Source organism: Lycium ferocissimum, unplaced genomic scaffold (assembly GCF_029784015.1).
Source record: "Lycium ferocissimum isolate CSIRO_LF1 unplaced genomic scaffold, AGI_CSIRO_Lferr_CH_V1 ctg525, whole genome shotgun sequence".
Taxonomy (NCBI): domain Eukaryota; kingdom Viridiplantae; phylum Streptophyta; class Magnoliopsida; order Solanales; family Solanaceae; genus Lycium; species Lycium ferocissimum.
In genome coordinates this window covers 72,473-216,651 of record NW_026725923.1, presented here as the reverse complement: position 1 = coordinate 216,651, position 144,179 = coordinate 72,473, and the positions used below count along the sequence as shown (strand labels likewise).

The 144,179-nt window shown below is 35.0% G+C and overlaps 9 protein-coding genes, 1 long non-coding RNA gene and 1 pseudogene across 13 annotated transcripts; 9 read left to right on the top strand and 2 right to left on the bottom strand.

Moving 5' to 3' along the window:
- Positions 1 to 3,486: 3,486 nt before the first annotated feature.
- LOC132044826 (F-box protein FBW2-like) lies at positions 3,487 to 4,999 on the bottom strand (annotated as a pseudogene).
- A 2,942-nt stretch (positions 5,000 to 7,941) lies between these two features.
- On the top strand, positions 7,942 to 20,344 carry LOC132044831 (serine/threonine protein phosphatase 2A regulatory subunit B''beta-like). 2 transcript variants are annotated; one of them, XM_059435368.1, is made up of 12 exons: positions 7,942 to 8,289; positions 8,381 to 8,486; positions 11,103 to 11,202; positions 13,582 to 13,687; positions 13,887 to 13,977; positions 14,977 to 15,118; positions 15,799 to 15,946; positions 16,077 to 16,186; positions 17,848 to 18,004; positions 18,606 to 18,731; positions 18,826 to 18,989; positions 19,702 to 20,344. In XM_059435368.1, exons 1-11 carry the CDS (start codon positions 7,957 to 7,959, stop codon positions 18,964 to 18,966), a joined length of 1,560 nt encoding a protein of 519 aa, XP_059291351.1. In that variant the 5' UTR covers positions 7,942 to 7,956; the 3' UTR covers positions 18,967 to 18,989; positions 19,702 to 20,344. The 2 variants fall into 2 exon arrangements, with proteins under 2 accessions (XP_059291351.1, XP_059291349.1); XM_059435366.1 differs by having other exon boundaries at positions 19,698 to 20,344.
- A 3,893-nt stretch (positions 20,345 to 24,237) lies between these two features.
- LOC132044825 (serine/threonine-protein phosphatase 7 long form homolog) lies at positions 24,238 to 25,203 on the top strand. Its single transcript, XM_059435361.1, has 3 exons — positions 24,238 to 24,471; positions 24,558 to 24,980; positions 25,081 to 25,203. Exons 1-3 carry the CDS (start codon positions 24,322 to 24,324, stop codon positions 25,201 to 25,203), a joined length of 696 nt encoding a protein of 231 aa, XP_059291344.1. The 5' UTR covers positions 24,238 to 24,321.
- Positions 25,204 to 27,344: 2,141 nt separating this feature from the next.
- On the top strand, positions 27,345 to 37,285 carry LOC132044796 (diphthine--ammonia ligase). 2 transcript variants are annotated; one of them, XM_059435321.1, is made up of 12 exons: positions 27,345 to 27,527; positions 28,348 to 28,419; positions 32,341 to 32,420; positions 32,767 to 32,992; positions 33,099 to 33,131; positions 33,356 to 33,438; positions 33,514 to 33,586; positions 34,147 to 34,489; positions 34,644 to 34,975; positions 35,170 to 35,507; positions 35,770 to 36,124; positions 36,895 to 37,285. In XM_059435321.1, exons 1-12 carry the CDS (start codon positions 27,450 to 27,452, stop codon positions 37,108 to 37,110), a joined length of 2,229 nt encoding a protein of 742 aa, XP_059291304.1. In that variant the 5' UTR covers positions 27,345 to 27,449; the 3' UTR covers positions 37,111 to 37,285. The 2 variants fall into 2 exon arrangements, with proteins under 2 accessions (XP_059291304.1, XP_059291303.1); XM_059435320.1 differs by having other exon boundaries at positions 33,356 to 33,586.
- A 6,605-nt stretch (positions 37,286 to 43,890) lies between these two features.
- Positions 43,891 to 46,144, top strand: LOC132044803 (transcription initiation factor TFIID subunit 9). Its single transcript, XM_059435327.1, has 2 exons — positions 43,891 to 44,167; positions 45,593 to 46,144. The coding sequence occupies exons 1-2, from the start codon at positions 43,907 to 43,909 to the stop codon at positions 45,878 to 45,880; spliced, it is 549 nt and encodes a 182-aa protein (XP_059291310.1). The 5' UTR covers positions 43,891 to 43,906; the 3' UTR covers positions 45,881 to 46,144.
- Positions 46,145 to 49,248: 3,104 nt separating this feature from the next.
- On the top strand, positions 49,249 to 53,880 carry LOC132044808 (anthocyanidin 3-O-glucoside 2'''-O-xylosyltransferase-like). The gene is made up of 3 exons (XM_059435334.1): positions 49,249 to 49,302; positions 50,058 to 51,023; positions 52,528 to 53,880. Exons 2-3 carry the CDS (start codon positions 50,507 to 50,509, stop codon positions 53,400 to 53,402), a joined length of 1,392 nt encoding a protein of 463 aa, XP_059291317.1. The 5' UTR covers positions 49,249 to 49,302; positions 50,058 to 50,506; the 3' UTR covers positions 53,403 to 53,880.
- Positions 53,881 to 64,476: 10,596 nt separating this feature from the next.
- Positions 64,477 to 74,726, top strand: LOC132044819 (protein MAEA homolog). The gene is made up of 7 exons (XM_059435347.1): positions 64,477 to 64,860; positions 66,555 to 66,749; positions 68,898 to 69,020; positions 72,715 to 72,900; positions 73,694 to 73,827; positions 74,177 to 74,363; positions 74,430 to 74,726. The coding sequence occupies exons 1-7, from the start codon at positions 64,540 to 64,542 to the stop codon at positions 74,529 to 74,531; spliced, it is 1,248 nt and encodes a 415-aa protein (XP_059291330.1). The 5' UTR covers positions 64,477 to 64,539; the 3' UTR covers positions 74,532 to 74,726.
- Positions 74,727 to 80,401: 5,675 nt separating this feature from the next.
- On the top strand, positions 80,402 to 85,720 carry LOC132044821 (uncharacterized). 2 transcript variants are annotated; one of them, XM_059435350.1, is made up of 4 exons: positions 80,402 to 81,059; positions 81,155 to 83,622; positions 83,767 to 84,172; positions 84,287 to 85,720. In XM_059435350.1, the coding sequence occupies exons 1-4, from the start codon at positions 81,036 to 81,038 to the stop codon at positions 84,914 to 84,916; spliced, it is 3,528 nt and encodes a 1,175-aa protein (XP_059291333.1). In that variant the 5' UTR covers positions 80,402 to 81,035; the 3' UTR covers positions 84,917 to 85,720. The 2 variants fall into 2 exon arrangements, with proteins under 2 accessions (XP_059291333.1, XP_059291332.1); XM_059435349.1 differs by having other exon boundaries at positions 80,407 to 81,059; positions 83,767 to 85,720.
- A 4,233-nt stretch (positions 85,721 to 89,953) lies between these two features.
- On the top strand, positions 89,954 to 100,761 carry LOC132044814 (uncharacterized). The gene is made up of 3 exons (XR_009412278.1): positions 89,954 to 90,139; positions 99,415 to 99,462; positions 100,297 to 100,761. It is a non-coding gene; the product is annotated as an uncharacterized LOC132044814 (long non-coding RNA).
- Positions 100,762 to 117,392: 16,631 nt separating this feature from the next.
- On the top strand, positions 117,393 to 123,991 carry LOC132044820 (uncharacterized). The gene is made up of 4 exons (XM_059435348.1): positions 117,393 to 117,876; positions 119,187 to 119,329; positions 119,424 to 122,083; positions 122,176 to 123,991. The coding sequence occupies exons 2-4, from the start codon at positions 119,306 to 119,308 to the stop codon at positions 123,260 to 123,262; spliced, it is 3,771 nt and encodes a 1,256-aa protein (XP_059291331.1). The 5' UTR covers positions 117,393 to 117,876; positions 119,187 to 119,305; the 3' UTR covers positions 123,263 to 123,991.
- A 4,181-nt stretch (positions 123,992 to 128,172) lies between these two features.
- LOC132044806 (uncharacterized) lies at positions 128,173 to 143,965 on the bottom strand. Its single transcript, XM_059435331.1, has 3 exons — positions 143,960 to 143,965; positions 130,412 to 130,618; positions 128,173 to 128,638 (listed from the first exon to the last, which is right to left on the bottom strand). The coding sequence occupies exons 2-3, from the start codon at positions 130,612 to 130,614 to the stop codon at positions 128,281 to 128,283; spliced, it is 561 nt and encodes a 186-aa protein (XP_059291314.1). The 5' UTR covers positions 130,615 to 130,618; positions 143,960 to 143,965; the 3' UTR covers positions 128,173 to 128,280.
- Between the last annotated feature and the right edge of the window lie 214 nt (positions 143,966 to 144,179).

Genomic DNA, 144,179 nt, shown 5'->3' with positions numbered 1-144,179 from the left:
TTTTTTATTTATTTCTTTTTGTGATTTTTCTTTGAAGATTGTGTCACGAAAGTGAGTTCATATTTAACATTGATGATCAAAGTTTCATTTATCCTCTTTTCTCTAAATATTTTATTTTTCCATCTCTTCCGTTATGGTTGATTGAAATATTGAATGAGTTCAATTTAGCTTAATATTATTAGATAGGATTGAGTAAAAAAATTGTTAAGTGTTGATTCAATACCGTCAATTTTTAAAAAGAAAAATGTGTGTAACAAGTAGTCAACACTATGGTTGGGACGAAAAAATGAATCAACTAGAACATAATCTAATCTAAAATTGTAAGGCTCTCTTTTCTTTCTCTATATGGAGGCTTAAGGTCGCAGCCATGACTGCCACGACTAGTTGACTTCAATTAAAACATTAAATTATCCCAATTTAGCTAAACATCAGATATAATTGAGTAATAACTAGCAAGTTTTGATTTAATTCAATCAATTTAAAATAAAATAAAATTAGTGGATGTAACAAGTACTCAACACTATGGTTGACTTTAATTGAAATGTCGGATTTGTTCAATTTAGCTAAATATTATATAAGATTGAGTAAAACAAATTGATAACCATTGCCTAAGAAGGCAATTTTTCTATCTATTTTTGATAAATATTTTTTACTCTTTTATTTTCTACAAATTCAATATTGTCTAAGCGAAAATTAAATGATGAAATTGACAATTCATTAAAAAAATTGGGGCATCAAAATTTTTGGTGGTCTAAAACAAAGGCTCCACTAGCGTCCTCGTTGAGCCATTCCTACCAACACTACTCATATCGCAATATAAAAGGATCGGTTCAAGCCTCAGGGTCAAAGTTGGGTTATCCATGCCTTAGGAATCCCAAATCTTAAATCTAAAGTCAAACTAATCCCGAACCGACTTTCAGTTACTCATTTTATCATTTCATGACCTAACTCAAAAATCCAATTTCAATCCATTCAAACCTGCTAAAAAGATGCTCAGATTCATAGATAATCGAAGTAATTACTAGAAATTGAGTTAAAATCACTTATCCAATAGATCAAAGTTGAAATCATCTTTGAATTGCCTCAAAAAGAAACTTTTAATACTCCAAATGTGTTTTTGAACATTGAGCCCCAAAATGAAATATTTTAAACACTGCCATCCCTCACACGCGACCGCAGGGGACCCACACGATTGCGAAACGCGACAAACAGCAAACCCTAGACTATCGCAGACGACTTTCACGCTAACGCAACACCCATGAACCAAGCCACTCTAGGCGAACACAACGTGCCCCGCACGCGACCACGACCCTAGACTATGCTATCATACACGATCGCGACACCCTTACCACCGTCGCGAAACATAGTGAGTGCTACAATAGAAAAAGTAAAATTTGTTGCAGCTGATTTGAAAAAATAGTACTCGGAACTCACTTGAACCCTTCGAGTTGCAAATCAAATATGCGTAGAAGTCCAAAATCATCCCACGAATCTGTAGGAACTTTCAAATCACCAATCCAAGCTCATTTAATCACATCTTTGACTTTGATCAACTCTTATACTTTAAAGTTACTAGTTTTAGCTTAAGTATTCTAAATCACTCTCGAGCCCCTTGAGACTCGACCGAACTATCCTAACAAGTCTTAAATCATCATAAACCTATAGGAACCTTTAAATATCAATTCGTTAACCCACAATGTTGACTTTGGTCAACTCTTAGGTTTTCAAACACTATTTTTGATTTCGTTCTCCAAAAAGCACCCGAGTTCCTCGGGTTACGTTTCACTCATAGGGATAAGACAGTACACATTTTAACCATGTTTAACACAAGTACTTTATACTACATATGTTTTTTAAAAAGTCTTTTTAGCTGTTGGAAAATATGGATAATGTTGTGTACTTATTTTTATTACTTTTACTTTGTTTGATATCCTATTGAGATAAAGGCTAACATATTTTTTTAAGATCGAAGCTTACGGGGTCGTTTGGTATGCTAGACAAGCAAAAATAGTTGTGGGATAAAATTTTAGAGATCTTGCCTTATCCCTTGTTTGGTTACTAATTCTGAGATAAGTTGTACTAGTATTAGAAATAATACCGACATAAGTCATCTCTGGCAGATGATGAAATAGTAGTATCAGGATTATTTATCCCTAAATAAAACAATGAAAATATCAAAAATACCCCTGAAGTCTCTCAAACCATTTTTTTTATTAAATAAACTGCAGAGTATTTTTGTAAACAAATAATTTTCTTAGAAATTATGTAATACATATTATTTTTAATATAACAAACCAAACAGTCAATAAATAATAATACCAGAATAACTTATCCCAGCAATTAATCGCAACATAAACTTGTCACCAATCCAAATTAGGGGTGGGCATTCGGTTCTTCGGTTCGGTTTTATCGAACTTCGGTTCGGCTATTTTGGTTTCGGTTTTTTGAAGATGGACACCGAACACCGAACCAAACTAGTTCGGTTCGATTCTTTCGGTTTCGATTTTTTGAAGTTTGGTTCGGTTCCGTTTCGATTTTTTCAATTCGATTTTTTTGATATGATATTAGAAGCGATTCCATTTACACTAATTCATATTCTCAAAAGCAACAAAACATAAAACTGATAAAATTAAAATCAAAATCAAACAAACAGGATACACAAGAATAGAAAACCATAACTATAATATATGACTACTAGGTGTTATATACATACGAAGAATAATTAAGAAAACACATAAAGGACATACATTAATCCTAAAGACACATCCTAGTCACATTTCTTTGTTAAAGATATTTGATTTTCTCAATTGAATTGAAAAATTAGGGATACAAAAGCAAAAGAGAGCTTGTTACAATTGAGTTTTTTTTGGCTTAAACTTAATAGGCGTGGACTATTTTAATTTTTTTGGATAATGTATTAAATTTCGGTTCTTCGGTTCGGTTTCGTCAAAGTTCAGTTCGGCTATTTCGGTTTCGATTTTTTGAAGGTGGACACCGAACCAAACTAGTTAACTCGATTTCGGTTTCTTGAAATTCGGTTCGGTTCGGTTTGGTTTTTCGATTTTCGGTATTTATGCCCGGCCCTAATTTTAATCCATCCATTTACCATTTCTGTGACCAAGTATTTTGTGTTAGTTATGAAATTTCATCAAGGACACAACAAACCGCAAACTGAAAAGCATATAGCCAACTGAATCAGTGGATACAAGTCAACCTTTTATTATATGATTCCGGGAAGTACATATAATCCGATGAAAAAAGTAGGAGAAAATAGAATGACAGATGCAGAAATCACATTTACATCTTAGAAAGCAAGCAAACTTTCATTTAGATAGTAGTATAAGCAGAGTCATTAGCAGATATATAGAAGAGAAGTATATGAAAACTTCAGGAAATTGAATCAGCAGAACTCAGTTCATCAAACCGAACCCTAATTTTTGGGATTGAGAAGAGCCAATCAATATCCATGCATCCACAGCATTTAAGTCATTTGATTTTGACATTTCCACATCCTATATATATATTCATGGTTTTCCCAGACCCATCGGACATCTCATCATCATCAGAAAAGTCATCAATATCACCCGCCACAAAGTCCCACGGTATATAGCCAGAAGAACCCGAATAGTCCGAGCAATTATCCCATCCATTCTTATCATAACAATCTACGACAAGGGGTCCCACAACCTTTAGTTTATTGAATTTCTTGACAAAGTTCTCATCAAGAGTCACATTCCAACAACCCCTTACGTCCAACAGCTCGAGCTGCCTGCAGTTTTGAACAACCTCAGATATGCTCAATGTACCAACCAACATGTAAGCAATTTCGAGCTGTTTGAGCTTAGGCATCGTGGTGGCTATTACGAGAGCTTCATCATCTTGTGAGAGCTTGTCAATGACCTCGAGAGGGTGCATTGTTCTACGCAAACCAGTCAGAGATTTACAGTGTTTCCCTATACATTTAGGGCTCTATAATGTTATATTATAGTAGCTCACATCCAAAAACGTAATGTTGGAAAATGTTCCGGCAACCTGTTCCACTACGGAGTCGCTTAATTCACACTTTGGCAACCGCAACGTCTGCAGAGATTTGGCACTAGCAACCAAAACAGATAAGTTCACATTCACTTCAAGTAAATATTTTCTGCTATGGAAGGGAACAAGAACCATATTTGGTAGCTACATGACAAGTCTACTGAATTCTGACTAGATCAGCAACGAACTTAAAAGCAATAAAACTTCCATTGTTCCTCTTTTTTAATTTAAAGATGTAGTCTTTGTCATCATCAAAGGATTTGGTTTCCTTATCGAGACTCTTATCCCAGTATATCGACTCGGAAAGTTTATACAAAATAAGTTAAAGAATTGGAACTTCTACATAAGGCATTATTACGTGAGGCATAGTATCTTAAATTGATGTCTATATTGAATGGTGAATAGATAATCTTGCATAATGAAGGATAAAACTTGTTTGCAATGAATTTATTTGATTTGTCTAGAGAGACTAATTACAGAGTTTACTATTGCAATCCCAGCTTCTATGTGTATTACTAATCATCCGATCAAGGTTTTCGGGGCAGCGGTTTTTGCTCCATTCCTCAATGTCAATCTCTTGCCAACAATAAGGCCCCTTTACTGCTTTTCCCCATGACTTGCAAACCCTTGGAACTACGGTTAGCACCTCTTGAAGTGAAAGGTTTCCAAATATTAGCCCGAGTGCATCAGGTAACAATTCGTCCCACTGCCTAAACTCGAATCCTTCCTCCATTTAAACTCTTGTTTCTCTGCTATAATAATGAAAAAGAACAACTTTCGATCACAATCCACCCAACTGGTTTCTGTCACATCTCCATATCTAAAAGACTTGGCCAAAAACTAATGGAATTCAAGCAGTTTATGAACTTAGCTACTAAAAGATTGGAGCAGTTGTATCAACACAAAATCTTCCTAAACATAGTAAAAAAGGATGAAAAAGTAGTGAAAATATAATAATCTAATACTGAACTTTCATTGAACAATCAAAAAAGTAGTGAAAATATAATAATCTAATCCAGAACCAAAGAACAATCAACTCAATGAGCTAACAGTAACCAGAAAAATCGAATCTTGAAAAAGAAAAAAAACACCCCCATCCCCCCAAAAGAAAAAGAAATCTATCCAAAGAAATGAAATTGGTAACATAAAACTGTGTAAAGTCACAATCTTTACAAGAGAAACATGGTAATTATGGACAAATCAAACTCTAAGAAAGAAAAGGACATATTTGTCTTAGTACAGAGAAAAAGGAAGTGCCAGATAAAAAATCCTAGCCATTAACAAACATATTGTCACTCTGGTCGAAATTCTACAGATTCAAATGGCTAAACAGATCAGCATAACTCAAAGTTAACAAATCTATTGAGGGAAATGCTCAAATAAGGATATAAACATCTGAATAAACGCAGAAAACCAAACACATTTAGGAAATCTCTGCAACGACACACAGATAAAAAAGGGAAATTTGTTTTACACCAGAGTAATTCAGGAAAAGGTAAAATCTGTATGAAAAGTTTGACAACTTATCATACACCACTGCAAGTGATTAATTCTTGCAGCAGTATATAAAAACCAAAATAACCCCAAAGCATACCACTTTGGAAATGGAAATTCTTTACATCCTGATAAAAAAACTTTCCCAAATCAAAATTGTTTTTTAGTGGAGCTTTACTTTTCTTCAACATTTTCTTGATCCATATTTCCAATGCCATGATCTTTTTGCTTTATAAATCTTATGAAAATCTCAGATAATTTTTTTGATTAAGCAAGGAAAAATAAATCCAGTCTCTTTGAGCCCCAATTAATCCCCCAAAAGGTGCAAATCTTTCAATCGGCAAGGAGTTTCCCAAACACCATTATGAAAAAAAGAATGTGAGCCTAGATAATTGTTAACTACAAACCTTCTAGAAGTAAGAAACTTGTCATAGTCCATGGTAACTTGTGAAGAAAATTTGTACTTTCATATTTGGTGCTGTAAATTTGGTATTTCATTAGTCTCAGTTAGCCATAGAATTTATTGACTGGTAAGGTGCTGAAACAATGGGAATAAGACGCTTTAATACACTTATCAGATGGGAAAAAAGATAGAGAAAGTCGTGAGAATTCTAAAGGAAAAAGCAGTCAGTAAAGTTAGAAGTCTTAATCAGAAGCTAATATAACTCTCAACTCCACAAGCACAACAAGCTCCAATTGGCCATGGAAGAATATTTGGAAGAGCAAAGCTCTATACAGGGTTAATTGTTGTTTGGTTAGCTGCTAGGGAGGCTCGCCTTACACAAAGAAAGCTTCAGAGAAGGGGTATACAATTAAGCAACAGATGCGCTCTTCGTCGTGATCACGAGGAAGATAACAATGATCTTGTTCTTCATTGCAAGGTTTCTAGTCAGCTGTAGTAATTAATCCTGAACCTATTGGGCATGAAATTGTGCTTCCCGCAGAGTACGCTCCTCTTTCTTCAAGGGTGGTACAAAGTAGAGCTGTTCAAACACAAAGCAATGCGTTGGTCTATTATAACTGCTTCAGTTTGGTGGGTCATATGGAGTGAAAAGAAACCTGAGATTTTTTGAAGAGCAAGAGAACATAGTTAGCCTTAAGCAGAAATGTCTCTCTTCGCTCCTTTTTTGGTTAGCCTTAAGCAGAAGTGTCTCTCTTCGCTCCTTTTTTGGTGTGACATGGCTAGAACAATGGTAATGATAGAGACGCCATGATGGATTTTACTAGTAACCTGTTCAGTTTGTAATTGGGTCACTTTCCGTATGCTGGTTTTTCTAATATGATATTACTTGTAAAAAAACCGAAAGTTAGAAGTATTAAAAGGACAAGAAGTATGCAGGTTACCTTTGACTCCAAAAAAAAAAAAAAAAAAAAAAAAAAAAGGACAAGAAGTATGCTATTACTGTAACGTGTACACAATAACAAATTCCACAAAATCAAGAAAAAGAATATTCTACTTGCACATTTGAGAAGCAGTAATGATTGTCTCTTGAACTTTCGGAGGAATTATTTATATTGGGAAGTTGAAGATATGGGAGATTTGTTACATGAGTTAAGCCTGGTATCGCTCAAGGGTAGAGACGAGGATCATTTGGCTTGGACTGAGCAGAAAATGGGTATGTTCACAGTCCAATCATGCTATAATTCTCTGGTTGCAGCTGCTGGTGGATGCTTTTCTTGGCCTTGGAAGGTCATTTGGGGTTCCAAGGTGCCATATAAAGTGGGATGTTTCTGTTTGTTCTTAGTTCATGATGGCTGTCCCACAAATAAATCTGCAGAAAAGAGGTTTTCATATGTGCAGAGGTTTTCTTTCGTGAAAGAGAAGTGGAAGACAGTAAGCACTTGTTTTTACACTGCATGTAACTGGGCAACTCTAGCAGCTGTTTTCCAATATCTTTTGAGTCAAATCGGTCGTCCTGGAAACCATAAAGGAGTTTCTTACAAGCTGGTCATTCTGCAGGGGTAGCAAGGAGCTGAAAAAGATATGGAGGTCCACCCGGGGTTGTGGTTTCTGGACAATTTGGAGAGAAAATCAGAGATATTTTCGTAGCAAATCGATATCCATTCATATGTTGAAGTTTAGATGCTTATGTAACTTAGCTTCATGGTGCAAACTAACTGATATATATATGATGAGGGTAAACTGATAGAATTATTAGTTCTTTGCAGGAATGACTATGTTGTTGTCATTGAGGTTGTACTGCTCACCAGCTTAGTGCTGGTGGCTTTTGATTTCAATACAAAATTTTACTTTATATAAAAAGAGAGAAGAAAAGAAGAAGAATATTCTTCTTAAAAAGGAAGCAGAATATTCTAGGATCTCGGATTTCCTTCTTGAGATCTCCAGGAATAATTCCCTAAGACTTGCTTATCTCATCATAATGCTATGCAGAGTGCTTTTATATAACCCTGTACCAGTCCAAAACCATGTCTGGTTCATTTTATTCCTTTTCTCATTTCATTATTGCTGATCTCAATGGATTGGTTAGCGAAAATATTTATTTTCTCCGCATGCAGGTGAAATCTTTGCTTAAGAATGCCAAAGGTGGCGGTCCCTTGAATGTATCTACCACATCTTCTGGCACAAATGTCGCTGCAACTAATTCTTTGCCGTCCATGTTTCCTGCTGGAAGCACACCTCCACTTTCTCCAAGAAGTTCATCTGGTTCACCTCGAATCTCAAAGCACAGGGCTGGACCCTCTTCATTGGGGTCTCCTCTGAAATTAGTGAATGAGCCAACAAAAGAACTCATACCGCAGGTATGGAATACGGAATTGCAAGTGGTGCTTTTATTTGCAAACTGTTGAGATTGTAGTCGTGATGTTTTCTCGAAAATTCTTATGATGGCAGTTTTACTTTCAAAATGGCCGCCCCCCTCCAAATGAATTGAAGGAGCGCTGCTTGTTTAGGATAAACCAGTTTTTTTATGGTCACACGGATGGACTACAAATGAATGGTAAGTTGTACTTTACGAATTTATTTCTATGAAGGCTTTTGAGATTATTATGGATTTGTAAGCATCCTTTGGGACTTCTTGTTCTAGATTAAGGCCCCGTTTGGACATGGTTTGAAACCATGTTTGGACATGCAATTTGAATATTTTAAGTTGTATTTTCTCTTATAGACATAAAAACCCCACAAATTGTGAAAACTATTAAAACATTCTCAATTCTTATACAATCTTACCAAATGAGCAAATCATAGTTTATAACAAAATTAGTACACTACTAGAAGGCCTTTCTAAAAAATGCATTATCAATTAATCAATCTTTAGTTCAATAAAAATGAAAATTTAACATGAATAGTAATGTAACTACTCTTTAATATAATCCTCCCACATAAATTAAAGGTTTAGACACATAAATTAAAGGTTGGTAGACATAAATAAAGGTTGGTGGAAGCTAATGAGATTGGTAAATGATTGATGGGGGTAATTGGTAAAAATATCTATCAACTTATGGGTCTTTTTTTACAAAATATAAATTTATGGGTTAAATTTTATATTTAAAGAAGTTGAAACCATGGTTTCAAACCATGAGTGAAAACGCATGTCCAAACGCTGGTTTGAAACCATGGTTTGAAAACGCATGGCCAAACGCCTCTAAATCTACTTTAACCTTTTTCTTTAGTTAAAAAAGTGGGGTGGGGGTTGATATGTGATGGGATTTTATTCACGAAATAGCACCAACAAGTTGCTAGTTCAATACAAAAATGCTAAAGATGACATCTCCCTTTTAACTGAAGTTCATCATAGTACATAGTGCTTTGAGTTTCAATTATATAGTGCTCCAATTCACCCGCAAGGGTTTGCGGGTGGCTCAGTTGGTTGAGCATGAGGCTTTCATAATGGAGGTCTCAGGTTCGAAACCCCCTGCCTACGACAACATTGGATTTGCCTTTTGCATCGAGCTCGTCGCACGGGGCTTGCCTAGTGCGGGTTATCGCTCCTGTGTGGTTTGCGAGCTATTGCACAGGAGCTGGGTTTACCCCGTGCGCACCTGAAGGGTAGCGGCTGTGGGTTCCCATGTCATTAAAAAAAAAAATATAGTGCTCCAATTCTTCATTCAGAGCTGTGAATCCTTTCTTTCCATATCACCCAGAAGATGCAAGTTTTTATTCAAAAAGTCTCTTAACATGTCTTTGTAGTATCCTTCCTTTCGAGCTTGTGAGGGTATCTTTCAATGTTCTAGGCACTACCCACCGAACTCCAAACAGATTTAGAAATATGTCTCGAATACGCCTGATCTCAGTGCCTTACAGAGAATTTTGATCCTCACCCTCCATCTCATATATGTAACATCTATTTTCCGTTAATCTGAGGCATGTTGACTGCATTGCTATCCAGCCAAAGCAGTGGAATTGTAAAAATTTTCCCCAGGGAAACTTAGAGATGTCTCCTACGTTATCCATAATATGTGGCACTTTCGAAATCATGAGATACCATTGATACAAAGTCAATTCCAGTTGACTTATTGGAGGATCCCATTGGTGTGCGTCTGTAGGAATTGGATCCATCAATTCGCCAACTATGAGTTGCGCGTCCATACCCGATAGTCCCCAATCTGGGAATGTCCAGTGCCAAAGCGTGCCACCTTTAGAGGTGCATTGCTCTTCTTAGCCCATTTTTGTTTTAATGCTGTCAGGTTTGACTATTTAGCATGACTTCACAGTAAAACTGCCCCTATTCTCTACTTCCCGTACAGTGATTGTGTTCAATGTTTGCCCCTCCAATTTTTCCAAGTTGCGCCAATCTGTCTACTCTCTAGTCCTGGCAGTCTTTTGTCCTAGCTATTATATCTATTATATACTGAGCTGTGACGGCTTCAGCTGGTGAAAGTCAAGAGAATCACAAAGAATATCATCTACTTTAGATAGCAATTATTATGTTAGTCAAGAGAACTATAAAGAATTTGCTGATTACCTGTCAAAAAAAAAGTGAAATGTGTTCTGCAGATGTTTTTTACAATTACACATAATTGAGACCCCTGAGAATTAGGGAACCTTATTCATGTAGAGCTAAACTCCAATTAAGGAGCCCTCTTGTATGTTGTTAACAAAACCAATTCGAAAAGCGTTCTCTTTCTCTCGTTATCTGTTTTCACCAGCAAAATGACTACTCGTTTTCACATTTTTTTATACACCTTTTGCAGCCCAAAATATTCTGTTTATTAGTTTCCAATTAATGCCACTTTAACTTTTCATGTCCTTTGTGTAGATTGTTCTTTATTAGCTTTTTTGATTTCATCGGAACCTTCACCTTTGAGTGGCATCTCATTCAAGTTAGTGCCCTGGAAGAATATTATTTTAAAGACTGTTATGTGGAAGCACTACATTGGAATAATTGCTGCAGTTCTATTGGAATTTTTGGAACTACGTACAGCTTAAGCACAAATTGTTTAATGTTGAAATTCTCAATATTGTTTAAAATTTGCAAGTGTTGGAGTTATGTTGTTGGAATGAAGTCCAAATGTAAGACTGTTTAGATCATATATACCTGATTAAAGAGCCATTTGTTTTTTAGTCGTGCATTTGATATAACTTAACACTAATTAATTTTACATTGGGTTGTCAGAATTTAAACCAATTACGAAGGAAATATGCAAGCTGCCCTCGTTCTTCTCCGCAGTCCTTTTTAAGAAGATTGATGTTGACAGCACTGGCGTCATAACCAGGTACATGTTTCTGTCTTTCTGAGTATCAAGATGATTCATTTACTTTCTGGATACTTCCTGAGGAGGTCTAAGTGCACCTTGTGATGAAAAGTTCATAACCTTTGGAACCTGAAAAGATGATGTTGGGGGTGGGACATCCTTTCCTTCTGTAACATCCTTCTCTATGATTTTTTTGACGGGCACATTCATGTTTTTATGATAACTCTAGGTATACAATGTATTTGATAGATAATTCGCTTTTTATTGTTAAATATGTCCATTTTATATTCTATCTTGTTTACTCCGCATAGTTCTCGTTGATTACTGTTGAACGGAATTGCATCTTTCATGAATGTGTGATTTGTCTTTAAATCCTATAAAACGTGCACTTCTTTTCAGAGATATTTTTTTGATCTTCACAGTGTATTTGACTGAAAGGCATACACTGTTCTCGGCAGAGTTCGCGCTAGCTTTTAGACTGTAGTATATATGACGTTGGAATCTATATTCATGGGAGGGTCTGTCATTGCCCATAGGAGATGAGGAGAAATGAGGATCTTTACCATTCTTTCTTCTTTCAATAATCCCAGTTAGCTAGTTTTTTTTTTTTTTTTTTTTTGTAACTAATCGGAATCATATCACCGCTTTGCACTCTAACAGTTGAACGGCCGCCATCTAGCAATTCCCGTGCTTAGATTAGATATAGATTTATTACTTGTACCTCATTCAGCCTCGCAACCCTTTGGGATATCTTCTTTTCTTTCCGGTGTCTATAATCTCTTTCCTGTTTATGTATCACCTTTGAGGTGGCATTCAGGCAATTCAGATTGGATACAAAAACTTCGGTTCGGATTTTCAGTTTTAGATCTAAGAAATTACAATACAAATCCAATCCAAGTAAGTTCGGAATGGATCGATGCACCGAAGATGAATGGGGCTAAGCGATCTGCAGAAGCTCTGGTGGAAAAATACATCAGTATGAGAGCATTCCGCCTTAGAGAAAAGCCTCCGTGCGAGCGATGGTGGACGAAGCAGAAGCGAGAATGTCGGCTTGAGATACGTTAACAATGGTGAGAATCCAATGCCTCGAAACCTAAGGGTTTCTTCACAAGGTCAGTCCATGGAGGGTGGGTTAGGGCTAAGATCAGGTCGAAAGGCATAATCGATGGACAACAGGTGGATATTCCTGTACTACCCCCTGTTGGTCCTGAGGGATCGAGGAGGCTAGGTTAGCCGAAAATGGTTTTTGAAATTTCGGTTTTGCATAAATTGGTTTGGTTATTTTAAGTTTTCGGTTTTGAGACTATTAGTTAAGCTTCTTCTTGTCCCACAAAATAGAACATCCAAATAAAGTATTCATGTCAAGTTGCCTTAATAATTCCTCATTCCCGCTAAAGTCATCCAGATAAAGTATTCATGCAAGCAATGATTCCATTATCAAGGAAATTCCTAGCAACAGAAGTTAAGCCTTGAGAATTAACCATCCAAACATAGTGAAACCATGTCCGAATAGAAAATATTTTGGCAACCAAGAAAAATGTACAGAGCAGTCATCTTGAAAATTAAAGTCCAAATATAGTAAACCATGTCCAAATAGATCAGACTACTAATAGTTCATATTCAAGTTAACCACGACTCAATTCTTATAGACTCCGAGTGTTTTAAACAACAATTGATATGCTTCCTTAGGGACTAGTGCCACAACTCCTCAAATGGCAACGGAAAACACGATCACATGGAGTGCATCTCAGTTTGCACCATCCATTTGCCTAATAAGGTAGATTGATTGGTGGATAAAAAAAAATAAGGTAGATTGATTGATTTAGTAGGGTATTGCTTTCCATTTCAAAAGTGTAGGGTATTGAATTAGTATTGGATATATGAGCTTATGTCTAATAGGTGGGGTTACAACGGAGGCAAAAACTAGGTGATTTCTACCGATTATCCGAGCTATGGTGGACTGATTTACGCAGTACTTGTGCTGATTTGAAGGTAGCAGGTAACCCGTAGAATTAGTCGAGGTGCGCGCAAGCTGGCCAGGACATCACCTCTATTAGAAAAATGGTAGCGCTAAATATAAGTTAATAAAAATTTTGGAGTTTCGGATATCAGGAAAATCCGAAGTCCCAAATTCGAAATCCAATCCAAAATCCGAAAATCCAAACAAAAATCCCAAGAGTTCGGATTTTGATTTTTCCCAAACTATAACAACCCTAATCACCTTCGTGGTGTGTTATGTTCGAAATGAACATTTAAGAGGCAAAAAAGAAAAGCCATGAAATGAAACCAAATGTAGGGGAGTAAAGTGCAATGTGCCTTAGGCATTTGTTAATTGATGTGAAATATTTTTGAAGTGCTTGAGGAGTGTGTTGAAATGCATGTTGCTTCACGTGGCTGCAGGGATGCCTTTGTTGATTATTGGATCAACGGCAACATGTTGACCAAAGATATAGCAACTCAAATGTACACAATCTTGAAGCAGCCAGACCTCAGATACCTCGTGCAGGTGCTTTCTCTAGTTCCTGCTGATGTTTATGTTGCTTTCTGATTTATTCACGTTGTAGCTCCAGAGTCATAATTCAGAAGATCGAATGATTTTGGTTTTAATTATTGACTACGCACACAATCTTTTAAGGTGCACTAAGGTTTTGTGAATTACTAGATTATCCTCTTCTTTCTGATGAATTCTATCAACTGAATTGCAGGATGACTTCAAACCCATTCTTCGGGAACTTTTGGCAACGCATCCAGGGTTGGAGTTCTTACAGAGCACACCTGAATTTCAAGAGCGTTATGGTACCTTCTCAGTCTCACATGCTGCATTGATTCAATATGTTTCACTTCACTCATAATCTGCACGTATAGTTTTTGACCTTCAAAATGTTGATGTCTTCCAAATCCTTATAACTACTCTTAGAAGTTCTCAGTAAAGATTCTGATCAAATTATTTCTTGAGAGGACTATTATGTTAACACAATAGTACTGGGCCGGTGCTTAAATAATTTTTGAGGTTGACTTTTTGGGATTGGCGACTGGATCAGTGAAACTTGAATTGACTGTTTGTGTACTCATGCTTCCAGGATGAAAAGAAGGTGATGAAATATATAATGGTTCCCCTTTTCTTGTTAATAAAATTTTATGAAGGTGGTGTATGGTCCCATCTTACATGCCTCTTGACCATTTCACTGGTAACAACTACCTCTCACCCACATAAGTTCCAGGTAATTTTGTCTACCAAGGGTTGAGTAAATGGGAAGAAATCAGCTAGTATCTTTTTCTCAACTGAGATTTGTACCCTGGTCCTCTATCCATAAAATATTGGAGAACGGGGGGTGTGTCTTGACTACCAGTCTCCAGCAATGATAAACTGCTTTTGAGATTCATTTGTAGTTCTCTTGTTTACTATACGTTTCTTGTGCGTTCAGTATTGCTTCTGTTGTCTCTATCTTTTATGTCATCTGTTGCTTACATCATAAATGAGTTTTTGAGATGGGTAGCAATTACAACACCCTTGACTTGCTAGTACTGGAAAAGCTGTTTCTTGCCAAAGACTTTCAGAAGCTCTTTACGAGAATTCCTTTCTACATAAGTACCGTATAATTTCCTCAGTTAATGTTATTGTTGAAGTCCTTGGGATTTTCGTTACTTGCTCCTATTAAAGGAATCATCTTCCAATTAAATTTAGCTAACCTTTTCTGTCTTTTTTTTGTTTTTTTTTAAAGGATAAGTCTGCCTTCACGTTTCTCTCTGGCAGCGGCCTGTTTTCTTAACAGTTAATTTTGATGCATTTTCCAGCTGAAACTGTAATATACAGAATATTTTATTACGTGAATCGGGCGGGTAATGGCCGTCTTACCCTCAGGGAGCTGAGACGTTCTGACCTTATTGCTGCAATGCAACATGCAGATGAAGAAGATGACATTAACAAGGTCCTAAGGTATATATCCTTGCTACAGGATTTGTTTAATATGTACATGAAGTAAATGCAAAATTTATTTGTGGGAAGTTGTAAGGAATCCAGTTCTTTTACATCATTTGATATTATCTATTCTATATGCTTTCACCATGTAATTATTCAAATGTCTTTTCCACTTGGTTAAACTACAAGCATGTTTATGAGACTTATTGTAGGAAATCATACTTCATAGGACATGTCAAAACAAGATATACGGAAAAAGGCATTATATGACACTAAAATTGCAAAAGTTTTTTTGCCACTCGGTCTTGGTCTAGTGGTAGAGCATAATTCGTAATGTGTGGGTTGTAAGCGCACTTCACGGGTTCTAATCGGGCCATAGACAAAAGTCCGGCATTTAAGTGTGGAATGTAGATGCGCGGGCTCATTATCCACCGACCATCATGTTTTGAACTGTGAGCCGTTGGCACTTGGAAATTTCTCGGTTATGGAAAAAAAGAAGCAAAATGCTATGTTGAAAATGAGCACTAGAAAACTACATCAACTATGTTTTTGCACATTTCTTTAAAATATTGGATTTTGTGGCAGCTGAGGCAGATATTTATTAAATATAGTCATGTATCTTCTAGAGTTTGACATACTTAAATCTAGTTTGGCATTCTTCTCTATGTAAGTTATTGAGCACTTTATTTTTGCTACAGGTACTTCTCCTATGAACACTTTTACGTGATATATTGCAAGTTTTGGGAGCTTGACACCGATCATGATTTTCTCATTGATAAAGAGAACCTCATTCGATATGGCAATCACGCCCTTACATACAGGATTGTTGATAGAATATTTTCTCAGGTCTGAGTGTTACATGTACTGTTTGTTGTTTGCAGTTTTATCTTGCCTGTTTTGAGTTAATAATTATTCTATTCTTAAGAATGCTTGCTCATCACTTCATAAGGAGTTTTATGATTTAATTTGCTATCAGGTTCCAAGGAAGTTCACCAGTAAAGTTGAAGGGAAGATGGGTTACGAAGATTTTGTTTACTTTATATTGTCAGAGGAGGATAAATCATCAGAGCCTAGTCTTGAATACTGGTCAGTTTCAGAATTGACATTCAACTTTCTTGCAATCTTTGCAAATCTATGCACTTTTAGTGAGTTTTGGTTTCTGTTGAGTGGAGATTATGTTACTAAAGAAATTTCCTTATGATAAAAGCAATTTGTTTTAACTACCCTTCCCTGTAAATATTAGTGACTGAAGTTGATTGTGGATTCCCTTCTGTATTGTGATCTCTAATTCGTTGAATATGAAAGAGAAGAGAAAGAGATATTGGTGGAATGCTTCTTAAAAAGATATTTCTCTGGAATATACAGTTGGCTGTCATTTGGTTTTTTGGAAATACCTGAAGGTGTTAGGTAATGGATGAATTAAATATTAGTTCCTAACCATAGTATGTTTGAGTAACTTAGATATCTTAGGGATTCATAAGAGCTTCCTTGCAAAATTGCCTACTAATAGGGTGCAAGATTGAATTATGATTGAAGCACATTTATGCAACCTGTATTATGTTATAGCTTGAAGTTGCAGATGACGATCCAATCAATCATTAATACTCCATCCATCTCACTTTATGTGGCATTCTTTCCTTTCTCGTGTCTAAAAAAGAATGCCATACTTCCTTATTTAGAAACAATTTAACTTTGAACTTCCCATTTTACCCTTAATGAGATGCTTAGTCAAACACCACTACATAAATTGGGACGGGAGTATCCACTCCACCGCCCCCCCACCCCCACCCAAAAAAAAAAAAAACTCATAGGAAGAGAGGATTTTCATAGAAAATACTAGCGGGGATTTAATTGAGACATGGAACAAAGTTGTTCATCAAAATATTTGCTGTATACGGAATTTATAATGTATAAAAAGTAGTTAATTTCCTTATAATGGAATGTTTGCTACTTTACGGTTCATTAATGTGTATCATATCAAATAAAGTAACTACTTTCTATTTCTTTCCCTTCTCAAGAAAAAGCTACTCCTTTCCCCTTTTTTTGGTTTTTTTTTTTTTTTTTTTTTTTGAAACTGGTAAATTTAGCTGCTCCTTCCCATTTTATGTGACGGTTGTTTGGTTGGGAACGGAGTTAAGAAATTAGTGAAGACTTTTGACATGTAAGCCAAGTATTTGTAAAGTCCAAACTTGTTCTTTTAAATGAGTGGGGGTGAGGATCCCAACAAGTAATGTCATTAAGGGTAAATTGAAAGTTTGAAGTTAACTTGATTTCGAACATAGAAAGGTGCCATTTTTTGGTACACGCTAAGAGAGAGTAGTTAATTTCTTTGATTGTATGTACATTAATGATCCTGAAAGTAGTACTGAAAACATTTAAAGCATAAGATTTGATTACCAAGTTGGACTTCTATATGTGGTTTACACTAAAAACATCGGTGCACGATCTCTTGTTTGTTCACTGTTGAGTGTTGGTGCATGACTTGTTTGACAGCTCTGTAGCCAAATTGTTGGTTCTGTGCTGCTGAATCTCGGTGTATTTCCTTGTATACTTATTGCAACCATCAGGCAAAAGCTGCTTCATTTCAGACAAGATGTGTGTTAGGCTGAGTAGAGTTGTTACGGATTGGTCAATTCGCTTCAGAAAAGTAGTTTTTGGGGAGTGTATTGTTATGTAACGTATGCGCACATACACAGTTGGCACTTGGCACTGCTTCTGTTTTCGTTCTCATTTTCTTTCTGGATCAGGTTCAAATGCATAGATATGGATGGAAATGGGGTTATAACTAGGAATGAGATGCAATTCTTTTATGAGGAGCAGTTGCATAGAATGGAATGCATGGCCCAAGAGCCAGTGCTTTTTGAGGATATTTTGTGTCAAATAGTTGACATGATTAGTCCAGAGGTAATTTTGGAACTTTTCACATTCCTATCATTTGTTATGTTGTATCCTTTTCATATTGTAATTATTGTTCCATAATCATCTTACCTTGAAAAACATTTGCAATGATCAACCATTTTTCATGCCCAAGTTAAATACTGTGAGTAAGGTTTCTCTGTAGTTTTCCCTTTGGTGTGGTGAGAGGTTCTTTAATTGTAATTTAGATGTATGTTGTCATTAATGTTTGTTAGGATTAAGGTTGTCTTGTTGATACACTCACTATTTTTCTGGATATTTGCTATATATTACTTTGTGTGGAGAATTTGTATGTGTATGTTAATACTAAATGTAGAGATCTAAAAGACAAATTATTAAGTATTGAATTGAAATGAGGTCCAAATGGAGCAGAAAGAGTTTTGAGGATTCATATAGCCAAGTCGACTATTCTGAAATTAGGGTGTAGTAGTTGTTGCTATTTGTTATTGACATGTATGTGCGCTTTATGTGAAAAAAAACATGTAATAGTTTGTATCATCTGTTCAGCTTATCAAAAAAAACATGTAGTTATTATCTGTTCTTTTTTCCAAGATTGATAACAGATATAATTAAAGTTTCTTTGTTGCAGAATGAAAGCTATTTTACATTACGTGATTTGAAGGGAAGCAAGCTCTCCGGTAGTGTTTTTAACATACTTTTTAACCTCAATAAGTTCATGGCCTTTGAAACCCGTGATCCCTTCCTAATTCGCCAGGTAATTGAAAGGCTAATATATGGTTGACAATGTAGTTCTTGTGTTGCTTGGCTGTTGTTACCAATGGTTGACATGGGTTTCTTCTTGTTGCCAGGAGCGTGAGAACCCAAATCTGACTGAATGGGATCGCTTCGCGCACAGGGAATATATTAGGCTCTCAATGGAGGAAGATGCAGAGGATGCCTCTAATGGAAGTGCAGATGTCTGGGATGAATCACTTGAGGCTCCCTTCTGAGTTCTAGTCTGTGAGATAGAATGGTATGGAGAATGTAGTTACATAGATAACTTAAGCCTGCATCTACCATTATTTCTTCTCATGCCATGTCTCTGGTGTTTGATGCTGTAAAGCATTTTATCCACTCTTGATGCATAATATTACTGCTGGAAGAAAAGTCTAATACTTGACTAGGATCAACTTCTTGGTAAAAATATCTGGATAGAGAAACTTTCTTGACAGATATGCAACCACAGCTGTAAGATGCACGTTAGTGGGGTTGCATGTAGTGTTAAGGCCTGTTATCCAAGGTTGTTCTTACTTGGGACATTAAAATAGTTGTTTGTTGCTAAATTACTTGAACTTAGGAGAATAGACATTCCCCTGGCCGAGCATCAATGTCAAATGCTACTAAAATTTATGAAAAGAATTTGATCATCACCCAAGTTAATGTGAATTCACTTCTAAAAGTTTTTAGGTGGCAAAGTCATGGAAAATATCCACAGTTTCTTGATCTTTCAGTCAACACAAACTCACAAAGTACATATCTTGTTCATGTCACATTCAGGATTAACAAGTGAGCAGCTAGTTTTTTGTGGCAGTAGAAATTTTTACTTTGGCATAGATATATTACCATTTTCTTACTTGATACGTGAGTTGTAGTTGGAAATGGCCAATGTGGATATATTGCTTCTCCATTTGTCAAGCAGCCTGAACTCATGCTGTTCTTAATAGCTCCGTTCTTTCTCCAGCCAGGTGTGCCTATAGCAAATCATGTTTCAAGCTGGCTATTGAGTCACTATGAGAATTTGCACGGGAACAGTCAAGTGGGACAAGCTTATCCATATGTTTCACCAAGATATTTTTATGAGATAGCTAGGGAGGAATGTTTGTTTGGTCTGCACAGAGCATGCTCTCATGAAGTATAAGAACATGCTAGCGTGGAAGCTTCTGACTTGAAAATATCAAGGGCTTTGCAAGTGCGCCGATTGGTGATAGATGATTAATGAAAAACTAGATTCTGGTAGTTCAGAACTTCTCCGCGCTTGTTCCCTCTTTAGCTGTACGAAGTCCATATTCTTATTTATTTGTTCTAGTGCCGATTTTTGGTGGTTGCAAATTCAGTGTTTCTTGAAGAGGTTTAGTATGGCGAGTCGCACAGTTCATGTGTTCCGCATTTTGCTCCTTTTATTATTCTTTTGTGGATTAGACTCTCTTTTAGTGGCATGTGAATCATGGTAGTTCTGTATTGACTGTGTAATGATATGGCTTGCCTTTCTAGTCCGATGTTAATATCGAGGATGGATAATTTTAGTTGGCTGATGGTACTTGAACAGTTCCAGGCCATTAACTTGTACCTTAAGGTGACCAGGACAAAATAATAAATCATATTCATGTATTGTATTGCTGTAGTAAAACCAGCTTCTTCGTGAGGTTGAAGTACAAGCTCATCAAGTTTTGAAGTATATGGGTGTCGAATGGGCAGATTGGGTTAAATTTGTGGATGGATTAGAGAATGAGATGAATCAATCAGTAGGTTGGCTTATAACTTGTCTAAAATTTGCTTTAGTTAAGGTGTACGGGTCAATTTGGGCTAAATAACGGAGTACAAGCTGTTTTGTTCAACTCAGAATTATATGCATTTATTTATTTGTATTTTTTTTTTTTTACTAATGATTGCTTAGTTACAAGTCGAACTAACAAAAGCTTTCTCTTCAATTTATTATGACTATCTAACCTAGAGAATTCAGAAAATGGAGTTTATTCCTTGTTTTGTAATTGGTCGATTTGACCATACAGTAAGTTTTAAAGTAACAAACAGGACAATTACCATAGTTAAAGTTACAATATAATCCAACACAATAAGAACACAAAATCCAAACAGGCTACAAAACATTGCGTTACTTCTAAAAATTTCCACGAGATGTAGTCAAATTTATAATTTGTCAAAACCTTCGTAGAAAAGTTTCTGCAAATTTACAATATTTATGACCAAGAGAAAACGAAAAATGAGAATTGTAAAGTTAAATAATTTTTAGTATAGATAAGTGATTCTAACAGACTATAAAAGAAAGCATGTTGGATAAATTTGGACAAAGGGAGTAATTACTTGCACATAATTGATGTTTACTCCCTCCGTTTCCAAAATAAATTTCGCTTTAGCTCATTTCACGTCATTAAGAAAAATAATAAATACAAAATATAGTTTACTAAGTTATTCTTATTTGCATGTTTTTTGAGAATTGAGTACTAGTCCCTCCGGATGAAAAAAAGAGTCCACTTAGCCATTTGCACACCCCTTAAGAAAAAACTAACTCTTAGATAAAAATAGATAGTTTGACTAAACTACTCCTAATTAAATAAGCATTGAGATTTGATCATATAACACTTAATAGGGGCAAATATGAAAAAATAAGGTTAAGTTTTCTTGATTTGATAAGTAGACACTTTTTTTGATCTAAAAATAAAGGGCTAAGTAGACACTTTTTTTGATCCGGAGGGAGTATTAAAAAAAAGTATTACGTAGTGCTTTAATATAAATGTATAGTTGAAAATAATTAATATTTTTTGTCTTGAGCCACACTTATTTTATTGTAACTAATTTAATTGAAGTTTACTTTTTAACTTTTATGCGAAAATAGAAAAATCAAGCTCAGTTGATTGATGAGTCTGGAACCAAAATGCCCCCAAAAAAATCATTTGAACCAAAATACCCCAACAAAAAAAAATGTTACAAAAGTACCTTTAGCGCAAAGAAATATCACGCTAAAGCACTTAACCGTAACGACTCAAGTGCTTTAGCGCAAAGAAAATTCATCGCGCTATAGCACTTATATTTCTCTCACCTATAGCGCAGTAAAATACTGCGCTATATCACTTATTTCTCTCACCTATAGCGCAGTAAAATACTGCGCTATAGCTTTCCACATAAAACCCATCGGGTTCCACCACTGGTCCCTCCAGTGGTTAAAAAAAAAATTGAAAACGCCATTAAAGGCAAAACCGAGGTGGTCCCCACATCCAAAAACGTCATTTTCTATTAAATTTCGTCCGGAAAGTTTAGATTCTCGGTATATTCAAGTCGAGGAGCAAGATTCTAAGTTCGAATTTTGGGAAAAAGCGGCATACAACTCGATTAAAATAACTCTACAAAAAATCTTCGATTAAGGTTTTCTACTATGAACTTTTGTTATTATTTTGTTATATACATTATATTCTAAGCATGCTTATTAACATTTAAAAAAATAAGTTGGGTAGCCCAACTTATTTTTTTTTTTTTTGGCTTATAAGTCCAAAAAAAAAGATATGCTAAGTCAATTATTTTTTTTTATTTTAAGCACAAAATGACTTTAAAATTTCCGGATTATAAGCCAATCCAAACGGGCTCTAAGCATGCTTAACATTTAATCCTTGCTATTTTCCAAAAAAAAAAAAAAAAATTGTTCTTGTTCCGCCATTTTTTTTTTTTTTTTTTTTTGTTTAATTCATTATTTGTTAAATGTTTATGAATTCTTAATTTGTTAAATGTTTATGAATTGTTAATTTGTTATATGTTTATGAGTTGTTAATTTGTTAATTATTTATGAATTGTTAATGAATTATTATTTTGTTAATTGATTATTTGTTAAATATTGATTATGAATTTATTAGTTGTTAAATATTGTTTATGAATTGAAAGAAGTTGATTGGTAATAAATTATTATGTTGTTAACACTTTGTTTGGATGATTGTTATGTATTGTTTTGACATTTATCGTATTGTGTTGTATTGTATTGTATTGGACCAAATCAGTGATTACATAAAATAGGACCTTTCGTCGTTACATAAAAATAATATTAAAGTAACAATCAAAGCAAACATTGTATTTAAACTAACAACATAATATAATACAATAGGTAAAACCATCCAGACAAGTTGTAAATGATTATGAATTGTTAATCTATATAATTTTAAAAGCGTGAATATATATGTTAAATAAAAAAAGATTATCTTAAAAAGAATAGTTAAAGTTTTTCTTTTCGTAAATACATAAGCTAACAAAAAAAATGTAAAGTTTGTAGGAAAATATGTGGTCGATGAATATACTCTTTTAGTTTAATTTTATTGTAGTTGTGTTGGCTATTTGGTCAATTAAAAATATATCATATATTCAAAATAAAGTTCTAAATAAATATTAATGCTGAATTTCGATTCTCAAACTAATTAACTTAACAAGTCTTTGCCATCACATAATTCAAAAGTAATTAACTTAAAAGTCTTTGCCATGACATATGTGTCCTTACTATCACATATTAAATTTACTGTATATTCCATGTTAATTATTCACAAGATATAATATTACATAATTCACATATTCCCTACAAATTATTAATTAGTTAATATAATTTATCTTTCATTTCAAGAATAATGACTAATTTAGTTTGTACAGACTGGACTCTTTCATGAATCCGAATGTTCCCCCCCCGATGTTCCCCCGGGCCCGATGCTCACTGGGCCCGATGATCACCCGGGCCCGCTCGTTCACTCGGGACCCGCCGATAGATCGCATTGTCTTTGCAAGACAATCGTAGGTCGACTTATTATGGGTCGGTACTATAGGGATATCTACTAGGCTCCGTCCCCGTAGGCCGGAGAGCTTGGACTCTTTTACGCGAGCACCCCCACACCCTCGCGACTTGGGAGATATTGTTTCGGGCGGCATCTACCGTTGCGTGTCCGTTGGTCGAGTACGATGATCGGGCGCTCATCACGGCCATGGTTGAGCGGTGGAGGCCGAGACACATACCTTCCATCTTCGCACCGGTGAGGCCACGATTACACTTCGTGACGCGGAGGTCCTCTTTGGATTGTGGGTAGACGGAGAGCCACTATACACTCGGTACGAGCCTCCTCCCCGGTCGACGCGGGCGACAGAGTTGACTAGGCTCACCCACTTCGTGCCTCGATGCCCAGGGCCGCATTTCGAGAGAGTCGGGTTCGATTAGTGCACTCGCACTTATTTGGAGGGTCCGGATCCGGCCGAGGACGGCCCCCGCAGGACGATGTTGATCGTCATGCCCGTTTGTACCTGCTTATTATATTCGGGGGCATCTTGTTCCCGAACTCATCGGGTGCCTTTGTCAGCTTACGTTATTTGATTTTCTTGGAGCATCTGGACCGCCTGGGAGACTACAGCTGGGGCGGTGCTGTTTTGGCGTATCTTTACAGATGCCTGTGCCGAGCGTCTATTGGTGTTGTTAGAGATGTGGTGGATTTTTTGCTCTTCTCCAGGTAATATTTTAAGTGTGCCTTCCTTTAATGTAGACAAACCTCTTGAAATGACGACTTAAAAATCGTATTTTCTAATATAGCTTACAGTTACGGGCATGGGAGAGGATGCTGCCTTTTCAGCCCGTACCTAGGCATCACCTCGAGATTGACATGCCTTATGCGAGGAGGTGGATAGCGGGTTTTGACCGGGATGTGGATACGCACCACAGTATTCTTCCATTCCGGGACCAGCTTGATCACATGACGGACAATGGGGTAAAACTATTTAAATTTACATTAATAATTTAATTAAACGTCTTTTCGACTTGGTGATCACTGATTTGTATTTATATGTTATGCAGCTATTTATATGGACGTCGTACGCTGCTATATTAGATGGTTTGCCGGCCTTCTGTAGGGCAGGTCAGGGGGTTTGGAGGTCGCGGTGTCCATTGATACACCTGGACATCGTAGAGGAGCACATGCCCGAGCGTGTCTTACGACAGTTTGGGCATACACAGAGTATACCCCCTAACGTCCGTCATGAGCTCCGACACTATCAGCGGGACGATCGAGCTGCCGTTGATAATGATTTTCTGGCTTTCATGGATGTCCAGCTCCACCGTTGGGACAACAGGTTAGGCACTTTAGCGGTGGTTGGCCATTTGACTCCCATTGAGCATTACATGCGCTGGTATCATCTGATCACACGCCGATTGATCGGTAACCCGCCTTTGCGTCCCCTGGATGTAGGATACTCGCACTCACGGGACTACGAGGCATTGGTAAGTTTATCGTATTTAGATTTATTTAATTGCATTAATTGTTACGTTTTAAAAAATAACTTTTTTTTTTTTTTTTTTTTTCTGTTGAACACAAATGCAGCTGGTGGCCGTACAACGTTTACGCATCTTGGGGTTAGAGCATATGCCTTACCCTGGGCTTGCGGGGCTTGTGGCGGAGATGGTACGGATATCGGAGGATAGTATCCGACAGTTGCGAGATTAGGCGCAGGAGGAGCCTATTCCGAGGTCGACTATCGAGCAGCGCCGCAGAGGAGGACCGGTGCTCCCGCAGAGGAGGCCGTGCTGGCAAAGGACGCCGTGCGCGTAGAGGCCGAGGTGCTGCTGCTAGAGGACCTAGTAGTGAAGCACACCATTTGGTAGATGAGGCCGATCCCATTCCAGAGGGCGTTCACGAGTCCATCCGCGCCTGCCCAGGCCGGTGGCAGCAACACTCCGGGGACTCATCTACGTTTACGCCGGCGCTCTTACTTGCTGAGATACCAGGTCGTCATCACAGTCGAGCCAGAATGCATACATGGAGGAGCGTGATAACATTGATTGGGCGGCGTTACGCTCTTCATTAGCTGATGAGCGGCCTGTGAGGAATTTAGAGGGAGCCAAGATTCTATATATATTTTGATCCCGTATATATTTAAAATACTTATTTGTTCATTTAAATTATTTATTTTAAATATATATATATGTTACTCATTATTTAGTAATATTTTATATTTTAGGATTTGGCGCCGCGGGTCCACCAGAGCCACCCACTCAGGCGTTTTCTCATGGGTCTGCCGAGCCAGCGGTGTCTTCCCATATGACTACCGAGCCACATTTTTATTAAAATAAGCTTTTTATTAATTTTTTTTATTCAATATAAGGTCAATATTTAATATATATATATATATTATTTAAAGTACTTATTTTAAATATGTATGTTACTTATTATTTCATTTTTTTGATATTTTAGGATTCGGGCGCCGCTGGTCCACAGAGCGACCCATTCGGGAGCATTCTCATCACCGCCGAGGCGAGAGGTGTCTTCTCGTGAGACTACCGAGGCGTGTATGTTTTTTACTTAAAACTAATTTTATTCAATATAAGGTAAATATTTATTTAATTTTTATAACCTTTACTTGGACTTCGAACGACATCTCGTCCAGGAGACTACCTCATATTCACCACCACACCCATCTCAGGAGCCTACAGACCTATCTCAGGAGCCTACTCAGGCGCCCGTTGACATACAAGTTTGATTAAATAAATAATGTTAATGTATTTAATATAAATAAGAAATGGTACTAATTATTATATACTTTTCAGGTTCATCCTTCGGCGCCTGAGGTGGCGACTCCCGACGAGGAAGAGGTCGAGTTTCCAGACCTAACTCAGCCTGAGGTTTTGAGCGTGCCAGCGGGACCAGATCCCAAGAAGAAGCACGTTCTAGTCAAGGGCGCACGGGCTAGGGGAAGAGATGATGATCATGACTTGGAGCGTCCGGTTATTAAGAGGAAAAAGGGCGATGGAGACGATGACGAGGGCGGTGGGGATGGTATGAGCCTTCGGCCTAGGGATAGTCTCCGGCATACTACATGTGGGACCCATCCTCGATAGTGTATATACATTAGTGTTGTACAAATTATCGTAAATATTATATATTTTTTGCATATCTATACATATTATCTTAGTCTTTATTATTGTTTGTAGTTTCACATCCTAAATTGATAATAAAAAAACGTGACACATTCAAAATAAAGTTAAGCATTAATTTAAAAATAAGGCGAAACCCTAAAAGATAAATAACGTAAAGCTAATGACTACAAGTCTTCAAACAAAAAAGGACTTCGAGCACTTTTCAACCACTAAAATGACAATCCAAAGTATTGCGTATTCTTGATGTATTTAGCCTATTTTATTAATTATACAAATATAAGTAGGGTTCTATATAAAATATTAAAGTTCCGGAGTCTCAAAGCATGATTAATATACAGCTAAACTACGTAAAAAGGAGTGAAAATGTAATAAGAGGCTGGTTTTGAAAAATAGCGGACTGCTATAGCACAGTAAAATAATGCGCCATAGATGAGAGACAAGTGTCTATAGCGCAGTATTTTACTGCGCTAAAAGACGTTACAGTTAACGGCTATAGCGCAGTAAAATACTGCACTAAAGCACTTAACGGAGCCGTTACGGTTAAGTTCTTTAGCGCAGTATTTTACTGCGCTAAAGGTACTTTTGTAACATTTTTTTTATTAGGGTATTTTGGTTCAAAATAATTTTTTTGGGGCATTTTGGTTCCGGACTCGTTGATTGACCCAAGAAAGGGAGTCGTCACGAAACCCAAAAAATCCAAGTACAAGATATTTTATTACTGTTAGCCAAAACAAAGACAGACAAACAGTAAGCAAACATTAAACTCCCAAAAACCCTACTTCACCTTGTCGGAGACAGAGACAGTTTTAACACAAAATGAAAGTAGTGGCTTTAGTGAGTGGCGGCAAAGATAGTTGCTATGCTATGATGAAATGCATTCAATATGGTCACCAGGTCTTCTATCTTTTGTGTCTATCTCCCCATGGGTGTGTTACGCTATGAAGGAAAAATGTTTTCTAGGAAAAAAAGTGGGTTTTCTACTTTATTTTCTTGTGTTCGGTACGTAAATAAAAAATACAGTAGTATCCTAAAAGCATTTTTATATAATCTAGACAAATATGGGTAGGGGTAGGGGTAGGGGTAGGGGTGGGGGGTGGAGCGGGGTGGGGGTGGTAAAGATGGGGTGGAGTGAGGGGAGGAGACAGTGGCGGAGTCAGGGGTTCAAAAATATAAAAGAATAAGAAACGAGGAAGCCAAGGTGTTCAACATCAGGGGAATCATCTTGTGTTCCAATAGAAGCAGAAGTGATGTGGATTATTCAAGAATCGAAGTCTATTTATGCATAAAAAATAATTTTAACCTTGTGTATACATGATTTTTCGCCGAAGGGGGTTCGGGTGAACACACTGCCCACCACTTGGCTCCGCCCCTGGGAGGAGATAATCATTGTGGAATGCCACTTATGGGGTAGGAGTAGGGGGTGGCGTGGGGGTGGTGAAGATGGGGTGGAGTGAGGGGAGGAGATAATCATTGTGTAATGCCACTTGTGGGACTTGTTTTTCGTAGTTCACTAGGGAAGTAATTTTTTTCATTTTTAAGAAGGTTGTTTTCCTAAAAGAAAATATGTTTTGAAATTTTTGACTAACCAAACATGAGAAAATTGGAAATCATTTTCCGGAAAATAGTTTCCTCCATACCGAACACACCCTATGTGTTTGATGAATTATAAAATGTTTCACATTGTTATTGTGTTGTTATTCTGGTAATTTTTCAGATTGTTGCGTTGGCTAATTTGATTCCTGCTGATGATGCTACGGATGAGCTTGATAGCTACATGTATCAAACAGTGAGCTTCTTTTCCTTCCTTTTTTCCTCTTTAAATGCTGAAAACATCTATTAGTACATAGTTATTCATAAGGTGAAGCCTTTTTAAGCAGGAGCAGAGCTAGCCCTTCGGTTATGGGTTCGGCCAAGCCCAGTAATGTTGGTCCAAACCCTGATTTATATTGAATTTTTCATTGAAATATACAAATTATTACTCCCTCGGGTCCAAAGTAAGTGTCCACTTAGCCTTTAGCACACCCTTTAAAAAAATACTGAACGCCTATAATAAATAGGTATTTTGACTGAACTATCCTTAATTAAATATACTACCTAGGCATGGTATTTGGTGCAAATAGCAGATCCATTGACATTTGGAATGGGGTTTTAGAGAAATGTGAGAAAAGACTCACAAGATAGAAGTGCCAGTACCTTTCTTTGAGTGGCAGGCTAATTCTCATAAATAGTGTCCCAGATGCTCTACCGAGGTACATGATGTCTCTTTTTCCTATACCCCCACAAGTTGAGAAGAGAATGGATATGTTGAGAAGCAATTTTCTGTGGCAAGGCAACAAAGGAAAAAGGTGTACAACTCTGACACTCAGTAAACAACAAGGGGGGGCTTGGCATAAAAAATTTAAGGAAGCAGAACGAATGTCTGCTCATGAAGTGGCTCTGGAGATACTCAAATAAAGATCAATCACTGTGGAAGAAGGTGATTAAGGAAAAGTATGGAGAAGATGATGCCTGGAAAACCAAAATTGTCAACTCTGTGCCATGGGGTTAGCTTTTCGCGGACGACATAGTCCTGATTGACGAGACAAAACGCTAGGATTGTAAGTTCGAGTGAAGCACATCGGGAGGCAGACTTGGAAGTAAGGCTACCCGGGCCATCCAGAAGAAAAAGTTGTTTCAAGTAGGGTCTATTAGATTGACGATGATGTCACACATCGTATTGGGGTAGGGTGGATGAAATGGAGGCTTGCTTCGGAGTGCTATGTGACAAGAAGGTGCCAATGATTCAAAGTAGTGGTTGGGCCGACTATCTTTGTATGGGAAAGATCTCTCACGTTCAAAAGATGAAAGTTGCGAGATGAGAATGTTGAGATGGATGTGTGGCCACGCCCTTTGGGTGACGAGTTAGGAATGAGGATATTCGGGATAAGGTGGGGGTGGCCTCGGTGGAAGACAAGATGGTTCCCTCAAGGAGATTGAGATGGTTTGGGCATGTGAAGAGGAGAGACACATCCCCGGTGCGGATGGTTTCGGCAGGTAGGGGTAAAGCAAGAATTGGGGAGAGGTAATTAGAACACGACATAATATAATTAGATAGGAGGGTTTGGAGGACCCAATTAAGGTAGAAGGCTAGTAGATAGTCTCGTTAGTTCTTATTAGTAGTCGCATTATTGCAATATAATTTTTGTGCTCAGTTATTTCAATTATCCCGTGTTCTCTTGCTCCGATTGTTGCTATTATCTCGTTATTTCTGTGTTGTGATTATCAGTGTTAGTATCGCTTTGAATCTCTTTTCCGAATCTCTTAACCTTACTTCTTTTTATGCTTTTTATTGAGCCGAGGGTCTTTCGGAAACGGGGTAGGAGACACTCTACCCTCCCCAGACCCCACGATGTGGGATTTCAACTGATGGGGTTAGTGTTTGGAGGACCATCAGAAATCTTTGGACGGTTTTCAGCATTAATATCAGATTCAAGGTTGGGAATGGGCAGCAAATTTCCTTTTGGGAAGACAACGGGTTAGGTAATGGTTCCCTCAGGCGATGTTTACATCCTGAATCAGCAGCAAAGGGTTAATATTAATGGGGTATGGAACAATCAAGGATGAGATCTCAGTTTCAGAAGACCTTTGAATGATTGGAGATGGACATATTCATTGCCTTCCTTAACACACTTAATTTCTTCAATGGAGCCTCACCAGAGCAAGATAGGTTATGGTGGTTGAGAGACAGATCGGGAGTTTTTTCCGTCAAGACAGCATACCACACGAGGAATCACAACAACAACAACAACAGGTACAATGGCCTTGGAGGCAACTATGGAAGACAAACATACCATACAAGGTGGAATGTTTTGTTTGGTTGGTAGTAAAGAAGGCTTGTTTGACACAAGACAGACTGCAAAGAAGGGGAATACACCTTTGCTCTATCTGCCACTTATGTGGAAAGTATGCAGAAACAAATAGTCATCTTTTTTTGCATTGTAGGGTGACTACACAACTATGGGACATATTCCTTGCTAAAATTGGTTTGAGCGGGGCAATGCCAATTCATACACTAGATATGCTATCTAGTTGGAGCAGAAGAAGAGGAACTAAAGCTCAAAAAAAAAAAAAAAAAAAAAAAAAAAAGAGATGAAAGTATGATTCCAGGCTGCATATGGTGGACTATCTGGAAGGAAAGGAACTCAAGATGTTTTGATAACAAAAGCAATCCTATCCAGAAGATAAAGCTTAATTGCATTCGACTTTTACATTTTTGGTGTACAGAAAATTATGTAGATGATACAGAGACTCTAATACAGTTCCTAGAGTCTCTTTAGTTGCTAGTTGAATTTCTGTAGCTTTATATAGCTTCCTTGTAACTATGGCCTCCACTGGCCCTTTTGGATATCAATACAGCTTGTTACCATGTCCAAAAAAAATATACTACCTAAATAATAAAGTTACTCGATTACATAAAAACTCACTTATCTAAATAGGGGTAAATTTGGAAGAAAATAATTAATTTCTTCTTGATTATGTAAGTGGACACTTATTTTGAACCAAAATAAAAAGGCTAAGTGGATACTTATCATGAGCCGGAGGGAGTAATTTAGAACCCACTAACTTTAAAGGACTAGAATCCCGAACCCATAAGCTTCAAATCCTTTCACCGCCTCTGATTGTAAGTCCAACATATGAATTCTCTATATGCATAGTACTCAGAGGATTTGTCATAGTTAGATTATTTTTATTGAAGAGGTGTTTGAAGTGGAGAAGTTCATTTTATATGTATGTGAAAACGACACTAATGCTTAAGCGGATCAGCCTACTTGCAAAATTCAATCTGATTGAAGATTTACAAAAACGAAAAATTTGATCTTTTGATTAGTTATAAGCTGCTTTTTCTATCTTTTATAATAATGGTGGTGCCTAGTCCGACTTGCGCACCTTGAAGTTGTAAGCTGCTGGTTGTTATAGAGTTGAATTTGTACCTCTAGATCCACCGGTCAATAGACCTTAAATCTCTTAGAATCAATGCGGGCCTAACTAAAAGCAAAAGAGCTTGTTGGTGTAACATTTACAGCATGTCTAGTATTTTTTGTTTTTGGATAGTCGAGAAATGTCTGAGAGCCCGTGGCGCACAACTCGAAGCTTGATGGATAATGGTTCTGCCCTTCTACCTTTCTCTGCTTAAATACTAAGCTTTTGTCTGCATCCGGATTCGAACCCATGATGTGCGCCTAATCCAAACATCATGTGTTGCCATCTTACCACTAGTCAAATCCCTTGGGCACATTTGTTTAGTGTTTGTCAGGATTCCTTTTATCCTGGTTAGAGTTGTATGGTTATGTAGGAATAAGTATGAGATTGACTTAGAGAATCTATAATTTGCATAAAAGACAAATTGGTTAGTATTGGAATGATCCGAACTGAATGCTGAGGATTCATATAGCTGCACCTGAACTGATTTCAGATTGAGTTATAGTTAATTGATTGTTTTAGACTTGACCAAAAAATTAATTTAGATTCCGAGAGAAGGAAATTGATAATGAGTATAATTGATCCACTGTCTAGCATCTTGATGTCCCCTATACATTAGTGGAAATTTCTTTTCTTAATTACAAGAATTGTGATCATAAGTTTTGTTAATAAGAAAGATATAAAAAGTTTTTCCTCCCCTCCTTAATACTACGTTTTCATTTAGAATGTTCACTAACTGTTTCTGCAGGTTGGGCACCAAATAGTTATTGGCTATGCTAAATGCATGGGACTCCCATTATTCCGGAGGCGAATTCAAGGATCCACAAGGTAAGCCTTTTTGCAGGATTTCTTTTGAGCAGCTAATTCCCTAAGTTTGAAAAATCTATTATCGGGTTTCCTTTAAAGAACCGGAAAGGTGAAGTTTAAAAAATCTATTATCGAGTTTACTTCAAAGAACTGGAGAGGTGAAGTTTATTTCTTGTCGAAGAATAGAGGTTTGCTTTTTTCTATATAAAAAGCAGATAGAATGGACAAATGATGTTTCCCTAATACATCTAGCTGAATAATCTCTGTAAGATGTTACATTAATGTAATTGTTAACATGCATATGAGAAGTAGCTTCATACCTACAACGTAATGTTTTATTTATAACTTTTATAGTTGGATTTCACAGGCATCATGACCTAAGCTACAGTATGACTCCTGGTGATGAAGTTGAAGATATGTTTATATTGTTGAATGAAGTAAAAAGACAGATACCCTCTGTTACAGCAGTATCTTCTGGTGCAATTGCATCTGACTACCAGAGATTACGAGTAGAAAGTATATGTTCAAGGTTAGGGCTCGTTTCATTGGCGTACCTATGGAAGCAAGATCAATCCTTTCTTCTACAGGAAATGGTAAACTTGTGTTACAAATAGAGATAGAGAAAATAATAATTGCTTATACAACTCTGATCCGAAGTTCTCTTCTTTTTTTTTTTTTGTTCCCCCATTCCCATGGCAGATAACAAATGGAATTATTGCAATATTAGTGAAGGTAGGAATCTCTGAGGTCTTTCTATTTGAAATTTTTCATTTAAATATTATGCTTATGGAATTCGTGATTTTTTTGGTCGCTCTAAATGAAATCAATGGATGACTTGAGATTTGGAGGAACACACTTAAATTTAGGTTTGACAATGCCATCAAAATGTCATTTACATAGGATGAGTGTTGTTGCTTTTCCCCTTGTTTAGTTGCTATACTTATGAATCTTTCTAGGTTGCTGCTATTGGACTGAACCCCTCAAAACACTTGGGAAAGAAGATAGTAGAACTGGAACCCCACCTCCACAAGCTAAAAGAGTATGATATGGTTAGCAAAAATTTTGGCATAATTTTACTTCACTTTTTTCGCATTTTTATCTTTATTTTTTGCAGGTTATATGGAATAAATGTCTGTGGCGAAGGTGGAGAATATGAAACATTAACCCTTGATTGCCCTCTATTTAAAGCAAGTATTCCATCTCTCTCTCTCTCTCTCTCCCCCTTTTGGATGGTTCTGCACATAGAATATATGGTCTCAAAAAAAAAAGATAGCTTTACTACTAATTCTGTGATAAAGTATTTAGCCAATACCTTTGGAGAAAATTTATCCGTCTGATCCATGATTTTTGTCTATGTTGAATTTTAAAAAAAATGCATTTTGGTTGTGTGATAGCATCTTTATGCATTTTTTTTTTTCAATTTGTTGTTGGGAGTAATTATTTTTTTAAAATTTTGGTGGGAAAAATGCAGTGTTTAGTCCTATAAGTGGATTTAATCAAAGCTCATTGTGACCTTCAAATGTCAAATGAAGCAAATGATGTGAGACAGAGAATGAAGTTTAGTGCTTTAAAATAACGTACACTTCTTTCTTTATCATCTCTAATTTTTCAACTCTTCCAGAAAGCTCAATTTGACCTTCAAAGTCAATTGAAGCAAAAATGATGCGACATTGAGTATGACTTTAGTGCTTAAAAGTTACACCCCTCTTCTTTCTTTATCAGTCGTCTAATTTTTCAACTCTCCCAGAATGCTCGAATTGTGCTGGATGAATTTCAAATCGTCTTGCATTCTTCAGATTCCATAGCCCCTGTTGGCATTCTCCACCCCCTGGCATTCCATCTGGAAAATAAGGTGGAGTCAATATCTTCAAATGGCATTGATGAAGCAAGCAATGTCTGTCAGAGGAATGTGGATACAGTAATTGAAGTTCAAGGAGATGTCCAACAAGGTGAAGCTGCTAGTGAATTTGTTGCTGTAAGCTCTAAGCAACTAGGTGTTACTAAACAGGAGCTCAAAATTTCTAAAACAAGGAAGGATAATGTCTTTTCTATCTCTTGCTGGCTCCAAGACTCCTGTAAAAATTCATCAGGTAAAACATTGGAGTTACTATAGAAGGTTAATGTTGTAGGTAGAATCATATCAGATGTTGTGCAATGTGTTAAACTTTCTCTATGATCTAGTTCCTCTTCGTATCTCTTTTGGATCTCTTTTGTTTTTAATGCTTTTAGCCTTGTTATTGCCAGATCTACAGGAGGATCTGGAGGTTGTTCTAATGAAAATTGAAGCTCTGCTCGTGGAAAATGGTTCCTCTTGGGAAAATGTATTGTATATCCATCTATATATTGCTGATATGGATGAGTTTGCAGTGGCAAATGAAACCTACGTCAGATATATTACTCAAAAGAAGTGTCGTTATGGTGTACCATCACGGTCCACCATTGAGCTCCCTCTATTGCTATTTGGTTTAGGGAGAGCATATATTGAAGTCTTAGTGGCAAATGATCCTACTAAAAAGGTCTTGCATGTACAAAGTATTTCTTGCTGGGCTCCTAGCTGTATTGGTCCATACAGTCAGGTACTGATCCTTTTAGATAGTGAACCATTCATATCGTCCCAGGGACGACACGATTATCATTTTTATTCTATCTTGCTTTTTACTTGGATATAAAGCATATAATTAACTACACATATCTAGTTTCTTTTGCTATCAGGAGAATCATCGTCGTGAAATTTTGCTTCTGATTCATTTACCACATCATTATGTTTCAGGCAACTTTGCACAATGACATACTACACATGGCAGGGCAGCTGGGGCTTGACCCAGCAACTATGGTGCTCTGTGAAGGAGGTCCTGTTGCAGAACTTGAACAGGCACTGCAAAACAGTGAAGCAGTTGCTAGAAGCTTTAACTGTTCAATATCTACGTCAGTCATAGTCTTTGTGATATATTGTTCAGAATCTATGGAAAAATTAGAAAGAGTTGTTGTTCGGAAGAAAATAGAAACAATTCTTAAGCAAATGAAGTCGCAGCATTCTGAGGACGCAAAGAAGTCCGAAGTCCTAGATCCAATTTTCCTATATGTTCTTGTTCCTGATCTTCCAAAAAGGTAATTTGTGTTTGGGGTGCTCCCATTGACCACAGTATAAATGACACTCTAATGTTTGCACTTCCAAGAGCTGTTTTGTGAATAATTAGCTTTAGAATAATTGATCATCTGTTATCATCATTTTAATTCCCTTTGTATTTGAGTTTCTTGTTATGCCATATGTTGTCTATCTCCAGTCAGTATGACATGAGAACAAAATGGGCCTGTTATTTATCTGTCTTGCTCGTCAAAAATATTAATTGTGTATAGTTCCTCTATGTAGAGCTCTGGTTGAAGTAAAGCCAATGTTTTACACGGGGGAGTACTTGTCTGCTCCAAGTGATCATGCCAAGCAATATCAATCCACAGGACAAGGTTATTGGGGTTTGGGGTATGAAACTTGGCATGACATTTGCCTTCAGAAATCTGTTGTTTATGGGAAAATATGCACAGCAATTCTTTCAGTTACTGAAGAGCTTGCAGCAAAAATTTGCTCCCTCACCAATGTTGCATGGCATGCCGATGTTAAGTCCAAAAGTCTTGTCGAAGAGGAACAAGTCATAATGATTGCAAGATTTTGCATTTATCGTCTCGATAAAGTCCTTTTGGAGAATGATTTCTCTTGGGACGACGTAATGGTTAGTTTCTTTTCCCTGGCCCAACTGTTCTATTCACAAATTTTCGTGGAGTGGTTATAAGTCTGTGCAAGGTCTCCTGGATTAAATAGGAAACAGTATTAGTGTTTCACTTCTCTTTCAAGAAATGACCAGCAAAAATACTAGTCAGGGGTAAAAAGCAAAGAAAACTAGGAAAGAATCGTTTTTTAACCCTATTACACAATTTGGATAGAATTGTTTGTAGTTGATAAACTGCGTAGGTGAAATTGGAGAGGCTGCGGCAGAGTATAACCTTTTGTTTGTTTTTCAGGGGTAGGGGGTTCAAGAGCAAGATCTCGGGAAGGAACGTCAACAAGTCGGGATTAAATTAACCCAAAAAAAAAAAAAAACGATCTTCAATAGCAATTTGCTCTTTGTGTTAGACATGTTACTGAAAATGTGGGGAAGTTCTTACTGGATGCCTACACAGATTATTATTATTAAAAGAGATTCTGCCTCGAGCATATAATAGTTATTTCTATGAGCAATTAGTTGGTTAAGCTGAAGGTGCTGAAAGGATAAGAAAGCAGTAGAAAAAAGTAAATGGTGGAAAAACATAATCTTGTCCTTTCAATCCTTTGGAATAGAACTGTTTGAAAGGTTCTGTTACTTCTCAGTAATGGTTGGGAGATAATGGGCAAAGTTTGAGCCATTATAGTTTGCACTTTTCTAGACGTCATTTTCTTGTTTTACTATTCTTTTTCTTAGATAAAAGTATAATAGTCCTTTAACACATTCTCTCATTTTTGCAGAATTTAAGGCTCTACTTTGCGAGTAGCCTTAATATCCCTCATGGAACATTGTCTCAAATCTTCTCTGATGTGTTTAATGAATTTGCTCAGATGAGTCGGAGAATTAAAGTAGATGCTGAACCTATTTTAAATATCGTTCCTGTCTTGGGTGCTGGGAGGTCTTTATCGACCTTGGATGATATATTCACATGTGAACTCATTGCTAGCAAATGTTAGTCATTTAAATAGGGGATTGATATATTAAATGTTCAGTTCAGAAAAAAGGAGTATTGAACTTGAGCAAATTCTTATTATGTTATTGTGATCCCCAATTGTTGCAATTTACACGCTTTATAGGAAATGAACATACGAAGTTTATCTCATATCTGAAATACTCCCTTAAGTTGCTGCATCTCTCTGTGTCATTGCACTGTATGAGTGTTGTTTACTGATGGCATTGAATGCAACAAAAAGGTGCCTGCAGCCATTGGTTTGTGAGAATGTATATTAATTAACTATAGTTTAATGATAAGAGTGTATCTGGAGACGTGTCATGGATTCATTGGATTGGTGTAAACAATTGGTTGTAAGTTTTTCTGGAGTTGAATGTTGCGTTTGCTGCAAGTAGAAGTTAGCTGGTGCAGTGGCTCCCTTTTTAACCGGTTAGTACTTTGAAGGAAAAGCTTTGCTGATTATTGCTAATTTGGGGAAATTTTCTAACAGTTCTTTAAAACATATATGTCAGATTTTAATGAAACTGAGCAATCTATTTATTGCCAAATTTCAAGTTTATAGGCAGACGTTTATTTACATACATGTATTTATTTAGATCGTTTCTTATGTACACAGACATGTATTTACATACAGTACATTGAACATAGTAATGTAATCCTACAAGGATACTACAATCAAGTATCTTGGAACCGAGGATGGAACATGTCTCAATAGACTGTTAGTGGCAAATTTTCTTTTAGCATTGTCTGAGCACTTTAAATCACATTGTTCCAGAAAATCTTCAATTACTGATTAAGGTAGTCAATTTAGGTGTGACGCCCCAACTTGAGAGGAAAAGTCCCACATCAAAGAAAATACAAAGAGAGATGTTGGATTATATAAGTAAATATGCCTTAGCTACTAGTGACGTCTTTTAAAGTCATGCATTTCAAGGCCCAAAGAGACAATATCACCAGTCAAGTATGTTACATTGCGTTATGAAATTTGGAAATTAGTATTTTGTCATTGGATTACAGTTTCTCGCACTAATGAGAATACTTTGGCACATACTAAAATGAATAACACCAACATACCAAGTCAAGGCACATCTTTAAATGTTATATTTTTCTCTTGTCGAGTATTTTTCATTTTTACAATCAAATAAAAGGTAAAAGAAAAACACATGACAAAAAGGGAGATATTTTTTTTAAAAAAAGAAGGGAATCTTTTCTGTTGAATACATATACACATCACACAAGAAGACAAAAGAAGGGGAAACAGATTTTTGAAAAAAAGGGTGAAGGAACACGTGATTGATTTTAGGGTTGGATTTGTTTTTCCACAAATATAAAAATACACCAACAAAGACCTACGAACCTGGACATAGACTAGTTTTTCTCTGTATTTCGAATTTCGGGTCAGGTTTATAGCTCCGGCGAAGTTTTCCGTCAAAGTTTTGGTCAGTGGACTCTTGTTTTCGTCAAAATCAGGTATTTTCATATTAGTTGTTGTAGGATTCATTAATCAAGAAAAGAAAGGATTCTCCTCAACCTTCGTGTGATTCATTTCATGCTATGTTAATGTAGTGAATGGGCGTAATTTGTTGCTTCTTCTGTGATAGATTTTTTTTATTTTATTTTTTTTGGTTTATTAATTAACTATTTTCTTATTTGGAACTAATTGCAGTGACAACAGCAAACATTTCATGCCTTTAAATGAACCTTTTCATGTTTTAGTAATTACTTTGGGGAGATAATCTTATTCAGGATTTTAGTCTATTGTTTAATGTAAATGGGTTTGGCTAAGTTAAAGTAAAAAATGGTAATTACTTTTTTTTTTTTTTTTGTCTCAATCCGCTGTTTCTTCGTTACTGTTGGTTAACATATGGAAATGGCCAAAGAGTTCATTACTGAAAAAATATTAGATGGTGTAGATCCAAAGTTGGTTTAAGTTAGTACGCTTAATTGATTGGTATAAAATTGCCTATTGTGCTAGAAACCATGTTAAAAGATTTCAAACTTGCTTCAGTATTTTATTTGATGAAATTCAAAAGTTTAGTTTTCATATTAGTAAGCAAATTTCATACATATGGTTGAATGCTTTCATGTTAAATTACTCCTATTTAGTTCCTTTTGGTATTCGCCGGATTTCGCACAGAGTTGGATTTTTTTTTAATTTTATTTTGTTTACTTCGAATTGTTGATTACAAGTGTTCGATTGATTTTTATCCGAGGCCTATATCAACGTTAAAGGCCTACTCAATTAACTTTGATGGTGAGATGAGCGAGATGGGGTGCGAATTATTTCAAACCCCGTTGTCAAGTATAAAAGAAAAGAGCGGAAAAACCAATTGTAAGGGAGCGAAATGGGTTGCGAATTTATTTAAAATCCGTTGTCAAAGAGTGAAAAATGACTAAAAACGAATTAATAATAACTGAATAATATAAGTCTCGAATTTTAGAGACAAATAATTGCCTTTAACGCTAGATGAGCTTTCGGCGCGTTTTAAGATGTTTGTTTCGATTAAGAATGCGGTTACGCATCTTATTTCGAGACACCCTAATAACTCGAGATGCGGTTACGTACCGGCCGAACTCTTTAATAATTAATTTTGTTTCGAGTAAGAATGCGGTTATGCATCTTATTTTTGAGACGCTTAAAAATCCTAATGCGGTTACGCATCCGAGTTAAGACCAAAAAAAAAAAAAAAAGTAAAAAAGTTCAATAAATAAAAGTACGAGCAAATCAAGGCTCGGGAACATAATATATCCAAAATTGATTTAAGCTAAGTATAAGTCGATAAAGCGACTGTACTAGAACCACAGGACTAGGGGAATGCCTATCACCTTCTCTCCGGTCAACAGAGTTCCTTACCCGATCTTCTGTTTTCGCTGACCAATAATAAAAGATACATTTTCTTTTGATTAGGGATTCAAAAGGTGCCTTGGAACACCAAAACTCAATTCCAAGTGGCGACTCTGTAAATAAAATAATCCCTTTTCAAAACCGTCACTTCAAATGGAAAAACCCTTTAATAATAAAAACCTGTGTGCGTTTATCGCGCGGGGCCCAAAAAGGGGGTGTGACATCTCCAAGCATACTCTGCTGGGGACCGAACCCAGAATCCTTCATCCCAAAATCTTAAAATTTCGAATCATCCACTTCAAATTTTAATTTAGCCTTAGGATTCAGATCTCGACATGTTGTACAAATGCATATATAAAAATTTACTAAAATTGCGACAAACATTATACTAAACTCGTTCACACCTTTTTTGGATGGTTTTTACCTATCATTTCATAATATATCTTTTTATGTTGTATTGTATTTTACATATCTCCAGACCCCACTTGTGGGATCGTATTGAGTTTGTTGTTGTGGTTGTTGTTTTGGCGAATACAACATTACAATAGATGATATTATTTTTCGTCGTTACATAATGCAACACATTAGTAATGAGAAAATAAGGGAGGAAAAAAAAGTAACGGCACAATCATACCAAATTGGTCGTTACATATAATAGGACTTTTGTCATTACGTAATGATGGGTTTAACGATACGATAAAATAAAATTTAAATAACAATCAACACAAACGTTATATGTAAACTAACAACATAACACAATATAATAGGTAACAACCAACCAAACAAGCTGTAGTGTTAAAAACTCTAAAGGTTCAACTCATCAAATTTATTGGGAACACATCTCTTTTAATGGACTTTACCTGCATGAATTCGAACCCATTGGAATTTCAAAACGGGTACTAAACACCTATGGCAAAAAAAAATAAAAAAAAATCAATGTCAATGTTACTCCCTCCGGTGCAAATAATTGAGGATTTACCTTCTAAAAGTTGGTCCAAAATAATTGAGATTTTAGTAAAATATATTATTCTTTTTTCAATTTCAATACCCTTAGCACATTTTTAATTCAATGGACAATTTTAATGCTTGTTATAGTTTCAAAACCCCTTTTAACTAAGAGTATTTTAGTCAATACACCTCTTAATTTTTAGGAGTAAGTGAATTTCTTAATCCATATGCTCAAGTTTAAAACCTCAATTATTTTGGACGGGAGTGAGTAAGTGGTATTTTTTTTTTTAAGATCAAATTTGGAGATTATTAAAGCAAAGAGACAAAGTAAACGCTTCTTATTTATTTTCCCTTTTCTTCCATTACAAAGCAACTCTGCTTCTCTCACCGGCGATTGGCAAAAAACTCTGCGGTAAGTTCTCCTCTATTCTATTAGCTAAAATTAATCCCATATCAAATTATTATTTTTATGGGTAGATTACGAATTCTTAATTTAGGGGTTGCTGTGTTGTGTCTGCCTTAGGGCATACAAAGGGTCTATCGGACACAACCTCTTTTAAGCGCAGTATGCAGGTAAGGTTTGCGCACATCCTATACTCCTCGCACCCCGCTTGTGCGTAACTAATCGGGTATGTTATCGTTCTTACAAGAAAAGGGCTTTTTGAGGGGGTCAGTTCTTTAATATTTTTTACCTGCACTTGCCCCGTGGGCAAACCTTCAAGGTCAAAACTTGTTGAACTTGAAGTTTTGTTCATGAGGCAAGCGGGGTCTAAAGTTCAAGACCACCAATTTTCAAGGTCATTGGGTGTAATTTTTTGCGTTTCTTTTTAGTTCTACAGCTTCATTTACATTGTTAGTTGCTAGTGATGTCATAAAATGGCTCAAAAAAAAAAAAATGTCATGATGTACTATTCGCCCTCTGAATATTGTCGCGGAAGTTATAAATCACAACAACAATATACCTAGTATAATCTCACCAGGTGGGGTCTGGGGAGGGTAGAGTGTACGCAGGCCTTATCCCTACCATTTGATGGGTAGGGAGGTTGTTTCTGATAGACCCCCGGCTCAAGGAGAGATGAAAAAGCATCAGTAATAATAAACCGTAATAGTAAGCAAAGAATAGCATCAAGATAGTAAGACGACGAAGTAAAAGAAACAATCAGATAGTGCTAGAGATAAGAACAAGCAATCCAAAGCTTAAATAAATTACAAAGCTTTTTACCCAAAGGCGGATCTAGGATTTCTAGAACATGGGTGCACCACTTAGGAAAAGGAGAGAGAAAAGTACTAAGTGGGAATTCAAGCATTCAACCAAGTATACCGTTTAGCCTTTTTATAGCATGGGTCTTGGCAAATAATATTAGATCAATTCTAGGAAATATTTTACATAAAATACCTAGTTTTGCAGAGAGACCGTGGGTTCACGTGTACCATAATTTTCAAAGTAAATAATCCGCCCCTGTTTTTATATGTCATTCTAATAGTCGAATTGGTGTAGTTGACTTAAAGTAGCACCTTTATTCGTTTTGCTTGCTGATATGGACTCTTGGTTTTTGATCTATTTTTCTTGTCACAGTTATCTTTGTTGTGGCGTTTTATTTTCTATTTCTTCGTAAAGTGGAAGCTTTTAGATGGTCTTAAAATTAGTTAGTATAATAAGAAGCTGAAGAAAGTGAAAAGATTGTTTTTTTCCTGTGTTATTAGCAAGGGAAATGAGTGAGATATTTCTGAGAAAAGTGTGTTATAATACTTGTCACTGCTTCCTTTTCCGAAAATAGAAAATAATGTAATACTTGACTCTGCTTTTCATTCCCTCGCTCTCTCCTTCGGTGGTATTATATCTGAAAGGCATAATACATAGATAGACACCTTACCTTGGCCTCAACTGGCAACTAAACACTCCAATTTTGAGAATGCACATCTAGACACCTCAACTCGTCTCCACCGTGTCAGTTGAACACTCCAACTTACAAAATGATCATCTAGAGACCTCCAAAATTTATGTGTCATGTCAGCGCCGGGTGTCCACGAGACACAGTGGGTATGAGTTGAGGTGTCTAGATGTGCATTCTCAAAGTTGGAGTGTTTAGTTGTCAGTTGAGGCCAAGTTAAGATGTTTATATCTGTATAATAGAGGAATAGGGTTCCATTACCCTGCTCTTGTAGCATAGAAGGGGGACCTAATTTATTCCATTTAATATTCAAGTATAGTTTGTTATTCGATCCCAGCATGGGGTTAAACCTGTTGGCAACAGTGTTAGATAGTTAGGCCTGGGATCGTAGTTAACTGTATGGGTAGTTGATCCAATGCTACCTGGATGGTTGTGTTGAAATCAGCAAACATTTAGCTTTCGGATATCGGAACTGGTTACTTCCCTCTTAAAGAAAAACTGACCTATGTCATCAATGAAGCTTGAAAGTTAAGTACTTTTTGGTATTAAGCTGTGTTTGTTTGGCCTCAACAGGATTCAACTAGACAGATGGACTTTGATTACCGTTTTATATTTTTTAGTTTATTTTTATTTTTGTCCTGTTCATGCTGTTCTTACTCTGTACCTCTAAATATTTTCCGTATCGCTCTTTTGCTTAGATGGAGAATAGCTTGTCTGTTGACGAATGTCTTTTTGCTTTAGCTTTCACTCTGATGCTTTTCAGATTATTTACTAGTACTATGTTTTTCCAATATCCTGATAACAAGGGAGAGATATTCTTTTAGCGTATTTTAAGGATGCTAGCTTAACTTTAACAGCTAAATAATTCGGGTTTTCTTTTTTGCTATTTAGATATCTGAGCAATAAAATGATCGTTAAAGATATCATTAGTAGTATGTGAAGACCCAATTAGGCACAACCTTTTGACCCACTTCAATACCTTTTCAATGTAGTAGTGCTTGTGCATCACATCTCCATCTCTATCTGGTTTCTGCAATTCTTTATTTGCACTACTGACGTGTAGGAAATGATTCTGAAGGTGAATTTTGGCTCTTTGTAGGTTGAACATTGAAAGAATGGCTGAAGGTGGAGAAGAGGACTTGCCAAGGGATGCAAAAACTGTCAAAACGTTGCTAAAATCAATGGGTGTTGATGAATACGAGCCTCGAGTTGTTCATCAATTTTTAGAACTGTGGTATCGATATGTTGTTGATGTACTCACGGATGCTCAGGTCTACTCAGAGCATGCAGGGAAGGCTTCCATTGACTCCGATGACGTCAAGCTTGCCATTCAGTCGAAAGTTAATTTCAGCTTCTCACAACCCCCGCCACGTGAGGTACTAAGTCTTATTAGATCCTTCAATGCTGTGCTGGTAATTCATTCTTCCAAGACGTAACTTCGTTATTTCTTAGAGACCATTTAGGTGTGTGGTGAAACTGATAAGCTTTAGCCTTCTCTTCTCTAGGAAGGTAAAGACTCGATGAATCAGAGAATTATATGATGTGACTAAAATTTTAGGCTTGGAGTCAAATGTGGTTCCCTTGTAATGTGTTTCAGATGTTCGGTTGACATTCGTCATAGTTGTAGATTTTTAATTATTACTGAAAACAGATGAAAAGGTATCAAACTAATGGGTCATAGTGTTGGTGCTATCATATGTGGTTTATTACCATGGTTTTGAGAAGTTGAACTGGAGGTATTGGTTGCTGAATGTTGGGGTGGTAGTCTAGAAATTTCCAGCTTTATGAAGAACAGAAGATGCTGGAGGTTCTACAGGAAAATTTTTAGGGTGTGAATGGGTTCTGGCTATTGTAGGTCTGAACTGCTTGCTGTTCTGGATCAATTTTCTGATGCTAGCTGACCATCCATTTTAATATTCAAAGTATTAGCAGGAGATTGGTAAAAAGACAACAAGAACAGTAGAAAAAACACATTTAATCCACCTAGAATTTCCTAGGATAATCACCAGAAGGCTGCATAGACTACGTAAATAGAACATCAACTTGACCGAATCTAACTGAATTCTTGTAGAACACTACAGTTAAATAAAGTTAGAACATTAGCTTTCATAGACCAAAAGACTTCCAAAAATTACCATACATGTTTTAGGTATTCTTTTCTTTTGAAACTACATTGTTCTTGGCTACTCACTTGTGTAGGACTTATTGGATCTGTGACTTGTTTCATCGCAGTTCACAGAAAAAGTTGGCCACACTCTTCTTACATAAAACCTTCCTACTCTGCATCATGTTTTAATTTTCCTTGTTCATTCTTATTGACTTTATTTCACGAGCAACTAACAGTACCATGCACAACTTTACTTGCCATCTGACAGAATTAGGTTCATCTTCAACACTTGATACCTTCTGCCTCATAGTTCTTATAGATACCCCTTGTTGGATGAATTGAAAACTTATTTTAATCATAAACCTGCACTTGATAGTTCATGGAGTTCAACTGACCGTGTAACTGCACTTAGTTTTGCCCACTGCATGTTTGTATTTTTCCCCCGATCTTTTTTTTTTTCCTCCATTTCGGATATGGTAGACCGACGCCAAAAAAAAAAAAAAAAAAAAAAAGAAAGAGCAGTGCCTAGGTGTCAATGGTAGCTCTTTTGACCGTGCTTCTTTCGCGACTCGAGCTCTTGATCTTTTGGTTGGAAGGGAAGTGCTCTTTCTACTGGAGCAATCTCACTTGTATTCCCTGCACAATTTTTCACCCTTCTAACTTTTAAAAATTATGATATTCTCTTGCTTATCAGGTCCTACTGGAGTTGGCTCGGAACAGAAACAAGATCCCATTGCCGAAATCAATTGCTGGGCCTGGAGTACCACTCCCTCCCGAACAAGATACATTGATCAACCCTAACTATCAGCTAGCCATTGGAAAGAAGCAAATCAGCCAACCAGAAGAAACCGAGGAAGATGAAGAAAGCGCTGATCCCAACCCAGCCGCAGGCACAAATCCAAGTATTTCTCATGAAAAGGCAGACGCTCAAGGTACTCCTCAACGAGTATCCTTTCCCCTTGGCGCTAAACGTCCAAGATGATGTTTTATGGTTGATAACCTTTAGTCAGAAGAGCCTTTGTAACCGGCTGCCTATGTATTTAATTAAGGACATTGTATAATTGTTGTTTAATCATAGATTATGAAATTCTAAGATCCTTCTTTAACAGTGAGTATTAGTTTAAATGGCCCTGCCCAGCAGCATTTATAGACAATGGGGAGAGAGTTGAGCTGTGAAACGAAGAATTATTTTGGCATTATCAATAGTTTTCCAAAGTATTAATCTGATAATGGTCATTCTATGGAATATGCTTTATTATGTGTTTATGGAAATTGTGTTGTTAGTTCCTAGGATACATAAATAAATGTAGGGCTCGAACCTGAATCCCTTTAATTAAAGATAGAAGTTACCATCCCACAAATCTTTGGTGGTGACAAAATTGTTGAAACTAATAAGTAGGATTAGTAATCTACTTGTTAAAGTATTGAAAGAATGTCACGTAAATAATCCACTTAAACAACTCAAAGGTAAAACTCCCTCATATACCATGAAAAAAAAGTTATAATCGGAGATCTAAAGGTATTGATTAATAAGTAACTATATACTGTAATTAATTTGTGCACACTACCAATATATTAGTGTTAGTGATCGCATTAATTTGATCCATAACAACATATTACTTTCCAGTTCAATTTGATATTTCTATTATATAAGCGTGGTGGGAGAACTAACACAGCATCACTAGCCTGTACCAAAAGCTTTACAAATTGTACATGCAATGAATGCTTGTACTATAAGCTATATAACTTGTACACTTTACCCAACTATTTTTTTATCCCTCGTGGACATGTCATAGTACTTAATATTTATTCCCTTTTCATGTATAGACGTATGCACTTCAATTTTAATTCTCCGACGCATTTATTTCCTCTGTGCATTTTTACTTGTTCACTTTTGACTTTTCACGTTCTTTAAGAATTAATAAATCTCACGTGGATATATGTCATAGTACTGGATATTTATTCTCTTCTCATATATACATATATACGCTTCAATTTTAATTCTCCGATACATATTTATTTCCTTCGTGCACTTTTACTTGTTCACTTTTGACTTTTCACGTTCTTGCTGAATATTTATTCTCTTCTTATATATACATGTATGCACTTCAATTTTAATTCTCCGACACATATTTATTTTCTCCGTGCACTTTTACTTGTTCACTTTTGACTTTTCACGTTCTTTAAGAATTAATAAATGAAGTACTCCCTTCGTTCCATATTACTTGGTCACATTACTATACTTAACTTTTCACGTTCTTTAAGAATTAACAAAAATGAAGTACTCCCTTCATCCCATATTACTTGGCCACATTACTAAAAAATTGTGGATGAACAATAAGTTGTACAAAAAGCAACTAAAATTGTGCTCTAAGCAGGGACTAACATGTGTACATTTGAGAAGTTGAACATTAATTCTACCTCTTGTGTTTACTTTTTAAGTCCCAGTCCGGAATGTCTTAATTGTCCTTTTCATTTTTTCATTTAGCGTACACTCCCCTCTTGTCTCAATTTAAGTGTCTGCGTTTGACTAGACATGGAGTTTAAGAAATAAAGATAGACTTTCAAATCTTGTGGTTCTAAATTAAAAATATGTATAATATAATAAAATATCCTTTGAATCTTGTGATTATAAACTTGACATGTAGAATATTTGAATTGTAATGATCTAAATATAAAAAGAAAGCGGCACGACCAAAATAAGACAATTTTTTTTTTTTAACAACAAGCGCCCAAGTGGACGAACACAGCAACAATAAGTTGTACAAAAAGCAATTGAAATTGTACTCTAAGCCAGGACTAACATGGGTACATTTCAGAAGTTTAACATTAATACTACTTCTTGTGTATTTACTTTTTAAGTCCTCACGTGTTCGCAATGTCTCAATTGTCCTTTCATTTCCTTCATTTGGCATATACTCCCTCTGTCTCAATTTAAGTGTCTACGTTTGATTAGACACAGAATTTAAGAAATAAAGATAGACCATCTTGTGGTTCTAAATTAAAAATGTGTATAATATAATAAAATATCCTTTGAATCTTGTGATTCTAAACTTGACATGTAGAAAATTTGAATTGTCCACTTATTAAATATAAAAAAGAGGTGGACATAACCAAAATAAGACAAATTTTAACAACAATTGAGAAATTAAGGGAAAAAATAAAATGAAAAGAAAAAAATATGAAGACTCATTAAGGAGAATCGCGATATCCTTTACAAAATATACAAACCATAAAGACTAACTAAATTGAATAACCAAATTAATTATGTTGGGTCTCGTGCATCGCATGAACATAGTTTGCTAGTATATAAAATAAATTAAATAACCGCTATTGGGCCCTTTATTACATATAGTATTAGTTTGGACTTTCTTAACATGGCTCACTTGTCGACGCCATCCATGAACGTCACAAATTTATTGGGGGCAATTTGCACGATTGCTCTTATTCGGGAGTCGTTTTTAATTTTTGCCCTTCGCCTAAAATATTCTAAAATTCTGAGTTCGAATTCCGGCTTAGTGGAAAAAAAAAATCGCAAGACAGAATTTTGTAGCAAAATTAGGCCTATTTGGGCAAAAGTTAGGCCTTAACATTCAGTTTTTTGTGCGGATTGTCGTTCAAAAGCACTGGTCTTTAAGTTTTTCCCCTTAAATTGGTGGTCTTTAAGTTTTGCCCTTCGCTAGAAACTCCTTGGTTTTGGGTTCGAACCCTCGCTCAGTCAAAAATTTTAAAAAAAATAAAAATCGCAAGGCATAAGTTGGGATTCGCAAGACAGAGTTTTGCATGCCTCAGGCAGAATTTTGAATGCAAACTCTGCCTGCAGGGAGAGTTTTGCATCCAAAACTCTGCCTGAGGCCTAACTTGCTACAAACTTTGCCTTGCGAATTATTATTTTTTTGACTGAGCGGGAGTTCTAACCCCAAACCTCATGGTATTAGGCGAAGGACAAATATTAAAGACCACCAATTTAATGGACAAAAATTAAAGACCACCCCAAAATAAGGGCATTCCTGCGAATAGCCCTTAACATTTGTAGAATTGCAGCAGAGTTAAAAAAAATCCTGTCTTGCAAAATTTCGCAAAATAAATTTTTGCCTTAAGGCAGAAGTTTCGCGAAGTCTTACCTTGCGAATTTTTTTTTTTTTTTTGTTATTGAACGGGGGTTCAAACCCAAAATCTCGAGATATTTTTGGCCATTTTTTAAAGCGAAGGACAAAAATTAAAGACCAACAATTTGAGGGGTAAAAATTAAACACCAGCCCCTTTGAAGTACAAAAAAATGCTTTATTGGCCGGAGATTCACTCATTTTCAAACGGACTCAGATTTTCGATTCGTTGTCCAGGAGGAAAAGGAAAGACATAAAAACTGTCGGTGATTATACAAAATTTGTTTCCTCATATAGAGTGAACGGAAAAGGCTCATAAATACCCCTAACCTATTCAAAAAGGCTCATAAATACCCTCCTTCCACCTTTTGGTCTAAAAATACCCTTAAGGTTTGTTTTTGGCTCAAATATACCCCTCAAACTAACAAGTTAAAATTAACTCTTTTAAAAAGCCAAATGGCATTTTGTAATTGGTCATAATAAAATTCCGTAATTTAAAAAAAAATCTGGAATTTTTTTTAAAATCTGGATTTTTAAATCACGAATTTTATTATTGACCAATTACGGAATTTTTAAAAAATCGGAATTTTTTTTGACCAATTCTGAATTTTTAAAAAATGCGATTTTTTTTGACCAATTACGGAATTTTTAAATTTTTTTTAAAAAATCTGGATTTTTTTTTTAAATACTGGAATTTTTTTTTGACCAATTACGGAATTTTTAAATTACCGAATTTTTAAAAAAATCTGGAATTTTTTTTTTAAATCTGAATTTTTTTTTTAAATTACGGAATTTTATTATTGACCAATTACGGAATTTTTAAAAAAATCTGATTTTTTTTTTTTAAATCTGGATTTTTTTTTTAAATCTGGATTTTTTTTTTAAATTACGAAATTTTATTATTGACCAATTACAAAATGCCATTTGGCTTTTTAAAAGAGTTCATTTTAACTTGTTAGTTTGAGGGGTATATTTTAGCCAAAAACAAACCCAAGATTTTTAGGCACTAAAAGGTGGATGGAAGAATATTTTTAGACCAAAAGGTGGAAGGAGGGTATTTATGAGCCATTGAATCTTTTCAAGGTGAGCTGGTTGTGCAAAGTTTGTTTGTTCATATAGCGGGTCATGTACACTTTTGTCCCTATTTTGTGTTGGTCTTTAATCGTTACCTCTCAAGAAAAGAATTTATACCCGCTAGATATAAGCTCGATTTTAAAGAGCAAAAATTAAAGGCCAGCTCATTTGAAGAACAAACCCTGCAATTTAGATGTGTGAATTCAAATCTTTTTCTGTTTTCCTATTCCTATCTGAATAGTCAACGCCAGCCAATCTTTCATTCAACATGCACGATTATCTTCAACTACACAAAAATTATGTGGTGAACTAGTAAGAAATGTGTCGGCCAATAAAGAAATAAAAAAGAGAAGACTCTTGTCTAGTTTCCATCGACAAACTCAAGCTATTTTAACTGCTCCATCATCAAAGGCAAAAGAAGAAGAAAAATGGCAAAGTCCACAGACTCAAATCTCCAAATAGTAATGTTTCCATGGCTTGCTTTTGGTCACATGATCCCATTTCTCAACCTTTCCAATGAACTTGCAAAAAGAGGTCACAAAATCTCATTTTTATTACCCAAAAATGCACAAATTAGACTTCAAAATCAAAATCTTCATCCTAATCTCATCACTTTCCACACACTCACAATTCCTCATATCAATGGCCTTCCATATGGAGCAGAAACTACAGCTGATGTTCCAAGATCTTTGGAAAGCTTACTAATAACAGCTATGGATGAATTGTATGATCAAATCAAATCTTTTTTACAAAATTTAAAACCCCATTTTGTTTTCTTTGATCTTGCTCATTGGATTCCTGATTTAGTATTAGAAATTGGTGGTATCAAGACTGTGTGTTATAAAGTTGTTTGCCCTGCTACATCAGCTATTTCGTTGATTCGGTCACCGGATAAGAGTGTTTTTATGGCATCAACTGCAGCTGAAATAGTAAAGCCACCACCAGGTGACTCTTCTTTCTTAATTTTTTTTCCTGGGGTTGGGGGAGGGGGGTGGGGTGGTTTAGAAAAGAGCAGCTATGTTATATACTTCATCGGTTTCAATTTATATCTCATGGTTTGAATTTTGAAACTTGTGGTGATAACCAAAATTAAATAAAATGTTCGTTTATAAAAGCTTTTAAACATGTGCCTTAAACATGCCAAATAAAATTTCTCATCGAGGATAAAATGAGAGGCGTAAAGTTAATTGCTTCCAAATTTAGAAGTGTAGTTTGCTCCTCCATCCTAAAAGATTGCCTTACTTTTCTCAAAAGTTTGTCACAAAATTGGCACAGGTCATATTTAAGAACAATTTAACTTTATGAGATAATTTACCTATGTACACAAATATCTATAAGACTTATTTTGGACCACATAAAAAAAAAATTTTATTTATTTAAACTCCATATCAAATTAAACTAAGATAATTTTTTTGAGACGGAGGGAGTATTATATTTTCGAAATGGACGAAAAAGGAAAGTTTGTCATGTGTATTAATCAATAATATTAGAGGAGTGAGTGATAGTATTTGCGCTTACAATCATTACAAGCTGATGTTTTTCCTAATACATGTAGTTCCCTATTTGTCTGCTTCCAGCCAGGGGCAGAGCTATTAAGAGTGAAGTGGGTTCAAATAAATCCCCTTCGTCGAAAAATCATACCATGTGAATAGGGTAAAAATATTTTTTTATTATACAGTCAAACCTCTCTATAACATCGTTGGGTTGAAATTTCTTTGATTGTTATAGCGAATTGCTGTTATACATCTATAACAACATTGATATTTGAATAATATTTTGCTGTTATAGGCAAAAAAGATGCATAAAATCTAATTTTTCATTTTTAATTACCAAATCCTAAGCTTAATTATATAACGAAGGGAAATCTTTTAATGATAGAGATATATATTCATATAATATTCTTTGTGATAAATAGTGTATTAAAATATCAAAATATTTGGTCAAAATCTCTACACTTATTATTGGTAATAATAGATATTCTGTTTTTATAAAGATGGTTAATTATTATATTACTAAAAAAGAAGATAGCTATCATATGGGGGGGTTATTTTACAAAGAGCGTACTGTTATAAAGTCGGTTGTTGTTAAAGGTAAAATGTTGTTATAGAGAAAATAAAATATAAAAAAATGGGTTCTTAGATGTTATATACGGATATTTGTTATAAAGAATTAAAAACCGTATATAAACCGTTGAATATTTTAGTATAGTGATAACGGCCTAACGAGGGTTCAAAAGTAGTTTCAACTTTCAAGTCCCAATTTTGGTTCTCAGCTACTTTTTTTGAGCCCCCTACGCTGCTGCTTATAGCTTGTTTGGAACAAAATAAGGGGGAACGACCAATATTGTAACTTTAGTACTAAAATTATGCATCATAAAGTGCCGTGCTTTGCTAGTAAATTGGCAATTCCACTACTCACTAAAAATTGTGGTCAATTGGTGGATCTCCAGGTTACCCTTCTACTGCTGTGGTTTTTCACGAACGTGAAGCTAAGTTGTTATCATTTCTATTTAATGAATATGGCAGAGGAGTGACAATTTTCGAACGATTGAAGAAGGGAATCACACGGTGTGATGCAATAGCTTTGAAAACATGTAGAGAGATAGAAGGAACTTTCGGTGACTACATAGCAACACAATTCAAAAAGCCAGTCCTCTACACAGGACCTGTTCTTCCCGAGCCTGCAAAAGAGCCTTTAGAAGAACATCGATTATCGAATTGGCTCGAGAAATTTGATCCAGGATCAGTAGTATTCTGTGCATTTGGAACCCAGTTGATTCTTGAAAAGAATCAATTTCAAGAACTTGTTTTAGGCCTTGAAATGACTGATCTACCATTTTTAGTAGTTGTTAGGCCACCTGAAGGGACTAATTCGGTCGAAGAAGCCTTACCGGAGGGATTCAAAGAAAGGGTTCAAGAAAAGGGATTGATTCTTGATTGTTGGGTGCCACAATTGAAGATTTTAAGTCATAAATCAGTTGGTTGTTTTGTGAGTCACTGTGGGTATGGATCAATGTGGGAGTCTTTGGCATTGTGTGATTGTCAATTGGTACTTTTGCCACGCGCTAATGACCAAACTTTAAATGCTAGGCTGATGGAAAAAGAACTTAAGGTTGGAGTTGAAGTGGAGAAGGATGAAAATGGTTGGTTTTCAAAGGAGAGTTTGTGCAAAGCTGTGAAATGTGTCATGGATAAAGATAGCCAAATTGGTTGTTTTGTGAAAGAGAATCATAGGAAATGGAAGGAGGTTCTTTCAAGTCCTGGTTTCATGAGTAACTATATTGATAATTTCATTCAGAACTTGCACGGACTTCTAGTTGAATAGACCTAGATTGTCGGGGGGGATTGATTGAAAAGGAAGGCTCAACCGACCCTCTTAACCCCCGCCCCCCTACCACCTATTTACTCGTGTTCGTTGCAGGAAACGGATAATGTGCAACTTCGAATTGTCAATTATATTCTTTATGGAAATGGCAAACCGATTCGAGAAATTCCTAACACAAGTATTCAATTAGTTCCGACTTGTTGCTCGATGGGAGGTCACGATTGTGGATGGGTAGAAAAACAAAAGTCGTCTGAAGTTATGAAGTTACGTGTTAGACATAATCAATAGTTTTGATTCAAATCTTGTATTTGTGTTAAGAAATTCACTTAATATGTAATTATGTATAAATAACCTATCCCGAACCAATTGTTGTCTTGTTTTAAAATTCAGAACCCATAAACTTAAAATCCTGAATTCGCCTCTAGTTGGGATCTCGGCTAGTTTTATCTAAGACAGATATTTGTCCTCTTATTAGTCATACCCCATTTTCTGCATAGATGTATTGTACTATAATATTGTCATAATGACCATTTCGTGTTGATTTGAATCAATAGTTCAGTTTAGTCTTGATTCCATGGGGGATTTTGAGTTTAGTTGTTAGACATATGCTACCCTCTAATGATGTAGCATCGAATTTGGATCGGACGTTTTCATACAGTGTTTAGGAGACACACTTCTCATTCAAATTTAGTGACACTTTTTATTTTATTTTAGAACCTCTAAAAACACTTCTAAACACTCAAATAATAGTGTACTAATTTAGGTCTAAAGTTAAAGTCTTTTATATTTTAACTATGGGGTCTAAAGTCTTAGTCTTTTATATTTTAACCATGGGGAAAATTAAGGGCACGTGCAACGCTGAATTAGTTTCGAAAAATATTTATATTGACGGAAAGTAGTAGATACCTAAAGGAATAGCCAAGGTTTACTTAGGGCACATTTGGAAAAACCCGGTAATTGGAATTGAGTGTAATTGGGTGTAATTACATGGTTTTGGCTGCTTTGGTTGACCGAATTACATAGTTAGGTAGGAATTGGGTGTAAAGGTGTAATTACTCCAATTCTCCAGGGGTTTAGAATTGGGTGTAATTACACCCCGTAATTACAAGGTTATTTTTAGTTTATTTCTTATTAATTTTAGTTTAATTTATTTTTTAATTTATTTTTATTTCTATTATTTATTTTATTTTATATTTTATTTAATTCCTTTTCTTTTCTAATTTATTTTTTATTTCTATAATTTAATTTCTTTTTTATTTTTACTTTTTAATTATTTTATTTTTTAAAATATATTTTTCCTTTTATAGTATTTATATTTCATTTCCTTTCTTCTCATTCCCAACCTTTACTTCTTGTGGTTCCATGTAATTGCTTGTATTTTTTTAGTTTTTGTTTTTATTCATTTAGCATAACCGTGTTAGTATTCTATTTTTTGAAACTACATCTCTTAATATTAGAAAGAATGAGTCATTAACAAACTTGGCATATAATGAGTGACGTTATTAAAGTAGAATTTCGTTGTGAATGAGGTTATAAACTTATATCTTCCCTTTCTTTTGAATTATAGGAGTATTTACTTATGTTACATTGAAACTTACTTATGTAACGTTGGAATTTGACACAAGAGTATTATGTTAATTTTTTTTTCTTTTGGATTTTGAATTTAGGTTATATTATCGATTTTAAAATATTTAGTTTGACATTGACTTGTTATTTTACATCAAGTTTATTTTTAAAACTTCAGTTGATAGAATTATTATCAAACATTTGAATAATGCTATGGCATTCTATTTATAAATATTCTTTTTTGTCAAACATCCAATCCCATGATGTTCTCACAAAAAAGGTATGCTTTAAGTTTTACAATCAATTAAAATTAAAATATTATTAATTTGAAATTATATATCAATTATTTTTTACAATATTAGTTACAAATATATGATTATTAATTAACATATTTTCAAGAAACAATGTATTATTAAATAACTAATTTAATATCATTTATATATGCACATATTTTTAAATATTAATTTTAAATTTTTTATAATTAAATTTATTTTTAAATTAAACTAACGTGTAATTACACATGTGCTTGTAATTATATTATGACAAACAAACGATGTCGTTGTAATTAGAATCTTGGTAATTATTAGGCTATGTAATTACTAGGATAGTAATTACACCAATTTCAATTACCAGGTGGCTTTCCAAACAGGCTCTTAAGATGATTGAATTGTTATATATAAAAAAAATGTTTATATATATATATATTTTATTTTTTATTTTTTTTATTTTTTTTTTTAATTTTTGGGGTTGTGGTAGTGGTGTTAAAATATATTGTTCAAACTCTTCAAAGTGTCTATGAATGTGTTTAAGATCCTCTAAAACACTGCATTTTTTAAGAATCCAACATCAATACAAATATTTTTCGAGAGTCCGAGCAACATAAACTGCTACGTTGGTTGTTACCCGTTGGGCCTAGAAAACCCACAAACTACCACAGTCAAGCAAGCCCACCCCAATTAACTTAAAACGAACCTCTCGAACTAATTGCACGGCTTGTGCCCTTCAAATAGTTTGGTCTTTAATTTTATCCTTCAAAATTGAACTTACGTCTGGCGAGACGTAAGTTCTTTCGGGGCATAACTTGTAGGATATTATAATAAAAAACTATAAACTTATGCCCCGAAAAAAAAAATTGCGTTGAAGGACAAAATTAAAGAACGGCACAAAACAGAAACAAAAGTGCAAAATGACCCAAACTGGTCCCAGCCCAAGCCTTTCACTTATCGTTCTCATTGGATAAGTAGGCAGATCCATCACGCTCATGCAAACACTAGATACATACAGTACAAGCAAGTCTTCTTACCACATTGTTCAATCAATCGACATATACTGCACGTCATGAAAACAGTTTCCAGTAAGCTGACAAAATCGAAACCGATATCTGTGTCTAAAGCATAAGATAGAATAATGGATTGAAGCAAGTTTAAAATGTGTCAACTAACATCAAATGTCTTTCGTTTTCCGCTTTTGTCTTGTTTTCCTTTTTTTTTTTTTCACCTGATATTCGTATTGAAATCTGATTAAATTCAAATATCCTCTTTTATATTTTTAGAAAGGCTTATGTTTCCTCGTTTGTTTTTCTTTGGTTCAGTTTCAAAAATCTTTAATGGCAAATAGAATGTTCTTTTCAGTTATTTTCCAGTTTGAGTAGTTAAGCTTAATCTATTTTACCGCATTCATTCTTTTGAGTCTAAAGGGGAAGAAACATAAATAGCTAAAATAGATCAAAAAAATTTAATTCGTAATTTTCATAGTTAAAAGCATTTTAAGCATATTTGAAAAATAGTAGTACTACTAATAGTAAGGAAATTTTGTTTGACATCAGGGGTCGTTTGGTTTACAAATATTTTTTTTTAATCATTTTGACATTCTTATTCTATTGAGTGTTATCAATAATGAAAAGTTAAATCAAACGTGGATAAATAATCCCAGGATTGTTAGACATTTTTACCTGGAAATGTTTGGTAAGAATTAAGGCCGGGACTACCCGCATCCGATATTTACTAGGCCACATCAACATCATGCCTTCTACTTCTTCTTTGTCAACACTTAATGTTGGTAGAAGTGGTTCTTCATTAACTAGTGTCATTTGGTTCGGGCTTAGATGTTAAAATTAAATTTGCAAATATTTTTAAATTTTTTTTGTTCTTGCTTCTTTGATTTTTTAATATTAGTTTGAAACTTTCTAAAGAATTCTAAAATATTAAAGTAAAAAAAAGGTATCTGAAAGTTAAAGGAAAACATTTTTCTTAGTTTGTATATTAGACTAACTAATGAAAGCTTTTCTAATTTCTATTTTACTGACTTTTTGAGATAATTGTCTCCAATGATCCAATGAGCTTTTCATGTGTTACATTAATTTCATTTATTTCTCTGAATTGAACCTATATTAGCCAATCTATTTTTTACAAAAAGATGCTACTAATTGTTAAAAATATTTAATGCTACAATATTGTTGTATGATGAAATCAATAAAGTTGACTTATAGATCAATATAAATAATTAAAAGTTTTGGTATTGTAAGATACTTTTGTATATGTTCTTTCAAATTAAACAATAGAAAAAGTACTGCAAAAACAATGAAATTAAATTGTTGTTACTTTAAGCTTTCCTTTTCCTTCCAAAAAGTGCATGTTAAAAAAAATCCTTTTTCCTTTTTCTTGATTTAATGAACTTTTTTATGGAATCTACATTGTAATAATTTTTTCATGTCTAACTTAACTATTTTATCCAAAATTATATAAAATATTGACTATCCCGTATTTCCCAAAATATTTTAATATTAAAAAAGTGAAAATATACTTTTGCAATTTTTCAGTATAATTCTTTTTAGAGATCGATTGTATTTTCTTTAACTACATTTTTTTCTTCAAAGAGTTTCATAATATATATGAAAATAATGTTTTATAGTTCCTCTTTTAATATAGTCATTTATTAGATAAATTTTAAGTTAAAAGTGTATGCACGTAAATTTAGATTAATTAGCTATCATACTTCGGAATTCATTTTTCGATTGAGACGGAAGGACTATAATTTACATTTCTGATACATTTTAAAAATATTTAACAATGATATAAGTTATTAGTGTTTCTTCTTTTACTTTAAAACTTAATCCTACCTCAAGTGAAATCTTTGTTAATTAGTATGTTTGCAAGCACGTAACAACAACCACAACATACCCAATGAAATCTCACAAAATGGGGTCTGGGGAAAGTTTGCTTGCAAGCACGTATAATAAAAAATTACAGGAGGAAATCAAACATTTTTTTTTTACATTTAATTGGATGAATAAAATTTAAAATATCATATGATACATGGCAAATAGCATCAAATAAAAAAATAATATAATAAGAACAATATTTTAATTCAACAATTAAGCCTATATAAGATATAAATGGATGGTTTCTTTACGTGTCTATAATAAATTATTAAGAAAAAAATATAATTTAAAATAAGCTTAATATAATATTTTCACATAAAAAAAATCATAATATTGTATGATTAGTGTGCTTCGTGGGTCCCATTATCATCTTTTTTCAGGGAATCATCACTTCTAATGGTATGGAAAAAGTCCTTATAGTTCCTAAAACTTATCAAAATGTATGAAGACTTTGTAAGTCTGTTTAACCTTAAAATGGAGAACAATTAAATTTATGCATGATGCCAAAGATATGTGGCTAAATTCAATTCGAGATTAAATTGCGAGATAAGCCAATAAGTAAGTAAAGAAGCAGATTTGACCAAATATTAATTATGTCTGGCCTCGGGTACAGAAACCGAGGTCGATACCCTCTGCTGGGTACTTACACGATGAATAATGAAGATAAACTTAGGAACAAATATGGACTCAAATAATTCTTATTGTTTTATGATATGAACTCTTTCTCTCTTTCTATTGCCAACCCCCCTACAATGGATGGGAACATCTTCTTTATATAGTAGAGGAGTCCCAACCTTAGTACAATTCTGAATAAAGGAAAGAAATCTGGTGACAGCTGTTGCCGAGATCGACGCCGAAATATCCGGTTGAGGGCGGATATTTCGGTCTTCTCCTTATGGCGGTTAACCGCCCTTCCTTTAACGCCTCATCCCAGATCGAGCTCGAAGCCTCGTTCCCGATGAGCCGGTCATATCGTGCCCGAGCATAACGATGACAACGGGAAACCGAGCATGTCCGTATCCTCAGTTTTACCCGTATACAAAGTCATTAAAACTTTAATTAGGGATAAAAAGTAACAAAAAAATTCATGTGAGAACTACAAAAAAATGGGTATTCTCCCTTATACGAGTATATAGTAGTAATTGTATATAGTAATAATGTCACAATGTTACGTATGTAGAAATGACATACCATGAGCCAATCTTATACTCATGACACATTACAACGACCCTCCTTGTACTCCTGCTAATTAATCTAATATAATTAATTTTTCCGAACCCAAAAAAAGAAGAAGGTAATTTCCACTACAAATATTTATACGAAGGAATAGAAGATAAAACAAATGAAGTATATGATTAATTTAACAACTCACAATAAAGTATGAATTTCCATCTCGTTAAGAACTTAGACATTGAATTCAACAAATTTAAAGATGGAACACATCGACTCGTCAGTATATTTTATTTGGACATTCAAAGTATAGCTTGTTCCAGCTAAGCACCTAAACACATGAAAAAGGTAGTTCCTATGAGACGCTTCCAACTCAATTTTTGAAAAAGCTTTTGCATGTGTTCTCAAGCGCCCGTTACGTAGATAAATTAACCACATAAAATTTATCACCTCCTTTAATTTTAACGCCAGCCTCAATTGGAACATACTTGCGGTTTACCGCTTATTAAGGCTAATGCGTATAATTAAAGTTTACGGCATAATTTAAATGGTTAACTTATCTATGTAATGAACGATTAAAAATACACATAGAAGCTTTTTTCAAAATTTAAGCCGGAAGTGTCTAATATATAAACATTATATCGTGTTCATATGATCAATTAAAATATGTTGTTATTCAAGTATCTAAATCTAAATGAAATATATCGGCAAGCCGGAGGTGTCTAACATGAATATTGTATTATGTGTTCATATGTTCAATTGAAATATACCATAATTCAAGAATCTAAATCTAAATTAAATATATTTCGCGAATTTTAAATCTTGAATATGCTATTGCCACCTACCCTAAAGAATTAAAAAATACATTACCTAAAAAAAAAAAAAATTTAGTATTCTGCCGAACCCAAAACCACGTCGTGGTGCTTTACCACTTCGATGTTTTCTATCTAATAAGCAACGAAGCAAAACTTCCGATCTAGCTTTAGTTCTTAAGTCAATGGAGATGGAAACGATTCGTGATGGCAATTTGCCATATCCACCCCACCCCCACCCCTCCCCCGCCATGTCACCTAACGCTCCGTCATCAAAACTGAACTGACTCTCCGAATCTATCAAATTAGAACACCAGTTCCTTTGTGTTCCTTTCGAGCATTATAAAAAGACAATCCGTGCTAATCACCGTATTAATGAGAAGAAAGTATCCGCTTCTATAAACGGCATTACAAATGTTGTTGTTATAATTGGCTAATCACCTCATTTAGTTATACACGCCATTCTCGATTGGAACACATTTGCGATTTTATGGCTAATTAAGGCTATTGTGTGTAACTAAAATTGGCCACATATTTTAAATGATCATTTATCTACGTAGTAGACGCTTGAAAGTACGCATAAAAGCTTTTTGTCTAATATATACATTATATTATGCGTTCATATATTCAATTAAATTATGCCATAATTCAAGAATCTGAATCTAAATTGAGGACCAGTTCGGCCATGAAAATTTTTCATTTTGTTTGAAAATCAGCGTTTGGTCATGAGAAGTTGTATTTGTAATTTGAAAAACACCTAAAACCCTATTTCCGAACAAACAAATATTTTTTACAAAAACTATAATCAAACACAACTCCATCTTCAACTCTAATTTCAAAATTCCAAATAATGTGAAAGATATTACTTTTCATGCCCAAACGTCTACTAAATATACAGACAAATTTAAGGAATTGTCGACATATTCCGCGAATTTTCAATCTTAGAATATGCTATTGCCACCTACCCTAAAGAAAAATAAATAATAAATAATTACCTAGGAAAAAAGTACTCTACCTAACCAAAACGACATCGTGGTGCTATACCACTTCTCTATCAAGGAAGTGCCTAGAATCTTCCTTTCTTCAACATTCTATTTCCTTCTAATAACGTATCCGATGTAACTAATTAATTAAGCAAACGGAGATGGAAACTATTCCTAACGGCACTTCGCCGTCATCCACCACCCCCCTCCCCTTTCCATTACCCCAACCACCGCCACATCACCTAACACTCCATCATCAAAATTATAAAAAACCGATCCGTGCTAATCACCGTAATCGATCATAATTGACTAATCACCTCCTTTAATTAGACGCCCCATTGTCGATTGGAACATACTTGCATTTTACTATTGATTAAGGCTAACGTGTAATTAAAATTGGCGATATATGGTAACTTATTTACGTAATTTACGCTTGAGAATAAGCACAAAAGCTTTTTCCAATTGAAACCGGACGTGTTAAAATATGCCGTAATTCAAATATCTAAATCTAAATTAAATATGTCGTCCGTATACTTGGATTAATTATGACGCACCGTTACGCCCTCGCCTTATTTTTTACGTATTTTTGTACTTTTTTCTACTGATATGGCACAACCAAATTTGATGTCCGATTGTGCGTTGAGAGTATTGCACACTCTCCGCCATATTGGCGCCACCTCGTCGTCGTCTTCTTCTTCTTCTTCTTCATTTCAAGAAATCAATCAACCGATTTTCCTCCATTAACACACACATATTCAATTTCATCATCAATCATAAAAAATTTATTTTCAAGAGAAATCAACCAATCTATTTTCTTCTTCCATTAACACACACACATTCTACCCATTTTCTTCCTCCATTAACACACACATTCAATTTCATCATCAATCATACATATCTTTTCAAAAAATCAACTAATCCATTTTCTTCCTCCATTAACACACCCACACCAATATGAATAAATAAACAATCAAGATCAGTTTTTTTTTTCCTTTTTTAAATATGATTTTCTCTACATACAGGCAACAAAACTAACTTTCTGGGCTGTCACATTTCCTTTATCCATAAAGAAAGGTTGGGACTGTATATATTGATAACGATTTCAACTTATTTCATCGTTGGAATTTTTAGCAGTAAAATGGAGATTCCAATTAGCAGTAATGAGGGAATTGGAGAGGTTCAGGCTGGAAATATTAAGTGAGTCGATTTGGAGGAAGAAAATGGGTTGAATGTGTGTTATTAATTTTGAAGAAAATGGGTTGAATGTGTGTGTGTTAATGGAGGAAGAAAATGTTAAAATTGATGAATTTCTTGAAAGGCCCAAATTCAAATATCTAAATCTAAATTAAATATGCTCGTAATTTTAAACAAACGGCTAAATTTAAATCTCAAATATTAAGGGGTCGTTTGGCATGCAAAATAAGTTGGATTTCTCATAATTAGGTTTGGGATTAATTTTATATTCTATTTTAGTGATGAAGAAGATAAAATTAATGGAAGATTTAATGGTTAATTAGAGGTTAATTAGTGTAAATATAATTAATAAAAGAAAAATCAAATGAAAAAAGAAAGGAAAGTGGCACTAACGTGACAGTGACGTGGCTTAAACAACACTCTCTCACCAAATTTTGGTTGTGCCGTAAAAAAAAGTATAAAAATACAGAAAAAATAAGGCGAGGGGGTAATAGGTCGCCCGCAAAGGCTGGATGCGTCATAATTAATCCGAGTATACGTTAAGGGGGTTTTATGTATTTTCAAACCGCTAAATTTAAATCTCGAATATTAAGGGGTCGTTTGGCATGCAAAATAAGTTGGATATCTCATAATTAGGTTTGGGATTAATTTTATATTCTATTTGGTAGAAAGTATAATTTTAGGCAAAAGACATAAATTGACCCTTAAACTATACCCCAAAGTCATTTTTACACTTAAACTATCCTGGCGACCCATTACACACCTAATATATGAAAAAGTGATTATATTTAAAAAAGAATAAATAATAGGAGAGTGAGGTCAATTTTTTTTTATTATAAAAAATAATTTTTAAATAATAAAAAAACTAATTCCTCCACCACAACTGCGCCCCCCACCCCACCCCGCCCCTTTCTCTTCCAGCTTTACGCCACCACCACCCCACCTTCCCGTCTCCTCCACCTTCACGCCACCCTACCCCACCCCCAAGCCCTTCTTCTTCATTTCACCACCACCACCCTTGCTCGCTCCCACCTCCATTCTCCTCCGCCTTCACGGCTGGCGGAGCTCTTGGCAGTGACGGGGGAGGACGAGCAGTGGTTCCTCTTTGCCATTCTTTATTTTTATTTTCTGAACATAGCTTTCTAGATCTGGGTTTGATGTCAAGCTCGAAAATTCCTTCAATAGTGGCAATGAATTCAATAACCAATTTTGCAGCTCAAAACTATGTAGCTCGTGATGAACAACAGGAAGACAACAAACAGCGAATAACTAAAAGGAATTTCGAATTTTCTGATTGATTTTTCTTTTTAGAATTTGATTTTTCAGATCTGTTTGTGTTCCCATATTTGTAATACACAAACAATAACACACACAAGAAAACAACGAACAGTTAACTAGACTCCAAAATAATTTTCAATTTTGGATTTTCTGATTTTTGCAAATTTTTTTTTTTTGGTAGAATCAAGATGAAGAATTGATAGAACTATTCTTCTACCGAGATTTGATCCAAAGAAAATAATAAAATTTATTTTATAGGTAGATTAGATGTAACTTTGGTGATCGGAAAATGAAGAAGATTGGAAAAAATGAAAGCTCACCGGAAAATATTGAAACTCATTGGAAACAATTGTGGTTATACAATAAGAAAAGGAGTAGGCATGAAGAAGAAAGGGAGGGTGGGAGGAGGGGAAAGGAAAAAAATATAAAATTAAAAATTAGAGAATTTTTTGATGTGGCACAGATGTGGACTGACGTGGCATTGATGTGGGGAGAGAGTGTGTACACTCTCCCCTAGTGCAACTAGTCATGTTGTATGAGAGAATAAAAAATACCACTTTTTCATATATTAGGTGTATAATGGGTCGTTAGGATAGTTTAAGTGTGAAAATGACTTTTGGGGTATAGTTTAAGGGTTAATTTATGTGTTTTGCCTATAATTTTATTTCAGAATATACATCTTAACCCATCAAACTTAAGATTATTTCATCTCACCTTCCATATACAATGTCGAGACTATAATCCCGGAATAATTTAATCCGCGTACCAAAGACCCTTACCTTAAAAAAAAAAAAAAAAAAAAAAAAAAAAAAAAAAAAAAAGCAAAAGGAATAGTACTCTTGCTTAAACCGAAACGTCGTCGTGGCACTCTACAATTTCGATGTTTTCTATCTAAATCAGGAAAGTATCTTTGGGCAACAAATCAAACTTTTGGATCCATCTTTAGTTCTTCCATTAATTAATTAATTAAGCAAATGGAGATGGAAACGATTCCTAACGGCAGTTCGCCGTCATCCACCACCACTACCACCACCCCTTCCTTTACCCCAACCACCGCCACGTCACCTAACACTCCGTCATCAAAACTGAACCGACTTTCCGAATCGATGAAATTAGAACACCAGTTCCTTCGTGTCCCTTTCGAGCATTATAAAAAGTCGATCCGTGCTAATCACCGTATTACTGAGAAGGAAATTACCGCTGTTATTAACGGCGTTAATGATGCCGTTGATTCTGATGATCCTGTTAATCAACTTAATTCACTTGTTTCTAGGTTACAAGGACTCAAACGAAAGGTAATTAATTACTTTGTATATATATGTGTAGATATGGTATTCTATTTGGTTACTATATAAAATTCGTTAATTATACCATGCGTATATATGTGTGTATCAAGTTCTATCACCTCAATTCATTCTTAGAGTAGCTCAATTACGATCTTCTGTTTGTTTATGGTTATGTATATAATCCCTCCGTCCCATAATAAGTGTCATCCCGGCCAAAAACACGCATATTAATAAATCAATAATGCAATGTGAAATTTACCAAATTACCCCTATATAATAAAAATTATTTTGATTAGAGCATGCACAAGAAGTAAACCTTTTGACATTGGGAATCCAACAATACCAAGTTGCTATGTGACTTTTTCAATCCTCATTTAGATGTTACTTTATTGTCTAAGGGTAGAATTGGAAAAAACTAGCCAATTTATGTCTTGATTTCCTAAGGTGATACTTATTATGGGACAAAAAAATTTGGCTAAGGTGACACTTATTATGGGACGGTGGGAGTAATAGATACGGTATTCTATTCGGTTGCTATATAAAATTAGTTAATTATACCATGCATATATATGTGTGATTATGTGTGTATCAAGTTCGATCACCTTAATTCACTTGTTTCTAGGTTACAAGGTCTCAAAACGGAAGGTAATTAGAGTAGATTAATTATGATATTTTGTTCGTTTTTATTGTAAAAGTTTGGATTAGAGTTAATGGTTGAGACACACCAAAACTATCACTCGTTTTGTATTAAATGCTGAGTTGGCCTTCAAGCGCTTGAAGTCTTTTGATTTTAGTGTTTTAATACAAAGATAGTGATAGTTTAGGTAGGTAAAGGGAGTAATGGATTGTTGAGGTATGTAACTTGCGAAAAAAAGTGATAGTTTAGGTTACAAGGCTTCAAACTGAAGGTACTTAGAGTAGCTCAATCAGGATCTTCTGTTTGCTTACTGTAATAAGTTTGGATTAAGGAAGCTAGATTTCTATCGCATATTAACACACATAATGGTTATGTATATATTAGATATGGTATTCTAATATATGGTTAGTATATATGTAGCGGAATTCCCCTCTGTGTTGTGTGAATATTGTACTCGTTTACAGTATAAGATTGGATGTAGGAAGCTAAACTTCTACCCGAACACGTGTGTGCGTATCATACTTTTGACTGTGTAAGATTGGATATTGGATATTGTATGATATATTGTGTGTCTGTGTGTGTAAGAGAGAGAGAGAGAGAGAGAGTATCTGTTTGAATTGTCAGTTATTGAATGTCGGATCTTGAAATGTATTGCACACACTCATTTATTTTTCAGCTAGTAGTCAGAAGTGATTAATCTGTTGTAAAGTTGATTACGGATATGTTTTCTGATCAGTTAAACCTAGGTAAAGGTGGTGTTATGTTGTGAGAGCAATCATTTTATAGTATAAGATTGGATAAAGCAAGTGGAACTTATATATTTGTGTATGTGTATCTTTGATTTGTCTGTGGAACTTATATATTTGTGTATGTGTATCTTGGATTTGTCTGCTTTTTGTTAAATATTGGATCCTCAAATGTATCCCATTTGCTCATTAAGTTTTCCGGCTGGTGACTAATATGTTTGAAGAGCTAAATGCAACCCACACGAAGCTTTGAAAGCTTCAGTCATCTTTTTAATCAGTTAAAAATGAGGTATCATGTGGTTTTGTATTGTGAGAATCAGTTGGAAGAGGGGAGTCGAACAGAGAACCTGCAAGCGCATAGATGCAGAGCACGGCTAGATCATCTAGAATCTGCCGATCCAGAAAATTTATCTGACTGGAATAACATTCGTTTGAAGAGGATACTGGTGGATTACATGCTGCGGATGTCATATTATGACACTGCTGTGAAGCTTGCTGAAAGCAGTAACATCCAGGTGGGTTTTCTTTGAGTTCTTTTAATTTTACCTTTTAATGTGCGGTATCATTTATTATGGTTAAAATGGTTATGTTGTTCTAGTTTTTGAGTCAAATTAGCTCTCCTTAGTCGACAACTTCCTCGGATCTAGTATATAACTATACTTAAGTTCTTAAATTTCAATGTTGGCTGCTGTTTAGGAATTACATTAAAACTATGTCTGGAAATCAAGGAAAGAGGACGGGTGAAGGAATGGAACTCTATTGCATTAATTTTCTTAGATGGAGGATTAGTCATTTACTTTTCAATGTTTGTTGTGGTTGAAAGAAAGCGATAGATATATAAATCCTCTTTAAATCTATTTTTGAGATTTTTTTTTTTTTTTTTTTTTGATCAAGTAAAGCTATTTTCATTCATAAACATGGCCAATCTGGCCGTATACATGGGGTATACCAAAAGGTAAAGAATCTACAAAACATGATTCTCTACAAACTCCGCCCAGTCATCTATTTTTGAGAAATTAAATCCTCTTTCATTCTTTTCTGGAGGGTATTGAACTCCTCCCCATTTACTTCCTTATCGAGCAAGAGAACCATATGTGTAGCTGCTCTTAGATTGCTCCTCACCTTTCCTCGTTTCACGTCGACCAAGCATAGCATAGCATAGCATTAAAAGCGAGTTCACTCTAGATGAATGTATCTGAATGTTTCTTCATTGATCTCTGTACATCTTACGCTTTGAATTCCTTCTAGTTTTCTCCTTTTTTTTCACAAGTAAAATGTAAATCCGTCTAGTTTTTTCTCTTACTTTCTTGTTTATGTGGTCGTATGTCTTCTTTTCTCCTTATTGGGAGGGCAGCTGATGGGATAGGTGGATTGGGAAAGGACAACACAAACTGCTGTTTTATTTAACTGACTAACTCGAGCATTAAGTCTACAGGTGCCTACTAACCAATAATAAGGATAAAAGAACTACATCTCAATCCCAAGCAAGTTAGGGTTGGCTATTTGAATCTTCGCTGTTCATGTTGCTCCATTTAGGTCCGTATCAGTCCAATAATAAACGCGCAAAAATAATAGTAATTAAAAGAAAATAAAAGAAAGATGAAAAAAAGTTGAAGGTATACCAAGGCAACTTTTCATTGGAAGGATTGATATTTGGCTTCATCAGTCATGGACAACTGAGGAGGAAGGTGGAAATACGGAAGGGAAAGCTTTTTTTATCATTCCTTCTCCGAAACCCTAGCTTGTTGGATATTAAACAGAAGATGAAGTAGGGTATTTTGCACATGATGTTCCATTGATTCATTTTTTCCTTTTATCTCTCTGTTGCCAGTATGAGCAACTATTTCTCAGATTAGGATGTGCTTCTGCTTCCAACCTTAAGTGATTAGCTTGAATATGTTTGTCTATTTGTGTCTGGAGACATTGCCGCTGACAAATGTTTCTGGATGAAGTTGTCTTGTGCTTTGAAAAGATTCCAGCTCTGAGGAAGATTTGAGTAACTAAAAATTGATTCAAAGGATCCCTAGTAATGATTATCTCTTTTTTACTGTAAAATATATGTTCTAAACTAGAAGCACACTATTACCGAACCTTTTACCTCAAGAATTGGTAATTCATGGTTCCGTAATATTTTTAGGAGTATTTTTGGGATTTTGTCATATGGTTTCAACAGTTATTCCATTTTGGGATTTCATTGAACTTATGACAAGAACTCAACTATCATCTTGATAGCAATTTCTCCTATTTCCCCACCTGTGAGATCACATTGAGTATGTTGTTGTATGCGGAGTGCTCCCGTCACATCGACATACTGTTAACTTCATCAGTAAAGCAATACTATTTCCTATCATTGAGAGCTCCCTGTGACATTAATGGAACCTCATTATGCCTTTTAACGTAGACATTTTAAACCTAATCCATACAGGATCCGAAGGCTCAAGCTGTGTAGTTTAATTTTAATACAGCTTTTAGGTGATGCAATGCATGAACTGGTTTTGTCACTTGGCCTTAATACCTTCGTGATGTTTGACTTGAATAATGCAGCAACTATGTTGGCTACTCTGCGTTGCTGCTTCTTTCTGTAGAGTCTATTGTGCTTGTGAAATTCTTTAGCTGCAAAATCGTTGAGCCATTGTGATTAAGTTTGATCTTTTCAATTATAGGATCTTGTTGACATAGACGTCTTTCATGAAGCAAAAAAGGTCATTGACGCTCTCCAAAACAAGGAGGTAACTCCTGCTTTAGCCTGGTGCGCTGATAATAAATCCAGGCTAAAGAAATCAAAGGTACGATTATCTTTGTTTCTTTGAGCTTTTGTCTTTAACAATTTTATCACTGATTTAACAATCCTATGATTGAATTGTAATCAGTGACACAAGTTATAATTCATTCGAGTCCCATACATATTTGTTGTGCAGAACTAGAGTATCCATCAATATCACATCATTTTAATGTGACATATTTTCTTCATATTGCTAGCCATTAATTCTTGTTTCAATGAGATGTTATTCAATAATGTGTAGCTCAAATGTGAAAAAGCATGAAAAGTTTCAGATCAGCCTCTTACATGTTCACTGAGTTGAGTTGATCTCCTTCTGACTAATTTGATGGACATAAAACTCAATCAGTGCATTTCACAGAATGCTTGAGTTTCGGTGACTGGAGATGTTTTGCGCTGCATTTTGTAGAACGTAGAGAAAGTGAAAGGGTGAAAATCAAAATGAAGCCTGATGGATTTTTATTGAGACAGGCGTTTCCATTGTGTGTTTGATGGTTTATTAGCGTCTGTAAAGCCTCAGATATCCCTTTGTGCAACCAATAGAGTGATCAAATATTCTTCTCGGGTCCACTTTTCTCGTTTAATGGTTTCCGATAAAGGATATCTCTAACCTACTTTAGCAAAAAAGGACATTTTGATCATAATATGCTTAAAGTGATGGTGGGTTTCGAACTTGTGTGCTTTGTCACAGGTTAAAGTTTCTATGAACAAATCAGCTTAGCTTATGTCGTAGCAAGATCATAAGATGGGCCCACATCAATTGAGATTTTAGATTTAATTGAGTGTCAAGTTCCGCTTTGTTATCTGCAGTGAATTGCAGATATTAATTTTACCATCTTTGCTTTGCTGTAAAGGTTGGGATGTCTCTTGACTGCATCTCATGCGAGATAATGGAAACCTTAATCTGATTTTCACCTCTTGAAGTTTTTCATGTGCCATGGGTTCCAGCCATGGATTCCAGAATAAATGTCAGTTGCCATGCTTTTGCTGTTTCGGATTAGGTTATTCCTTCAAAGCCTTCGACTGCCGAGATCATGCAAACTTTAATCTGGGTGTTGTCTGGAATAGTTAGGGAAGACTGTCAGAAAGCTGCCAACGGGCAAATAATTTCATTAAGTCGAGTTGCAGAAATTTACGTCAAAAAGGAGGTGTGGATGAAGTGTGTTCTCCTGCGGGAAGGCTATGAACGCTGCTTAGATTGAGTGGTCACTCAGAACAGAAAATATTGGTCTTTCTGTATTAGTATGGTAGGTTTCTGAATCATGAAACTAGATGATCCCTGTACTGCTTTTGCGAAGACAGGAAACAGGATGATTGTAGTAACGGATGCATGTCTCAATTGGTTGATTCGGAACTACATAATCATCAGAATACATTTTCTCTGAATTCCCTGAAAAGGGAGGAATGTCAAGTGTGTGTTTTATTTACAAACAGAATAAGAATACATTCCCTTTAAAGACTTTCTTGAAGAAAGTCATGATAAGGGAGGAAAATTTATTGGCAATTGGAAGCACGGATTATGTGTGATATATCTGTATTTTCTCATTGCCATATCGGTTAACATCAAAAGGGTAGCCGATGCACAAAGCTCCTGCTATGCTTGGATCCGTGGAAAGGCCTTCTTGATTAACATAGTGATTAGAATTTCTGTAGCATGAAATTGCAAATTATGTAAACCAGGTAAATATGTTCAGTGCGCTTACTACCAAACCACTATAAAAGGTTCAGTTTTCTATTCGTTATTAATTCGTTAGTGCTTAAAATTTGTAATATAAAACCCTTTTGCCCCATGTTGATAGAGAAGGACTGAAGTGACCAAGAGAATATTATTCGTCACCTTTCTAAAGTATCATCAATAGCTCTTCAACTTTGAATACAACGCAAAAGGTCATAGACAGCCAATTGATGGTGGGTGATTGATTTGAATCTTCAAGAACTAGACTTTTTTCTCAAGGGACCTGATGGAGGGAAATCAAGAAAATGTGCATTGTGCTGTACAATTAACATCTAAATGAATCTTAAGCTCTGTTACTTAAAGAAATGATATCCATTTTGTGTTGTAATTTGAAGCTTGAAGCTACATCAATCTGAACTGCCAACCTCTTGGCATGCAGAGAGAGAGAGAGAGAAATTGATAAAAGGGGCTTAATGTGATCCTGGGGCGGGCCACTCTGTTGGAGATACGATAATCAGATGGATCTTTTTGACCTGGTATATCTTGTGGAGGTTAGATATTTAAAAGCTGTCTATCAGCAGTTCCAAGGTGCCAATGGTTCCAGTTTCCTTTTTGATAAACATTGGCATGTGAAGCATACATTATCATGCACACGAGGAGAATTGAGTATCCATATTCTTGGTATTCTGAAGTCAGTCAGAGGTCATCTTGTCCAATAGAATGCATCAGATGTGAAAACGGCATGTTAAGAATACATTGACATGCGCACCAGGAGAATTGAGATATCATATTCTTGAATTATGTGAAGTCAGTCAGAGCGAAGTTAATAGTTGTCCAATATACAGGGTATGATGGCTTTGGCATTTAAGTCTAACATTGTAAGTATGCATGAGGACTCTGCATCTGCACTCTAACTGTAGCATAGTATATCAGATTGTAATGAGACCCTCAGAGGAAAGAGCATGGATTGGGGGTATATCACTATCTCTATGCATTACCTCATTTACATAGTTCTGGACTAAAACTGAGTGATGGATTGCAGCTTAACACGATGTAAATTATGGTTTGTCATTTTGTTAATGTCTCAAGTTTAAAGCAGTTTTCAATGGGTAGTACGCTTGATCTTCTCTTATCAATAGAACAGTTCTGTACGTGATACTGTTTTATGAGCTACTTCATGCTTCGGATATTAAAGCTTAAGAAGAGTATCTGACATGGATGATCTCCATGAGATGCATTAATTGTTGTTACAATGCCATACCTTTTGATTTGAAAGGCGCGGTGAAAGGAATAATGCCAATACCCTTTGTGTATTCGTGCAAAGAGTAATTGCAGCCGGTAACTATAGTGGAGGCTTATGGGTGAGTCCTGTCTTTGTCTAATTGAAATGGTTAAATAATGGGGAACCTGCATTATTTTCCTGTAGGTCATTCCAATGATATGATCAGGATGTACCGGTACTGATAATTGCTTGAATTATGGCTACATTTATCCTGGATATAGAGGTGGATTGAGCTGTGAGCTTGAAATGTGTAAATCCAGCTCCTTTTTGCTGGATGAAGTTGCTTTACAGAGCTATTTACTTGTCTCTTCTGTCTGTTCTCGGAATACTTTGAATTGAAAAGTCAGATGTATCCTCAAAGTCTGCTCTTCCTTTTATACCAAGCTTCACTAACGTTTTGCATGTCTGAAGGATAATTGATCTTGAAATTTATAAAAAGGGATAAAAGATTGTGAAAGTAACTTTCTAATTGACTAGGTCCTGTGAATCACTAAATTGGATGTTCATGGATAGATGATTGGATGGCTACGGCATTATGTTGTCACAACTACCATTCTCATATCAAAGTGGTGAAGAATAAATTTTTCTTGGTTTGAATCTTTTGAAGCACAACGAGTCAAACATCTTCAGACTGAGTATTTTTTCCGGCTCCATTTTGAGAGTTATATATGTGGATAACAGTGTGCTACATTTTGGAACTTTGTGCCGCAAATACAAGATGCTGATTGCTTCTCTTGTTGACAGAGCAAATTTGAATTCCAGCTGAGATTGCAAGAGTTCATAGAGTTGGTAAGAGCTGAAAACATGATGCGGGCCATTACATATGCTCGGAAATATCTTGCACCTTGGGGTTCTACCCATATGAAAGAGTTGCAGCGGGTCTTGGCGACACTTGCTTTCAAGAGTAATACTGAATGTACGACTTACAAGGTTAGTGTCTTTCGGTCTAGCTTTCTGTATATTTGAATTAATTGTAGTTACTCTTTTTTGTCGAAGGGTTATGAGAGTTTAAAATACTTCAATAGCTTTTCAATTTGGATTAACTCTTTCACCTTCAATGCTTTTAAGCATTATTATTATGTATAGTCCATTTTTCTTGTAACTTATCACTGAATACAACATAAGTTTGTGCATATCATTATTATTATTATTATTATTATTATTATTATTATTATTAATAATAATAATAATAATAATAGTTACTAGAAAATGAAATATTTTAATATATATAATCTAATGCTTGACATGCTTAAAAACATGCTTCTATGCATGTTTGTATATGTATTGCTCCGTGTATGTGTTTGCGTGTGTTCAAAAAAGACAAAGTAATAGCTAAGGTAGTTCAGTCAGAAAGCATTGAAAAGAAAACAAGAGGAAACTGAACATGAAGAAAATGTGTTGTAATACATTCTTTATTATGGTGAAATCTGAAGTGTTTAAAGCGTTGGCAATACAATATTTACACATTGATTTTGCAATTCTCAGACATCATGTATGGAAAAAGAAGTATAAAAATTCATATTGATCAATGATTGACCTTTTACCTGCCTTTAGCTTGATTTTATTATATAAACTTAATGTCATTTTGATATCACTTTCCTCATTGGTCTTGTGAGATGGTTGTCTGCTGTATATGAAGAATCACACTTGGGTAGAATAAAAGCGGTTCAAGATGATTATCCACCAATGGGATTTACTTGACAGTTGTCAGTTTCTGTTACAGGCTTTATTTGAACCAAAGCAATGGGAGTACTTAATTGACCAATTCAAACAAGAGTTCTGCAAGTTATATGGCATGACACTTGAACCTTTGCTGAATATATATCTGCAAGCAGGGCTGTCTGCATTGAAAACTCCGTATCCACAACATATGATTTACATGCTTGTAGTTTACCATCAAGAATCAAGTTAATATAAATGATCACTTACATACGTAATATAATAAGGGTGGTCTGCTTATATGCTTTACATGTAGGAACTAGGAATAACGTCAGCTGGTAATGATTTTCCGATTTACTAGCTACTGATATTTTCTTTTAGTTATTGACATTTTGTACATTCTTTTTAAATACTTTGCACTCGTTCAATCAGCTCCTTATGCCACTCATGGCCAAAGTTCCTCGTGGTCATTGGAAAAGGAAAGAGGAAGCGAAGGAAAATTTTAAATATTGTCTGCTCCATAACTTCTCCTTGACCAAATCAATAGATTCTGTTACGAAGATGATTGCACAAAGGAGGATCCTTTATCACAGGAGAGCTTCCGTAAATTAGCATCCCCACTACCATATTCAAAGCAGCATCACTCGAAGCTCGTTTGCTACATAACCAAAGAACTGATGGATACTGAAAATCCACCCCTTGTATTGCCTAATGGCCACGTCTACAGTACCAAGGTATGCCTTTAGTTGCTTCCATGTTTGCACTTCGGTGACAATTTTGGCTTACATCTGTCATGGCAGGCACTTGAAGAAATGTCCAAGCGGAATGATGGCAGAATAATATGTCCTAGAACAGGCGACACCTGCAACTACACAGAGCTGGTTAAGGCCTACATTTCATGAGTTTCTGTTTTCATTGGACTGTCCATCGCCGGAGATCGTTGGTTGTGATCAACTCCCAAACAAGAAAACTTGCTCTGGGAGATTTCAAGTCCCTATGACTTCATGTTTAGGGGACTACTGTATATATGGAAACCACCAAGTCTGTAATCCTTGCAAGCAAGCTGAAAATTTATAAGGATGTTAACTTTCAATGGAGTTTGAATTGTACAGCATAACAATTGCACGCATACGACCATAATCTCTAGGCAAATTGGTAGCTGAGAAGCATACCTGTAATCCCATAATGTGTTGTTACCTTTGCACCAACACCCTCTTCATTCTCCTGCCTATCTCAGTTGCGATTTGTAGGATAGATTGGTAGCGTATATAGGACACTCAAGGGTCTGGTCTAGAGGTCAATGAAATACGTGAAAATTTTGGAATGTCACGGTTCGAGTTCTAGCAGCGACAAAAACGCAAGACATTTTCTTTTTCATTTGCCTAAACTCTGATAAGTAGAGTTATTAAGTATGCGTGCGGTACTTGTTGAAATAGTTGAGGTGCGAGCAAGTTATCAATATTATTGAAAAAAAAGTAGCAGCATAATTGTGACTTGAGACTTGTTTCAGTCCAATGATAGATAGTAAAACGTTTCTCTCTATGCGTCTTTTAACACCATTGACATTATAATTATTAAGTCCTTTTCATAGATCATCCACCAGTGATGTTTGCTTTTTGAAACTTCATTTAAGAGTGCGATTCGGTGTTCAATATATTGGGTTAAGAATTATATAGTCTCAGCCTTTCAAGTTTAAAGCTTGACGGAGTTTAGACGCTCTTTGGGGAAAGACGGTGGTTCAAATTGACCTTTTCCCTTCTATATAAAGCGAAAAAGAATATCATCATTCTAATCGTGACTTAGAAAGAAGAAAGAACATAAGAAAAGGGGTGGTCTACCGATGAGAGCCAGAGGAGAAAGACACAGATGGCACCAATCTAATTTCAAGAACTCTGATTCAACCATTTTTGTGTCGTTTGACTGGCGTCTCTTCCCCTCTAGTAATTCCATAGAAAGGCAAAACAATTCTATTAAGTGACAATTTCAACTGTAGTTGTCCGTCTCGATTCATTCTCTTGTTTAGTTTAATCATGACATGTGCTAAGCTCATCTATTCTATAGTGTTGATTTCTTTCGTCTGTCCTAATCTTGGTAGGTAGAATTAATAAGAATTTAAACTGGTGGAAGGTAGCAAATATTTGGTGGAATAATTAAATGCGAACAAGTTAGAGCCCGTTTGGATTAGCTGAAAAAAGTGGCTTTAAGCATAAGTATTTAAAGATTTTTAAGTCTTGAAAGTTATTTTATAAATAAAGAATTACGTGTTTGGATAAAAGTGCACCAGGGTTTTTAGAAGTAAGGGTAGTATTGAAATTAACAGAAAATATCAGGAGATAAAAGGGTAAAGTTGTTGGTCAAATCAAAATGGCTTTTAAGCCAAAAAAAAAAAGTTGGGGTTGACCAACTTCTTGATTTTGGCTTATTTTAAGCACTTTTTTATCTTAATTTAAGCGGTTTTTTATTTTTATTAAACACCCAAATAAGTTATAAATGGCTTATAAATTAACTTATATTTTTGATCAACTTATAAGCTAATCCAAACGGACTCTTAGTCCTAACACCCGTGATAAAAGAAAAGTAAAAAAAACTTATTTGATCTTCGGATCTAGCTCTAAGTCGGTCACTTTATATTACAGAAAATGACAAATTGCTAAATTAGCAACAGCGCAACAAAACGTGAACAACCTGTCACGATCACACCAAACGAAAAAAGAACGGAATTATCTAGCCAGCGAGAAAAAGGAAAAGAAGGAAATAAAAAAGCATAAGCATAACAGAAACATTGACAAAGTCATTGATTACTTAGCTGGTCCAACCAGATTGGGTCCACTAGAATCTTAAAACGTAATTTTTGGTGAAAGACTTCTATAAAGTCTCCCATATTTTAATGATCTTATCTTCTTTCATCTCATTTCTATTTTGAAAGTTTTAGGTGCTGGCCATAAAAATTATTCACTTTTTTTTGATTTTTTTTTTTATTTTTGGGCGTTTAGCTATAAATATTTTAAATATAATTTGAAGTTGTATTCCGAAATATTAAAAACTTAAAAAATTTATTTTTCAAAAACATTTCACTTTTTTCACTTTTGTACAACTACGTAGCCGTTTGGCCATAAAAATTATTCACTTTTATCCAGAAATTTTTTTCACTTTTTTTTTTTTTTACTTTTGGGCGTTTGGCCATAAATATTCGGAATACAACTTACCAAAAACAAGAAAAACTTGTTTTTTAAATTTTTTTCACTTTTTTACAATTACATTTTACCAAAAACTACAATTTCAAAAATTATGGCCAAACAGAACTCCAACTTCAAAAATTCCAAAAAAAGTGAATTTCTTTTTGGTATTTATGGCCAAACTAAGACCTACATTTCACCAAAATCTATAATGTCAAAAACTATGGTCAAACACAACTCCAACTCCAACTCCAAAAATTTCAAAAAAAGGGAATTTGTTTTTGATATCTATGGCAAACGCCTACTTAAATTGTATAGCTATCCGCTAAAATAATAATTAAAAATTTAATATTTTATACCTATGACATGCCTATAGTATACAAGTTTTATATAAATAAAACATATATAGTATATATTTAACTAGTTGTTGTAATGATTCAGGTTGAACTGTCAAATTTGTTAAAACCCCTTCTATTTTATGCTGGTTAAAGAGGTGAGACATTTTGAGATTATTTTTCACCCGAAATATATTATATGTGTTATCTTTTTTAGATGAATTTTGTGTCGTTGATTCATCATTAATCAAACGGTATTCTGCACATGATATTAATCATACACTATAATAAAGATCTTTTAATTTGTATTAACTTATTTCGAACTTAATATAAATATTTTAGAATCATATAGAAACACTTAGATTTTTATAGTATATTCATGGTCAGTTAACGATGTATTGTTTTTCCCTTGTTAATTGTGAAATCCCCATTATATCTAATTTTCTTCACGTTCTCTCTCATTAGTAACTAACCAATCAATCGATCCTCCCTCCTCCTCTCTCAACGACTTTCCTTCTTCACTCTTACATCGGTCAATAAATTTGCATTTGATTGTTTTAATCGTATATTACTACTATGTTAATTATCACTTAGCTATGATAGATTAATGCGACACATACAACAAATTCAAATAAGTATATTTTTTTATGACAAATTCACTCAAATTAATGGTTCATGATAAAGTTGGGAGCAATATTTCTTCCAGATATACAATCTCCAACGAGATCCCACTATATTAGATATTATGTCTTCGTTCCCAATATATCTAACTCCCTCAATACTAATTCGCTAATCAATCATTTCTCCTCTCTTTCAACTATTTTCCGTCTTCACTCTTATATCGGTCAACAAATTTGCATTTGATTGTCTTAATCGTATATTACTACTATGTACGTAATTATCACTTAGTTATGTATAATTAATGTGACACATACAACAAATTAGAATAAGTGTCTTTTTTATTACAACTTTACTCAAAATTAATAGTTCATGATAAAGTTGGAAGCAATCTTTCTTCCACATATACAATCTCCAACGCGATCCCACTAAATTAGGTATTATGTCTTCGTTCCCAATATATCTATCTCCATGTTCTCCCTCATTATTAACTTACTAATCGTTTCTCCCTTCCTCTCTGTCAACGACTTTTTGTCTTCACTCTTATATTGGTCTATAAATTTACATTTGATTGACTTAAACGTATATTACTACTATGTAATTTATCACTTAGTATAGATAAATTAATGCGGCGCATACAAAAAATCTGAATAAGTATCTTTTTTTTTCTTTTTTTTTTTTATTTATTACAAATGCACTCAAAATAAATGGTGCATGATAAAGTTAGGAGCAATCTTTCTTTTAGATATACAGTCTCCAATGAGATCCCACTAAATAATTAGTTATTATGTATTCGTTCTCACGTTCTCTCTCACTAGTAACTTACTAATCAATCGTTCCTCCCTCCTTCTCTCTCAACGACTTTCCTTCTTCACTCTTATATCGGTCAACAAATTTGCATTTGATTGTCTCCCTTATTAGTAATTCATCAACGAATGTTCAAATGAAAGATTGTCTTACTATACATCTTATCTCTTAATTTATCACTTAGCTATGATAAATTAATGTGCTACGTACATCGAGTCTGAATAAGTGTCTATTACAAATTCACGCAAATTTAATTAATCACGATAAAGTTGGGAACAATATGTTTTTTAGATTCTCTAAATGTATATCTGGTAACACTGGGCAAGCCGCACACTGAACACCAACCAAACTCGACGGAAAAAAAAAAGAAGATAAATTTTTAAAATGAATGGTAGATGCTAAATCTTGAAGCAACCTTTATTCCAAATTCTATTTTAATTTTCAAGCAATGTAGAGACTATGGAGCAATCATGGGAGGTCACCTACCCTAGAACTTCTTCAATTATCTTCACACAAGTATTAAGAAAAAGGAAGTCAAAATTGTCATTTAATAAAATACAAGGGAAATAAAATGGACAAATGGAGTGGAAATAATGGGCCTTAAATAAAGGAAATTTGCAATTATTGAAAAGTCCACAAACCCTAACCAACCACAATCATCAAATAGGACTTATTTTATATATAAATAGTACTAACAATTCATACATATATATAAAGAAAATTATCATTATCACATTATACCAAAAGGAAAACCACAAAGAAAATTCACAACCAAAGTCTTTTCTCTCTGTTTTTTCAGTCTTTTTGCTGTCTTACAGATATATAAGGTTCTCATTTTTCTTCATTTTATCTTTATATTTATTTCCTACATATATCTGTATGCAAGTTAATTGTTGCTTTTCATTTTTTTTGCTATGTCTGATTTTTTTTTTCCAGGTAAAAATTTGTTTTTTTTAATTCATTTTTTAGGGTTTTACAAGTTTGTTTTACCCAAAACCTAATCTGATTAGCGATGAATATGCTTTTGTGGTTATATCTATTGAAAATTGATTAGATTTTGGACTATTTGACTGTTGTGAATCATAATTTTTTTTTTTTTTTTTTTATCGTGTTTGTTGATCGATTTGTTTCCTTTATGTTTGAAAGAAAAAAAACCCGAAAATCGCCTTAAATTTTATATACTGGCACTTATATACATGTTCAAGTTATTATTATGCCTCAACTTGATATTAATTTGAGTTTAGAAGATTAATGATTTTTGATTATTTTAGTGTTGAATTTACTGGTAATGGTAGGATTTTTTCGTGGAAATCGAATTATTTTATCCGATTTCTAGGGTTTTGCTGGTCAAAATCTAGTACTCTCTCCGTCCCAATTTATATGAAAGTCTTTCCTTTTTCGTTAGTACCAAAAAGAATGACACTTTTCGATATCTAGCAACAATTTAATTCTAAAATTCTCATTTTACCCTTAATGAAATGATTACTAGCCACAAAAATTTCTTCGGCTTGTTTTAGACCTCACGATTCAAAAGTCATCCTTACTTTCTTAAGCTTTGTGCCCAGTTAAACACCGTCGTGTAAATTGGGATGGAGGGAGTAGTTGTTTAGGAAATTAGTTTGTTAGATTCGTTATTGTTTGGTACTTTTGTCTTTTCTTTTTAATTTGTTTACGAGGTTTTTACGAGGTTTAGATGCTTAAATATTCATTCATTATCTTGATCTGCACTTGATATCTCCAAAAAATTACTCTCTGTCTCAAATTTATCTGTCGTTTTATTGTTTTGCACGCCCCTTGGAAAATATTAATTATGAGAGGTATTTGTCTACTTTTACCCTTATTTATGTCGAAGTTATAATCTCTTTTAATTAAGGGGTCGTTTGGTTGGGAACAAGTTATCCCAGGATTAATTATCCCGTGATTAGTTATCCCACCCTTCCATAGGGATAAAAATAACACTACAATCCCGGGATTAGTTATATCGCGATTTTATCCCAACCAAACGTGGGATAAACTCGTCTCAAATTCAATCCCGGGATTAATTATCCCTTATCCCTCGTACCAAACGAGCCCTAAATGCTTACTCTATTTATGTGTCATCTCCATTAATGATAAAATTCTACTAAGAGTAAAATGGGGAAGAAATAATTAGTAGTGTCTTGAACTTCTAAAACGACAAATAATTTGAGACAACTATTTTAGTCACGACAAATAATTTGAGACGGAGGGAGTAGCTTTGTTTTCCTTTTGTATTTGTCTCTAACTGTGTGCGGGCTTTTTTATGTTTTTTTTTTTCTGGGATTATGAATGTTCCGTTTCTCTTTTGTGTTGTAATATTTTGGCATATTTGGTTGCAGGGAGCAATTAGAGGAGTGCGATCTAGTGTTTCGAGTGTGTTCTATGACTTGATCGTACTTGGTTGATATCTTCTTGAGATAGAAAAGATTTAGCTTTAACTGATTTTGGAACCATGCCAGTTTCTGGAAACGAAGAGGTTGCAGTCTGATTTCTGATTTGCTGCTGAATTGGTCTAACTGTTTAATGCGTCCTTTGTTTTAATATCATTCCATTTCGTCATGTATTTTGCAGCCTGGAGTTCTTTCCCGGCAGTCTAGTAGCTCTTCTTCAGGTATTGTCCCTCTTAAGAAGAGGTGGTACTCTATGGTCCAACCTATCCGTGCTGAGCGATCTTCTTTTTCTAATGAAAATGAATCCAAGACCAAAGATTCAGCCTTGAGCCAAGGATCGACCTTGACTTCTTGTGACAGTACAGGTAAATCTGATACTCCCAGGAACTCTCTTCTAAAGGTAAAGGAAGAAAGACCTTCGGGTGCGAAAGTTGACTCTCAGCCTACTATGCTACCATTTTTATCCATATCTCCGGAAACAAATCCTAATACTAGCTCCGATACTTCAAGAAATGTTGACAACCTAAAACCAGCATTGGCCAAAAAATTAGCTGGCCAGGGAGCTATAGGTAGAACAACAGTGACTGTCAAGAAGGAAGCTATTGCCAATCAAGGGGAAAGCCACGGTAAACTTGAACTTCCTGCCAATTCAGGGAATGTTGAGTTGTCATTAGGCCCAAAGGAACCTCAAGTTTCTTCTTTGGTTGATCCTTCATTGCTTTCTCTATCTTTGAACAAAGGGAAGGACATTTCCCAGGATGGAAGTTGCAAGATTGGTTTGAATAACAAAGCTGCTGATGATAATGCACACACTAATAGATCTAATTGGGATCTGAATACTCCTATGGATTCATGGGAGGCTGGTGATGATGCTTCTGTTAAAGAGACAAGTCATATTAGTTCTGCTTCTGTTATTGGTGCTAATGATAATAAAGGGAAGCAAGTTGTTGGAGCTAGTGAACAGGGATTTACTTTTCCCATCTCATCAATACATCCTACCTTAAGATACAAGTCTGTGGATGTGCTTCGTCTTAGTCTTGGCAGTACTTTACGAGAGTTTGACTCCTCAGCACTGCAGTCATGGGCTAAAGTAGCCTCCAGCAGGGTTAGTACGAACTCGGGTTTGCTGAAAAATCTAGCATTGGATAGAAATATGAATTCCACCACTTGTAAAACCGTTAAGTCAGAACCTGTTGAAGAAACCTCGGTACAAGCTAATGTTGGAACTGTGTGTCGTCCAGCTGGAACATTGGAGGCTAATGTAGTAAAAACTGAAGTTGTGAGTCAGAATCAGCAGTCTATTGAGTTGTCAACTAAGGACCTTCAGAAATTAGTTGAGCAAAAACCAATGAAATGTGAACCACTCCAGGAGGTTAGCCAGGAAATATCTATGACATCAGATGTGATTGCGCACCAATCAGTTGGAAGGGTTTTGCAGCTTCAGGAGAGTTCTTCGTCTTCGTGTTCTTCTTCTTCGTCTTCTACACTGCCAATGCCTTTGACCCCTCAACAGGGATGCCCTTCTAGATTGTCGACCTGTTCAGATTTGTCTGTGAGTGGGGACTTGTGTGCTCCATCTGAGTACTCTGTTCATAGTAATGAAGATAATATAAGTAAAAATGCTCTATATCATGCAAATGCTGATATTGCTGCTAAAGATGCAAACTTTGACCTCAAAGAATCAAATATATCCAGTGATAACGTGGAGGCATCTGTTTCAGAGGGCATGGATATTGAAGATCACATGGGATACAAAAAGACACAAGATGCACATAATTTGGTTGCAGGTGGTGAGAGATCGGCAAACAATGAGGAAAAGATAAGTATATCAGCTGGTACAGAAGAAGAATGTTATGGTTCTGATTATGAATCTGATGGTCATCATGCTTTTGCGGGACATGTTGACACTGCGAGTGGGTGTGGCAGAGAGGATGATGAATATGAAGATGGTGAGGTCCGAGAACCAATGATGCAGTCTATTGCAGAAGACCCACTTGCTGAAGGGATGGATTCCGACAAAAATAATGAATCTTCTAGCAAAAATGCTCATTGTTCTGAATTTCCTGGGGTTGGGGAATCTCATTGCTTCAATAATGATGAAAAAGATTACAGTATACCAGTTCATACTGTGTCTAATGATGACTTTGTTAAAGGCTGTGATGGGAAAGCTCACAAAATTGATCATAAAGACGGTAATCTGCAGAGTCCATTATTAGATAAAGAGGGAACAACTAGAGATAATGAGCAGAGGCCTATTGGCGCTATTCAACAAGGACCAGTTGATCAACCAGGAATAGCAGATGCGCAGGAAGGATGTGAAAAGTCCGTCTTATCTGACGGAGCAGCTGCTGGTATCAATGCGGCTGGCAGAAATGTTGGTGAGGCTAATAACGAGAATATTGGAAGGGCTGATATGTCACCAACAGCCGATCCATATTTGCAAAATGCTGAAAGATCTCTTAATTCTAACTCTAGTAAAGATCTGTCAAATGTTGGAGGCAAGAGCCGGATTATCAACTTACCTCGTGCATCCAATGCAACATCTCCTAGTAATTTCAGACCTTTTATGGGTAGGTCGCCGTCTTCAAGAAGTGGAAGAGAAAGGTATTCAGATATGGAGGAGGAGAAATTCCATCTACGAAGGAATAGGTAATTTTTCTTTTTATTGCTGTTTGATTTGTGGTTTTTTTTTTTTTTTTTTTAATTTAAATGCTGCTAAACAAAGACTTTTTCTTGCTGTGTTTTTTCCTGAGATGAAACTTATGCTGATGGTCCTAAGTTTGTGCCAAATAGGTTTCAGGACCGGTCATTTGGCAACTCAAGGGGGAAATTCATGCGTGGAAGAGGGAGGGGTTCGACCCGGTTTAACAGTTCACATAGAGAATGGGATTCCGGGCATGATTTTGAAAGCTATAGAGGTGTATCTGATTATCGGTTTAGACATAACCGTACAGCTGCTGTTGAGGAATCTGAATTTGAACGTAATGACTATGATAGAAGACTAGATAATACTGCCTTTTCTAGTAGTAGGAGGAGGAAGCCATTAAGTGATGCCTTGCCTTCATTTCGGCATCCACCTGCACGTCAACTGTCCCCCAATGGAAGAGAAGGTGCTGCTATGATGGGCATTCAAATGCTTCGTAGAGCTCCGAGGAATATCAGTCCGAACAGATGCACCGATGAAGATGACTCTGAGTTGGTAGGTGTTCGGCATAGTGAGAAGTTTATTAGGGACTTTCCAGCTGATATTAGTGATCCTGTTTATAGTCACCAGCAATCTATGTATGATGGATCTGATGGTCGTTTCGTTCAGGGTAATACAAAGTTTACCGCGATGCAGAGAAGATGTTTCCCTCGAATGCGGTCTAAATCTCCTGTTAGGTGCCATACACGCTCCCTTGGCCCTTGGTCCTCTCCTCGGAGGAGATCGACAGAAGGATTCAGTGGTCTTCAAGATTCATCTCGGCACAGGTCTCCGGTTATGTACAGGGACGATAGGATGAGGTCTTCTCCACGAACTTCTTTTACTGAAGAAGCAATAGCTCCTCGAAGGCGTGACTCGCCATCATATACTGCTCGGCGTCTGAATGACATGAGGGACGTGGATGTTGTACAGGAGCACAGTCATCCAAGGTCTCTTTCTAGCAGAAGAAGTCCATCTGATCGGGTATTTAATAGAAGCAATAGGAGACTTGAGATTATAGATCGTCGGGAGAGGGATGATGGTGACGAGTACTATGATGGGCCGATACACACTGGTAGATGTTCTGAGCTTCGCAGTGGTGGAAGGACTGACGAGAGAAGGAAGAAGTATGGCGAGCGGCGAGGACCTAGGCGAATGAGAATTGTCGAAGAGGAAGAAGGTAATTTTAGACAGAGTGGACAACTTTGGCATGGAGAAGAATTTGATGTCTCCAGATTGAAGAGAAGAAGATTTACTTGATAGCTCACTGAACCTGTTTCTGCATCTTTTTGTTCCTGAAAGAGAATTCCTGTTCCTGGCAGACAGACAGGTTATAGTAATGTGCTGCGTGTATTGAGGAACTGAGACCGACTTTTGAATGCATCTAGATGAATGCAATTGGGGGTTGGGGGTGGGGTGGGGGGTCTGGCTTGAAGAGGGTTTGATATCTCCTTATCGAAAAGTAGCAGATTTTGACTTAATAGCTCATGGGACCTTGAATCTCTGGGGAAGTATGCATTTATGCATGTTTTTGCTACAATCTTGTTACTAGTAGGCCGTCCAAGGAACGTGCTTCTTATCATTGCTGCCTGCAGTTTGTTGTTTCATCAGAAGTATACAACTAGTTTAAGAAGATGCTCTTTTATGCTGGCTTGAAAATAGCTAGTTAAAGTTGCTACTGTGCTGGCATGAATGCTACTAGTTTAAGTTGCTAATGTGCTTGCTGGCTTTGTGTATAGTTTATAAGCCTTAAACACAGCTTTTAGCCGCTCCTGGAATCCTTGGAACGGAGCAGAGACCTTTGCACAGTTTGGTAAGCTTGAAATTCGTCTTGAGTTCTCTACAACTTCAAGATGAGCTTAAACACTTAAATGATTCCTAGCAATAACAACTATCCATGACTAATCGCGGGGTAAATGACATCAGTGGTTTACAAGAGTTTAACCAGCTGGTGATGGCCAGTTAGACAAAGAGGTTGGTGATGGGATATTGCCCAAAGGGAATTTTGCAGGTGTATGATATAACAATAACGCCATCTATAAGAACCAATATCATTGAGATGGATGTCCATGCTACCTCATTTGCATCTCTTGAGACGCCGTCCTGTCCTCAACTGTTTTTGGTTTAACCATTTGGTAGTTGAAGCCACAGGTTGAACTAATCTTGATTTGTGCCGTGTAGGCTCACTAAAGGGGTAAAGTGCTCTGCACCAAAAAGTTAAACCATTCTCCCTATAGGGGGTAAAGTGTTATGCATCAAAAAGCTACTCATCCTTGGGATTCGAATTTTAGGCCTCTATTATTTCACCAAAAATTGTTCGTTCTCAGGGTGCGAATTCTAGACCTTTATTATTTCGCTCAAGTTATTCATTCTCAGGTTTGAATCCTACGCCTCTGTTATTCCACCGTTAAGGGTCAATGGTCCCAATTATTCGACCTGCCCTCTTTAATAGATCAATCAAGCTTTAAATAACTAGCCAGTACTCCTAAACAAATAGCTAAAATTGTTTTTGGAAAAAAGAAACTAAAGTTCGCAGAAAGTCGCAATCTACAGATTATTAATAGAGATTGAAGCAACCCCTCGCCTTCTTTCGGAAACAACATGTATTAAGTATCTGTTCAACGGCATCTAATTATAGAAAGATGTTTGATTAATAGTAGCTACTTGCACGATAATATTTTAAAAAATGTTTTAGGTGTCTGATTATTTAAAGATATGTTTGATTAGTAGTAATATCTACTCGCAAAAATTGGATGACAGGAAAATCCAAAACCAATCATGGATAATAGCCGTTAGATTTGGGGTGGTTACTTGCACGCAAATTAAGTTGAATAATTCTTCGCTTCAAAGTACATAATAGTGAAACTGTCAAAGGTTGAATCAGTATTAATCTCATTTAGAATAAACTCTTTATCCAGCTAAGAGGCTATTTGTTTGACTATATATGGTCAATCTTTTAGCTTGTTTGGATGATTGCTACCTATTGTATTGTATTGTTGTATCGTATTGTGTTGTTACTTTAAATACAATATTTATTTTTGTTGTTACTCAAAATTTATTGTATCGTATCGTTAAATCCATCGTTACGTAGCAACGAAAAGTACCATTTTATGTAACAACTGATTTGGTGTTATCGCGTTGTTACCTTATTTACTTTTTCTCATTTCGTTCTTATACTTATTACCTAATACTCATATTTTATCCTCTATCGTACCTTTTTATGATAGCTTTATGTCATACCCTACTTTATTTGTAGGTTTATCCTTCAAATTGTTAATGTCTAACATTATGTAATGACGGAAAATGATACAATCCATTCAAACGTTGTATTCATCAAAACAATACAATACAATACAAGACAATACGATACGTTATGAAACAATACGTAACACCCATCCAAACAAAAGTGTTAAAGGTGATCACAAATCTAATGATCACAAATCTAAAGAAAGACATCTAATAGATTTAAATCATAAAAGTATTTGTCTAAATTGTTCTTTACTTTTTTTTCTTAAACATATTCAGTTAATTAACACTCCACTAATTGTAGTAGTAAGGATAAGTCAAATAATTTGAAGCAAAATTAAATTTGTCAAAGCACTATTATTTGGGATTGGAGGGTGTGTATATATATACATTAAAAAAAAGTGCATTAAGATCTGCATACAATCCTTCGTATTTATTGGCATATATTTATAACCATCAGGTTTAGTAAACAAAAGTCTATAAAATGGGCAACCTATAGCAAACTGTATTTATTAGGAAGGCAAAAGTTCTCTTCCTTATGTCATGCTCCATAGATATCTATCCATTAATAGCATTTCTGACATAAATAAAATATCTATCTTGTTAATGTGTATTTACTAGTAAGGTAGGAATTTTTTTCCTCATTTCAAGCTTCATAAATATCTATCCATTAATAACAATCCTAACATAAATATAATACCTAGTTTTGTGGTTCCCAACCAAAGATGCCTAGTGATTCCTCTATTTGATGAAATCAACCAAGCTTCCATATAACTCCATAAGATTGAATACAGTTTATTAAAGAAGCTAATTTCTACATTTCACAAATTGGATTATGTATATCATGCTTAAATTTTGTTAAATAACTTATAGACAACCAATTATACGAGTCTTACAAGAGATATATATTATGATATCATCAGCATTCTGTTGGATGTATGTCCACGGCAAGCCTCACGGATAACTAGGAAATCCTGAAAGCTAAGAGAGCTTCATAGATGCTGGAATGTCATTTGATGAGGTAGTGTCTTTGGAGAACTTCTCTATCAGAAACATGTATTTGAAGCTTAGAGGTGAGTTCACTAAAGCTCTTTAGAGGAAGCTTATTTGCAATAACTTTTGAGTTGTCCTAAATGGATATTCATCATGAGACTAGCTATCCATTCTACACTCAAAACTAGAGACAAGCTAATCAAATGGGGTATGACTGATCTGAACATGAGTGTGTCCTATGCCAGAATGCTGATGAAACCTTGAAGCATCTTTTGCTCTTGTCAGTTCTCTACTAGGATATGGAGGAAAATGCTTGCTTGGTTGGGTGTGAACAAGGAAGTCTGGGGATGGTCTGATGAACTCATATGGGCTACAGGGTTGGTTTTTGGGTGAAGCCTAGGCTTCAGGCCTCTCAATTTTGGGGGCCCCATTTTTCATCAGTGTAGTTTATTTTTGAAAGTACTTATAAAGTATTCTAAGTACTTTTTGTCATTAAAAGGAAATAGTTAATTAATTGATAGAAAATAAGGCTCCTAAATCAGTAAATAATGTATATAGTATATAAATACTCAATCTCTAGTATATTGACAAAAAAAAAGGCCCTTGATTGGTTTCTCTACAATACTCAATCTAATTTTAACCTTTCTCTAAACTTTAATATACTTCTACGCTTTTATGTTCTTCTTTGTTTCTCCAATAGAGTCTTTGATTTATATTGCTATGAAAGACACAATGTATGAATTTTCTATTTTATTTTTTCTCGGGCATCAAATATTGCAAGAGGTATATTGAAGCACCAAATAAGTATTCTCAAATCAAGTTATCAACTTCTTGAATCAGGTTCTATTATTTCAACTTTTTAGTATTTTTTTCATCTACAACTTGCTTGTTTTGATATCTTACTATGAGCCCGTTTGGATTGGCTTATAAGTTGGCTTATAAGCTGTTTTCAGCTTTTTTATGTTTGGGTAGAAATTTAAAGTCATTTTGTGCTTAAAATAAGCTCAAAAAAATAATTGGACCCATTTAACTTAGTTTATTTAAAGCTAAAAACTTTTAGCCAAAAAAAATAAGTTGGACTACCCCAACTTATTTTTTCATTATAAGTGTTTCTCTTTAAGCTATAAGCCAATCCAAACGGGCTCTATGTAATATATATTGTCTCTTTAATTATTTATTAGAATATAAAATATGTCAACTAGAAAATTCGAATTCGATTGTTAAAAACTCAAGAAAGAAGAATTGAATCTTTGATACAGTCTCAAAAAGGAGCTATTGAGGAAGTAAGTGAGATATCTGACATAAATCCTCAAAAGGTAGACTTCAAATGAAAAATAAGAATGAATTCTTTTTTCTATTCTCGTTTTTGTGATAAAAAAAAAAAAAGTTAAGCCCCTAGGTTTGGCTTTAGACCCCAATAGTTTTGAGCCGCTCCTGATGGGCTATTAAGCATAGAAGAGAAAAATATGCTAAAGTGGAAGTGTACAGAGTTGCTTTGCCTTGTTGCATATGCCACATATGGATCGAGAGGAATCGGAGGATTTTCTACGAGGAGGCTAACACTGGTGAAAAAGTATTAAGGTTGATTGCTCAAAAAATTCATGCCAAGGGTGAAGGACAGGCCAGAATTTCTGGCCAACTTAGTAGACTGAATTACTATCCTTAATCCTGCTTAGATTAAGCTTGTTCTGGATCTGTTGCAGCTAGTAGTTAGACATGTATCCACATAGTTTCTTTGATTCAGTAGAGGATGAGAAATAGGTGGGCTGTTTTAGCCAGTTTGGGTGGGGCTTGTAAAATTTATCGTAAATATTCCTTGGTAATACAAATGTTCAGTTACCCAAAAAAAAAAAAAAAAATACATGTATGAAGGACTAACTTATTTCTATTATATATAAACGGGAAGGGAGTACGAACACAGCAACAAATGATTGAACTAAAAGCAACATAAGTTATACCATAAACTTAGGGCCTATATTTGGCTTCTCCTTTAACCACGTGTGCCTTTCAATTGTCCTATTCTTTTCATTCCTATGGAATTTGGGGCTAACTCTTGAGAGAGGTCGGTTCGTAGCTTCAGTATTAATTTGAAGTTTATTTCATTATTTTTGTTATCATTGAATCATCTTTATGTACATCATTTTTGCAGGATTTTAGAAGCATGCCATTATTGTTGACTCAGAATGCACTTATGGAGCCAGAGGATTAATTATTTGGTAGAAGCCAAAACTATATAAGAAAAAGGTAAAGGTTTTGAGAAACAAATATGACTATTAATGGCAGATTCTTTAAAATAAGGTTTGCCCCCAGCATATGCCTTCAAGCATTTTCGAGAGTTAGATTAAATTATTTTTTTAATAACTAATAGGAAAAGCGTAGCTTTATGCTTGCATATATTGCAATTTTGGCGCTTTTGAATGTTCTTGAGTTAAGTCCTAAAACAGGATAGGTGAATTAAAAAAAATGGACTTTGTAGTGGCGATTACAATTTCAATGCATCTTAATGTAATTTGATGTATGTTCTTGACTCAAGTCCTAATAAGACTCGTAACATGAAAATAAATTGGACTCTATATTAGTGTTTGCGAATGTTGATACCGATACCCTGAATCATACCTTAATTCTTTTTCTTAACTTAGAAAGTTTAGCAGGTGTGTTTCTACTAAACTTCTGGTAATCCTGATTGCCTTCTATATGTGCTAATTGATTCCGTCCTCCATTGACAAATCAAATAACCATGTTGGACAGCACACTCTAAAGGACAAATTAATCAGCTCATATATAGCATGCTTAAATTATGTTAAATAATTGATGTACAGTTGGTTATACCAGTTTTATAATAGATACTCTTTGATATACATGTATGACGACTACTTATACACGTTCTGAAGGATAAATCAACTCATGTATATCATGCTTAAATTTTGTTGAATAACTAATATACAATTAACTATAGAAATGAAAAAATCAACGAGTACATCTATCGGAAAAATTCCTCAAACGTGATATTAATTGAGCCGGACAAAGTGGAGCAGACAACGAAATGGGGGAAGGTTAGGAGCCCATTTGGATTGGCTTATAAACCAATTTATAAGCCATTTTAAACTTATTTGGGTGTTTGATAAAATAGAAAACAGTTTAAATTATATAAATACTCAATCTCTAGTATATTGACATAAAGAAGACCCTTGATTGGTTTCTCTACAATACTCAATCTAATTTTAACCTTTCTCTAAACTTTAATATACTTCTATGCTTTTATGTTCTTCTTTGCTTCTCCAAGAGAGTCTTTGGCTTATATTGCTATGAAAGACACAGCGTATGAATTTTCTATTTTTGTTTTTTCTCGGGCACCAAAGATTGCAAGAGGTATATTGAAGCACCAAATAAGTATTCTCAAATCAAGTTATCAACTTCTTGAATCGGGTTCTATTATTTCAACTTTTTAGTATTTTTTTCATCTACAACTTGCTTGTTTTGATATTTTACTATGTAATATATATTGTCTCTTTAATTATTTATTAGAATATAAAATATGTCAACTAGAAAATTCGAATTCAATTGTTAAAAACTCAAGAAAGAAGAATTGAATCTTTGATACGATCTCAAAAAGGAGCTATTGAGGAAGTAAGTGAGATATGGACAAGATCCAAAAAGTAGACTTCAAATGAAAAATAATAATGAATTCTTTTTTCTATTCTCATTTTTGTGATAAAAAAAGTTAAGCCCCTAGGTTTGGCTTTAGACCCCCAACAGTTTTGAGCCGCTCCTAATGGGCTATTAAGCATGGAAGAGAAAAATATGCTAAAGTGGAAGTGTACAGAGTTGCTTTGCCTGGTTGCATATGCCACATATGGATCGAGAGAAATCGGAGGATTTTCTACGAGGAGGCTAACACTGGTGAAAAAGTATTAAGGTTGATTGCTCAAAAAATTCATGCCAAGGGTGAAGGACAGGCCAGAATTTCTGGCCAACTTAGTAGACTGAATTACTATCCTTAATCCTGCTTAGATTAAGCATGTTCTGGATCTGTTGCAGCTAGTAGTTAGACATGTATCCACATAGTTTCTTTGATTCAGTAGAGGATGAGAAATAGGTGGGCTGTTTTAGCCAGTTTGGGTGGGGCTTGTAAAATTTATCGTAAATATTCCTTGGTAATACAAATGTTCAGTTACCCAAAAAAAAAAATACATGTATAAAGGACTAACTTATTTCTATTTCTATTATATATATACGGGAAGGGAGTACGAACACAACAACAAATGATTGAACTAAAAACAGCATAAGTTATATCATAAACTTGGGCCTATATTTGGCTTCTCCTTTAACCACGTGTGCCTTTCAATTGTCCTATTTTGAACACCTCTTTATTTATCTAGAACATATGGATTCTAATCATTTCATTTCCCTTGCTTTTTGAATTTGTGCTATTCCTAATCAAACTTTGAGTTCGGTGGTGCTTTCATCCCAAAGTATTTTGAGTTCGCTCTATTAACTATTTATATCTGTTTCCTTTATATTTTTTATCTTTCCTTTATGTTTTTAAGCATTACTTGTGTGCCCCAAAATTTCTACATGGGTCCGCCCCTGAAGTGTTCCTATGCCCACTCTCAGCTGCTACTGAGCCTTTTTGTTTTCTTTGTTTGAGTGTCTCTATTCTTTTCATTCCTATGGAATTTGGGGCTAACTCTTGAGAGAGGTCGGTTCGTAGCTTCAGTATTAATTTGAAGTTTATTTCATTATTTTTTGTATCATTGAATCATCTTTATGTACATCATTTTTGTAGGATTTGAGAAGCATGCCATTATTGTTGACTCAGAATGCACTTATGGAGCCAGAGGATTAATTATTTGGTAGAAGCCAAAACTATATAAGAAAAACGTAAAGGTTTTGAGAAACAAATATGACCATTAATGGCAGATTCTTTAAAATAAGGTTTGCCCCTAGCATATGCCTTCAAGCATTTTCTCGAGTTTGATTAAATTATTTTTTTAATAACTAATAGGAAAAGCGTAGCTTTATGCTTGCATATATTGCAATTTTGGCGCTTTTGAATGTTCTTGAGTTAAGTCCTAAAACAGGACAGGTGAATTAAAAAAAATGGACTTTATAGTGGCGATTCTGAATTTCAATGCATCTTAATGTAATTTGATGTATGTTCTTGACTCAAGTCCTAATAAGACTCGTAACATGAAAATAAATTGGACTCTATATTAGTGTTTGCGAATGGTGATACCGATACCCTCTTAATGTAATTTTAATGTAATATGATTTAGCTGATGTAGATGACTTATCTTTTTAATTTTTTGGATAATTCATAGAGGATGATTAGCCAATAGCTTTCTTATACATAGGAATTTACTATTAGTCTAATTTTGAGCAAATGCAATTCTATAACATTTGATGAATTTAGCTAGAAGTTGAGAACATCTAGAAGAAGAATTGGACAAGCCTTTGTTCAATTCCCTGAAAAAGAAAATCAAAACTTTTTCATCGAAGGCAAAAGCAGAACCATGTTCTTTGCTCTAATTAACCATGGCAAAAGTTTCTGAGAGGCTATTGACATTGTGACTATGCAATGCTTTTTAATTGTTCATTTGTGTGTAAAATGTGCATCGTAACCCTTCCATTCATAGTCATTAGCCTTGTAAACGGAAAATGGATAACACCTCCTTAATTGGAGAAACACAGATTACTATGCCACTTAGCTTTTCTTTTCTTGTGCTTTTTCCCCTTCCATTCTTATCAGTCAATTCCCCTTCTCACAAAACATCACCTGAAATCTTCTACCATTTGTTTTCCTTAGCTATGTTTTTTTTGGTTAATTCATTCTTTTATATATTACTCCAGGTATGTTAAGCAGTTCTCTTTGTTAAACATGCTCAAATGCAGCTATATGTGCAAAAATAGACAATGACGGACAAGATATGCAAGTCACAGATAAAATCTGCAACCATCTATTACAGTTCCATTTCTTAATTTTAAATTGTCCAATCTAAGAACTCTAATAGTCTTATCTTGTTATGCAGTTGTTGTTAAGTTAATATTTTAATTAATTTTGAAACATTTCATCTGATAAAAGTTTTTCAAACTAAATGAATGTGAATTTGAAGATACATTATTCATTTAGTATTTTACGTTTTAGGTTCTTAAAAGTTACATGAAAGTTGCATGTATTTTAAGAAAAAATTCATGAACCTATTTTAAATCCTAATTAATGAAAACTTTTATGTTATGTAATTTTTATCCTATAAATAGTGTTTCATTCTTTTGAAAAAAAAAGCACTTGAAGAAAACAATTTCCTCTTAAAACTTTAGAGAGACATTGATCAAAAGGTGAAATCACCAATTCAAGAATAGAAGAGCAACTTTCTTGAATGCTACTTGTTGTGGCTTAGTTGAATCCCGAAGATAGAGTTGTTATTTATTCTTCCGTTTGCTTGTGGGAGAGACTCCAACTATCTTCAAGGAAACGTCTTAACGTGCCTCCTTGAAGCAAGTTTATTTTGGATTTCTTTTATTATTATCATTCTTGTTCTAACAATTTGAAGATATTTGTCTCTATGGCTACTACATCAACATTGAATGGTGTTCCATCTCTACCTAATCCTAATTTTGAAATATTCGATGGCAAAGACTTTCCTAGATGGCGTGGAAAGATGGAATTCTTTTTAAGACGACGAAGTTGGCATATGTTCTTGAACAACCTTGTCCTAATGCTCCTGGTTCTGAGGTAGCAACTGACGAGGTTACTTTGATTAAAGAACAAATTGCCAAGTGGAAAGATGATGATTATTTATGTAAGAATTATATTCTTGGAGGAATGTCCAACAAATTTTATGATCAATATTATACCAAGTGCAAATTTGCTAAGGATATTTGGGACACTCTCCAAAATATCTATTTGGCGAAGAGGCGAGTTCAAAGAAATTTCTTGTTTCAAACTATATGGAGTTCAAACTGGTTGATGATAAGTCAATCACTGAACAAGTGCAAGAATTCCAACTTATAGCTAATAAAATTGCTATCTCTGGAATTGCTCTTGATGAAAATTTTCATGTTGGTGCTATTGTCTCGAAACTTCCTTCCTCTTGGAAAGAATACGATTAAAACTTTTACACAAGAAAGAAGATTTGACTTTGAGCAATTGTTGCAGATTTGCAAATTGAACAAGAGACTCGATATCGTGACAATAATATTTTGAAGGAACCCGTCATGAAAGCTCATGTGGTTGAAGAAAAATCAACCAAGAAGGAATCGTTAATAAGAAAATTCCATAGGCAAAGAGAAGTACGAATTTTAAGCGTAATAGTACCAATTCTAAGTCGGTTGAATGTTACCACTGCCACAAATTTGGTCACCACGCGTGATTGTAAAATTCTTAAAGCCGAAAAGAAGAAAGAAAAGGCAAATAATCATGGAAAAGATGAATTTGTAGCAATGGTTACCGAAGCATTTGTAGCAAGTGGAATTGGATAGACATATAGCGCAACTCGTCATATATCGTGTGATCGAAATGCTTTCAAGACCTATGAATTAGTGGGGACGATAAAGTTTTGTATATGGGAAACTCGTCCTCTGCTAAGGTTGTGGGAAAAGGAACTTTGAATTGAAGTTTACTTTTAGTCACGCCGATGGACGTATTGCATGTTCCTTTAAGAACTTGGTGTCGAAATGCTTCTTCGAAGCATGGTTTTAGAATGATTTTTTGAAATTAGATAAATTTATACTATCTAAAAATGGCATATTTGTTGGAAAAGGCTATGCTACAAATGGAATGTTCAAACTCAATATTGATAATGAAAATATTTCTCGCTTATATTGTGGAGTCTACTAGATTTATGGCACTCTAACGTCTTGGTCATGTGAATTTTAGATCCATACAACTTATGGTGAAAAATGGATTAATTAAGGATGTGGAAAAGATCATACTACTAAGTGTCTTACTTGTTGTAAATGCAAGATAACAAAGAAACCTTTTAAGACGGTTGAAAGGACATCCACACTTTTGGAATTAATTCACACCGATATCTGTGAGATGGATTGTTTGTCACGTCATGGTAAGAGATATTTTATCACTTTCATTGACGATTACTCAAGATATACATATGTCTTTCCATTAAGAACAAAAGATGAGGCATTTGAGTCTTTCAAAACATATAAAGCAAAGTTGAAAATAAATTGAGTTTGAAGATTAAATCAATTAGATCTGATAGAGGTGGAGAATATTTAAAATCAGATTTTATTGATTTTTGTGAAAAAGAAGGCATTGAAAAACAATTGACTACATCTTATACACCACAACAAAATGGTCTAGCAGAAAGAAAAAATAGGACTTTCATAGAAATGGTTAATTCTATGCTTTATGGATCTGGTATGCCTGGAAATTTGTGGACTGAAGCCTTATTTTCAGCCTATCATATTTTGAATCGAATACTTTCCAAGAAACTTGAGGCATCCCCTTATGAACTTTGGAAGAACCGAAAGCCAAATATAAATTATTTTAAAGTATGGGGTTGTTTGGCTCATGTTAGATTACCAAATCAACATTTGGCTAAGGTTGGCTATAGAGGAGTAGATTGTATGTTTATTGGTTATTCTCGACCAAGAAGGCTTATAGATTCTTAAATCTTGAGACTCCAAGTCCTCTCACAATTATTGAATCCTTACATGCTAACTTTTTTGAGCATATATTTCCTAAGAAAAAGGAATCTTTAGAACAAGATGCAAGTTCTTTTACATCTCCTCTTAAAAGGAAAACAGCTTGAGTCCGTGAAGAAAGCCATCTGAGGCGCAGTATAAGATCAGCCCAGCCAAAGAACTTTGGACCTGATTTTCAAGTCTATTTGGTTGAAAAAGATCCTGAAAGTTATGCTGAAGCAGTATCTTCCCATGATGCTCCTTTCTGGCGTGAAGCTATTGATGATGAAATGCATTCTATCATGTCAAATAATACATGGATTTTATCAGATCTTCCTCCTGGGTGTAAACCTATTAGTTGTAGATGAATTTTTTTAGAAGAAATTAAAATTAGATGGTACTATAGATATACAAAGCTCGCTTGGTAGCAAAAGGTTTTACTCAAATGAAAGATATTGATTATTTTGATACCTTTGCACCTCGTAGCTCGGATGACATCTATTCGGCCTGATTGCTTTAGCAGAATTCATAATATGATAATTCATCAAATGGATGTGAAGACTGCGTTTTTGAATGGAGATCTTTAGCAAGAAGTTTACATGAACCAACCAGAGGGGTTTATCATTCCCCGGTCAGAACATAAAGTTTGTAAGCTTCTTAAATCTCTTTATGGATTAAAACAAGTCCAAAGCAATGGCATGAGAAATTTAGAAAGGCCATAATTTCTAATGGCTACTCAATCAATGGTGGTGATATATGCATATGAAATTTCAAGAAAATTCAGTTATAATCTATCTCTATGTGGATGACATGTTGATCTTTGGAATCGATATCTGAAAGAGTTAAGAAACAAAATCATTTCTTGCTTCTCGCTTTGAATGAAGATCTCAGGAGAAGCCGATGTAATTTTGGGCATTAAAATTGTGAGAAACCATGGTTTGACTCTTACTCAAGCAAGTTATATTGAGAAAGTTAAGAGGTTTGGTCATTTGATGACAAGCTACACCATTTGATATCAAACTATATATCAATATATTCTCGATAGTCTTATATATATATATATTGGTTAGTGGAAAGAGAAACTTTAAGCAAGTTTACTAGTAACCCCGGAGTTGAACATCGAATGCCTTAATTCGTGTTTTAAGGTATCTAAAGGGCACGATTAATAATGGCCTACATTATTCTACCTTTCCTTTTTATTGAAGGCTATAGTGATGCTACTTGGAATTCTCGATCCAAATGACTCTAAATCTATTACCGCTTTGGATTTTCACTTGGCCGTGAGCAAAGAATATCTTGGAAATCAAAGAAGATATATGTATTACTCACTCAACCACGAGTCGAATTTATAGCTATGTCTTCACGCCTATTAATTTTCGAAGTGTGCTAATAGATATTCCTATGTGAGTAAGCCAATGCCACCTTTGACTATCTATTGTGATAATAAAGTTCGCTATTTTTCGGGCTTCAAGTGATTGTTACAATGGCAAATCGAGGCAAGTTCGTCTCAAACACAATCATGCGAGAAGACTATTGGAGGATGGCATAATATCGCTTCAATATGTGAAGTCTAGATTTAATCTAGCATCCTTTGTCTAAAGGATTAGGCAAAGAGTTAGTAATGGAAACTTGTAAAGGGATGGGAATAAAGCATGTAAAACTAATGGTACTTTATGGTAACCCACCTAATGATGTAATCTTAGGTTCAAAGGGAAAAACAAGTAAAGTTACAATATATAGCACATCAATAAAAATTCCATTTCTTCAAAGAGCGAGTAAATGTGCATAGGTTGAGATTCTATTCTTTAATAAATCTATAAGACCGATCTCGGTTGGAGTTAGTATGACGACTTGATAGATTTACCAATATTCCTATCAGAGAGGAGGATGAGATTATATTCTCTTAATAAGTCTATAAACCGGTATCGGCCGGAGTGTGTAGGAACCTCTTGATAGATTTACCGACACCTTGTCAGCAAAGGAGGATGAGATTAAATTTCTTAATGAATTCGTAGACTATTTGGTCTGAGTATGCAAAGTTACTCTGATGAATTCCCCGCGCTAAGTGCTGAGGCCGCTTCAATAAGATTTTTAACATGGAAATCTTAAAGCACTTAGTTTAAAGGATTCAGGACATGGCCGTAAGGTGTCGAAGGATTACGATTTTACAGAACATAGTAATGTGCGTGGAAATTTTTCTACTTCATTTAATGATCTACTCAAGAATCAAGATTCGTTCACTAAGTAGTCAATGATTTAGAATGTATTCACTAGCTAATGGTTCAAGTCCAAAAGACACCATTATTGATGCATATTACTAGATTAATGTCTCAAAAATATTTTCAAAATTTCTGAAACAAGTGGGGGATTGTTAAGTTAATGTTTTAATTAATTTTGAAACATTTCATCCGATAAAAGTTTTTCAAACTAAATGAATGTGAATTTGAAGATACATTATTCATTTAGTATTTTACGTTTTAGGTTCTTAAAAGTTACATGAAAGTTGCATGTATTTTAAGAAAAAATTCATGAACCTATTTTAAATCCTAATTAATGAAAACTTTTATGTTATGTAATTTTTATCCTATAAATAGTGTTTCATTCTTTTGAAAAAAAAAAGCACTTGAAGAAAACAATTTCCTCTTAAAACTTTAGAGAGACATTGATCAAAAGGTGAAATCACCAATTCAAGAATAGAAGAGCAACTTTCTTGAATGCTACTTGTTGTGGCTTAGTTGAATCCCGAAGATAGAGTTGTTATTTATTCTTCCGTTTGCTTGTGAGAGACCCAACTATCTTCAAGAAACGTCTTAACGTGCCTCTAAGCCAAGCAAGTTTATTTTGGATTTCTTTTATTATTATCATTCTTGTTCTAACAGTTGCAAGTATGCCACCACCGGAACAAATGATGTGCGGCGTCATTTTGGGTAGGTTCTCTTTTCATTATTTTGGAAAATCTATATCAGTATGTTTTGGTGCACTTAAATATTTTGAAGTTGTACCTGCAATTTGTGGCCTATACTTTTGTGTTTGAAAATGGATGCCCATGCTGAGAGTGTGAATAATTTAGCCTTTGCTTATCCAAATAAATCTACCATCATGTGGAGATTGTAAGTTAATGATGGTAACATCATTCTGTATGCTCGATGTGCCCTCATTAGAAAAATAATTTCAGTATTTCTAAGGGAAAAAGAGATTCATTTGGAGCGTGTGTCGTCTTATTTGTCATTGCTTAGGAGAAAACATAATAATCTTGCTACGCTGTTTTTAGGAAACTTTTTGAAGATCAAATTAGGAAATTAATTGAAGTAGGAAAAGCCAGGAATTTTTTAATTCCACTGGTGCTAATGACTAGCTTTTAAAGTAGTTTGATTATGTTAAAGGCTTTTACCAATACTCCCTCCGTCTCAAATTATTTGTCGTGATTCTCTTTTATAGGCCTCTTAAACAACAATAATTAGGAGGGAGTTTTAACTGTTTTACCCGTTATTGGTAATTAAACAATCATAACATCTCCCTACAATTTAAGTGTTTGTAGTCTTCAGGAACAATAACTACTAAGGGTAAAATAGAAAAAACAATTAATTTTATCTTGAACTTCTAGAGCAACAAATTATTTGAGACAATTATTTTTAGAAATCAAGACAGATAATTTGAGACTGGGGGAGTGCAATAGATAACTTATCTGATTTTTGAAGTTACTATTCCAGGCTTACTATAATTTGACCAATTTGTTCATGACGATTACGTAAATTATGCAGGAATAGTGATATATATAAGGAAGGTAAAGATTTCGCGGCAGAAGGTTAGAATATCATATGATGGGAACAACTTTTGAAGGTGGTTATTATTGAAGGCATTTGAAAGACCACATATATGACATAATCATACTGTTGTATGCGCGGAGTATTTATGGTTCCTGGTCACTGTATTACAAGTTTGATGAAGAACAATATGGTACTAGATTGCAGAGGACTATTGTGGCAGAGAACTGTCTTTCTACCAAGTTAAAGCATGGGGCCAAGAGTGTCGATGTTGCACATCAAAATGCCTCCTCAAGGAAAATCAAGTTTGCCAAGGAAAATCAAGTTTGCCACTGTTTGAAGACTAAAATTAGTAGGTCATTTGGTTTTGTACAATTCTCAACAAATAGGTGATAAGAAGACGGTACAAGATCCGTGGGTATTGTTATGACAATCTCATCTTTAGAATTGAATGCACTGTTCCTGAATCATACCTTAGTTCTTTTTCTTAACTTGGAAAATTTAGCAGGCGTGTTTCTACTAAACTTCTCGTAACCCTTATTGCCTTCTATATGTGCTAATTGATTCCGTCCTCCATTGACAAATCAAATTAACCATGTTGGCTCCGTGCATCGCACAGGCATACATTGCTAGTATAATTATACACAGCACACTCTAAAGGACAAATTAATCAGCTCATATATAGCATGCTTAAATTATGTTAAATAATTGATGTACAGTTGGTTATACAAGTTTTATAATAGATACTCTTTGATATACATGTATGACGACTACTTATACACATTCTGAAGGATAAATCAACTCGTGTATATCATGCTTAAATTTTGTTGAATAACTAATATACAATTAACTATAGAAATGAAAAAATCAACGAGTAAATCTATCGGAAAAATTCCTCAAACGTGATATTAATTGAGCCGTACAAAGTGGAGCAGACAACGAAATGGGGTAAGGTTAGGAGCCCATTTGGATTGGCTTATAAACCAATTTATAAGCCATTTTAAACTTATTTGGGTGTTTGATAAAATAGAAAGCAGTTTAAATTAAGTTAAACAGTGCTTAAAATAAGCCAAAACCAAGAACTTGCTCAACCCTAATTTTTTTTTTTTTGCTTGAAAGCCATTTCGGTTTGACCAACAACTTTACCCTTTTATCCCTCATATTTTCTCGTTAATTTCAACACTATCCTTACTTCAAAAAATCCTTGGAAGACTTTTATCCAAACACGTAATATTTATAAAATAAATTTCATTTTAAATAAGACTTTAAGTTATGCTTAAAAGTCACTTTTTTCCAGCTAATTCAAATGGGCTCTAGATTCACTATAGAAATTTCTCAATGCAACGACTACGTTGGAAAAATTCCTCAAACACAATATCAAATGGGCCAAAAAAATCGAAGTAGGTTGGATTCACTTTAATATTTGGACATAAAATGGAGGATATTGTGGAGAGGAAACCGGTAATGAAAGTGAGAGAAAATGAGGTAATGGTATTTAATAGGGGAGAGAACTATTAATTAACATATTTTACCGATTTGTGATACAATGACAAACATTTAAAAGAATATGTATTTGGACTATCAGATGCCAAGATGTAGAACATGGGATATTTTGTGCCAAATTTTAGCCACGATGAATCAAGACGGTGGTCTAGGTAGAGGAAGATATTCATAACTCAAGCTATCAATTTCTAGTGTTCCGTGAGCAAGAATATGTAAGGATTTTGATTAATCTGTTCCATGTCAGAGATTGGAATATTATTAGTATGTGATTTCTTTATACACCAAGGAAACCTTAATTATGCATTGTTTTCAGGACTTCTGTTGTTATATATATATATATATATATATATATATATATATATATATATATATATATATATATATTGCTCGCGCTCTATATTAGTAAATTTAGAAATACTTATCTTTTGCAGAGTAAGTAGAGACAAATGAGATACTTTGTGTTGCTTAGACCCGAACTTCTTTTCCTTATTAACAAATGATACCCAAATAAATAAACAAAATGATCACAATAAGTTGAAACGCCATAAAAATTTATTAGAAGGAAGGATAATTATCTTTTTGGATTAGGTGTGCCCTATCAAGAAGGAAAATACAACTTCATAAAAGAAGAGATAAAATAGTTGAAAGCGATCACCCTCTTATATTTCTGAAACACAAGTAGTATTCTCTTTATTATACACAGATAAATGTTGTCAAGCTTAGTTTTGACTCTCAATTATATGTAATTAAATTTAAAAATAGAGCACCTAAATGACTATGCTACCACACAAAATTATAAAATAACGTTATTGTCAAATTTAGAATTCGCTCGGCATAAATTTATATTTTAATATCATAATATTTCTTTCAAAACTCATCATTTATTTTCAAATCATAATATTCCTTTCAAAACTCAACATAAAAGTGGTCAAAAACACATCAATCAGTTTCTTGCTTCGTTTTTCTTCCTAATTCTTTTGCAACTTTTTTTCTTCTTTCTGCCCTTAACGTGGCACATGCAGAACAACTAAAATCATTGCTATAAATATTAAAAAACTAATTATCCTCTAAAAATCACATCAATATAAAACATCACCTTCTAATACACCAATATCTAGAAAAAATCATGCCAATTACAACTTTTCACCAACTTCTTGCAGGTAAAACACGCTAAAAAAATAAGGGTATCACGACTCAAAATTCAACGGAAAGAAAAAAGGGAGTATAATATGAGATTATGGATATAATTTTTTTTGCGAGACTTCGATTTGTTTATCATGTATAAAATTTATTATGATTTACATGTAACAATACTAAGCACATACCCAAATGTTTGTCCTGGAGAATGCAGCGTTACTATACATCCATGACTTCTCCTTAGTTTCGCTGCTATCATTTTTGCCACCTTCGTAGCCATATCGCCATTTTTTTCATTCTTAAAGTTGTCGTCCATTTCATGATACTGTTCAATGGAATGTACCTCTCCATAATTTTAAATGGGAGTTTGTGAGAAAGTGTACTGCTCTTCTATTTTGCTCTTATTTTTACGGTGAGGGGAGGGTATTATGCCTTTATTTATTTTCTCTTTATGACATTCAATTTAATGGCCAAAATTGAAGTTGAAAATTGAAAAGATTGAATTGGATGAAACCGTAAGATAAATGAAATATGTTATTAAAACTAAAACAAATAAATAATTGAATAGGAGGGTGTCTTGGAGAGTAAAAGATAAAGTTTGAACAGACAATTAATATAGCCCACGTTTTGGATAGTGAAAAGGCACCGGAAGTTTTAAAGGAAGAGACTATTTTATTAAGCACAATAATTAAGAGATAATTAAAGTTTTTTATTTTATAATTAGAGAAAAGGCCAAAAAAATGAGAAAAAAGATAAATGGTATTAAGCCCATGGTAGTGTCGCCACATCACTTTGCTATCTAGCTATATTATACACATATAGATATAGATTGTAGTGTTTGGGTAAGCTTGCGCGTAGAGGCGAAGTCAGAATTTGAAGCTTGCGCGGTTGGTTTTTTTTTTTAATTTATTATTTTTTAAACAAAAATTATTGAGTTCTAAATTAATAATTTATACATATTCAATGAATTTTTTAAAACAAAAACAGGGTTTGAGCAAAAGTCACTGAATTTGCCAAACCCTTAATTCACACTCTAGCTTCGCTTCTACTTGCATGTGAATTAATTCTATGAGGAATGTCGGAATGTGCTACCTTTTATCAGTCTATATACCAAATAACTTTGTCCATCAAAATTTGGACAAATGAAAAAATATGACTATATATCTTACATTAATTTATCATAACTATAACAAATCCAGATAAGTTTTTTTATAAATTATAACTTCTCTCAAAGTAAATGTTTCATGATAAATTTGGGTGCAATATTTTCTTCTAGATCAGATTCTCTACATGTGTATCTTTGTTAACACTATAATAAGTTCGCTCTATTCTTAGTTTCTACCTCATTAATATCTGGAGGGAATAATTTGAGGGGAGCATCTTATACAAGATGAAATTGAGAATTTGTTATTGTTCTTACAGCTGTTGGCTTCATGTAGATTGCTGGAATAGACCATGGACCAAATGACCATTGCTAAAAATGGCCGTTAGACGAACTCCAAATAATAACTATCACTCGAAAAACCGTCACCTTTCTACCTTCTTTAAAATTAACTAGATGATAAATTTTGGAGCAATCTTTTCTTCCACATTCTCCACATATGTATATTTGTTGACATTATAAATTCTTTATTAGAATGATAAGTCCTATTCGTATATAATAAGTTCGACTCTGTCCTCACCGCTGACCTGGTTAATATATGAAGGGAAGAATCCGAGGAGGGGTATCTTAAACAAGATAAAATTGATGATTTATCATTGTCCAATCCAGATGTCGGCTCAATATAGATTGCTCGAATGTACCATGGACTAAACGGCAATTGTTAGAAAGGATTGTCATACTAACACCAAAAACATAAGTACCACCCGAGAAATCATCCTTTATTTGAAAAATTAATGGTTGATGATAATTTGGGTGAAATCTTTTCCAGATTATCAACATTTTTATATTTGAAAACATTATAAATGCTTTATTAGAATGACAAGAAATATTTTTATATCATAAGTTCGGCTCTAACCTTAACGCCCACATCATTTAGGAGGGAAGAATTCGAGAAGGAACATCATAGATAAGATGAAATTGAGGGTTAGTCATTATATTCTTCTATTGTTGGTTCCATGCAGATTGCTGGAATAGACCATGAACGACCACAACTTGAAAGGACTGTCAGACTAACCCCAAAATTAATTACCACATGAGAAACCATTCCTTTTATCTGTAAAATTAATGTTAGATGATAAATTTGGGAGCAATCTCTCTCACAGAATTGAAACGGCGAACAAAATTACGTGAGAGAAAGAACCTCTTAGTGGAGTTCAGTCCCCCGTAAGACAATAGCACTTCTTAGTTACTAGGAGTAGGGAGCCCCTTGCACCTTGTTTTTTCTCGACTATTCTTTACATACTATATTTGTTAACATTATATATTCTTTATTAGAATGATATGGCATATCCATGTATAATAAGTTGAGCTCTATCCTTCACGCCCACCTCATTAATATTTGGAGGAAAGAATTCCAGAGAGCACATCTTAGATAAGATGAAATAGAGGATTTGTCGTTGTTCTCTCCCGTTGGCTCCATGCAAGTTGTTAGAATAGACCATGGACTAAACGGCCACTACTAGAAAGGACTGTCAGACTAATTCCAAAAATTAAATTACCATTAAAAAAATTGCTCCTTAATATGTAAAATTGATGCTAGAGGGTAAATGTGAAAGCAAACTCTTCCAGATTCTCGACATATATATATTTGTTAACATTATAAATTCTTTATTAGAACAAAGAGCCCGTTTGGATTGGTTATTTTAAGTGTTTTTAAGCCAAAACAGCTTTTAAGCCATTTTGTAGTGTTTGGATAAAGTGAAAAAAAAAACTTTTAAGCACTTATTTTTAAGTTAAAATAAGCAAAATAAGCCAAAATCTAAAAGCTACAATTCCTACTTATGACTTATGCTTAAAAGTCATTTAAACTAAGCCCATCCAAACGGGCTCAATAGTAATATCCATGTATAATAAATTAGGCTATATGTCCCTTGTACCTAGCTCATTAATATTTAGACGGAAGAATTCAAGGGGAGCATCTTAAATAAGATGAAACTGATTATTTGTTATTGTTTCCTCCCATTGTTGGCTGCCTACAGATTGCCGAAATTGATCATGGACTAAACGGCTACCGCCAAAAAAACAATTCGAATAACCCTAACCCCAGAGGCGGACCTACATGGTAGGGCGGGACTGCACTCCCACCCTTCGGAAAAAATTATGTATATATATGTGTATATACCTTGAGAAATTAGTATATATTTAATTGTGCACTCTAACAAACGAAAGTGTCTTACGGACACGTTGGTTGCAACTGTTGCTTCCCTTACATGTCACCCCGGATTGAACCCGAATGTCACTTTTTATTATTTTTTTAATCTTATTTTTAGGAAAACAATAAGCGTTAAATGAGCTCGCTCAGATTCAAACCTGCACTGTCACCACATGTCACACAGCCTTAGCCACTGAGCTCTCACTTTCATTTGTTTCAGTGTGCTAAATTTTATTTATTACACATATTTGACCTATATACTTGTATTTTCGCCATTGCTGCGCTATTAGTGACCGGTCCGACACAGTATTATACCTCAGCCATCATTAAAATTTTTGTTGGCGCTTATTTATACTATATTAAAAGCACAAAGGGCCTTAGAAATGTTGATTGAACTTTTTGCCCTTCATTGAAAGACTCCACAATAGACAAAATTGTCATTTATTATTTTTCACAAATTATTTATTAATTATTTATTTTCCTAATAATATAATTAGGAATAGTCATTAATTATTTCCCTTATTTTTAGGAATTCGAAACCAACTAAAAATTATATATTAAATCCTTCCTTATTTGAACTAAGTAATAGTATAATAGAATTGTAAAAGAAAAATAACACTAACTTTAACCGCTTGATTCTTTTTACATATTTTAGGTAAACATTTATTATTTTTTTTGATAAGGAAAAAAAAATTGGAGCACTTCCAGCTTCTTTAGGTTTAGGACTCTTAACATGTAAAGAGGAAAAAGAGTCAAACGTGAAGAGTCAAAAATATTTTATTATTTCTTTTATATTGATTTCTTAAGAATAGGGTTGTTTTTAAATACTATTCTTAGATTTTTGTGGCAAATAAAATCTTATTAGTGTTAGAAAGCGCATGTACATCTATAAATTTTTTTAGCAATGGCTGGAAAGAAAGAAAAAACCTCCTTAAGACCATATTCCCAGTCTTTTCTTTTGAGATTGTGCTCTTTTTCAATTATAATTTTTTTTATAATTTACATAGATTAAAATACATTTGGTTGATAGATGTGTGATTAATGATCTGATTATTTACTTATTTTCTCATAGATTGGTTGATTCATATAAATGGTTGCGGTGCCGAGATTCTCCATAAGATTAGGTTTAAAGAGGTAAGTTAATTGAATTAATTCCCATTATTTATTTTTCTATGCGTCTTCCTTAGCTTCTCTTTAGGCTTCTTTTACGTTTCTTCTACTGTTCAGGCCTTATTATTTCGTTGGCATGCCCTTCGGCCTTCATGGCATCAGTTGCTTCACTTGGTTAGTTTTTCAACAGCTTCATGATGTTGGAGGTGGAATACTATGTATTATTATATTTTATATCAACTTCTTACGTGTCTAAAACTTAAGTACCTAGAGTAAGTTTGTGGTGGATGTAACAATAAACATGTATAATTTGTGATCCAAAGTATATGTCACTCAATATTAATGTGCTAATTAGATCCATCCATCCATGCATGCGTTCATATTCGCTACAATTTGAGTTGTTTGTTTGTAGAATTTTATTATCTTCAAATAGTTTGGTGATATTAAAAGCACGAAGGCCTTCAACGAATATCATTCACCTATATTTACCCTTTTAAAAAAAGATTTCACACTAAAGAAAAAAGTAATTTAATAATTCCCCTAATGTTAACGACTTCAAAAGTTTAAATCAACTAAAATTTTGGTTATTAAATATTTCCTTATTTGAAGCATGTTAGCAATATAAAATCTATTAATATTTTACTTTATATATAATCTTTTCTTTATTTGAAGATATTATGACTAATTGTACTATTAAGACTCTGAAGTCAATTAAAATATTTATTCAAAAGAACTTACTCTCGAATGTTTTATTTCCCCAGAACCACAATCAAGCATTCTTTGATGGGAACTATGGCATATTTATCTTGTCTTTTACTTTGTGGTGCATTCGTCATTTGATAGTAGAACTTGGAAAAACAAGTTTTCCTCTTCTCTGGTCTTAATTCTGTTTCAAACTCCTTTATTGCTTATTAGTGCTTTTGCTTTTGTTTTCCCTCTCCTTTTATATTCTTTACTTGATATTGTCTATTGAGCACACCAATTGAAAAAAGCGAGATAACTACCCTCACCATTCTTCTTTACTCCTTTATATTGTTTTTTTTTTTTTTTATATATATATATAAATGTAAATATTACCATTAACACAAAAACATTACACCTAAAGAGCACCTAATCCTATTAACCACCTTCCAGGAGGGTGTTAATAGCACTAAGCCTCCAACAAACCATCTAATTACAAGAAAAACTTTTGAATCAATGTCCTACAGCTTTTAGCCTTTCTTGAATACCTCAAAATCTAGTCTAGTTACAAAATCCTTCCTTTTATTTGTGTAATCACTCTTTATTCACAGGTGTTCCCATCGAGTTTGCTTCCTAGCCTATATTTAGATATCGTTGCAACCCAAAGTGCTTCATAACTTCCTTGTAGAATTGCCTCCATTTCTTCCTTTGTTCCGATCCTAAAAAACCTGTTTTGCATCTCCAAATGGCATATGCACCCAAGGAATATTGTTTCATAGCATTTCAAGTACTTGTTTAGTCCACTTACACTCACAAATATATGCATTTGTGTCTCCCCCCGGCTCGTTCATCACATAGACAACAGCCTAAATTGTTTACCGAAAAAGGTCCAACCTTGCAAAATTTCACTTTTGTTAATAATCTCCTTTCAAATGATTGTGTTCCAAGCAATAAATCTATGCTTTGGTTGTAAGATGTCGTCCAAAATGTGCTTAGTCTCTCCATCTCTCTTTATCTCCCAACATTTGTGTATAGCCCATTCGATGATATTGAAAAGAAATAGTTCCCATTATGATTTCGTCTATATATCTCTTAAATTTGCTTCTCGAGTACCAGCAAACTTCATGTCCACTTTTAGAGCATTTAGTTTTCTCCAATACCAACTACCGTCCCGGAGGTAGATGATCCCATATATTATCATTATTCCGCATATACACACCATGTACCCATCCGACCTGAGTAAGTCTTTTTTACTTGCGAAGTGGTATAACTTGAAACTTTACTCTACTGATGCAATATTCCACAACGGCAACCTTTGATGTTAAGTCCTCCAACTTTCTTTGGCACGCACACACTTTCCCAAGCCACAAGCGCCATCTTCCTTTTTTCCTCCCGTAGTGCCCCACAAATACTCTCTCGCACTTTTTGTCCAGATTCTTTGATCACATGTTTGGTAGGTAGAATAAATACCGATCCCCAAAAATATGAATTTTTTTTAGAACAACAATAGATATAATAATCGTTACTACTTACCACCGCATAGTTGATAAACATTTTGAATATACCCGAGTGATTCGTGTGTGATTTTCTCTCGTAAGTTGGTGGCACTCCATTTTGCTCCACTTTTTTGAATCTCGAGAGATGGAAGACCAAGGTATCTTATAGGAAGAGAGCCAAGAGTGAATCCTCGTTTCATGGTATAGTCGATTAGTATTGTCATCCACCCCTACCCACGAATAAAGGCCGGATTTTTTATGTTTGGCCAGTAAACCCGTGACCTAATACCGAAATGGGTTAAAGCTTCCATTACTCTAAGAACAGTTAGTTCGATCGCATGTTTGTTACGTTCAATATCATCAAGTCATCCGCAAAAATTAAGCTGGGTTAATTGGACATGTTTACACATGGGGGTGGTATCTTTAAGTTACCGGTAACCGTATTACGTTACTGCATTTCAAAAAACCGGATAGGTATTCCATCACCTCAAAAATGAGAGGATACGGGGTCACCCCGTCTTAATCTTTTTTCCGCAAAATATCCATGACCCTCTCCATTTACTCTTACCGTGAACATTGTGAGGAAATACAAAATTCATTAAACTCAATAAATCTCTTGGAAACCCATACCCATTCAAAGCCTCTCCACAAATTACACCGCCACCATATCATAACCCGCTTCCTCAAGTCTATTTTCATCAAGCATTGTAACATTACCTTTAACCTAAGCTTTGATATGATCCTAGTTTAGAAAATTAGATAAAGGATGTGAGAATTGGAATTTCCCTGCGGTTTTAGACGGAACTTTACTCTCTGAAAAGATTGAGTCGTATTTGGAAGCATACTTTTCGTAAATCAAGTCGTAATTTGATACCAAGGATTTACGTCGAACATTCTGAATTTGACATTTTGATGTCACATGGTTAAATACGGAACGTATTTCATTTTACGACATTGTATTTCAAAATGTATTTGGAATTTGGGAAAACTTCCTGATGAAAGTTGTAGAGCATTGAAATACCTTTCCAACGGTATATTATAGGGTCAAACGGACATCCGTTGAGTTATGGCCATTTTAATAAGAGAGAAGGTAGCCATATGTCAAAATACGGTTTTCCTATTTCAATGGCCCGTATTTGAAAATACGCCAGCATTTAATTTCATTCAAAATCTAACTTTTCCCTTTGAAATATTCGTCCATACGGTTCTAATCATTATTTTTCATTCCTTGAAAAACGACCTCCTACCCTCTCCGATCATCAAGAACACCAAAGTAAGCCTACTCTAATTATTCCAACTCAATTCTAACATATAACTAATGATCTAAACAAGAAATCATCATTCCTAAAACTAGGGTTTTCAAGAAACCCATCTCAAGGTTCAAGAATTCAAGATTTTTGAAAATCTTCTTCAAAGCTCAAGTCTTTAATTCAAGTTGTGGATTGTCAAGGTATGAGAACTTCCATTATAGTGGGAATCTGCTTCCCCATGCTCCGTTTCTTGATATCCATGAAGTTCAAAATGCTTAGGGCATTAAACCCAACATTGATATTTATGTATTTATGTAATGAATCTTGTATCTATATTCGTTATTGATTCCTAATCTTCCATTACGGTTATTAAGAACCCAGCTTAATCCATAAATCATGAATTCTTTCCTCATGCATTCTCATTATGTTTATATGACATTTTATGATTTTATGTATCAAGTTACAAGCATGTTTTCAAGTCAATTATTTATATAATTATGAACTATTGTCATTACTCATGAATCAAGAACATGTTTGCAAGACTATGATAAGTTATTTCATGAAACCATGTTTACAAGTTATTTCATGAAACCATGTTTACAAGTTATTTCATGAAACCATATTACAAGATATTTCATGAAACCATATTACAAGATATTTCATGAAACCATGTTACAAGTTATTTACAAGTTACTTCACGAAACTCATGGGCTTCTTAGCCAACTATATCATGTTCATGTTTTCGGGATTGCTTAGTTAACAGAAGGCCGTGTAATCCATAAACTACGTTGCCACCGTAGGATAAGGGTTATCGGCAATCAAACACCTGTTATCAATCCTTACATGTTATTATTACTTAATCACATCCACGGACCCCTGTGAGTGTTCTCTCTCTCTTCTCTCTTCTCATGTCGTTACTATAGCATTCTCCCTCGTTACAAGAAGTTTTATATACATGTATTTTCATTGATTTTCGTTTCGAGTTTTCTCATTTCGTGCTCATGAAACGTTATTAATGGACTTCGATTTGTCCTACACCTATGTTGTGCCATGTATCTTTCATTTCCAGTTTTACATACTAGTCTTAATGGTTTCCGTCCTTTTGCCTGGGTATTCTGATCAATTTAGTCAAAGGCTAGAATACATCCTACGTTGAATCGAAAAGGCCGCCTCTTATCGCCTTATTGCAGCCCCAGCCTGGGCAAGGAGTCCAACGATAAATAGCCATCTCTGGGTATAGTAGTCCAGAGGCCAAGTCCTCTGTCCAGTATTCGAAATCTTTTTTAGAGGTTTCATAGGAAATATTAGTTCACGAGTTTCGATTATGCTTTTCAGTTTGCACAATTATGTTTTAAACAAATTTTAAGCTACCTAGATAATTTCAAGACTTTATTCATTTTAAATTATATTTTTCATGATTTATTTAAATCGCATCATATAGATTATATTGTTTGATGCCCAAGCCCAGTACAATTTAATGGAAGCTAGCAGCAGGTTCGCTCGGACACATAAAAAACGAGTGCGCTGTTACGCCCAGAAAAGGTGGTTCCCTTTTATTCTTTCTGCAATTTCTTGCCTTTATTATAATGTGCCTCGTTTAAAATCATGACATATCAGAACATTATGCAACATAGATGTACCTTGGACAAAGGCGGATCGATTATCTTGGTGGTTTGCTAACCGATTTCAATCTCATACAATCATCTTTGTGATACATTTAGATCACATTTAGTTACGCAACCGGTCTAAGCAAAAACTAGTGGGATTTAGTTTGGAATCGAGCAATATTTGTAGTGTTGAGTTGCTTTAATAACTTGCCATTTCTAAAAAAGTCAAATGTTCTATAACATCCTTTCCTATTATCTCCCAAGGCAGGCATGATTTGAAAAACCCACTTCTATACCCATTTGGTTAGGACTTTTGTTAATATCTATATGGAAGATAGCTTGTTTAACCTCCTAGGCTTGTGTACTTTTGTAATAATGTAATTTGTTGGTCCGATGTAAAGAGTAGGCCCATTATTAAAAAAATATTTATGTCCGGTTATTAATTGTTTCAAAACAATTCCCTAACGATGCATCCATATAGTACTCACTACTTTGTGCAATGGCCTCGGTTAAATACGCCTTTACCTTGATCATCCTTCAATTTCGAGTGATTGCTCGTTTGAGCCTTAGCTATGCCTAATAACAAAAAAAAGTACTTGGTGCAATCATCCCCAAGCTTTAACCATTTGCTTTACTTTGTTGTTGTAGAAACATCTCTGTTTATATAAGAAGTGTGCCTATATTTTGTGTATTGTTATCTCTCTCCTCTGTCAAGCAACATATTTAGCAACTTCCCACGGCATTTCTCACGAGCTTTGGCAATATTTTATCTTTTCACCTTCTTCAAATACTATATTTGTAAAATCTTTTTGTATTCAGCTCCTTCAAATTTTTTCAACAATTTCAATTTCCTTACTACCTTCCACATTTTGCAACCTTCAATTTGGGTGTTCCATTTTTGAACCTTGTCTTTGAACCTGTTGGGACCATACATTACAATGCGAAATGCTCTCCCGACTCTAGTAAATTTGCATAAGGATATTATGGCGGTGTCGTTTATACCTTTCTGTGTAGATAAACATTTCCTACAAGATGGCATAGTGTTTAGCCACTCTTGATTAATAAACATCCGGCCTATCTTTGAAAATATTCTCCTATCAAAATGCTCCTATCATTCCATGTATACTTCCCATGGGGCGGGGTACTTCCATTTCCACATGTATCAATACAATTTAGTCAAAATCAGAACCAATGTCATTCCCTCCCAATCTATCATCCATGTAAACACGTTTATTTAAAATCCCCTAATAACAACCAAGGTTTCGCTAAACAATACTTTGCATCTCTATTTCATCCCATAGCTCCCGTCTCTCCTCCCAAGTATTATATGCATACACTATTGACACATTAAAGGACAAATCTGGTGGAATATATACCATCACATCACGTGTGATCATCTCGAACTCGATACCACATCCATCATATAATAGTGTTATACCATCCTATCACTATCCTTTGTTGACCATTGTAATGTGTTCCTAAATTAATGTATTGCCAACCTCCAAACATTTTATTCATTACTTGATCTATATTTGTACTTTTACCTTTGTTTCTACCAATCCCACTAATCCAACTTGTTCTTTATTGCCAGCCATTACATCCAAGTACGCTTTAAAATCAATTCTGGCCAGAAGCCCAAACATTCCAAAGCATAAGAGATTAACCATTCCTAAGTGGAGGAATGGTTTGGCCTTCCACACTCTGGCCAACATTTTGCACTACACCCTTGTTACCATTAGTCTTAGTCAAAGCTTGAAAGGAGTTTCTACTCTCTTGTGTATTATTTTTCCTTAATTTAGATGAAGGACTTGTCCCTTAGTGGGATTTAGTTATCCAGAACAAGTTAACTTAAGAAAAATAAATAATTGCCCATAAGATTTATCTTCTTCTTTTATATTTAGATTATTGTTTATCACCTCTAGAATAATTGATAATATTAATACATGTTTTCAAATTTAAAGGAATTATATTTTATACTTATTATATTAATTTCAAAACATCATTAATATGCAAATATAAACTCAAATTATTCTTCCCCTTTAAGCATTCCTCAAGTTAATGACCATACTTATCTTTAAGTCGAGCATAACTACACAACGTTGGCTTCCAGTCATATATAACTTTCTGCTCCACCACATTTCTCTTAAAAACTTTCTTTAAATAACACCGGATATTTCGGCAAGTTTAGCATCCATTTCTTCACGCTTTGGCAATATTTATTCTAGCAAAGTTTAAAATATCATTTTCTTTTATGCAAATCATTACATCTTCTATAAATCTTTTCCATTTAAAACCTTAATAGGTTTCCCAATATCAAGCTACCAATCTTATTTCTCGGTCCCTTTAGCAATATTTTCTAGTTTTATATTTAAAATCAATCCTTTCACGAGTTTAATCCAAATAGGATTATTTTGTACATTCAAAAGTCTTAACCGCATTTATAATTCCATCTCTAAAAGATCCCATTTGCCTTAACAATGAATGGTTTGTTATCAAAATGTATATCCCCCAATCTAACAAGGATAAGTTCTTCCCCTCCATTGAATCAAATCGAACTAATACTACCCCATTTTTCACCATTGTAACTTTATTTAACCCATGTTTTGCCCACATTCGTATGTATCCATTAATCACGATGAACGGAGGTTTAGTGGCTACCTTAGAATAAAATAGGTGCACTGTTATCGCAAAATCGGTTAGGTGGCGACTTCCAAAATGATTTCGGAATTCGTATCCTCCAAATCTATGTATAACAAGCATTTGATTATGACTACCATACTGGTTTAATATAGTCCAGTTTGAATCCAGCGTTCGATATCTTGGATATATCAAAGTTGTCCCAAATCGAACTTCTCTTTTGAAATTTACTTGTCCTAACTTGATATTGTCGAGTATTTTGGATATCGTTCGCCCATAAGATTTCACTCCGGATTGTTATTTCCATGAAGTTGTGTTGACTTCAAATCATGGGAATTTACCTCATGATGTACTTGCACCGAGCTACTTTTTCCTGATCTCTTTAGCTTGTTTAGCTTGTAATTCGCGACTCTTAAAAGCTGTCTCTCAAGATATGATAAGTTGGTATACGATTTGTTACATCATCGTTAAGAATTTTGTCGTTGCTTTAATCGTCGATCTCTTTTCCGACCAAGGTTTTGTCCGTTTGGGTTCGAATCCGGTTTTTAATCTCTTCCTAAATATCTCTATTTGCTTTGTTTTCCTACCTCGAGTTGCAATAAGGTTTTAACGGGGAAAAAGTAAATACATGCCATGTTGTAAACATTTGTTGGTGGATGTCCAGCTCTTTCCCAAGGAACTGGCCGAGTAACGTGTGCGCATGTTTCCTTAAATGGCTTGGCCATCAAGCATATATTTCTCTTATAAATAGTGGCCATTTGAAGAATTTATATAGAGTCTCAACGGTATCTTTCAAGACGTGTATCTTTTATATTGTTATATATATATATATTTTTTTTTTTTTTTTTCCGGAAAAGTGAAAAAAACCCATTATTTTTGTAGTCTTTTTTACTTTGACAAATATTTATTGGAAAAGTAAAAAAACCCATAATAATTCTTCTTTCAATATTGACGTTGAGTTCCACTAAAAAAGTAGATTCCCAAAGCAAAGTATACTTGGCTCATTTTTATAATTTAAGTTAATTAGTCAAGGACTCTTCCTTCCCATTATCAGATAATTTGATCTCACACAAAAATTGTTACTTTCAATTATAAGAAATAAACCCATCCAAAGCAAAATATAAGTAAGACAAAATAAGCTTTTCAAATCAAGCAAAATTTGATTCCATTTGAAAGACAACTTAGGTTATTGGTGATTGTAATAAATAAATGAAACCACATCGATATAGAGTTCTGAACAAATAGTGCTTCTATATTTTGGTGACTATCAACGAATTGGTGCTAATTCTTTTGTTCTATTAAAAATTCTTTTTGGGATTTGGTTTGATTTAAAATTAAAAAATATCAATAATTTTGGTTAGTTTGATTTTGTATTATTAAAAAAAAAATTTAAAAAAAATTGAACCAAACTGAATTATTATATACATAACATAATCATATATATATGCAATAGATTAATTTAACATAAACATATATATATATGCAATATATTAATTTTATATTTCAATAATTCTCATCAATTGTACCTCTAATAGATTAATGGAGTTTAGGCCTTGAGCCTATTTCTTAAAAGAAAGACATGAATAAAAATCAAAAAATAACTATGACTTTTATTTAGATTCTTTTATATTTCTTATAAACTTTATCCAACTAATTAAAACTTATAGATCTCAAGACATTTTCTCCATAATTCAAGAATATTATAACTACCATAATATAAAAAGGGGATGGTAAAAAATTGTAAGTTGACTACGAATGACAAATTCTTTTCTAATTATAGGGAAAAAAAAGATATAAATAAATTTAAGTAAATATGAAGGCTTGAAAGTGTTATAAATATCTAAATAATCAAAGAATTTCGACCAATGAGACACACGTATAAATATAAATATAAAATTCATTTCTTGAATGTTTAAAAAATTAAAATAAACTTAGGAATGTAACATCAATAATGGAAATTATAACTCAAAATTACATGATTAAAGCAAAGACAAGGAAAATCTAAATACTGATCACACGTAATTCAACAACTAAGTTAATGTAGTAATATTATTATTTTGTCATTTAAATGAATATTGCATATATTTTAATGTACACTGCCATTTTACATAATTTATTCTTATTGTATAATTTTTTTAATTTATTGACACGTGCAAAATCACGTAACCTAAATCTAATGTTAAGATAATATCACTCGACAAATCGGCCCCTTTATGCCTTTTTTAAACTAACCCGAAAAAAGTAACTACACTATCACAAACTATCCTAAAATCCCTAACTAACCTGAAAAAAGTAACTACACTATCACTCGACAAATCGGCCCCTTTATGCCTTTTTTAAAGTTAATATATTTTATGATAAATTTTCAAGCAAACTTTATTCTAGATTCTTGTTTTAATTTTCAAGCAATATAAAGACACTGAAGAAGCATCATGGATGCCACCTAACCTGTAATCCTGTTCAGCTTCTTCCCACTATCTTCACACAAAGTACTGTAAGACAAAGATAGTCAAAAGTATCATTAATAAGAAAATCAGGGAAATGAAATAGACAGATAGATAAGAAATAAAGGGCCTTAAATTAAGGAGAGAAGTTTTGCAATTATTGAAAAGTCCACAAACCCTAGCCAACCACTACCACAATTCCAATCAATCATCAAATATAGTACACTTATACAATAATAATATACCAAAAGGAAACCACCAAGAAAATTCACAACCAAACTCTCTTTTTTCTCACTCTTTTTTTTGTTCCTCCAAAGAATACTCTTTTTGCTGTCCTAAGAACACATAAAGGTTCTATCTTTGGTGTATATTTTGGGTATATCTGTTGTTTTCCTCAGGTAAAATTTAGTTTTTGATTGTTGGCTTTTTGGGTTTTACCTGAAATTGGATCTGATAAGTGATGAATTTGCTTTTCCGGTTATGTATGGAGGTTTTTTCGATATGGGGTTTCATGGAAATTGATTATATTTGGACTATTTGACTGATTGATTGTGGTTATTGATTGATTGTTTCTTTTATGATCTGCTTAATTTTGATAAATTTTTTGTTTCTGGTGGGGCGTTGAGCAGAACATTGACCGAGTATAAATCAAGATTCATGATTTTTAGTGTTGTAATTAAGAATTTATTTGGTAATGGTAGGATTATTTTATGGATTTTGTGGAAATCTGATGATTTTCTCCGATTCTGCAATAATTTGTATCAAGGGGTTTTTGATGGTCAAAACCTACTAGTTAACAACAAAATTAACACACGAAGTGTAATCCCACAAGTGGGGTCTGGGGAGGGTAGTGTGTATGGAGACCTTACCCCTATCCGTACCTTTTTGATGGTCAAAACCTATCTTTTCGTGAATGTTGTGAAGATCAGATGATTTTCTCCGATTTCCTAGAAATTTGTATCAAGGGTTTTTGATGGTCAAAACCTACTAGTTAGCAACAACAACAACACACGCAGTGTAATCTCACAAGTGGGGTCTGGGGAGGATAGAGTGTATGCAGACCTTACCCCTATTCCTACCCTTTTGATGGTCAAAACCTATTTTTCGTGAATTTTGCGAAGATCAGATGATTTTCTCTGATTTCCTAGTAATTTGTATCAAGGGTTTTTGATGGTCAAAACCTACTAGTTAACAACAACAACAACACGCGCAGTGTAATCTCACAAGTGGGGTCTGGGGAGGATAGAGTGTATGCAGATCTTACCCCTATTCCTACCCTTTTGATGGTCAAAACCTATTTTTTGTGAATTTTGCGAAGATCAGATGATTTTGATTTCCTAGTAATTTGTATCAACGGTTTTTGATGGTCAAAACCTACTAGTAGTTGTTAATAAGAAATTACTTTGTTAAAGTGATCTGTGTCTTTTCTTGTTAATGTTTATGAGAATGGATCTTGGGCCTAACTCAACCTGATGAGCCAGAGGATTGGCTAAATCCATGTAAGGAGGCCACCCATCCCTTGAATGGTCAATGTGGGACTATTAATGGTTATGAGTAAATACTTAAATATTCATTCATTATCTAGATCTGCACTTGATATCTCCTAAAATAGTTGTCTTTTTTTTTTCTTTTTTTTTTTTTTTCCGGTGAGCATGAATGTCCGTTTCTCTTCTTTTGTGTTGTAATATTTTGGCTTATCTGGTTGCAGGGTGATATTAGAGGACTGAGATCTAGTGTTTCAGATGTGTTCTACGAGTTGATTGTACTAGAGTGATATTTTCTGGAGATAAAAAAGCTTTAGCTTTAGCTGTAGCTGATTTTGGAGTCATGCCAGTTTCTGGGAACGAAGAGGTTGCAATCTGATTTCTGATTTGCTGGTGAATTGGTATAACTGTGTAATACTTGCTTCGTTTTAATATCACTTTATTTCATCGTGTATTTGCAGCCTGGGGTTCTTGCCCGGCAGTCTAGTAACTCTTCGTCAGGTATCCCACTTAAGAAGAGATGGTACTCTATGTTCCAGCCTCCTTCACCTGTCCGTGCTGAGCCATCTTCTATATCTAATGAAATTGAATCCAAGACCAAAGATTCTGGCTTGGGCCAAGGATCAACCTTGAATTCCTGTGATAGTACAGGTAAATCCGATACTTCCAAGAACTCTCTTCTGGAGGTAAAAGAAGAAAGGCCTTCGGGTGCAAAAGTTGACTCTCAACCAACTATGCTACCATTTTTATCCATATCTCCAGAAACAAATCCTAATACTAGCTCCGGTCCTTCAAGAAATGTAGCCAATCAAGTGAAACCAGCATTGGCCGAAAAAGTTGACTCTCAACCTACTATGCTACCATTTTTATCCATATCTCCAGAAACAAATCCTAATACTAGCTCCGGTCCTTCAAGAAATGTAGCCAATCAAGTGAAACCAGCATTGGCCGAAAAATTAGGGAACCAGGAACGTCTAGGTACGAAAATAGTGACTGTGAAGAAGGAAGTTATTGCCAAACAAGGGGAAAGCCACAGTAAACTTGAACTTTCAGCCAATTCAGGGCACTTTGAACTGTCATTAGGCCCAAAGGAACCTCATGTTTCTTCTTTGGTTGATCCGAGTACTGAAGGGAGTGGCCTGATGCGTGGAACTGTAAATCCTTCATTGCTTTCTCTGTCTTTGAACAAAGGGAAGGACATTTCCCAGGACGGAAGTTGCCCGACTGGATTGAATAACAATGATGCTGATGATACTGCACGCACTAATAGATGTAACTGGGATCTGAATACTCCCATGGATTCATGGGAGGGTTCTGGTGATGATGTTCCTGTTCAAGATGCAAGTCAAGTTGATCTGTTACCTAAGACGTCTAGTTCATTAGATATAAAGCCGGCTGTTAGTTCTGCTTCTGTTATTGGTGCTAATAGTGATAAAGGGAAGCAAGTTGTTCAAGCTAGTGAGCAGGAATTTAATTTTCCCATCTCAATACCTCCTAGCCTATCATATAAGTCTGCGGATGTGCTTCGTCTTAGTCTTGGTAGTACTTTAAGAGGGTTTAACTCCTCAGTACTGCAGTCATTGAGTAAAGTGGACTCTAACAGGGTTAGTCCAAACTCGAGTTTGCTGAAAAATCAGGCATTGAATAGAAACATGAATTCCCCCACTTGTAAATCTGTTAAGTCAGAACCTGTTGAAGAAACCTTGGTACAAGCTAATGATGGAACTGCGTGTTGTCCAGCTGGAACATTGGAGGCTAATGTAGTAAAACCTGAAGTTCTGAGGCAGAATATGCAGTCTATTGAGTTGTCAACTAAGGGCCCTCAGAAATTAGTTGAGCAAAAACCAATGAAATGCGAACCACTCCAGGAGGTTAGCCCAGAAATATCCATGACGTCAGATGTGATTGCGCACCAATCAGTTGGAAGGGTTTTGCAACTTCAGGAGAGTTCGTCGTCTTCTTGTTCTTCTTCTCCTTCTTCTACGCTGCCAGTGCCTTTGACCCCTCAACAGGGATGCCCTTCTAGATTGTCTACCTGCTCAGACTTGTCTGTGAGTGGTGGGGACTTGTCTACTCCATCCGAGTACTCTGTTCAAACCAATGAAGCTAATAGAAGTAAAGATGCTCTAGATCAGGCAAATGCTGATGTTGCTGCTAAAAATGCAAACTTTGACCTGAAAGAATCAAATGTATCCAGTGATAAAGTGGAGGCATCTGTTTCAGAGGGCATGGATATTGGAGATCACAAGATATGCAAAAATACCCAAGAACCACATAATTTGGTTACAAGTGGTGAGGGATCGGCAAATGATGAGGAGAAGATAAGCATATCAGCTGGTACAGAAGAAGAATGTTATGGTTCTGATTATGAATCTGATGGTCATCATGCTTTTGCGGGACTTGTTGACACTGCCAGTGGGTGTGGCAGAGAGGATGAGGAATATGAAGACGGTGAGGTCCGAGAACCAATGATGCAGTCAATTGCAGAAGACCCAATTGCTGAGCGGATGGAATCAGGGAATAATGAAGCTTCTTGCAAAAATCAAGAATCTCACTGCTTCAATAATGATGAAAAGGATTACAGTATACCAGTTCATACTGAGTCTAATGCTGAATTTGCGAAAGGCTGTGAAGACAAAGATGACAAAATTGATCATAAAGACGGTAATCTGCAGAGTCCATTATTAGATAAAGAGGAAACAACTGGAGATGATGAGCAGAGGCTTATTAGCGCTATTCAACAAGGACCAGTTGGTCAATCGGGAATAGCAGATATGCAGGAGGGATGCGAAAAGGATGTCTTATGTGATGGAGCACCTGCTGGAAGCAGTGGGGCTGGCAGAGTTGTTGGCGAGGCTAATAATGAGAATATTGTAAGATCTGATATGTCACCAACAGCCGCATCATCTTTGCAAAATGCTGAAACATCTGTTAATGCTAACTCCGGTAAAGATACGTCAAATTTTGGAGGCAAGAGCCGGATTATCAGTTTACCTCGTGCATCCAATGTGTCATCTCCTAGTAGTTTCAGACCTTTTACGGGTAGGTCACTGTCTTCAAGAAGTGGAAGAGAGAGGTATTCTGATATGGAGGAAGAGAAATTCCATCTACGAAGGAATAGGTGATTTTTCTTTTTGTTGCTGTTTGATTCATAATTTTTTTTATTTGAATGCTGCTAAATTATGACTTTTTCTAACTGCCTTTTTTTGTCAGAGATGAAACTTATGCTGATGGTCCTAAGTTTGTTCGAGATAGGATTCAGGACCGGTCATTTGGGAGCTCAAGGGGGAATATTCAGGATCGGTCATTTGACGGCTCAAGGGGGAACTTCATGCGGGGAAGAGGGAGGGGCTCAGCCCGGTTTGACAGTTCACGTAGAGAATGGGATTCTGGGCGTGATTTTGAAAGCTATGGAGGTGTAGCTGATTATCGGTTTAGACCTAAACGTAGAGCTGCTGTTGGGGAATCTGAAATTGATCGTAATGATGGACCAGATGGTCATTTCGTTCGGGGTAATATAAAGTTTAACACAATGCAGAGAAGAGGTTTCACTCGAATGCGGTCTAAATCTCCCGTTAGATCCCGTTCCCCTGGCCCTTGGTCATCTCCCCGGAGGAGATTGACTGAAGGATTTAATGGTATACCAGATTCATCTCATCACAGGTCCCCAGCTATGTACAGGGAAGATAGGATGAGGTCTTCTCCACGAACTTCTTTTACTGAAGAGATAGTTCCTCGAAGACGTGATTCCCCCTCGTATACTGCTCGACGTCTGAATGATATGAGGGATGTGGACGCTGTACAGGAGCACGGTCATCCGAGGTCTCTTTCTAGCAGAAGAAGTCCACCTGATAGGGTATTTACTAGAAGCAATAGGAGACTTGAGATTATAGATCGTCGGGAGAGGGCTGATGGGGATGAGTACTTTGATGGGCCGATACACTCTGGTAGATTTTCTGAGCTTCGCAGTGGTGGAGGTACTGACGAGAGAAGGAAGTATGGTGAGAGGCGAGGAGGACCTGTTCGTTCTTTTCGTCCTTATAACAGTGAAAATGACAATTTCCGTTTCCATCCAAATGGTGGCCCTCGACCTTTTAGGTTCTATCAAAAAGCTGATGCAGAATTCGTTGAAAGAAGTAATACTAGGGAAAGAGAATTTGATGATAATATCGAGGATCGACCTTTACCTAGGCGAATGAGAAATGTCGAAGAGCAAGAAGGTGGTAATTCTAGACAGAGTGGGCAGATTTGGCATGAAGAGGAATTTGATGTCTCAAGATTGAAGAGAAGAAGATTTTGACTTTATAAACCTGGTGGATATCAGCAGCTGTGCCATGGGAAACACTGTTTCTGTAACTTTTAGTTCCTGAAAGCGAATTCTTGTTCCTTGCTGACAGGTACGGGTAAATATGCTTCGTGTAACTGAGGAACAGAGTCCGACTTTTAAATGCTTCTAGACGAATGATAAATGTTGAAGAGAAAAAGGGGACTCTAGACACAATAAGGGTCTGGCGTGAAGAGGGGTTGATGTCTCATTGAGAAGAAGCAGATTTTGACTTAATATCCCATTGAACCTCGAATCTTTGGGAAGTATGAATTAATGCCGGTCTTTGCTTCAGAAAAAAGAAATCTCGTCGCTAGTAGGCTGTCCAAGGAACGTGCTTTTACCATTGCTGCCTGCTTTTTGTTCTTTTGGAGGAGGAAAATACTAGTTTAAGATGCTCTACTATGCTGGCTTGAATGCTATTTTTACTAGTTTAAGTTGCTAATATGCATGCTGGCTTTGTGTAAAGCTTCTGGTTTAAATGACTGGATTCGGTGGTTTTAACCAGCTGATGATGACCAGTTAGACAAACAGGTTGGTGATGGGAAATTGTCCAAGGTGAATTATGCAGGTTAAGTATGATATAACAATAACACCATCAATGAGAACCAATATCATTGAGATGGATGTACATACTACCTCATTTGCATCTCTTGTGACGTCGTCCCCATTCTCTTTAATGTTTTTTGGTCTAACCATTCGGTATTTGAAGCCACCGGTTGAACTATTCCAGGTTTGCGCTGTGTAGGCTCTTGCTAACAGGGTAAAGTGCTGTGCACCAGAAAGTTATATCCATTCTCATTAAAGGGATAAAGTGCTATGCAAAAAGTTGTCCATTCTCGGGGTGTGAATCCCCGACCTCTATTATTTATCCATTCTCGCTAAAGGGGTAAATTGGTATGCATAAGAAAGTTATACATTCTCAGGGTTCGAATCCTCGACTTCTGTTATTTATCCAGTTCTCACTAAAGGGGAAGAAAGTTGTCCATTCTCGTGGTTCAAATCAGGGTTTGAATCCTCGACTTCTATTATTTATCCATTCTCCCTAAAGGGGTTGAAAGTTGTCCATTCTCATGGTTCGAATTAGTGTTTGAATCCTCGACTTGTATTATTTATCCATCTTCACTAAAGGGGATGAAAGTTGTCTAATCTCATGGTTCGAATCAGGGTTTGAATCCTCGACCTCTATTATTTATCCTTTCTCACTAAAGGGATAAAGTGTTACGCATCAAAATGTTGTTCATTCTCGGGGTTCAGATCCCGACCTCTATTTTTGTCGGTTCTCACTAAGGGGGTGACGTGCTATACATAAAAAAGGGGATGAAAGTTGTCTATTCTCATGGTTCGAATCAGGGTTTGAATCCTCGACCTCTATTATTTATCCTTTCTCACTAAAGGGGTAAATTGTTATGCATCAAAATGGTGTTCATTCTCGGGGTTCAGATCCCGACCTCTATTTTTGTCAGTTCTCACTAATGGGGTAATGTGCTATACGTAAAAAAGTTGTCCATTCTCAGGATTCGAATCCACGACCTCTGTGATAACTTGCTATGCATAAAAAAAGTTGTCCGTTCTCAGGATTCAAATCCCCAACCTCTATTCTTTATCGATAGCCACTAAAGGGGTTTAGTGCTATGCATAAAAAAGTGGTCCATTTGGGCGTTCAAATTCGAGAGCTCTATTATTATACACCGTTAAGGGTGATGGTCCCAATTACTCGACCTGTCCTCTTTAATTGAACAATCCAATTTCAAATAACTACCAGAACTAGTAGCCCAATCGCTAAAATTGCTTTTGAAAAAACTAAAATGTTTGCAGGAAGTCGCAATATACAAATAATTGACTTAAGATTGAAGCAACCCTTTTGCCTAATATGTTGAAGAATCTATTTAATGGTATCTAATGATTGAAATATATATTTGATTAATAGTAGCATCTGCTTGCAATAGCTGCATGACAGGAAATCCAAAGCCAATCATAATCTGTTTATCCAGCTAAGAGTATATAGTTTAGTCTATATGATCAGTTTTTTAAGGCGAGCACAATTCTAAAAGAAAGACATTCAATAATCTTATTATAAAAGTGTGGTCTAAGCTATTTTTTTAGAAAAAATTCTTTTATCACATTCACTTAGTTGACACTTAAGTAATTGGAGTAGTAGGATAAGTTAAGAAATATATAATATATAATAATCTTTTTTCTTACAAAACTTTATATTTCTTTAAACTTTAAATAGTTTGAAAGCAAATTAAATTTGTCAAAATGATTAATATTCGACACTAGAGGAAAAAAGGGAGAGATTTCCATTTTATCCCATTACAAGAGATTTTCATTTTTTATATGTAAAAGATCTGGAAAAAACACATAAGAAATTTGGAAAAAAGTCATTTTCTTCTATTCAAATTATAAGAGGGTAAGAGATCTCATTTCCTCGGAAAAATAAGATATGTGCAAATCAAATATGATGAGCTGGTGTATATTGATCCAATTGGAATCCGAAAGTGCGCTGTTTCAATGCATTGCCCTTGTAGAGGAAATAAAATATGTTCACTAAGAACTGCTCTACAACTAGCAATTTAGCAGAGTAGAGCATCTGCTTTTCTTTTTCTTCTTTTTTTTTCCCTTTAGCATATGATTCTAAAATTTGCCTCCAATGGTAGTTAGCCAGCAACTTATCAAATCGGATCACGTATTTTTGAATATATCGTTATGTCATATACTTGTATTTATTCTTTTTTATGTTCTTGCTCGTGCTCGGACAAAAATTGAGCATGATTCCGGCTCTCTCCATTCTACCAAACAGGCCGGCCTTTCTAAGTTTCGGAGTTGGTTTCATATGGCTTGGACTGTTTGATGACTTGCAGAAGAATGAGGTTTTTTGAACTTTGACTTTCCTATTCTTCATGGTCCGGTGGATTAGCTCTCTGATTCAATCAACGAAGGCAGGGTCTAAATAGAAGGTTGTGATACTGCATTTTTGGTGTATTTCTATCATCAAATGAGATGTCAAATATAAGCGTTAAAATAACTACTGTTAGTTTTATAAATTTTCAAATATTTTATCTTATGACTATCCACAACTAGCTAATTAAGAAATATATAATGTACTAGCACGACATCTTTGATGCAAACATCGATTCTCCGAAAACTTATAGTAAAGATGCCAGTCATCGATTCTCTCGAGAGGTCACCATTGCTGCAAAAGAGAGGTTATAATTGCCCCTAACAAAGATATTAAATGATGAGGAAGATTTTGATCTTTTTATTTAATATACTACCAATACTTGCGATGTTTATTCTGCCCAAGTCAAAAGAATTACCGAGTATAACCAAAAAGAAAAATAGCCAATCAGGGATAGTATAAGGGGTGGAGTAGCCATCTCAGTTTTCTACTTAAAAATACAAAGATGGTTAAAAATTACAGAATCAATCACACCTAAGGTCTATGATTAAATAATCGGAACCTGTTGAGGTTAAAAAGCAACCAGTGCTAAAATAAGTAGCAATCTAACAAGGTAAATATTTACTTGCACCGGTGTTTTCAGTGCCAAACTAATTCAACATGACTAAATAATTTAAACTAAAATAACTTGACTTTTTTTTTGAATAGGATAATTTTTCAGCGCAAAAAAAAATAATAATTTCTGCTTAAAAAATAAAAATGGACCGTGAATATATAATACACGTATAATTCATGTGTGTATAACCGGTTGAAGTTAGTAAGCATCCAATGATAAAATTAGTAGCAATCTAGCAAGGTAACTATTTACCTGCTGTGTTCATACCAAACTAATTCAACTTATCAAAAATGGTTAAATAATACACGTATAATCCATTTGTAAACATGTTAGTAAGCATCCAATGATAAAATTAGTAGCTCTAGCAAATAACTACTCAACCAACTTCTTAATCATGGTTAAATGATTTAAGCATAAAAATAGACCATGGATGTATAATATACATATAATCCATGTGTGTATAACCGTGTACAATCAGTACATATCAGCTAAGAAAAAGTAAACGGTAAATTTCACCGGCTATGCATGTTCAAACACATCTTATACATTCATTGATTTAACATAAATACCCGACACGAATAAACTTTAGCATCCTAACAATTGGGATAAGTTATCATAAAAATATGGGAAAAGTTATCAAAGAGCTCAACTAAGGCAACTCATTTTCAATATCTATTTAGGCCAGACACTAACTTTTTCTTTCTCATACTTCAAATAAACCGCCGTCACAGCAGCAGCAAAGTAAACCTGAATAAACACAATCACTGGTGTATGGTAATTAATCACGCTTTAACCTGTTGCGAGTTCCACTAACAGCAAAGTGGATAACCCGAGCATAGCGATCCGGCCATTGACCCGGTCCGAATACAGGCTAAACCCGAATTCAATTTTTAGCCCTTCGGATACGGGTTCCTTTAGAGGAATTGGTGGGAGGAACACGCTCGACCCGAATCCAGATCCTGATGAACCTTTGTCCCCCTTTCGGGTCTTTCCGACTCATTAACTTGGACTCAAACTTTGGATTTGTCTTAAATTTCATTGAATATGTAAAAGTTATCAATTAAAAACCCAATAATTTAAAAAGATTAAAATCCAGAACTCATAAAATTCAAATCCTGTCTCTTGTGGTATGTTTCCAAGTAAACTAATTCAACTTCTCATGGCTGGCTAAAGATTAAAAGATAGACGAATTAACTTAAATAGCCGCTCAACCAACTGCTTAAACTAAAACTACCCAACGGATGTATAATATACGTATAATTCATGTATAATATGTCTATAATCTACGTATAAAGTAAACAATGACTGCGACTAGCTATGCATGTTTAAACACATGTCATACATTCATTGATTTAATGTAAACATTAGTTAAGGATAAGTTTTTAACATCCAATAATTGGGATAAGTCATCATACAAATGCACAAATATGGAAAAAAATCTCAAAGAGCTCAACAATGGCAGCTCATTTTCACTAACTATTTAGGCCAAACACTAACTTTTTCTTTCTCATACTTCAAATAAACCGCTGTCACAGCAGCAACAAAATAAACCTGAATAAACACAATTGCCGGTGTATGGTAATTAATCACGCTTTTACCTGTTGCGAGTTCTACTAACAGCAATGCGGATAACCCGAGCATAGCGATCCGTCCATTGACCCGCTCTGAATACGGGCTAAATCCGAATTCAACGTTTAAACCTTCGGAGACGGGTTCCTTTAGTGGAATTGGTGGGAGGAACACACTCGACCCGGATCCAGATCCGGATGAGCCTTTTTTGTTGCCCTTTCGGGTCTTTCGGATCTCCGCTTTCTTACCCGTTCCGCTCCGGTACCTGTTGAAAAGAATAATTCAAAGGTGTATGAAAACCAAAACGGAAAAGGGCCAAATATACCACTGTACTACAAGAAAAGGTTTAAATATACCCCTCGTTGTACTTTTGATCCAAATATACCCCTGCCATTATACTATTGGTTCAAATATACCCCTCTTCCGTTAAGGTTGTCCAAGATGAACATCCAATCTTATGTGGCACTGACATTTACTGAGATGGATGCCACGTGGCATGCCACCTCAGCGCCCCTAACCCATTTTACCCCTCCCCTCTATTTGTTTTTCCACCATTAAAAATTTCCTTCCCCTCCACCACCGTTGCCATCATTACTACCACCATGACCATTCTCGCCAATTTTAATGTTGAAGCTGCCCAGACTTTTCTTAGCGTCTGAGTGCCGCATAAACTAGAACTTTCCTTCCCAGTTTGTGCCAATAGAGATTGAGCAGCACTTTACAGTTATCCAAATTTATGAATCCGCCATTATCACTACCTTGCCTTCCTCACTGAAATTGAGTCTCACTTCTCTTTCCTCTGTCTCTCACCACAGTTTGTTCTTACCATTCGAAGGAAGATAGTGTCGCGACTGCTTTATTAGGTGAAGGCACTGTAAAATTAACATGTACGGCCATAAAGCTCAACAGACTTGATGTTAATAGCTAATCCTTTGCGGCACTATCGGAGTCTTCTCAAAGCATCCATTTTCTCCGCTATGGATGAGAGAGGAAAATGAAGTCCAAAATTCACTATGCACTAATGATATCCTGGAGAAGAAGACGGCTTAAGATGATTGCACCTCCTCCTTAATGATGTAACAAATGCTTGATCAATTTCAATTACTTGAAGCCAAAAGAAAATATGTTTGTCAGCCTTGGACTCATGGTTGGGGGTTGGGGGCGGGGGGGGGGGGGGGGGGGACGAGAACCATCTCTCAGACACCAAGAAACGTCATATTTTTTAGATATAAAGATTGTCGCGGTGGCGATAATGGTGGTAAAGGGGAGGAAAATTTTAGTGGTGGAAGAACAAATAGGAGGGAAGGGTAAAATGGGTTAGTGCTGAGGTGGCATGCCACTACACATCGAATGTCATTGTCACGTAAGATTAGATGTCCACCTTGGACAACCTTAACGGAAGAGGGATATATTTGAACCAATAGTATAACGACAGGAGTATATTTGGACTGAAAGTATAACGAGGGGTATATTTGACCCTTTTCTGATAGTACAAGGGTACTGGTTAGGATTTAATATTTTAATTCATGTTTATTTAGGATTTATAGTCAGATTTGTATAAGAATATGTTTTTCAGGTTATAGTCAAAATAGGTTTCGTATCACTCTCTCCATCCCAATTTTATATGAGGGTATTTGTCCGGACAGGAGTTTTAAGAAATAAAGAAAAGTCTAAAACAAACTATAGAAATTTGTATGTTTATAAAACATTTCATTAAATTTAATGTTAAATTATTACTAAGTACTCCCTCCATCCCAATTTAAATATCTTACTTTCCTCTTTTATCTGTCCTAAATGAGTGTCTCTTTCTATATTTAATAAGTTGATAATTCAAACATCATACGTGAGAAAATTTATAACCATAAGATTCACGGGACATTGTAGTACATTACACACATTTTATTTAGGACCACAACATTCTCTTTATTTCTTAAACTTCGTGCATAATCAAACTAAGTCACTTAAATTGGGACGGACGGAAAGAGTATAAAAAGATGTCATTCTTTTTTTTAACGGACTAAAAAGGAAAGAGTGTTACCGGAGACGGACTTGGGAAAGACGATTCTCGAAGCTGTCGGGATCGGAGTTGGTGGTGGTGGTTTCTTCTTCAGTATCGGACGGTGAGGATTCTTCGGTGGTGGCGCGTGTGATGAACGGCGCGTGGAATTTGAGAGGAGATTTTGAGAAGAATATTGGGTTTGATTTTGTGAGTTGCAGTGTGGAAGATGTTAAGCTCGCCATTTTTTCCAAAGAGTTTCAGTGGCCTCTGGTTATGATTAGATAAGAAGTTATTTGTTTTCTTATTTTTTGTTTTTTTTAACAAAAGTGATTTTTTTTTTTATTTATTTGTGAATTTTCTGGTCCTTTTATTTTCTAAAGTATGAATATGAATGTGCCAGAATTTAATTACAACAAAATTGTGACGTATTATATTATAAATATACTCTCTCTGTTTACTTTTACTTGTCCACTATATTAAAAATAAATTTTCACTTTTACTTGTTCACTTTAACATATCAAGAAAATACAAACTTTTTTCTTCTTGTTTTACCCTTAACATTAATTATTCATATCACATCATTCTCCAAATCCAATGAGACTATACACCAATTAATATGGATACTTTATTTATTAATTCTTAAGAGGCGTGTAAAGTCAAAAATGGATAAATAAAAGTGAACGGAAGGAGTATATCAAAGGAATCAAGAGATTTTTGTAGTCCTCACATTAACTTTGATCCTATGAAGCTTCTACAAATGGCTTTTGTTCCTTTCCTTGTTCTCATTTTTGCCCTCATTCATTTTCTGGGACAATTCTTTGAGCACTTGATTATTGGTCTTGCTAATACTTTTTCCTACATATTCTCACTTTTAGCATCATTCTTTATTTCACTTGAGCCTTTGTAATTGATCAATATAATAGCGACTATAACCATAGAAATATCTTTGGCTTATTTTATATCACAAGATTCAAAAATCTTTTTTTATTTCTTAAACTCCGTGCCCAGTCAAACTATATCACATAAATTGGGACGGAGGGAGTTTTTTATTTGTTTCACTTTTCACAAAAAGGTAGGGATAAGGTGTGTGTACATTCTATCCTCTCCTCATGGCATTTATGGAGTTATCTTTTGGGTATGTTCTTGTTGTCGTTGTTATGTATTTTTCCTTTATGTATGTTCTTACTTCATAGAGAATGATACTTTTTCTTAAAGAAAAATATTTAATTTAACCAATTTATTTTCCTTTATTACAAATTTTATCGAGATTCATTTATATGAAAGCACAAAAATGAAGAGATATATGAAACTCTCAAAACACAACTCATTTAACGAGATAATACTTTGCATATATTTGGTCTACATATCAAAGATCGTTTTTAATTTCTTAAACTTCGTCTTCAATCAAACGCAAAATGGGACCGAGGGAGTAAAATCATAAAGAAGAAGTTCATCACTGGGAAAGAGTTATATATGGAGGTAGAGTAGAAGGCGCTAACATACAACAGTATGGTGGAGTCATATCTCTCCGACCTTTTCTATTTATCTTTAAAATTTATGTTAGGATAAATATTTGAAATCTACATTGGTCTTTTTTTAATAGCTAACCAATTCTGTTCTTTCTTATTCAAAACTTCCAATTCTATACCTTGGCTTTAATAATTGAACAAATTTTACACTCCGTTATGCTTATTTATATTCATACATAATTGATTATTTATCATGGCCGACAGCTTTCACTTTCGAATAGCTGATTTATGTTTCACTATATGTGACCTTTTTTATTTGTTGCATGCTAATTTATAATCTAATTCTGGATGAAAGAATAAAGATAGATCTTATACCTAATTAATCCATAGGACCAGCTTCATCACAACCAATTTATTGATAGTATTAGGTAGTAATAGTATAGTTCTGTTTAGGGTATGTCTAACCCTATGGACTGTCATTAATCCTCGACCTCCACACCTTCCTATCTAAATGTCGTACTCCTCGATAAAAATTTGGAAATGTCGCGTTACGTCCCCGTCTAATCACCTCCCCCTTCTTTTATTTTTATCTCTACCTCTCGTAACTTCTGTTATAGCCAATTTAATAGATTATATAAATTAAATACGTTGACAATTGATGCTTAATTATTAATGTGTTATTCAAGGTAGGTATAAATCTGCGTATACTCTACCCTCCCCGGACCCCACTTATAGAATTACACTGGGTATGTTGTTGTATTGAATTAGTTGTCAAGGCAGGCCTGATCTTTTGTGCATTCAGTACATGGTTAAGTAAATTAGTGAAGTAAAAAAATACACATTATTAATCATGGTTAAGTAGGAGCGAATTTATATGAATTCTGGGGGCACGTGATTAGTGAATGTGAAATACTACTGTACTCACGTACTATTTTATGTCATTGAGTGCAAACTTAGTATAATAGAGATTGGATTCATGACTAATGTAGATCTACCTCCGACTATATTGACAAGTGTTGCCTTCTTGAACAGTTACGTCAATAAATAAAAATCTAATTGTACAGAGTGTTGCTGTCGAAATATCCTTATGGATTGTATCCTTAATACACGTAGCTCAAACTTCATTGATTATTGTGAATTTGTGATTAACCAACACATACAACAAAATTTTATTTTAAAGATAACAAAAGAAGAAAGAAACTCAAATTCAAGGGTAGCATTAGTTTTTGAACTTTTGAGTCAACATGCATATTTGTGCCTTCTAAACCTTAATCCTATATTAGAATTTGAACAAAATTTCAAGCTAAGAAGATAGACGGTAAAAATTTACCAGCATCATTTCTAAAACATGTGTTGCATCATTTCTAAAACATGTGTCATGTGTGCACTACTAAAAAATGAGAAAAAAATACATTAAATGGGAATTGATCCTTGTTCCTCTTGTTCCTTTTGGTAAATAACTAAACTCTTAACCAAGTGAACCATTAAGTATTTTTGTAGCATGGGTGTCATTAAGTAATATTAGACCAATTCTAAAATATATGTACATAATAAATATCTAATTTTGCGGAAAGATCATGGGTTCACGTGCCCCCAAAATTCATATAAATTCGCTCCTACTTAACCATGATTAATAATGTGTATTTTTTTTTTCTTAACCATGTACTGAATGCACAAAAGATCAGGCCTGCCTTGACAACTAATTCAATACAACAACATACCCAGTGTAATTCTACAAGTGGGGTCCGGGGAGGGTAGAGTATACGCAGATTTATACCTACCTTGAATAACACATTAATAATTAAGCATCAATTGTCAACGTATTTAAATTATATAATCTATTAAATTGACTATAACAGAAGTTATGAGAGGTAGAGGTAGGCTGAAAAAGAACTGGGGGGAGGTGATTAGACAGGACATGGCACAGTTTCAGCTTATTGAGGACATGACCCTAGATAGGAAGGTGTGGAGGTCGAGGATTAGGCTAGAGGGTTAGTACATACCCTAGAAACAGAACTATACTATTACTACCTAATACTATCAATAAATTGGTTGTGATGAAGCTGGTCCTATGGATTAATTAGGTATAAGATCTATCTTTATTCTTTCATCCAGAATTAGATTATAAATTAGCATGCAACAAATAAAAAAAGGTCACATATAGTGAAACATAAATCAGCTATTCGAAAGTGAAAGCTGTCGGCCATGATAAATAATCAATTATGTATGAATATAAATAAGCATAACGGAGTGTAAAATTTGTTCAATTATTAAAGCCAAGGTATAGAATTGGAAGTTTTGAATAAGAAAGAACAGAATTGGTTAGCTATTAAAAAAAGACCAATGTAGATTTCAAATATTTATCCAACATAAATTTTAAAGATAAATAGAAAAGGTCGGAGAGATATGACTCTACCATATTGTTGTATGTTAGCGCCTTCTACTCTACCTCCATATATAACTCTTTTCCAGTGAAGAACTTCTTTATGATTTTACTCCCTCGGTCCCATTTTGCGTTTGATTGAATACGAAGTTTAAGAAATTAAAAACGATCTTTGATATGTAGACCAAATATATGCAAAGTATTATCTCGTTAAATGAGTTGTGTTTGAGAGTTTCATATATCTCTTCATTTATGTGCTTTCATATAAATGAATCTCGATAAAATTTGTAATAAAGGAAAATAAATTGATAAAATTAAATATTTTTCTTTAAGAAAAAGTATCATTCTCTATGAAGTAAGAACATACATAAAGGAAAAATACATAACAACGACAACAGTAACATACCCCGTATAACTCCATAAATGTGGTCCGGAGAGGATAGAATGTACACACACCTTATCCCTACCTTTTTGTGAAAAGTGAAACAATTAAAAAACTCCCTCCCTCCCAATTTATGTGATATAGTTTGACTGGGCACGGAGTTTAAGAAATAAAAGAAGATTTTTGAATCTTGTGGTATAAAATAAGCCAAAAATATTTTTGTTGGGCTTTAAAGACCCTTTAAATCTTTAATTAAGTTATTGGACTTTAAAGATAAGGTGGTGTGAATGAGAAATAGGGAAAAAAGAAATGGAGGAAGAATATTTGAGCAAAATTCTTTGTGGATGAGATGTACCACATTGGTGGTGTAAAGGGAGAGTTGTGTGCTTATATATGGAAGCACATCTTTTAGCTAACAAAGAGTTGAGAAGAGGGTCTCCCTTCGCGCTATCGTTATCGCTCGACTCGAATTTAGATGAATTAGAGTCGGATTCGATCAAATGATTCGGTCATTTTGTTTTCTCGATTTTATTAAAACATTTTGTTGTTTGAACATTATTTTGCTAACGACGTTTATTGTTTTGAGCACAGATTGGATAATTGTTTTGCTCTCGACAGATTTCAGTAATATTATTTATGAACGTTTTTAATATTTTTATTTAATACATATTTTTCAATGTACCAAAGAAAGAGTCATCATCCTCCATTTCCCCTTCATATATAGAACAAAAAATTGTTATGTGTTGTTCAAATTTAACTTGAATCATCATACAAATCTCAAATAGCTGCTCTTTTTATTTTATTTTCTCTTCTTCTTTGTCATGCCAAAGCTGGTTAATATATTCATCTTTTTCACTACCAAAAAAAATCGTTTACGAAATTTATCGCTAATCTGTCACTTTATAGCACATAGTTAACAACAGATTTTTGTTGTTTAGCCAAAGTATTGTTCGTCACTAATTTTTTCCTTTTTAGTATTTTTCTATTTTTGTTTATGAATATATTATTATTTTTTTCAGTATCTTTTTTTTTTTTTTTTGGATGTAGAAAATAATCCCCCCGCAGGTTCAGCTAACACATGCAAATTCATGGGGCCATGCATAAACCCGTAGCTTTTTTTTTTTTTTTAAATTTAATTCCATCCAGTTGAGCATCCTCAACATAGAATGGGGGGTTTGTCCTTGACCCCTACCTTGTTTATTAATCACAAAAATTATTTACAAGAGGGGGACTTTAGGCCTGGACCTCTTCACAGTGGCACCAAAAAAGGAAACATAAACAGAAAACTTAATAACCTGCTAGCTTCCTGAGGGAAAGGTTACTGTCTTAACAAACAAAGAACAGTCCTTCCCACGAAATCCTTCATGGTGGTTCGTAATGCCACCCAGAATGCTTTCTTTTTTTGAACCTGAAGGAGGCAAGATTGAGTTTGTCCATCCATGGTCCTTTGGTGACTTCTGGAACCTCATCTTCCCTAGCAAAGATTTCATCTATATCTCCTGAAGTGGCATATCTTGCAAATGAATCAGCCACTGTAGTTGCTTCTCTGAAACAGTGTATGATCTCTAGGTCCTTGCCTCCTTGCCTTCTATCTTTTCCTGGACATTTTTTATATCCTTCTGGAGTGACCAAGGAGGTTTAACAAGTCCATTGATCATATTTGCCACCACTTGACTGTCTATTTCCAAGGTAATAGGACAATCAGTGTTGTTAAGACACCAGTTGATACCATAGGAGGCTGCTTGCAATTCACAAGAGTTGTTAGTGGTGAAATGGGAAGATTTAGCAAATGCCATTAATATCTCTCCATTTCCTTTTCTAACAATTCCTCCTATTCCAGCTACACCTCTACTGGCCATATAGCTTCCATCAGTATTGAGCTTCACTCTATTCCCTTGCGGCCTTGTCCATCTAACCAAAGATACTGTTGATCCTTGGTTTGTAATTTTCAGCAATTGAACATGTAGTAGTCAATCCCCATCTGTAGTCCATTTTGCTGAATTTCTTGGAAATAGCCACCTGCACATTAAAAAGAATTTGATTAGTAATTTTGAACATTGAAACATTTTTATTATCATACCTCTTAGTGTTTCTTGCTTTCCAAATTTCCTACAAGGTGATGCAAGGTGTGATGTGTAATACCATTTTGTGCACTTCATTCTTTGCACTAGATTGCCACCAATAGTCAAGAATTCCCTGGACAGTGTTAGCATTATGTGAGAAACCAAGTGGTCTGGTCACCCAATCCCATACTTTGATTGCCAATTCACTAGAAGCAAATAGGTGATCTAAAATTTCTATCTGGGAGATTCTGCAAAGACATACATCTCGAGTCTACTTCGATGCCAAAGCTCATAATTATCCCATCAATAGGTAGGATTTTCCTGATAACCCTCCACGTGAAGAATGAAACCTTGAAAGGGATCCCTTTACCCCAAATTTGGGTGAAAATAGGATCCTTATTGTCACGACCCGACCTACGGGCCGCGACGGGTACCCGAGGCTGACCACCGAGCACCCCTCATTCTATTGCTTAACCTGTCTTTATGCATTTCTCTTATCGCTTATAATCATAGGAAACGACTTTCATATAGAACATATTTACTTATATAACGTAGGCCCTTTGGGTTGTCAAAATAATAATAATGTACATAGGCTTTCATTTGCATAATGACTATGGGACCATACTACCCACACCTACGTATCTACGAGCCTCTACTAGAACACTGAACATATGGACGGGACAGGACCCCGCCGTGCCCAAAATACATGTACACAAAATCATGTCTCAAAATAGCACCTCCGAATAAAGGAGGGCTTCGCAACTCCGCCGATGGCTACTGTGAATCGGCACCGTCTCCCTGTCTACCTGTGGGCATGAACACAGCGTCCAAAGAGAAGGACGTCAGTACGAATATTGTACTGAGTAAGTAAAGCATGAGCAGTAATGATGGAGAAGCATAGCAGTAACATAGGAAATAACACAAGATGGGAGACATCAACATTCTCTTCATAGTACTTACACTTTTCCGTAGGAACATTTCATGTGTTATTTCGTGTTCGTATACATTCATATCTTTTACTTACTTACCTCTCGTATCTATTCTCTTGTCATACTCATGCTTGTATCACGTACTTGGCATATACATAGCCCTTACTCGGCACTTACATGGTATTAGCATATTCGTACTCTAATTGCTGTCATATACATAACATACTCGTGCTCATAAAGATGTCATATACTTATCTCATTCGTACTCACATGAATGTGATGCATATGGTATAATCATACAGGTAACATAATCATACTTATATAGATATCATACGTGAAGCATCGTCGTGCTCATATAAGCATCATACATATAACATAATCGCATTCATAACGGTACCATACCTGTAGCATAATCGTATTCAAAACGGTACCATACCTGTAGCATAATCGTATTCATATAGGTTAGTATCATTCGTACTCGGCCCCTTCGGCTCGATGGAATCGCTAGCATACGTACTCGGCCCTCTTGGCTCGATGGCATTACTGGTATACGTACTCGGCCCTCTTGGGCTCGATGGGACCATTGGTATACGTACTCGGCCCTCTTGGGCTCGATAGGCTTGATGGCATTCGTACTCGGCCCTCTCGGGCTCGATGGGCTTAACAGTATCCGTACTCGGCTCCTCGGCTCGATACATACATATATGCATATATATCACATAGGGGTATCATGACCTTAACATATCTAGTCATCATCTTGCATTCATCATACACATACATACACCTATCATAATGTCGCATCTATTTATACACATTTGATCATTCTCCGTATTCGGCCTCATAGGCTCGACAAAGATATCGTATTCGGCCACGAGGGCTCGATCACATCACATATATCTCATATCGTACATGCATCACCATATCGTCATAATACATATATTTGTGCGTACATACCATATACTCAACATCGTACATCATGTAGATTTATGATTATGAATTGTCTTATAAGCATATCATGGTTCTATCGTAACTTAACATCACTATCATTTATGCATAACTGTAATAACTGCCCGACCATATAGGTGCGGTATAGTAATCAATAATATGCTCATCATAGTATGCTTACCATAACATGCATATCATAACATGCTTATCATAATATGCCCTTTATAACATGCTTATCATAATTCATCATAAAGACTCTTAGCTTACTATCATCATTTTCGCATTCAACTCATATCTCTTATTTCGCATAGCTATTCGTGAGTGAGGACTCTTGACTTTCTTGGAGATGGGACATTCGTAGTAAAGAGAGGTTTCATGCCATAGAAGTCATGCCTTGGAAAGAAAGGGCTAAGCTTTACATACCTTTGTCGTTTAGCTTATTCTATTGCTTGCTCGTTCTCCTTTAATGCTCTCGTTTACCTTCAATGGAATTCGTATCAACATTAGCTATATAATCGTGGAATCATCCTTACTAAGGCTATAGAAATTTGGGCAGCATCTCCTTTGTTTATACTACTTTCCACCATATTCCATATCAACTCCCAACATTCATAATAATCGTCATGATATCATTAACAATAATCGTAGTTCATTCACATGATTCGCATTCCATAATTTCACCTCAATTTCCCATAGTTATGACTAAAAATCCATCGTCGTATTCTTTCGTATCCAATACTTATTTCATGTCCTAAAGGTCATTTATAACGTATTTATATCATCAACACATTCATTTCCATAATTCAATCCAACTACTATTTCAAGATGACATTATTCTTCCATATCTAACCCATTTGCTATACACTCTTTCAATTCATATGTTTCAACATAATAATACTTCAATTAGCATGGAATAAACATGAAACTTACCTTGGATGATGGAGGAACAAGCCTTGGATGACAATTCACCTTTTCCACCAAAACCCTACTTTCTCTCTCTTGGGATTTCTTGATTTGTATGACTTTTGATGGGTTTCTTTCACTTGATTCTCTTGATTTCTTGTTGTTGATCTTTGATTTCTCTTATTTTCTTGTGTTTGAGGTGTATGGAACTCTCTATAGTTTTCTTGAATGAGAGAGGTGAAGAGATGAAGTGAAATGAAATGAAAAAGGGTCCCTTATATAAAATTGAGTTCAGCCCGATTGGAAATATACGGACCAACATACGGTCCATATAAAATCTACTGACCGTATGTTGGACCGTATATCTGGTCCAGAGAGTTATGTCTTCTTTGGTGGATCTACGGCTGGACATACGTCCGGTATATTTTATACGGCCGCATGTCCGGCCGTATGTCTACCCGATTTTCCGAGTTCTGTTTCGTCGACTCGTTTGATCTCCTATCCTTGTGGAACCTTCTTAACACTTGTTCATCACTTCAATACCATTCTACGGGACGTTATAACTCTCCCTTGGGGCATCATTCATACGCCATTAACTCAATGCTCGTACTCTTTATCCGATACTCTCAACTTACAACTCGCTTCTCTTTAACAACTTTCTTTCCTCAAGTCTAATGCCTTTGAAATTCTTAATTAGCATCATCACCTACTAGTTCTTACTTGTCCAAACCTCATATACATCGTACCCCTCATTAGTCTATCCACTGTACGCTTAAGGGGAAATTTTCAAGGTGTAACACTTATGCTGTTTTTTCCTGAGAAAATCCTAGGCTGAGGAGAAGGTAAACTTTCCACTAGTAGTGGGGGTCCATATGCATTTGTCTTTGTCCTCTATAGTACCAATGTCAACTTAGATGACCTCCTGGACTTCATTTTCAGGCAACACCAACTTAAGAGCATTTAGGTTCCAATTGTTGTTAGAACAGAACTGTCTCACACTGTTACTGCCTGGCTTTCAGGTCCATTGCACTCTGTTGGCTAATGGACCTTGATTATGCCAATTGTCCCACCAAAAGAGGAGTTTGCCTTCATTGATCTCCCAATTAATTTTTTGCTCCACAATTGGTCTAATGTGCAGTAGATTCCTCCATGCATTGGAATTTTTGGAGCTGATCACCTTGGCCACCATATTAGTTCTGGAGCAATATTTTGCTTTCATGAAATTTGACCATAGGTTGTTCATTGTTTTCAATCTCCACCATTTTTTTGCTGTAAAGGACTTACAAATGTCATATAGTCTCTTGAATCCCGTCCTCCCTCTTCAACAGGAAAACACATTTTCTTCCATGAACACCAGTAGTATTTGTTCTTGCCTTCTTTCTGACCCCAAGAGCAATTTGAGAAATATTTCTTTATTTGTTTAAGAGGAGTTTTGGTAGGTTCCAGGGCAGCAAAAATATGAAGGGTTTGGGACTGGAGGATATGTTTTATGATAAGAGCTTTTCCACCGGTAGAGAGAAGATTACTTTGCCATCCACTAGCTTTGTTAATCACTCTAGTGGTGAGATCAGTGAAAAAACTGTTTACCTTCCTTCCTGTATATATTGGACAACCCAAATATTGAAAGGGAAAACTGGATTGATTGTACCCAGTCCATTTTTTGATCTTCCTGTTAGTTCTGAAGTGAACATCATTTTGAGTAATGAAACAACTTTTTTCATTGTTGATCTCTTGACCTGAAGCCTTCTGATAATCCTTCAGTTGTCTCGTGATAAGTTTAATAGAATGCTTGTTGATGGAAGAAAAAAGTACTATGTCATTTGCATAACTCAAATGGTTAACTTGAGGGCCTTTCCTACTCATATTGAAACCAATGAAATCCTCTCTATTGTTCAGATGATTAAGGGCTTTTGTAAGAGCATAAATTACGTAGCTTGTGAACTACCATGCAGGCGTTTGGGTTTCTACGTGGCTTTGTGTGGCATGGTACTAAGTTTCATAAAGTTGCCTGAAAGAAATGTTGTTGGGTCTATGCCTAATTTGTGGAAGGCATATAAATATGTTATATCGGGAGTTACTCCAAGTAGATAATGTTGTTGTGTGGCGGACCCAGGATTTCGTGCAAGGGGGTTCAAAAAAAAAAAAAAACTAAAGTCCCCGATAGTAACTCACCGTGAAAGCAATACTAGGCATAACGTAATGGGTTTCAACCTCCGCTGTTTATTTTGGTTCATAACAAAACCTCAAAATGGTCAAAATGAACCCACATTAACCATTACGCCGCGCCTCACCTTTTGTCATGTGGGTTCAATCCTCGTTAATATACTGCATTTAGTTCTTCGAAAATTAATTTCCATAAATAAGTAGTATAAAAATTTTGAGCAAGTGGGTTCAATTGATCCCACTTGCTCCCACGTAGGACCCCCCCTGGTTATGTCTATGCCTTATTTGTGGCTGGCATATAAATCTGTTATATGGGGAGTTACTCCACGTAGATGCATTTATCAGTACCGATAGTATTGGATACGCTCTTAGGGAATAGTCTCTTATTTACTTTTTTTTGGGCATAGAAGTCTCTTGCTCGGAGACATTTTTGAATATTTGTGTTATTAAACAATCTATAAGAGTATAAGTTATTTCATATTTATGTATTTCTTTCCCGTGACTCTGAGTTTTCACTTTAAGTTCTTTTATGCTTAATTTACTTTGTGAAATAGTCCATTAATACACATTGTTAACTTTAATTAATGGTGCTAGTATAAATTATATATTGAGCTTTTAGTTTTGGTTGTATAAGATTGCATGTTGAAGAAATTAGGAGAAAACTCAAAAAAGGGACAAACTTCAACTTTAACAATACGATGTGTTAGACTGTTGGTGTCGTTCAATGCCCAATTTAGAAGAAATACAAGAAATAAATCTTGATATGATTTTTTTAATTTAAACTTAAAATATTGAAATCCCTTGCTCATCTTCATTTTTTTGTGAAGTTCTCAATCCTTTTTTCTTTAAATATCAACAATGAATAAAAGATGGCTCGTAGATTGTTATCCGACTCCTAAACATATTTTGACTAGGATTTATGCATAAATTAATTGGGGTGCAAAGTGTTACTAACAGAGGCCGACTCTGAGATCTTTGGTTAAGAAAGAAGTACTTACCACTCCACGATAACCCTTGTTACCTGTTGGTGTAGTGAATTAGTTACGGGTTCACTAGAATGCAATAAGTTTGGCTCATACTCTATATGTGTTTAAAAAATTCATTAAAAGAATATGAAATTACAAATAATATATTTTGAACCCTGTAAGTCAGATGGGTTGAGGTAGAATTTCAAACTCGACCCCGAATATATAAAAATTCAAATCCTAATCCGCCTCTGTAGTGGTGCATGAAAGAGTTTTACTGCCTAATTAAGGCGTAATTTTCGTGGACTTCTTTAAGCTTAACCGTTAGTGATTAGTGTTGATCAAGCATGTTTAAGCTCAATGATCAGTGTATAGGCAGCAACGGTAGTTTCAGTATCAAACGAGGTTAATGATTAATTTAAGAGCGTGGGTTGTTTGTAAATCATAATTTTGAACTAATCAGTAATTACACTATAGGCCAATTAGATTATGGATTAGAATATGAAATTGAACTTGATAATATTGCAGAAGAATTAAATTAAGGTCCATAGTCGCTCATACTTAAAGAGAAAAAATAGTCGAGGTGTATAATATATGTATAATCCATGTGTATAATCGATGTTTAAACTTGGTATATTGACTAAAAAACAAACAATGAATCAAGATGACTATTTGTGTAAATATCCCTCGATGGTAGGTAGGTTGCTCATTACCTTCCTTAATGAGCTTACTCGACGTGAATTCGGATCTATTGAGTCAGTGGGCTTTGAATACACGAAAAGATAAACAAAAAATATTTGTTCTGTTTTTATTTCTCTCAAATTAAGAAATTACATGTTGCATTTGGCTTATAAAACTATAAATTCTACTTCTAAATTGTAATATGATCAATGTGATGAGAGTTTGAATTTGTATGATACTATAAGTTTAACGGTGAAATTTTAAACGTCGAATTCTAAAAATTTAAATTTAAAATTCATCTCTCACAAATTACAACTGTTACAATGATCTGCTAGTACAAATTACTACCTGTATATATAAGGGAGGATGACACATTTTTGTAGCCCTCACAGGTTATTATTGAAATTTCCATCTTTTGAAGTTGTGAAGCTACTGCACATGGCTTCATGTTCTTTTAAGACCACTCTTGTGGCCCTTTGTAAGTGTATAATGAATCTTTTTGTGAATTTCTTTTGCCCTTCATTTGATTACATTTTACATTATTTGCCTTATACATTTGGTAAATTTAAACAACTTTAGAGTCATTTTTCGTTTACAATGGAGCATTCATTAAGTTTACTCTACATTTAATTATTCAAAATATGTTCCAATCATCTGTTCCTGTGCATATTCTTCTCTTTTTATTTGTTTTCAAATTTAAATCTCCAAGAGTTTTCTTCTTTCGTGAGCTAATCAATTTTAGGTATAGTGTTAATTTTTTTAACTTCATTAATGTAATCTAATTATTTATTAATATTCTTATAAAATTATTAGGTTTATTGGTATAAGGACTCAAAATGAAGGTTATATATATATATATATATATATATATATATATATATATATATATATATATATATATATATATATAACTTTGCCACCTCG

Bases quoted from the DNA above. Each gene is read 5' to 3' on its own strand.
- LOC132044831 (XM_059435368.1), top strand. From the start codon at position 7,957: ATGTCTGGTTCATTTTATTCCTTTTCTCATTTCATTATTGCTGATCTC. The intron at 11,203-13,581 runs GTACATGTTTCT...ACGTGGCTGCAG, and splicing joins AGCACTGGCGTCATAACCAG to GGATGCCTTTGTTGATTATT. The intron at 18,005-18,605 runs GTAATTTTGGAA...TCTTTGTTGCAG, and splicing joins TTGACATGATTAGTCCAGAG to AATGAAAGCTATTTTACATT.
- LOC132044825 (XM_059435361.1), top strand. From the start codon at position 24,322: ATGCTGCCTTTTCAGCCCGTACCTAGGCATCACCTCGAGATTGACATG. The intron at 24,472-24,557 runs GTAAAACTATTT...TATGTTATGCAG, and splicing joins ATCACATGACGGACAATGGG to CTATTTATATGGACGTCGTA. The intron at 24,981-25,080 runs GTAAGTTTATCG...ACACAAATGCAG, and splicing joins CACGGGACTACGAGGCATTG to CTGGTGGCCGTACAACGTTT.
- LOC132044796 (XM_059435320.1), top strand. From the start codon at position 27,450: ATGAAAGTAGTGGCTTTAGTGAGTGGCGGCAAAGATAGTTGCTATGCT. The intron at 28,420-32,340 runs GTGAGCTTCTTT...CTGTTTCTGCAG, and splicing joins ATAGCTACATGTATCAAACA to GTTGGGCACCAAATAGTTAT. The intron at 32,421-32,766 runs GTAAGCCTTTTT...TGGATTTCACAG, and splicing joins CGAATTCAAGGATCCACAAG to GCATCATGACCTAAGCTACA.
- LOC132044803 (XM_059435327.1), top strand. From the start codon at position 43,907: ATGGCTGAAGGTGGAGAAGAGGACTTGCCAAGGGATGCAAAAACTGTC. The intron at 44,168-45,592 runs GTACTAAGTCTT...CTTGCTTATCAG, and splicing joins CACAACCCCCGCCACGTGAG to GTCCTACTGGAGTTGGCTCG.
- LOC132044808 (XM_059435334.1), top strand. From the start codon at position 50,507: ATGGCAAAGTCCACAGACTCAAATCTCCAAATAGTAATGTTTCCATGG. The intron at 51,024-52,527 runs GTGACTCTTCTT...GTGGATCTCCAG, and splicing joins AATAGTAAAGCCACCACCAG to GTTACCCTTCTACTGCTGTG.
- LOC132044819 (XM_059435347.1), top strand. From the start codon at position 64,540: ATGGAGATGGAAACGATTCCTAACGGCAGTTCGCCGTCATCCACCACC. The intron at 72,901-73,693 runs GTTAGTGTCTTT...TTTCTGTTACAG, and splicing joins CTGAATGTACGACTTACAAG to GCTTTATTTGAACCAAAGCA. The intron at 74,364-74,429 runs GTATGCCTTTAG...CTGTCATGGCAG, and splicing joins GCCACGTCTACAGTACCAAG to GCACTTGAAGAAATGTCCAA.
- LOC132044821 (XM_059435349.1), top strand. From the start codon at position 81,036: ATGCCAGTTTCTGGAAACGAAGAG. The intron at 81,060-81,154 runs GTTGCAGTCTGA...TGTATTTTGCAG, and splicing joins CAGTTTCTGGAAACGAAGAG to CCTGGAGTTCTTTCCCGGCA. The intron at 83,623-83,766 runs GTAATTTTTCTT...TGTGCCAAATAG, and splicing joins TTCCATCTACGAAGGAATAG to GTTTCAGGACCGGTCATTTG.
- LOC132044820 (XM_059435348.1), top strand. From the start codon at position 119,306: ATGCCAGTTTCTGGGAACGAAGAG. The intron at 119,330-119,423 runs GTTGCAATCTGA...GTGTATTTGCAG, and splicing joins CAGTTTCTGGGAACGAAGAG to CCTGGGGTTCTTGCCCGGCA. The intron at 122,084-122,175 runs GTGATTTTTCTT...TTTTTTTGTCAG, and splicing joins TTCCATCTACGAAGGAATAG to AGATGAAACTTATGCTGATG.
- LOC132044806 (XM_059435331.1), bottom strand. From the start codon at position 130,614: ATGGCGAGCTTAACATCTTCCACACTGCAACTCACAAAATCAAACCCA. The intron at 128,639-130,411 runs GTAACACTCTTT...TCTTTTCAACAG, and splicing joins CTTTCCCAAGTCCGTCTCCG to GTACCGGAGCGGAACGGGTA.